Source organism: Sciurus vulgaris (genome assembly GCF_902686455.1).
Source record: "Sciurus vulgaris genome assembly, chromosome: 10".
Classification (NCBI taxonomy): domain Eukaryota; kingdom Metazoa; phylum Chordata; class Mammalia; order Rodentia; family Sciuridae; genus Sciurus; species Sciurus vulgaris.
This window is the reverse complement of record NC_136470.1, coordinates 9,960,939-10,105,117: the sequence shown is the minus strand read 5'-3', so window position 1 is coordinate 10,105,117 and position 144,179 is coordinate 9,960,939. Positions and strand designations below refer to the sequence as shown.

Here is a 144,179-nt window from a genome sequence, read left to right as displayed (position 1 = left end):
GAGGACCAGGACCTGTGGGTCTCCTGGCCAAGGACCATGCTTGGGGAAGTACCTACTCCTACTATCATGGCTGGGCAGTGTCCCTCCTCTGGCTCTGCTCTTGCTTTCTGTATTTGTCTGTTTTCTGTACCTGTAACAAAATACCTGAAGTTGGGTAACATAAAAGACTTAGTTAACTCCGTTTGGAGGCTGAAAGCCCCAGGATAAGGTGGCCTCTTCTGCGTGACTTCTGGTGGAGGACCCCTTGGCTGTGTCACACCGTGGGTGGCATCCTGGCAGGAGTGCACCCTAGCAGATCGCCCCGCCAATCTTGCTCCTTTATAACAGGCCCTCTTGTGGGAACTAACTAGGTCCCCTGAGAGCTTCATTAATCCTTCTGAGGGCAGTGTCCCCAGTGACCTAACCAGCTGTCTTCTGGGTCCCACCCCTTAGTTTCCATTCCTTCCCCATCACCACACCGAGGACACGGCCTCCAATGCTCTAACACTTGAAGGACACATCGCGTCCAAACCATAGCCCTTTTTACCTGGTGTGCCCCGGGGCTGGCTGGGCACGACTCTTTCTCTTTAAAACACAGCAGTCTTTGGGTAGAATTCAGCTTAAAGTCGTAGTTTGTTTGGCTCACCTTTTGAAAATTAAATGAGTTGCAATAGGTAAAAATGGGATTGCACAGCCTCCCTTCTGATATCCAGAGGTCCAACAAGACTCGCGGCATGACCCCCCTAGCGGGGAGGACTGGAAGTTCCCTTTACAAAGAAGGGGTGCTCTCCAATTGGCCACCACCCCCTTCTGGGGCTTCTCTCCTGTGCCTTCTGTCTGCCAGCGGTTGGGGTTGGGAGGATGATTCTCTGACCGTGTGCTGATGGCAGAGTTATCTGCGCACAGGTGACGTCAAGTCCCAGGGCTGCTTTCTCAGAGACCCCCGGGAACTGTTGCCGTCTTCTAAAAGCATCAGACTGATATTAAGAGAACACACAGAAGATCAAGATAAAAGACTTTAATTTCTTTTTCAAAATCTTATTAGAGCAAACAAGCATGGTCATCCTATCCAATGGACACATGGAATATTACTTGCAAAATAGTCGTGGAGATTTTATTGGTAAATTGCTGAGAACAGCACCTGGCACGTAGCAAACACTTGATGTATATGAAATCAAAATTTAAAAGGTAAGGAATGTGGCTCAACTGGTCACCCCCCTCACCTTTCCCCCTGTCCCTTTAAGCCCGGGGGGAGAGGAGGGAGGCAGAGATGAGAGGTGTGTGGTCGGGGAGTGGGCGTGATGCCTGGACCTTAAGGGAGGGAGGGCTAATGCCCCCAGACCTCCCCCGTCTTAAAAGGCACGGGATCCCAGGGGGAAGTGAACTGGTGACGGGGAGGGGAGCGGTGCGTCTTGCTATCAGGGTCACACTGCCAGTCACAAGTCCTCTGGGTCCCTCTCCAAACTCCTTCCCTTCAGTGTGGGCAACACGCAGCCGTCTGAACCAGGGTCTGGCTCACACAGGGGCCGTGAGATGCCAGCAGTCGAAGCCAGGCTCCAGTGGCCCGGAGCCCCACCTGTGGGGACAGCAGGCAGTGTCACACCTGTGTGCACCTGGGGTGCGGGAGGATCCTGGTTTCCCTGGATTCTGAAAGGCCTCTGGGACCCACAGAATCACGCACCTCCAGGACAGTAGTAACTCAGGCTGACACATGCCAGGGTGCCTCACAGAGGAGACCTGTTCACTACGTGCAATGAGGACTGGAACCGGGGGAGCCAGAGCTGTCTGAGGATGTCCTCGATGCCTGTGTGTCGCTCCTCATTTATGTTACATCCGGGGCTTTAAAAATCATACTTTACTTAAATCTTCCATAATCTCCAGGACTGTCCAGGCAGGGGGGATTTCAGGATGTTCCAGGGCAGAGGGTCCCATGCTGCGGGTGGCAACTGGAGAAGGTTGACACCCAGGAGAGCTGCTTTCCTGGCACTAGAGGAGGTCAGTGCCAGCTCCTCCAGGTACACCCCCCTGCCCACCTCTTGTCTGCAGGGAGGGGTGTGGGGGCAGCTCTGTCCCTGGGGAGGGGCGGGAGGCACTGCATGAGTTGCCCAGGGCTGCAGTCACCAAGTGCCCCAAGCTGGGGGCTTGGACCACAAGACGGAGTCTGCCTCAGGCTCCAGAAGTCTGCAGGTGCAGGGCGGGCGGGGCCTTGCTTCCACGGAAGCCTGGAGGGAGGGGTCTTCCTTGCCCCTCCCCAGCTTTTGTCAGGGCCATCAATCCTTGGGGGTCCTTGGCTTTCAGCTGCAGGGGTCCACTCTGTCACTGTCACCCCATGGCACTCTCCCTGCATCTGTCCGAATTTCCCTCTTCTTAAAAATACCAGTCCTATTGGATTAGGGCCCCTCCAGTGACCTCATCTTCCCAAAGGTCACCTTCACAGGTACCAGGGTTAGGACGTCAGCATATCTTTGGGGAGGCCACAAAACAGCCAGTTCATCCCCAATGATCCTGCCACCTCGGCCCCACGTGTGGCAGTGCCCATGCCCACTCCTCCCTGGGGGCTCCTCGGGGTGGGGACACCTCTCCATCCATCTGATGTAACTGAGCACCCTTCCCGTGGTGTATATTCTGAAAGGGGCTTTTGTCCTCCTCTATATCGGTCCTACAGGAAGAGGGTCCTCCTAGACTGAGACGTGTGGGGGGGAAAGGTGTGTCTGTGCCTCTGAGGATGTATGCCGTCTGTTTGGGGGAGGGCCACTTGAAGGGCAGGTGGATGTTAGTAGGGAGAGAGGTGGTGGGAGGGCGGGAGGAGGACAGAGCACAGCAGCGACAGGAGCAGATGGAAGCAGAGTAGTGGGGCATTAGGAGGAACATTGACTCTGCAGCTTCAACAGGGATCAACGCCACGCTGGCTTGAGGAGGAGCGAAGTTCTGTGCAGCGAACCCTGATTTGGTGGGTGGTGCAGGAGGCTGGGGAACTCCTGCTTCATGGCCGGGCCAAGGCCCCAGACCCTTACTCTGCCCTCTGACAGCTGCTCATCACCTGTCCAAGTCCCAGTCACTGAGAAGGGGGACAAGGACGGTGGAGGGCCTGTCTTTCTTCCCAAGGATTACTCGGAAACTGCATGCCTCACCTCCCCTTCCCCTAGCCAGACTGTCGTGTGACCTTGCTGGCAGTGGGGGGCGTGTGGGAAAGTCCGCAGTGTCAGGGATTGCGCAGGATTTGACAAGCCAGCAGGGATGCTGGGGAATAAAGGATGGTCTATTTCGATTTTAGAAAGAGTCGTTAATCCACCCTGCACCTCTAAAAGAGCGAAAGATATCCAATGGCACCCAGACAAGAAAGAATATGAGGAAACGCAGGTTGTCGTGGGGGCAAGTCCTGCTGTAACTGGGCTGTGGGGCTCACGCAGAAGGCCGCGCCCCAGGCAGGTGTGTGCTGGGCTGTTCCACGGCCTGCTGGTTCTCAATGACGTGACATGCCCTGCAGCTCTCCAGAACGCGGGCCTGGAACAAGGCCTTGCCCTTCTCCTGCCACACGTCCGACTCGATGTACACGTTGAAGGGGTCGTGTGAGTGCTCCAGTTTCTTGGAGCGGATGTAGCTCAGCATGATGCCCAGGGTGAAGAAGCCGAAGAAGCCCAGCACCATGAGGATGTAGAGCGCCGCCAGCTGGCTGTCGTCCCGGACGGGAGACCTGCGGACCAGGCTGGACACGTTGGTGCCCTGTTGAACTAGCTCCCGCCACAGCGTGGTCAGATAGGGTATCACCGCCGTGGAGTTCGACAGGATCATCTGGGCTTCCAGGTCGCACTGCTGGACAGAGAACTTCCCAGGCAAACTTCCTACAAGAAAGAGGCAACCTGACGTCAAAGATACGTTGGTCACACCCACGTACATGCGCCCCTGGACGGGCACATGATTCTCTAAAATCCCCATGAGAGAGGGGAGATACTCCTCAGTCCATGGCATGTGCCCCCTTGTGCACAATGCCTTCTGTTGATGGATCAGTTAATAAATCAATTCCCTCTGTTTCCACTCATCATCCCCCACACAGGTGAACACTGGAAAGGGGTTCCATTAGGACATATTGTTGCAGATCACTGTATCCTTATGTGTGTGCATTTTAGTTGCATAAATAGTGTTGGGTTCCATATCTCACTGGGTATCTCTCCTGAAAAAAGGACTTCTGTGTTTTCTTTTTAATATGTTTTAGTTTTAGAGGAACACAATACCTTTATTTTATTTTTTATTTTTATGTGGTGCTTAGAATCGAACCCAGGGCCTCGCTCCACCACTGAGCCACAATCTCAGCCCAACCCCTGTGTTGCATAGCACCCTCACGCTGCTGTGTGTGTCTGTTCCCTTAAATTCAGCTGTTGCACAGGCCCTGTGAATACGCACTGCTTTGCTCTGCCCCATCCCCCAGAGATGGACCACTAACCCCATTAAAAAAAAAAAAAAAAATCCTCACCCTTGTCCTCCTCTGGGCCTGAAAAAAAAAATGACGTTTTATGCAATTAGTTCTCAGAGGCTTGAATGACTTGTCAGACTGAGGTGCTGTCATGGCGCCCTGGGAAGCAGTGAGCAATGGGTGGCTGCTGTGGACTGAAGTGGCCCGCCGAGTTCCTCCTTTGGAAACCTGCTCCCCGCTGCTACAGTGTTGAGAGGTAGGATGTTTGGGAGGTGAGTGACATGGGGGTAGAGTCCAGAACTCATTCGTGGATCGAGGGTCCCTCTCTGGCAGGCTCGCTCTGTCTGGCCACAGGATGCCTCCGCCATCTTATGGTGCAACACAAGGCCCTCACCACATGCTGAGCTCACGCTGGCACCAGAACCTTCCCAGCCTCCAGAATCATGAGCTAAATAAAACTCTATTCTTTAGACATTACTCAGTATGTAGTTCTAGCAAAAGGAAACAGACCAGAGTGGTCTTCTGTACCATGGGCGTCTCTCTAGGGGCAGCCTCGTTCCTTTGAATGGAAACCCTACCCCATACCATGGCAGCATTTGGAGTAGCAGCCGGAGTCCACTGAAGCTCCCCTCTAAGAGGCCAGTGGAGCAGCCTGTGCTGTCTGCCCTTCTCTGCCCACTCTCCTCCACTGGATGGCTGGGCATGGCCATGTAGAATGTGACTTTAATCTTGATGTCACTCTCCATGAAAACCCGTAACAGATCAAGTAGCTGTGAGATTGTCAGAAATTTCACATGCTCTTAAGAACTCCGTCTAGGAGAACTTGTGATCACTGTAAGCTAGAACAGTTTTTATTCATTTTGGGGGAGGGGATTCTGGGCAGATGCCATCCTCTACTTCCACCCTGTACTGGGAAACAAAGGCCCTCGGGCCAAGTCAGAAAAGCAGCTCAAAGCAGCTGTGTAGGACATCCTTTCCGGCACCCTGAGTGACTGTTGCAACCAGAGGTGACGGAAAGTTTGGAACACAGTTTCTGGCTAGAATTGCTAAGGAGAGAGAAGGTCCAACAGACAACTGGGCAGCTCAGCCTTTCCCAGCTAGGACCGTGACGCTGCACATCAATACGCCCAGGACAACTGTCAGCCTCAGAAGCCCGGCTCTTCTCCAGAGTAGACCCAGAGCTGTGCTTTCATAGAATTGGCTTAATTTACAGTGTGCACTGAAGCAGCACCAGATGAAGACATTTCGGACCTTTGCAAGGCCCCTCTTCCTCTACCCATCCCTGAACTGTGGATGCACTGTTGCTTCTCTTCTCTTCTCACCTAACTCTCTCCCTGGAGGGTCACACCCTCTTCTTCATGGTTAACTCACCTGACCGTGACCATGGTCTCCCTTCTAGGTAAGAGTCACATCCCCAATGATCCACCTGGGAGACTTCCCTGTGGCTGGCCCCAGACTGCTCAAACCCCACACCCCCACCCTGCCTCAGTGAGCTGAATGGTAATGTCATTGATCCCCAAATGTGAGTCACCCTCAAGGCAAATCTCATCATGCCAGTGCCCAGGTTGAAGGCCCTCCTGGGCTGTCCACCTTCAAGTGAAATGCCCCCTCATTAGTGTGGCTAGACACCTTAAATTCCAGGGTCCCTACCTTGCTCTCCAGCGCCACCATTGATAAGGCGCCCGGACCCTACACTCCTGACCCCTGGTGCCTCCCTGGACTGGACCCTGCGCACGTCCAAACGGTGCCCATCATGCTTTCCAATTCAGCTCTCCTTCCTGAAGCCTCCTCTGATGTCGGCTCCTTGCTGACAGGCTTTGTAGGCCCCTGCCAGATACTTAGCTTGATACCTGCACATAGCAACACAAGAGCTGACCAGGAACATCTGCTGAGTAGATGCCACTGGAACCTAACACCTTTTCCTGAGTGGGGCCCGATTCTTGAAAACCCGCTTACTCTAATAGACACCAATAAGCCGGCTTCAGAGCATTAGCTAACTCCCTTTTCAAGAACAGAAATGATCTCCCACCTTGAGAGAATGTACAGTGCAGCAGAAAGAGTTCAGACTTTGGGATGGCATCTCTATCCCCAGGTTTGGATCCTGGCCCTGCTACCTCCCAGTCACAGGACCCTGGACAGGTTCCTCCGTCCTCCTCAGGTGCGTCTTTCCCCCTTAGTAAAAGAGGAGGAAACCTCACAGATATCTGTAGGTACTGGATCATTGATATGGAGTGATGACCCTGTACTGGGCACAGAAAGTGACACTTTGTGGTCCCCAGTATGAGATTATTTGTTTTTCCATCTCATTAAGAAATGGTGGCCTACAGATTTGGGCCTTTGGTGTTTGATGCTAGGCTTCCCCAGCGCTGACCACTGTTGCTCTCTTCCTTACTTGTGGAGAGACTGGTCTTGAATGAGAAGTGACCACGACTTGTGGATTCCTGACTGCTAGGCTTCTGAGTTTGTGCACAGGGGCTATTAGGGGTAGTACAGCTGTGTGGGCTCAGGAGAGACCCAGAGCCCAATTCTTACACAAAGTTGACTTTGTCTCTCATTTGATAATAGATCCAAATCCAGTGCTCAACAATTTCTTCTTAAATGACTTGGAGTCACTGCATAGAACCCTACTCCAGAAAAGAGCAGGCCTTGAACTGATGATATAATGCTATTTCCAAAAAAACCCACAGTGACCACAACTGGCAAATAATTCTGCTACCAATTACTATTAGGGGCTTCTTATAGCTTAACGACCATGTGGAGTAGTCTGTGGCAGGCAACGCTAGGAGTCCAAATGTTCATTGGTTTAGAACCAATAACTCCACACAGCAAATTAACTTAAGAGTAACTTCTGTATTTAATGCATACTGATGGGTTTACTGAGAAGACCTGTTACTTAAAACCAAATGGAATTTTCTATGATCCAAGGAAGCAACCAGAAACATCTGCTTTGGAAACCTCCCAGACCTCAGCCTTATTCTAAGGTAGCAGGTAAAGCTTGGGTATGCTTTAGAAGTTTGAGTTAAAAGGCAGATTGCTGGGCTCCTCCAAGTCCAGAGTGTCAGTAGGTCCCTCGCAGAACCTGAGAATCTGCATTTCAAACTTGTTCACAAGCGGTGGGGATGTTGCTGGTCAGGAGACCATGCTTGGTATTCTACTGGAATCTCCTGGGGAGTTCTTTAAAAAGAGTGCTGCCTCTTTTTCTGGAGGTGGATCCCACCTCCAGAGATTTGAATGTAGTCCATCTGGGTTCCTGCCTGGCAGTGGGACTTTTTAATTTATTCTGCTATGGTTTGAACGTGTCTCTCGAAGTTCATGAGTTGGACAATTAATTCCTAAGGTAACAGTGTTAGAGGTGGGATCTTTAAGAAGTGATCAATTCAAATGGATTCATGCCATTATCTTGGGAGCAGTTTTCTAATAAAAGAATGAGTTTAGGACCCTCTCTCTCCCCATGACTCCTCCTGTCTTTCTCATGCCCCACTTCCCTTCTGCCTCCCACCAGGGTGACAGAAAAAAGGTTCTTTGCCAAATATGAATCCCTTGACCTTGGACTTCCAACTTTCCAAACTGTAAGAAACAAACCTCTATTCTTTATACTCTATTCTTTATATTCTTTATACTCAGTCTCAGGTATTCTTGTTACAACACACAAAACAGACCAACGTCCCTCCATTTGCAACCAAGTTGGGGACCTCCAGGCTGTGGTGTGACACCTGAGAAAATTGACCAATCAGTCCTTTGTGTAGCTGGAAGAATTTTCTAAGAATATAAAACATGATTTTACAGCCTAATTTTTGAATCTCATTTGTTTTCCAGATCTTTCTTATTCTTGCAAACCTTTGATGTCTGAAGTTTCCTGAGAGAAATTCTGGCCTTCACTGTATCGCTACCTGTCTCCACCCTAATGCACACCAGCACCTTAAATTATTATTAACCTGTCAGAGGTTTTTGCCAGACCAGAAACTAACTGCTTTTCAGATAACAACTCTGCAATTAAAAAAAATAAACTGTTTTCTTTTTTATGCATTTATCACATTGCTTTCGCTACCCCCTCTGTACCCCCAAATGCCCTCTGTACCCCCAAAGCCTGCGGCTGGGTCACTGAGATATTTTGTATAATGCATCTTCAAATGAGCTGGGCAATATTATCTTAACAGTCAGCATGGTGTAAATGACACAGAGGCCAATCTGCATGCCATTAGGGAGCTTATGTCTGATTCTCTAAGTTTATTCTCATTATGTCAAAGCTGTGACCCCAACATCAGACTGTGGCACTCAGATTAATTTGGAGAGTGACTAATCCAACCATCTTACAAGACAGGGCTCCATAGAGGGGAGAGGGCTTGCTCGGTCATCTCTCCTGTCAAAAATGTGAAATTTAAGATTTTAGGTCTCAATTCACATTTTATTTGTATAGAAAAAGGAGTCCCTAAACCCTTGTACAAAAGGGACAGATTAGTTGGGCTCAAAGTAACTAAGAAATCAGTGACTCTGTCAGGTAAAACTTGATCTCACAAATGAAGATTGCCTTCCTACCTAAATATGCCACTTGAACTTGTCCCCCATGCCCATGCCTCCTCCACACCCCAGCCCTAAACCCTAGAGAGAACCACGGCTTGAATAACTTGCACAGTGAGTAAGAGGCTGTGGAGGCAGTAGCAACAGGAACCAGGGATGTCCAGCTCCGTGCAAATCCAGTTTGATGCTCAGCCTGTGCTGAACATTCTGAAACTGGGTCTTGTTGGTCCAGAAAGAGGGGCATTTCTACAGGCTTCTGCATCTGCCTAGATCTGAGGCATGGACACAGCTCCAATCAAGTTAGTGCACTTTTGTTGTTATTGTTCTTTTCCTTAAAACTATGGACCCAGAGCTGTTGGCCTGCTGGAGATCAGTCGGGACACAGGGTTCTGGGCAGTTACACTGAACTAGCTAGCTGCAATGGAGCCCAAGTGGGCACTCAGGGCTGAAGGGGGCAGGGGGCGTTGCCTTGCTGTTTCCAGCATACATCACCTACATGCACTCATTTCTCCCACACGCTCTGTCTCAGTCACCTATCAGTACTGATAACAGCCTAGAAGCTTCCAGAACAGAACTGGCAACTGTCCTCCTTTTTATAGCATGTACTGCCTGGGCGGGGCTTTCATGGCTGACTCCAAGCTTTCTTCCAGGAGGGCTAAATTCTGTGGGCAGGCAGGGGAGACCTGGCTGTCAGAGTCAGAGGGAACCCAGGGATCCAGTTTCCTGCCCTGCTCAGCCCTGGATGGAGCGCACAGTCCTCCCTAAGTGCCTCCTTATCTGGGTGGAATAGGAGCAGCATTCCTGTGGTTGAGAATGGCATTTCTGAAGCATTTCCTCGAAAGAGCAGTCCTTAAGCAGGACTCAAGAGACCCAGTTTGAAATCATTTGGCCTTGGATGGAGGAAAAAGAATGAGGGTAAAAAGCAATTATGGATAAGCCTAATTTGTGTGAATATGATCTTATCTGAGTCAAGAATCTGGAGTCCATTTTCCTTGGAAGTAGCTGTTCATTGTTTTTGTGTTTATCACAACCTATGTTTGAATTCTGGAAACATACTGTATTTCTCTTCTAGCAGGAAAGAAGATAACCAGGGCCACCAAGTCTTCTAGATAGTGACTACTGTCTTTGTCTTCCATCTTCCTTCCCTTCTCCCTGGAGTCGGAGGGTCTCTAAGGCGGCCAGGGTCTCTCGAAGAATTAGGAGTGAACCGTTCAGAGGCACAGAACCAGAGTGTCCTTATAGATTGGAAAGGTGTTTTCTGCCACCATCTGGCTGGACGTGGTCTGTGGGCCTTGAGTCTATTCCTATTACCAGGTGCCCCCCAGACTTCTTCCTGGGTGATAGACAGGGAGCTTGGGGTGTAAGGAATGGAAATACAAGAAACACCCAGGAAGTTCAGGCAGGGCACCAGTGAGAGGGACCCAGTCAGCCTCCACATGGGAAGAGAGTAAAAAGTACAGATAGAGAATGGATGATAGCTAAAATCACTTATAAAGAGGACAGACAGAAATCTCATCTTCAGATAAAGTAATAATCTAAGGAGCCCCACATTCCTCCTTTGAAAACTGGGGATAATGACATCCACCCTGATTACATATGGCGGACCTTGTGCAGCATAAAAAAATTCCACCATGTTCTTACATCTTTCTTTGGCCCACCACATCTGCTTGTTAGAATTCTGCTTGTCCTTTGAAAGCCTCTCCTGAGCCAAACTATGTATGAACCCAGTTAGACTTCCCTCCCCGCTTTGACCCCTCAGAGAGCCTGGTCTCTATTTTTCCCACTACACTGATCACATTCTAACTTGTAATGGAATAATTTATAGATGTGCTTGGGCATTTCCTTCAGGGCGCTTGAAGATCAGACTACCTTGTTCACCTATGCCTCCCACTCCAGCACCCAGAATATTTCAATAAGGGTTTGCTGAGTTAAATGGGAACACAAGTACTAGATTCAATACCACTACAGTGGGAATGAGGGGGTGAATTACTGGTAAAGTACACTACCCTCTGGAAATAGACTGTAGGATAATCACAGGAAAACTCACAATGCAGTATGCTTTGCGTGTGAAAAATTTGTTTCTTTATATTATTATTTTGCATATTAAAATTCATATCATGTACATAGTCACATATGTATCTGCGATTCACCTTATTCCTAAAAATGACTGAGGCAGTCAGAATTGGTAACAATATAATTTTCAACGCCGCCCCCCCAGTTACTTGTACCCTATTTTCCTATTCTTTTTTTCCATAGTATTTATCACCTGCTGTATTGATACAGGTTTCTTAATGTTTATGTCCACTGTTTGATGTTTGTCTTTCCCATCCAAATACAAGCTTTTTTTTGAAAGATATGAAAGAACCTTAATGTCTCAGCCTTATCTTCTCAAGTCTTCATTGAAAATAAAAGCTTTTGAGGACAAGGATCTTTGCAGGCCTTGTTCCTTGTTTTCTCCCCAGTGACTAGAGAGAGTCTGGCATATGGTGGGGCGCAATAACCATTCATCAAATGCAGGCATGCCTGAATGCTTAAAGTGTTCCTTTCAACTCCCACGAGGACCCTGAAGGAACTGTCTCATCCTCAGAAACTTAAAGCGACATCAGTGAGTCCCTCTGAGGTCTTCAAAGTGCACCTTATTTTCAGAAGGATTCCCTTTCTGAGCACCTGTCATAGGCAAGTCATGACTCTGATCTCAAGACTGTCTTCTGGGGAAGCACAAAGGCCTTTCTCAGGCAGACCTCAGCTCAGCTGAGGGACAGACAGCACCAAACACAGCAGAGAAGGCAGAAAGAAGGCTTTGACCCTGAGTCACAGCTGCTGAGGAACTTACTCATCTCACCACCACGTGTGAACTCTGCAAAGTTCCCCCATCACCCTGACCATAAATGACAGCTACAGCTAACTACAGGGTCTTCCTCAATGGAGCCGGGAGCTCTTAATCTAAATGTGGACTCAAGTGAGCTATCAACTCACAAGCAGCAATCTGAAAAACCTGGAGGGCATGGATCCGGCAGCTTTCTTCTAAAAGTTCTCAGTTCTCCCCAGACAACAGTCAAGGTCAGTAGATATCAGTACTCTTCTCTAGGTCCCATGCCCTTTCCACCAAGAGAGGCCAAGACCCAAGAACTTTCCCAATTCAATAAGTAAATAAAGTAAATTAAAAAGTTTCTCCCTTTGAGGCCGTTATGTATTCAAGTATTGCTGAGCTGGAGGTCTCTCTTTGAAACAAACTGAGGATTGGGATGGTGGGTGGTTTTAATTTTCTTTTGATGCTTTTAGGTATTTTCCAAATTTTCTACAAGAATGCCTATAACTTCATAATTATGGAAAAATGTTTGTTGCTCTATGGTGGTGAGATGTTTCCCTATGCCTTTGTTTTATAAGTAAGTGAAGACAGGCGGAGAGAGAGACAGGGAGCGAGAGGCTGAACCGTGCATCGAATTTCCCACTGCAGAGTTCAGGGCGCCTCCCGCCTGGGGCACCCTCTGTGCGCCCCGAGACTGAGACACGGTCAGGGAGCCCGCCGGAGTCCCCACTAGGGCATCCGAGCACGGAGCCAAGTGCCTGGAGGCAAGAAACCCTGACTTACCGGGGTCTGAGGCGCCAGAGAGCTGGGCGTGGAGCGGAGTCCGCGCGGGCCGGGTGCCGGGGCCAGGGACTGGCGAGCCCGGAGGCGGCTCCCTGTAGGGCCAGCGCGGCGGGCGGGCGGGGCCTCCGGGAGCCGCAGGACGCCCAGCGCGCTCCGCCCCGCAGACTTCGGGAGTCCCCGGGCGAACCCAGACCGGCCCTGGCACATCCCTGCCTGCTTTCCGCACCCTGCACTCCAGGCCAATGTAGTGGTGCGCTGGGAAGCGCTTTGGATCGCACCGGGTAGGCTTAGGGCTGGCAGAAGGTCTGCAGGATCCAGAGACAGACAGACAGACCGAAAAATCTACCTTACGGTGGGATTTGGGCTTAGCAGGGACGAAGCCGCCACAGCCAAGAAAAATGCTCTCTGGACGACCCCAGCCACACACCACCAGCTGCGCGACTGGAAAAACACCTCTTAAGCGCCTCCAAACAGAATCACTTTAAAGCTTGCTCGGAACCCCACCAGACTCCTTCTAGCTTTATCCCGCACCCCAGTTGTGGCTTCGAACCTATTCCGCAAACATCCGTTGAGCACCTACTTACTGGGTGCCTGGTCCTGAGCTGAGCGCCACAGTCAGTTGCTGGAGGTGCCCAGACTTTGGCACCACACTCCAAAATCCTGGGGCGGTGGGAACAGCCCTTATGTCAGCAAAGGGGCAAACCGCGCTGAAGCGCAGGTGTGCTCCTGGTAATTTCACAGGAGCTGCCCGCCAGTTTGACAGGCCAGAGTGAGAAGGGACAGTCTCCAAGGGACACTCGGTGCCGCGCTGGGGAATAAGGTCCTGGCTCACGGTCTGCAAGCTGGTAGCAGAGGCAGATTTCTGACCTTAGAGCTGGAAGACAGTCTCAGGTCACTGCCTCAAGGTCTTCCTCAGCGAGTCACTTGTCCCCGGACCTCCTCCTGGGCGTTCTCCTGGGGAGGAGGGCAGTCGGGGCTCTCCAATTGGAGGGGTCCTCCTGTATGGCACTCTGGGACACTACCTGCTGCCGACAAGGCAGATCTGGCAGTCTTCCCACGTGGGTGGGAATATAAGCCCGCGAGGCCTCTTGGGAAAGTTCTAAAATGCACATAGCCCTGGACATGTCTTTGTACTCTGGCAAAACTATTTTATGGACAGGATTTTAGAAAAGAAAATTTTAGAACTATAGAAAAGCTTCATGCAAAGATTCTTTGTAGTTTTACTTACAATAACTAGAATCTAAATGTCTAAGGAAAATGGTTAATTACATTATGGTACATATGATAGAATGTTATCCTACATACTGGAATATTATATGTAGTTATTAAAGTAATGTTTACCAATAATTGGTTACAACATGGGAGCTCTTTATATTACAACCTTACATGAAAAATACAAAGGCCTAAACTATACATAGGTGATACTAGACATTGTTTCAAAAGATAGTGAAGAGAAACCCTACCATTTTAACATTGTTCTCTAGTGGTGGGCTCATTCAGGGTTTATTGTATTTATGCTGTGCTATGTTTTCAAAAATTTTTTTTTAATTTTTTATTTTTTGTACTGGGGATTGAACCCAGGAGTGCTGAACCACATCTGCAACCTTTTTTTTTTAATATCTTATTCAGAGACAGAGTCTCCCTGAGTTGCTTAGGACCTCACTAAGTTCTGAGGTTGGCCTTAAACTTGTGCTCCTCCTGCCTCAGCCTCTGGAGCCACTGGGCCAGGCTGTTTTCACTTTTTAACAACTCTATACTTTTATCTTGAGAAAGAGAGAAAAAAATCCATGACCTTTATCTGAAAATTCCCTGGACTCTTTCTCCTCAAGGTCACGTTGCGTGTAGCAGTGTCTTCTTCCCATCTGCCCACAGAGGACTCCACCAGGAAGGAACGTGGAAATGGATTGAAGGCAAATGCTTGTCACGCCAGACTTCTGCATGCAACCCTTTTATTCCCGATCCAAGTAGACGTGCCAGAGCACCCGACCAGCTGCCTCCAGCACCCCTCATGGGGTTTGTGAGGACAGTGCGAGAGGGGTGTGTCCGTGGGGAGAGGCCTGTGTCAGTGGCTCTTATTTTTCTTCCTGGTTCTCTCCATCCCCCGTAGGATGAGTTCCCTGTTTATTATGCTGCTGTTATTTCCTGTTTGTCATGGTGAGGCACGATTACAAATGAGAGTGCATACCCTTGCTGATCTTGGAACGGCTTCCTCTGTCTCTGGTGTTTCTCTTCCTCTTTCTTCTCCCGTTACTCTCTTCCCATGGTACAGGTATGACTGACCTTCACATGAGGCTCTTAACAGAACCACAGCCTGCAAAGTCCCTGAGGTGCCCCGGCTTCTCTCTCCCTCTCTCCTTTCTTCTCTTTCTGTCTTCTTGGTCCCTTTATAAGAGGGGTGGCAAACACAGTTCCCTGCTCCTCTCAGTGGATTTAATTCATCATCCATGACCTCCCACCTCAGAGCATGTGACCCCAAAGCCTAAACCCCAACTCTTCCTCATTCTCTCTTAGGAAAATCTCAAATCTTAACTCATAGCGTGGACATCTTGCTTTTGATCCTAACTCTGCTCTTTGCTACTGAGTAAGATAGCTCAATCTGTCACCAAAAAAAAAGCTGGGTCTTCAGAGTAACCCACCTGCAATACAGGATCATGCAGATGTTCTTGACTGCTCTTGGCTCCAAATGTCCCTGCATTAGTCTGGGGCCAGTTCCTACCCTTTGGCCCTCATCGTTGCTTGTGTTCCGCAGCTTTCTGTTACCTGAGATAATCAACTTATAAAGATAGACACTTCATTTTGTCTGACAGTTTTAGAGGTTTTAGTCTATGCTTGGTTGACCCCAAAGCTTTGGACCTGTGGCAGTATATCGCATTTCCACTTGACCTTTGACCTTGCTCATTTGTCCTTTTGCAAGTGCCTTGGGCTGTCTCAGATACATATGTTCTGTTTATCATTTTAGAGCAGTGGTTATAATGTCTGCAGATTCTTCTTGGGAATCTGGAATTTACCACTCTCCTTCTCCCCCATCCCGAAAGTGTACATGTTCAACATTTCACCCACAATGAAAAAGATTTTAGATCCCTGTCACTCTTAAATGATTTGTAGCTGCCACATGAGGAATTGTTGATTTAGGGTAAGGACTGCCTTTTCCATTAACCCATGAAGTCCCAAGCTTTCAATTCTGTGAACATATTAATTATTTCACAGTTACGCTACATGATCTACTTATTGCTCAATCAGGACCTTCAATTCTATGGGTCTCTACCATGTACTGAGCTCAACTAATGCCACTGAATGTTGCCCAACTGATGGCCATTAAGATGTGCATTAAAATAGTCATTTAATGACCAATGAATACATGCAAAAATGTTCAGCATCTTTAGCCATCAGGGAAATGCAAATCACAACTACACTGAGATTTCATCTCTCTCCAGTTAGAATGGCAATTATCAGGAGTACAAGTAATAATAAATGATGGCAATGAGGCTGTGAAGGGAAACATACACTTATACACTGTTGGTGGCATTGCAAATTAGTACAACCACTATGGAAACCAGTATTGAAGTTCCTCCAGAGACTAGGGATGGATCCACCAAATGACCCAACTGTACAACTCAGTATTTTTCCAAAAGAATTAAAGTGTATACCCATGTTTATAGCAGCACAATTCACAAAAGCCAATTTATGGACTCAGCCTGGGTGTCCATTAACAGATGAATGGATAAAGACAATGTGGCATGCATGCACTATGGAGTTTTATTTGGCCATAAAGAAAAATGAAATGATGTTGTTTGCAGGAAAATGGATGGAATTGGAGAACATTGTGTTGAATGACAGAAGTCAGACTCAGAAGTCAAGGGTTGTATCATATGTGGAAGCTAGAGAGAAAAAAAAAATTAAAGGGACCTCACAAGAATAGAAGGAAAACCAGTAGAATTGAAGAGAGGACTCAGGAGATTGGAATAGGGAGGGAAAAGGAGGTTCTGAGGAATGAATCAAATTATACTATGTGCAGGTACAAATATGTCACAATAAATCCCACTGTTATGTATAATCGTAATTCATAAGCAAAAAATAGTCACTTAAGCTGCCTCTGCCCAGCTTGGGGGCATGTGCACTGATTCACAGCAGCCTCAAGTCACCAGAGGAAGACAATGCAGCTGCCTACGGCACGACAGATTCCATGGCATTTGGTAAATAACCACAGTCCTCACAACGTTACAGAAAGCTCACATTCAATTAAGAAAACTTTTCTGAAAGAAATATCAGAGTTCCCATCCCCTCTGCCTCTCCCATTCCCTTTTAGAATAATGTGCTGATAGGAACATGGCTGAATTTATTACAGTGTGGAATGCTATTCATGGGTAGGAAAGAACACTAAATCTGCTCACATGGCGTTTGACATTTGAATATAAGCAGTGTCTTGATTTTTTAAAAAAAATCTCAATCAATCCAGTTTATACAGACATAGGTATGATCCTTCTAAATACTGTGGAGTGAAAGTCGAAAGGGCAACTGTGTTGGGTGTTTTCCCCAGGCCCAGAGTGAGGAGATGCAGGAGTGAGATTAGCATCTCTTCAGTTCCTGGCTGGCCGCCGTTGTTCTGGTACACCTCCAATTCCTGAGAACACAGGGGCTCTGTTGTGGTTTAAGTCCCTGAAGTGGAAGGACATTGGCAACTCTGCATTTTAAAATGATATAGATGAACTTTCTGGAAAAGCGTGCAAAGATCACTTTTCAGAAACAGAATTGCCCCCCATCATTGTCATGATTTCTGGGTGATTTCAATGAGGATCTTAAACCTGGCAATATGGATCAATTGATATGGGTTGGTATGAGGCTTCCCATGGCCCTTGAATGAGTAAGTGAATCAAACAGGTGGAATCCAGGGTGACTGGAAGCATGACAGGGCATGAATTCAAATGAACTCTGTGGAAAAGCCAATTTCAAAAAAACATAGTCTAAAATTTGTAGTAAGTGAAAAGATTTTAATCACAACCTTGATCTTCAAACTGAAACCTTAGTCTAAGTAACATTCTGATCTGAACTCAGAGTGCTTTGCTTAAAATTTTTCTCAAATAAATCTTTGCCTTAATCAGTTGAACTCAGTATTTACTAAGTTCCTGTATGGGTGGTGTCTAGGGCTTGGAATCAGATCATGTTCAGATTTGCCCTCCTGGCAAGGTAGAGCTGAAACGCTCACCAACCTCTCCACCACCAATACCCACAGAGAATTTCTGGCAGAAATGATCGTCTCTGGGTTGGGGCTGTAGCTCAGTGGCAGAGCACTTGCCTAGCATGTGTGAGGCACTGGGATTGCACCACATAAAATAAAATAAAGGCAGTTTGTCCATCTACAACTGCAAATTAAAAAAAAAAAAAAGAAGAAGAAGAAGAAGTGATTGTCTCTCTGTGCTGGAAACAGCTGTGCACTTTGCAGCAGCCCTGGGGTGACCATTCAACCACCTTCCCAACACAGTGATCTCAGAACTGTTTTCTCTTTTCATTTCTGAAGCCCCCAACAAAGGCCAGCCTGGATCAGCTTTTGCCAGGAATCTCACAAGAGCGTCCAGGCTGATCTCCGGCTCCAACCTGACCCTCTTCCTTCTGCCCTTGGTTGGGGGGTCCATTTTCCACACTTCATTTTCTGCCGTGCATCAGTTATCAACAGTCCCATCAGCTCCCCTCCTTGGCTTCAGTCTCCCAAAGGAAAGTTTCTACCAACAGATTTGCCTGTCAGTCCTGCGAGGACCTCGGCCTGTGGAAGCCTTCACAGGTAATTCTGAAGTGGATAACCAGTTACTCCTCTACCCATGATTTTGGGAGACCTCTTTGTAGAACAATCCTAGATCACCATGTACTACCAAGTGGTGCCAGAGCACAAAAGAGCTTCAGTGAGCATCTGTCGGGTCAAGTTGAATTCAGGGGACTGTGAAAGCATGGAAGTCAGGACTAGAGAGGAAAGTAGGAAGAATAAGCGTGAATGACGGTATCTAAATTAAAATCTGTTGTCATGACAGAAAATCAGACCTGTTCTCCTCTGATATTGTTGTTTTGGAGATCACAAAATGCCCAAGGAATCATTAGTGTTGAATAACTGAACAAGGAAATTGTTCACTCTGTGTTCTGTTTCTCTTGGCAGCAACAGCAACCCAAAGACTAAAATGAGATGGGATCCGTAGCCCCTCCTGGAACCCTGGGCTCTGCGGCTAGTGTCCTTTCACCGAGCCCAAGCTGGGTGCCTGCTTTCTGGTTCTGTTCACTTTTCACTCGGTGTGATAAGAATACCTGCTCTATTTGACTCCCACACAGTTTCAGGTAGACTGTGTGATAAAATAGCCTCTTTAAGTCCCTGCACAATAAGGCAGTGAACTGTACATAAGAAAGACAGGGAAGAACATTCTGGACAAGAAAGCCCAGTGAATTCATGCTTTGATCCATCTTTTAACTCTGAAGACAGAGCTGTAACAAACAGATAAGGTACAAAACCAGACATGTCTGGTTCAACAGAAGCAGAACATAGACAACTGGAGGACCCTGACCCACGGGCCTCTTTGTCTAAAACAGGCAGGGAGCTTGACCCTTACAGACCAAATTCGAGGTCCCCCAAGATGGCAGACAGGAGCCAAGCATGCTGCCTAAAGTCAGGAACAGGGATGGGGGCCCTGAAAAAGAGAAAGAGTGCCCTCCCTCTGCCTGGAGACCAAGATTTAGGAAGAATGAGGGTCAAAGAGGGTGAGGCTGGAGAGTCAACCCCAGCCAAAGCCTAACCTGGTGGCATATGGACCCCAGCCTCACTATGGGGCAGAAACCCCAAACTGCTGCCATAAAATCTGGTGCAAGACAGAATTCCAGAGTCCAAGTGGTCAGTGGTCTGAAAATGATGGTCAGGCTGTCTGGGGTAGAGGCAGCTGGGGAGATATATGACAAGAAGAACAAAAAAACTCCCTTAAAATGAGCCTAAAATCCAAAATTCTAAATCATGACATCATCTAATATTTAGGTCAGCTGATTGCCTATAATCCCAGCATCTCAGGAAGCTGAGGCAGGAGGATTGTGACTTCAAAGCCAGCTTCAGTAAAAGCGAGGTGTTAAGCAACTCAGTGAAACCCTGTCTCTAAATAAAATACAAAACAGGGCTGGAGATGTGGCTCAGTGGTTGAGTGCCCCTGAGTTCGATCCCCAGTACCAATAAATAAATAAATAAATAAATTAAAAGGCAGCTGATAATCCTTTTCTCATTTCATGAGGTTAGCACACACTAATACCAAATCATATGAGGATAGTAACAAAAGGAAAATCAGGGGACAGCATAACTCCTGAAAATAAATCAAAATGTTGGATGAAATATTAGCAAACTGAATCCAGTAATTCCAAAATAGAAACTACATCACAGCCAATGTAGGTTTATCCCAGGAATGCCGGATTGGCTTAACACATAAGAAAAGCAATGGATATTATTCACATCTTAGTAGTATTAATATTAGCATTATGATATGGTGGCTAATTTTGTGTGTCAACTTGACTGGGACATGAGGTGCCCAGATATTTCATCAAACGTTATTCAGGGACTTTTGGGGAGGATGTTCTTGGATGAGATTAGCATTTATATCTTAAGATTGAGTAAAGCAGATCAATCACCCTCCCTGTGAGTGGGCCTTGTCCATTCTTGAACAGAATCCAAGATTGAATAGAACAAAAGGCTGCTGAGTAAGAGAATTCTCCCGTCTGACAATCATGGAACTGGGACAGTGGCTCCTCTTGGTTCCCTAGCACCCTGCTGGCCTTTGGGCTTGATCTGGGACAGTGGCTCTGCAGATTTCGGACTTTCTAGACCTCTATCATTGCAGACAGGGATCGAAAAGAAGAGACAAAACTCTCTTCTTTGATTTGTTGGAACCGTTGGGGCTGGGGAGTGGGAGGAAGAGGGACCGACAATAAACCAAAGAGGTGGTTAACAGTCACCACGTGTTCAAAATTCAGACTCATTATTAGAGAGTAGGGAAGTGGACAGCGGGTGGGCTGGGCTTGGGGATCATAATGAATAGGTGGTGAGGGAAGCCACTGAAAAAGTGACTTTCCTCCGACAGAAGCACAGGAGCAAGGTGTTCGGGCACCGGGGAGAACACAGAGGGTGCAGAGAAGCACCTCCAGGTGCGCGGGGCTGTGTTTTGTCCCCCAAAGGTCACGTGCTGGAAGCGTGACTGTGTCAGCAGGTGGGCTTAATGGCAGAATGGGCACTGCACCAGGAAGGGACTGAGGGGCTTGTGGGAGTTAGTCCTCAAGGATGGGTGGGTGCCATGACAACGGGTGTTAGGAGCAAGGTCTCTCTCTCTCTCTCTCTCACCATCCCTTCTCTGCACTCACTCTCTTCCCTCTCCAGTTCTCCACCACGCAGCAATATGAGACCCTCACCAGGCAGTGCCAGGTTTTATGGGCTTTCTATCCTGTGGAACCGTGAGCCAAAATAGACCTCTTTTCTTTATGACTTACCTAGTCTTGAGTATTTTGTTACAATAACTCAAAATAGACCAAGACACTTTGGTTCTAGGAAAAATAAATAGGCCAGTGTGACTAGACAGAGAGAATTATGGGGTAGAAGGAAGGGAAAGGAGAATTTTACTGTTTTTTTTTTTTTTTTTTGTACTGGAGGTTGAACCCAGAAGCATTTTACTACTCAGCCACATCCCCAGTCATTCTAATATTCTATTTTGAAACAGGGTCTCACTAAGTTGCTTAGGGCCTCACTAAGTTGCTAAGGGTGGCCTCAACTTGCAATCCTCTTGCCTCAGCCTCCCAAGTAACTGGAATTACAGGCATGCACCACTGGTTTTGAATGAAGGAATGCAACCGTTTGACTGGCATTTTAATGTGCTCACTCTCACTGTTATGTTGAAAATGGACTGAGAAGGTTGGAAAAGGGGACTAGTTAGGAAGCTTAAGAGTGGAGGTGGTGTTTGCCCTCTGACCCTATTCACACTTATTTATAGTCTTGTTTATTAGAGTATAATTTACATTCAAGGAATTTTTCTTTTTGAGGTATAAAACCTGTGGAATTTTGGCTAATGTTTGGGCACATCTTGACCATCATCATGAGGATATAGAAGATTTCCTAGACTCCAGAATGTTCCGTTGCACCCCTTACCAATCCTGGTAACCACCCACCTGACATTTGTCCCTATAGCCTCACCTTTCCCAGAATGAGGCGTGAATGGAGTCATACAATCTGCAGCCCTCTGTGCTGAAGCTTTGGAGGCTCATCCACATCCTTTCCTAACTCAGTGTTTGTTCCCTGATATTGGTCATTACTGTTTCATTATAGATATACCATAATTTATCTGTCACCAGCCAACAGACATTAAGGTTATCTCAGCTTTGGGTTTCTTGAAAAGAAAGTAAAAACCCCCACCTGAAGGTGTTTGTGTGTACCTGTCTCCATTTTTCTTGGCTAAATACTTAGGACAAGTAGGTGTATGTTTCACTTTAAAGAAATGTCCAAGCATTTTCTGGTATTGACCAGTCCCATTGTGCACACCTGCAGAGTGTGCGTTCCGGTTGCTCCTCACCCATGCCAACAGTTGATGTGGTCCGTAGAAATCAGTCATCGTAGGAGGTATGTGGTGACATATGGTTAGAGTTTCAGTTTTCCAAGTGACTAATGACAGGCATCTTTTCACATGCAGATTGGCCATCTGTACCTCTAAATAGTTTATCAATATTTTGCAAATATTTTCCTCCAGTGTAAGACTTGTGTTTCATTTTATTGGCAGTTTTTCAAAGATCATGGAATTCAATTTATTACATATAATTTTTGATTATGCTTTTTTTTAAAGTCCAAGATTGTAAGATTTTCAACTACCTTTTCTTCAGAAGTATTATAGTTTTGGGTTGTACATTTAAGTTATAATCCAATTCAATTTAAATTCTGTATAATCAGTGAGGCAAAGGTTCAGGATTAGGTTTTTGCATGAAAACATCCAATTATTTGACTACCCATTATTGAAAAGACTCACCTTTTCCATTAGATTTACTTGGGCTTAAAATTATGAAGTCAGTTAAGTTACCATTTCAGAGTAAGAAAAACTAGATTCTTAGAATTTCAAAATAGATTCTCAGAATTTCAAAAAAATGAAGAGTATTCACATCTGCCAATAACTATTACTGGCTGCATGTCAGACAAGAAGAGAACAGGAGGGAGGTAGGAAACTCAGGACAGAATGATTGTTCATTAAAAGTAAAGTTTAAAAGGATGGCAATCATATGAGAAATCACCATGAAGTTAACAAAGAGATTATTAGTTTGGGAGTTTAAAGGGGATAAGATTAATCCAGTGAGTGAGAGTCTAACAGACAGTAGTTTCCTGGAGTCCCTGATGTGATCAGGAAGAAGGTAGAAATACCAAATCCCTAGAGAGTTTGTTGGATTATTATTAAATTCATAGATGATTAAATATGTATAAAGTGTATAGGCAGTTATGAAAAGGGTAGAAAAAATCTTTAAGCTGAGAAGAAATGAAATATATTTCTTTATTTAAATAAAAGTGGGTAGAGAATGCTTCATCACACCAATGGAAAATAGGAAGGAAAATGTTTTAAGAAGAAGAAAAAACAAATCCCCTGGCAGGTGCAGTGGTGCCTGACTATAATCCCAGCAACTTGGGAGGCTGAGGCAGGGGGAATCACAAGTTTGAGGCCAGCCTCAGCAATTTAGTGAGGCCCTAAGCAACTTGATGAGACTCTGTATCAAAATAAAAAATTTAAGAGGGGTGGGGATGTGGCTCAGTGCTTATACGTCCCTTGGTTCAATTTCTGGTACCAAAACAACAACAAACAAAAACAAAAAGTGAAAGATTGCTAAACAGAAGTTGAAAAATAAGATAATAAAAATATATCTAAGCTATAAATAAGATCTATAAACAGAATAAGCACACATTAGACTAGAATTATCACATTGAATAACAAAATAAAAGCTAAAAATACACAGCTTATAGATATACATCTAAAATAAAAATAAATCAAAAGTTTGAAAATTAAGTAATGAAAAAGTATGCTGAGACCAAACCACAGAAATCTAAGGTAACAATACTAACACAAGAAAAAGTAAAAATGCAGTGGATTAATAGGATACAAAGCTCACCACAATTTAACAAAGGAAGCAATCTTCTAGTCTTTCCCAACTTTTCTAATGCTTTTTATTTTTGTATTTTCTACCATTTTTCTCTTGTGTTGCACTAAATAGTTGTGTTTAAACACAATGCTGTTTACAATAGCACCAAAACAAAAACAAAAATAGAAACACAAAGAAATTCTTAGGTATAAATCTTTATAAAAAGTGTACAAGATCTATATGTGGAAAACTATCAAATTTTGATGAAAGAAATTTTTTAAAAAGGTAAAAATAAATGGAGAGCAATTCCATGTTCAGTCTTGGAGGACTCAATATCATTGAAATGACAAGTCCTTGTAACTTGATCAAGACATTCAACACAGTCCCCCCAAACCCCAGCAAGCCACTTTGTGCACATCAACAGCCTGATTCTAAAGTTGATCTGCAAAAGCAAAAGACACTAAAGAACTAAAGTCATACAGAGGGAGAGCAAATTGGAGGACTGAGGCTGTTGACTTCAAGATAGCACAACCCTGGTGAGCAAAGGCACTGAGTAAGTGGAGAGAACAGAGACCAGGAGGGACAAACACAGCCAAGTGTCTGATAAAGGAGTTCAGTGGAGTAAGGTCAGTCTTCTCATCAAGTGGTGCTGGGACAACTGGGTGGCCATAGGGGAAAAGATAAATCTAGACAGAGCTTGCCTTTTGCAAAAGTTAACCTGAATGGATCACCTATCTAAATATGAAATGTAATGCTACAAAACTTCTAGAGAAAAAAAAAGGGAAGAAATCTATGTGATTATTTGGTGATAATTTTTTCAATATGCTACCAAGAAAGCATGAATCTATAAATTATGATTTATTAAAATTAAAATCTTCAGTTCTGTGAAAAATATTTAGGAGTATCAGAAGAAAAAAGACAAAGAGAAAACTATTTGTAAAACATGTATCTGATAAAGGATTTGTATCTGAAAGAAAGAAAGAGGAAAAAACCTCTTAAAACAACAAGATCCTGACGTTAGGCATATATAATAAAAATAAATAAAAAAAAGAAAGGAAAACAATCCAATAGAGCAAGTACTGCAATTATAAAATGGGCTAATGATCTGAACAGACACATCACCAAGGAAAATATGCAGATGGCGAATACACATATGAAAAGGTGCCCATCTGGTGGGCAACAGGGAATTTCCAACTAAAACAACAGCGAAACATCACTCCTCCTGCTAGGCCTCACACACCTACCAGAACAGGTAAAATCCCAGAACAGATAATACTAAATGCTGACAAAGACACAGAGCAACAGAAAGTCTCCTTCATTGGCAAAAGGAAGGCAAAAGGGAACAGCCACCTTGGAAGACAGTCTGGTTGCTCTTATAAAATTAAGTATAGTCTTTTTAAAGGATCCATCACTTGTGCGCCATACTTATTCAATCGATTTGAAAGTTTATCTTCACATAAAACTCTAAATGTGAATTTTTAGAACAGATTTATTGAAAACTGCCCAAATTGGAAGCAACCAAGATACCTTCAATAGTTGAATGACTAAAACTGTAGTCCATCTATACAATGGAATTTTATTTAACGTAAAAGGAAATGAGTAGCCAGCCATGAAGAAACATGGAGGAAGCTCAAATGCATTTTAGAAGTGAAAGAAGCCAGTTATGCAAAGGGTACATAGTGTATGATTTGAATTACATGATGGTCTGGAAAATGCAGACTGCAGAGACTGCAAAGCCGTCCGTGGATGCCAGGGTAAAGATGCAGGAGGAAGGATGGGTAAGGGAAGCACAGGGGTTTTCAAGGCAATAAAATTACTGTAATGGTAGGTGCATGATAATATGTATTTGTCAAAAAACATATGACAACAGCTGAAACTTGTGAATGAAAATAAAAATTTGAAGAGGTGGGGATCTAGGGAAGAACACAGGCCATGACAAGAGAATCTAACTGTATACAAATGTGTGAAGCAACTTCACTGAAGAGGATGGATGTGGGTGAGGGAGACGCTGACCTGTCTCTGGATTTGAGTGAGGTCTGTGCGACTAAAGGCCAGAGGAGCTACGTGACAGCCTTGGGCTCTGGTTGATGAAATTGTTCCACAGGGTCCCGGATGGCAGTTTTGCTACTGCTGTGTGTGCCGGCTGGAATGAGGCAGTTATGGAAAGGAACAGCAGTTGTAGGGAGCCAGGCTTCTCACCACTGACGAGGGAATTTATAGGGGTGAAAGCTAGAAGGTTCCTATAGTGATGGATTTGAGTTGGAGATATCAGTATGAACTCATGTTTACCCCAATGCAGAGACAGGGCCTAGCTAGAGAAGTACCTGCAGATATGTGTAGACATTCAATTTAGTAGAAGTGTGAACATTTTTCTCTGTCTCTGACAGGGCCTAAAAGAAAGGCCACCCCAGTAATAACAGGCCTGCACAGTGTCCCGGCCTTGGTTTCTATTGTCCAATAAATGAATAAGACTCCTTAGAGGAATGCCTGATTCTAGGACTGGGGCAGAAGATATGCAAGACAAGCCCAGAGCACTTGGCACACTAGGAAGCTAGCAAGTGCTTAAAGCAAACAAAACACCAGTGGAAGTTATATCAGAGGAACACAGGAGCCATCCAAAAGCGCTGTCCGTGGAGCAATCTGAGCAACAAAATAAAGTAGATTTGGATTATAACCCAAAATATACAGTAAATATCCATGAACCTAAATGATACAAATGATTGAATAACAAATGAGGAAGAAAAGACATACCTCCCATGCAGAATTCCATATAATCTCATAAATACTCTGGTTTAGGAGAGGGAACACGCTCCCTGGTCCTTAAGAGCGGGTTATGCCAATGACTCAGCTCAGCACGACCTCAGGCAGGCGACCAAGGCCACCGTCTGCACTCATAAGCCGTGCTGACAGCCTGAACACTTCATAGGATGTGATGAAATAGCCTGTCAGCTCTGGGGTCTCCCCGTCAAGGACCCATGACCACGATCTTATCATAAGAACAACTCCAGGCCAAGTCCAATAATGGGACCTCCTACAAGACACCTGGCCCGCCCTTGAAATTCTCAAGGGTATCCAAAAGAAAAAAAAAAGTCTGAGAAACTGCCACAGACAAGACTGGACCAAAGAAACTTGACAAGACCTGAAAAACAGAAATGAATGATGAACGTTTGCTAGCAAGGCTTCCTTGCGATGAATGTGAAATAGTGATAATAGGGGAAAATGGACGGGAGGGATATGGGAACTCCCTGGTACTATCTTCTCAATTTTTCTCCAAAACTGTTGTAAAAAAAAAAATCCTCTTGATTTTTTTTTTTTTTTTTTAATTAATAAACCACCTTGTGCGGCACAAAGTGAAGATGAACCTCTTGGATGTAAAGCAGGGCAGAAGCAGCCAGACACAGGTTGCATGCTGTGCTGCCCAAGCTGGCAGCTGTGGCCTTGAGCTTAGGACAGTGGCTCCTCTGGGGAAGCAGAGCAGACAGCCACCGCCTGATGTGGGGGAGAGAGGGCAGGCGGTGGGGAGGGCGGCCGGGGAGCCACCTACATTCCAGTTCTCAATGGACTCTGGTCCCGTGTGTGCTCACCTGCTGAAAATTAATTCAGCAGACGCTCTTTAATTGTGCACTTTTCTGTATGATGGAAAGAAAACAGGGATGAACCAAAACTGTGTGCATCCACATGGATTAACAAAAGTAAGTGGTCAAATAATTAATACCTAAAATAGGACAAGTTTTGAAATTTACTCTCTGGGAAATAAACTACATCTGGCTTTTGGACAAAACATTCTTAAGTAGAAAAATATACTCATGATTACAAATACCAAATATATGCTAGCAGTTCCCTCCGCTGACAGAGGAAGGATAGAGAAATGTGGGCTTTTCTATTCTACCTATCATGTTTTATGTATATTTAAAAATGTGAAGCACGTTATTGTGACATGTCGTGAACAGAGTTGTAAAGAGTCGGATGAGCTGGGTGGGCAATCGTGATCTTATTCTTCATGCTTGTTTCTAGTTTTGAAAAAATGTCTGTGATGCACACAGAGAGCCAGGGACACGGAAAACAGGAAGAGAGAGGGGAAGGGAACATGCACCCCATGACATCATAGCACTAATGCTGCGTGGAATAACAACACACTAGGAGTCTGAGCATATGATAAGTATTCCGCTGTCACTGCCTGTGCTCTGTAATGCTGAGGAAGAGCAAATCCCATTCGTCCTCTGCAGATGGAAACCCCGGTCTTCTTTTTCATCCCAAGTACGTCTAACTCAAGGGCCGATGGCGTGTGTATTTCACCACTCCCTTGTTACCCCGGTATGTCTCATGAAATCCAACCCCAGATTCCCTGAAGGTAATGGCATTTGCTGACAAGACTCTTTAGAACCACGGGCGCAGCCAGGAGGGTAACCAGAAACCGGCTGGATCCTTCTCTCCATGAACTGAGCGCTCACGTGCGCATTTCCAGTCCTGGGAGATGGGATGGGACTTGAACCTGGCTGAGTGCAGAGCAGACAGAATCAGAGAGATCTGAGATGGATCTTGAGGCCGAGCTCTCAGAAGTCACAGAATGGGTCTGAATAACATGGCAGAATCCAGGAGGTGAGACGGCATCCAGGACAGCTAGGAGTTGACATGAGCAGCGTGTGGAGGTGGCACCACTCACAGGGACGGAGAGTAGGGTGAGGACGCAGGACTGACTGGACTGGGCTCTGGGCTGACCAACCGTTTTTCTTTTCAATGTGTGATTTTGGAGATGCCTTACCAAGTCTGAGTCTAGAGATGAACAGTTGTATGGGAAGCCATCTTTATTTAGCAGAATCAGACCAGGTTGAGCCATGGGATGCAGAGGCCTGGCTTCTAGGAACTGCCCGGAAGCATGTGGCGCTGCATAGGAGTGGTTCCCTGTCTCCTTCCGGAATATTCCCCCAAAGGGTGGCTCCCCTAACTCCACCCTATCCTGTCCATCACAGAAGAAGCTCCTCCCCGTCTTGGTGCCCCTTACAAATAAAAGAGAGTTGGGTGACTCCAGGTTGTTGTGGTTGTCAGAGGCCAGAGCTGGTATGGCCAGATCCATCGTGCCCCCTCTCACTTAAAAAGAGTATTGACTCTTGTGTGTTCATTGAGAAGATAAGTTTTTTTGATAATTGTGTGATATGCAGCCAACATCCTCCTCCAGTAGTTAACCCTTTTCTCATTCATGCGGGATGTGGCAAAGAGGCCCCACACACAGTCGTATGTTGAATCTAAACTCACATATGGGTGTCATCCGTAGACTGATGGTGCTTAATGTCATGGAGCTAGATGGGGCCCCCACACCTTGGAGGAAGGGTGGGTAGAAGGGAGAAATCTGAGGCCCAAGGCCGCTCCAATGGTTAGTTTCATAAAGGAGCCAGGAAATAAGTCAATGAAGAGCAACCAAATGGGAAAGGTAAAGACTGTGTCTTTGGAGCTAATGGTAGCAAGGGAGTCAGCCACCATCACCTACATTCTGGCAGAAGCTCAAAGGCAAGCAGGGGAGTGGGAAAGGTGTATGATGGGGAAAAGGGGAGACTTCAGACAACCCTGACCAAGTCTACTGGCGTGGGGAAGCTCATTGACCCTAAGTTGGAAGCTGGGAAAATCATTGGGGAAACTATCAGCTATTAATCAAGTCCTGGCCATTTGGGTCCAGTTGTTACAGATGTTATCACTGAGCTTCCTGGATTGCTACCAGAGATAGCAATCTGGCTTCTAACAGGTCTGACCTACAGCAGCCTGGCTTCCTAGGTTGTTTTTATTTTGTTTTGTAGATAAGGGGATTGATTTCCTGGGCAAGTTGGTGGGTTGTGAGTCTGATTCTATTTTGTACGTGATATAGCCATTGTCCATCTGTATACCAAGTCTCTCAAAAGAATAAAGCAGGAAAGGAAGTTGAGAAGGAGCAGCTAGAGAGTGGAGGAAAACCAGAGGGGGATATCCTCCAGGAAGTCAAGAAAATAAAACAGGAGAGGGTGCTTACTGCAGCAAATGTTGCCAGAATGTTTGATAAGATGGGGGTGCCAAAGCAGGTGAAGGCTTTCCAGATAAAAAGAGGTGAAACCAAGATTCTTGATGAATTCTCAAATGCAAGGAACTCATTATCCTATGGCTTCTAGTGATGGAGAAAACAGGAATTAATAGGGTGAGTTAGGAGGAGATAAACTTCCAGTCCCTCTGAAGGGTGTATCACATGCTAGCTTAGGACTGAATGATGGATACTGCTCCTTACTTGGAAGAAGCAATTTCCTGCCTAACATTATATAGCAATTAACCCAAACCCAGGCCCAGTCATATTCAGCTCCAAAGCCCCATGCTAAAGTAGTCTACTTTCCGTTTTAGGGAATTTCTCAGTTCCCTGAGTTGGATCCCAGAAACTTCAAATCAGCCTCAAGAATGTAATTATAAGCAGGAGTGGAAGTTGTCTAGTGACAATTTTTTTTGTCATAAATTTGGGTTTCCTTTAGCTAAATGATGTATCTATGTTACAAAAATTTGCAAAGTAGAAAATAAATAAAAGTTACCCAGAATCAATCTATCTTAACATAGCCCTATTAGAATTACCTTATATTTGCAACCATCTTTGATGAGTGACATAAGCAGATGTGTCTGCCTTTCATAAGGGGACACTAGCCTCTTTGCTGGAACACTAACTCTGTTTCTCTGGGAACTTCCTTAAAGACAGCAGATGCTAAAGAGCAGGGGGAAATGGTAAAGGATGACGTCCTTCATCTTTCTTCACGTTCCTCTTGCCCACACCTTAGCCCACACTCAGATGGTCCTCACTGGATTAACCCTATGCTACAATTTGGATAAGCATCTCCAGAGGTTATGTGTTAAAGACTTGGTTCCAGCTGGTAGCCCTGTTGGGAGGATGAGAAAACTTCAAGATGTGGGACCCAGTGAGAGGTCTTCTGGTCACTGGGTACATACCGTTGAAGGGACTTTTAGGACCCTGGCCCCTTCCTCACTCTCCTTTGCTTTCTGGTCAGGGATAAAGCCATTTTTCCCTGCCCACCATCTTTTGCTGCCCTTCAACAGGCCAAAAAGCAATGGGACCAACCAGTCATGAACTGAAACCACCAAAACTGCGAGCCAAAATAAACTTTCTCCTCTCTCTCTCTCTCTCTCTCTGTGTGTGTGCTGGAGATTGAACCCAGGGCCTCACACAAATCTCTATCACTGAGCTCCCTTTCTCATTATAAGTTTATTATATTGGGTATTGGTTATAGTGCCAGAAAGCTAGTACTGAAAATTGATACCAAGAGGTGGGGGCTTTGCCATTACTATATATTTGTTAATGTGAAAGAATCTTTGAAATTTGTATGTAAGAGAAGTTTGGAAAAATCTGGAAGAGTTTACTAGAGAAAGTCTAAAATGTTGTAAACAGAGCTTAACAGGAGATTCTGGTGAGGGTTCAGAAGAGCAAAGTGCTAAGGGGAACGTGGACAGTAAAGGCTATACAGAGGTGGTTTCATATGGAAATGAGTACTTTACTAACATTTGGATCAAAAGTCATCCTTGTTACTGTGATGCATTTTGACCATTCTCTGATCCTTTGTGGGAGGTTAAGCTTAAAGGTGAGGGACTAGTATATCTGTTAGAGGAAATTTCAAGATAGCAAAGCACTTGGGCTGTGGCACAAGTATCACTGGCTGCTTTTAGCTAGATTTGAGTGAGAATCAGTAGCACAAAAGAGCAGAGCAGAAATAGTTGAAAAATTCATAGCTTGTCCAGAAAAGGAGAGCTTGTAATGGTGTCTACAAAAAGGGCATAGTTGCTAAAGAGATTAGCACCACTAAAAAGAAGTCAAGTATTTTCCACTAAGATAACAGGAAAAAGACCTAGAGGGCATCTCAGAGATTGGCAAGGCCACAGTCATCACAGGCCCAGTGATGTGGAAATGAAAATTTGTTTCAAAGAATTTCTAGGGCAGAGTCTTTTGAGAAGAGAGACCTTGCTGATCCCAGGACTGCCTAAGCACCTTGAGCACCATGCTTCCCCAGGACTGCCTAAGCCAGCAAGACACATGGAGGTTACCACAGCTGTGGTTCAAGTGGTCCCAGGTACAGCTTATGATGGCAGCAGGCTTTGGCATCATCCATGTGATGCTATTTTTCCAGGCATAAAGAATGAAGAGTTAGAGTTGTGGAAGCTTCTGTTGGGATCTCAGAGGAAAGACTAGGAGGCCAGAGAGTGTGATGTAGAATCAGAGTCCCTGAAAGAATCCCCTAACAGGCCAATGAGTGGAGCTCTGAGAGTAAAACCAAAGCTGTGGTAGAAATCCCCAAAGGTATAGGAACCAGCAACGGTTAATGCCTGCCATGGGAAGTTGCAAGCAGTGAGCAGAACCAGCCCAACCACTAGCCATGTGGACTGCAATCAGAAGGCTGATGGGTAGAGCTGTTCAAACCCTTGGGAGCCAACATCCTACCACAGTATGCCTAGGGTCCTGGACATGGAGATTAACATTTGTCCTGCAGGGTTTTGGTCTTGTTTTGCTCTGATTCCTCTTGTTATTTTATTGTTTTTCCCTTTTGGAATAGGAATGTTCACCCTGTGAGTGTCCCATAATTGTGTCTTGGAAGTATAAACTTCCTTTTTGATTTTTATGGGAGCTCACAGCTGAGTTTGCTTTGGGATTCAGAGGAGATTTTGAACTTGGACTTTTGAGCAAGGCTGGAATTGTTAAGTCTTTGGAGATTCTTGGGATGGACTGAATGCCTTTTACATGGAGATGGAGATGGTCATGAACCTTTCAGAAAAAGTGACAGAATGCTATGGTTTAGAAAAGTGTCCCCTAAAGGTCCACATGTTAAAGTCTTGGTCCTAGACTGTGGTCTTTTGGGGAGTTTGTGAATTTAAGAAGGGGTGCCTAGTGGAAGGTCTTTAGGTCTTTAGGTCATTGGAGGAGTGACCTCAAAGGGGATGGTGGGACCCTGGCCCTGTCCTCACTCTTTTTCTCTTCCTGGCCATGAGGTGAGCATTTTTGCTCTGTCCTGTGCTCCTGTGTGATGTGTTGCCTTGCCACAGACACAAAGCAACAGGGGCTAAGTGACCATGGACTAAAACCTCAAAATCTGTGAGTCAACATAAACCTTTTCTCTTTTAAGATGACTTTCTTGGGGGTTTTCAAGGTGGTAGAGTAGAGGAGGTCCCTCTCCTCACTGCTCTGTTGCATGCAGAAAATGCAGATAGGCTGCTTCTCAGCAAGGTGGGTGAACAAAAATAAGATATGGGGGGACCTTACTTGGATTTAAAATTGAACATTCAAAGCAGATCAAAGACTCAGGAGGTTGGATATAATAAAATAAGGAAGAAATCCCCAGTGGCACAGCTGCTGCTGCAGCAGGGCCAGAAGCACCAGCCAAAGCAGTTCCTCCATGAGCAAAGTGGAGGGACCCAGGAATTAAAGGAACCCACATTTTTAGGAGAACTGAGGTGTGTCTGGGTACAGAGCATTTAGAGATTGAAAACATTGCCCTACTAAACTGAAAGGCACGGTGCACAATATCCTTGTGTGGGAAAGAAGTTGCCATCTCTCCAGGCAGCCTGTGGAGGAAAATAGAAGGAAACATTTTGCAGGCACAATGTGAGAGCTGGCAGCTGAGGGAGCTGATTCCTGGAAAAACCAAGTTTGGCTTGAAATACAGGCCCAGTAAACACACACTGCACAACATAGCGTATGCTTAAGTGACCAGGAGAAAATCAAATGTGGAGAGATGTTTATACAGGGGACAACTGGTCATGGAAACAACCAGGCTCTACCCCTTCCTCTCCAATCTGGATGCTTGCAGGACCAGCTGGAAGAGATGTGCCTGGCTGGGAATTTGGAAGGACAGAAGCAGGAGAGATTGAGTTTGGAGACTGAACCCAAGACCAAGAAACATGGGGTCTGCAGGTGACATAAGGGACTAAGAACTGGTTCCTCCACCACATAAGTGGAATCAAGGGGAGATCTCTGGGGTACTGTCTTACAGCTGTGCTGTCTCCCTTGATTCTCTTTCTCTCTTCTCTTCCTCTAACAGCCAATCTCTAATCTCTGTTCTATCTTTCATTCTTCCTTTAATTTTCTACTTCTGTCATCTCTCCTCCTCCCTTATAAACATCACATTCTATATCACTTCTGTTCTCTCCCTGTCCACCACTTGAAATTGTAAACCCTTTTTCAAACTTACTGTTTTGTATTATAGGCAGCAACTGATTATATCATTTATGTTTATTGTGATAATTAACATTGTGGATGTCATAGTAGAAACTATTTTGTTTCATGCTATATGTTGTTTGCATTAGTGGTTGTAATTATTTGTCTCCCCCTAAACAGTGAGGTACTGGAAAACTTCAGGGACACTGTAAGTCCACAGGGTAGAAATTCTACTGCCTCAGATCCATACTGTTAAATGAATAGTCACACAAACAACATGAAAAAGCAAGGGAACAAATTACCCCTAGCAAACCAAGATACTCCAATAATAGAATCCTTTGACATCACAGGGGAAGAAATGTCAGAGAAGCAGTTTAGAATGTACATAGTTTAATTGACCTGTGAAGTAAAGGATGGTATAAGGAGTGAAATCAGAGAGAAAATATAGAAAGTGAAGGATCACTTCAACAAAGAGATATTCTGGGGGAAAAAAAAAACAAGCAGAAATCCTCAAAATGAAGGAATCAATAAACCAAATTAAAAACTCAATTGAAAGCATCACCAACAGCCTAGATCACTTGGAAGACAGAGTTTCAGGAAATGAAAACAAAATATATAATCTTGAAAACACAATTGACCATGGAGAAAAGATGTTAAGAGACCAGGAGGCAGAACATCCAAGAAATATGGGAAAATCTGAAAAGACCAAATTTAACATTTATTGGAGTAGATTAAGACTTGAAGATACAAATGAAAGGAATGTGAAATATTTTCAATGAAATAATATCAGAAAATTTCCTGAAACTATAGAATGAAAAGAAAAATCAAATACAGGAGGCTTACAGGACCCCAAACATTCAAGATTACAACAGACCCACATGAAGGTACATTATTATGAAAATGTCTAACATACAGAATAAGGATAGAATTTTTAAAGACTGCCAGAGAAAAATGATAAGTAACATTTAGAGGGAAACCAATCCAGATAGCTGCTGATCTCTCAACCCAGACCTCAAAGCTAGCAGGTCTTGGAATAATATATATCAAGCTCTGAAAGAAAATGGATGCCAGATTAGAATACAATACCTAGCAAAATTAAGCTTTAGAATTGATGATGAAATAAAAACCTTCCATGATAAATAAAAGTTAAAAGAATTCACAACTAAAAAGCCTACACTACAAAACATACTCAATAAGATATTTCGTGAAGAAGAAATGGAAAAAAAAAAAAAAAAGTAAAACCCAGCAAAGGGATGAGCTGCAGTAAAAGATCACTGAATCCATGGAAAAATTCATTCAAATTAAAAACCAGAAATAAATCAAACGAGAGGGAATAAAATTATATCTCAATAATAATGCTGAACATTAAAGGCCTAAACTCATCAATCAAAAGACACAGACTGCCAGATTGTATTAAAAATCAAGACCCAACAATATGCTGTCTCCAATTGACTCACCTCATAGACAAAGACTAAAAGTGAAATGATGGGAAAAAACATATCATACACATGGATCTCATAAACACCAGAGGTTTCTGTCCTTATATCAGATAGAGGTAAAGCCAAGGTTAATCAGAAGGGACAAAGAAGAACATTTCATACTGCTTAAGGAAATTATACATCAGTAAGACATAACAAGCATAAATATTTATGCCCCAAACAATGGAGCATCTATGTACATCAAACAAACCCTTCTCAATTTCAAGACCACAACACAATAATACTGGGTGACTTTAGCACACCTCTATCACCACTGTATAGATCCTTCAAAAATTAAATAACAAACCTATAGAACTAAAAAATACAATTAGTAATTTAGACTTAACAGACATATGTAGAAATATTTCATCCATCACTGACTGAATATACTTTCTTCTCAGCAGCACATGGATCCTTCTCTAAAATGGATTGTATCTTATGCCACAAAGCAACTCAAATATAAATTAGCAAATATAAAACAATAGATAATGCCTTGTATCCAACCAGATCATAATGGAAAGATAAGAGGAAATTTCATTGCATTGAGTTCATTCATTAAAGAATAGAAAGTCAACAAATAAATCACCTAACATTATGTCTCAAAGTCCTGGAAAAAGAATAACAAATCAACACCCAAAGCAGTAGAAAACAGGAAATAATTAAAATCAGAGCTGAAATCAATGAAATTGAAGCAAAAGAAACAATCCAAAAAATTGACAAAAAGTTGGTTCTTTGGGAAAAAATCAGTAAAATTGATAAATCCTTAGCCAAACTAACAAAGAGAGATAAAACTCTATTAAAATTCATGATGACAAAGGAAATACCACAACAGACACTACTTAAATACAGTCAATAATGAGAACCTATTTTGAAACTATATAGTCATAAAATGAAAAACATTGAGGACATCGAAAAATTTCTAGAGACACATGACCTACCCAAATTGAATCATGAAGACAGAAAATTTAAAGAGATCAATTTCAAGCAAATAAAATTGAAGATGCCATCAAAAGACTAATAAGAAAAAAAAAAGCCCAGGACCAGATGAATTCTCAACCAAGTTCCATAAGACCTTCAAAGAAGAACCAACACCAATCCTCCTCAAATTATTCCATGAAATAGAAAAGGAGGGATCCCTTCCAAACTCATTCTATGAAGCTAGTATCACCCTGATACCAAAACCTGCCAAAGACACATCAAGGAAAGAAAACTTCAGATCAATTCCCTGATGAACATAGATGCAAAAATTCTTAACAAAATACTGGCAAATCACATACAAAAACATATTAAAAAGATAGTGCACCATGATCAAGCGGGGTTCATCCCAGTGATGCAAGGTTGGTTCAACATACAGAAACTAATAAACAGAATTCATCACATCAATAGACTGAAAGACAAGAATCACATGATTATCTCAATAGATGCAGAAAAAAACATTTGACAAAATATAGCACCTCTTCATGTTTAAAACACTAGAAAAACTAGGGATGGTAGGAACACGCCTCAAAATTGTAAAAGCTACCTATGCTAAACCCAAGGCCAACATCATTCTAAATGGAGAAAAAATGAAAGTATTCCCTCTAAAACTGTAATAAGAGAGGGCTACCCTCTTTCACCACCTCTATTCAACATAGTCCTGGAAACTCTAGCCAGAGCAATTAGACAGAAGAAAGAAATTTCAGAATAAGAATAGGAAAAGAAGAACTCAAACTATCCCTATCTGAAAACTCCATCAGAAAACTTCTACAATTCGTAAATTAATTTAGCAAAGTAGCAGGATATAAAATTAACACCCATGTCAATTGTGTTTCTATACATCAGTGATGAATCAACTGAAAAAGAAATTAGCAATCAATCGCATTCACAATAGCCTCAAAGAAAATAAAATATTTGGGAATCAATCTAACAAAAGAGGTGAAAGTGCTCTACAATGAAAACTACAGAACACTAAAGAAAGAAATTGAAGAAGACCCGAGAAGATGGAAAGATCTCCCATGTTCTAGGATAGGCAGAATTAATATTGTCAAAATGGCCACATTGCCAAAAGTGTTATACAGATTCAATGCAATTCCTATTAAGGTTCTCATGATGTTCTTCTTCATAGAAATAGAAAAAACGGTCCCAAAATTCATTTGGAAAAATAAGAGACCCAGAATAGCAAAAGCAATCCTCTGTAAGAAAAGTGATGCAGCCGGCACCACAATACCAGACCTTAAATTATACCACAGAAACAAAAACATGGAATTGGCACCAAAACAGACATGTGGATCAATGCTACAGAATAGAAGACACAGAGACAAACCCACGTAAATACAGGTATCTCGTACTAGACAAAGGTGCCATAAACATACATTGGAGAAAAGACAGTCTCTTCAACAAATGGTGGTGGGAAAACTGGAAATCCATACGTAATAAAATGAAATTAGACTCCTATCTCTCCACAAAACTCAACTCTAAGTGAATCAAGGACCTAGGCATTAGAAGAGAGACCCTGCCCTTACTAGATCCTAGCCCAAATCTCCATCATGTCAGATTAGGAATCAAATTCTTCAACAAGACTCCTAAAGAGCAAGAAGTAATAAATGGGATTCTATCAAACTAAAACGCTTCTGCCCAGCAAAGGAAACAATCACAAACATGAAGAGAGAGCCTATAGAATGGGAGAAAATCTTTACCACACCCACGTCAGATAGAGCACTAGTCTCCAGGATATATAAAGAAATCAAAAAACTTAATACCAAAAAATCCCAAAATAACCCAATCAATAAATAGGCAAAGGAACCGAATAGACACTTCATAGAAGAAGAAATACAATTGATCAACAAATATATGAAACAATTTTCAACATCACTAGCAGTTAGAGAAATGCAAATTAAAACTACACTGAAATTTTATCTCACTCCAGTCAGAATGGGAATTATCAAGAATACAAGCAATAATAAGCGTTGGCAAGGATGTGGGGGAAAAGTACATTCATACATTGCTGGTGGGACTGAAAATGGGTGCAGCCACTTTGGAAAGCAGTATAGAGATTCCTCTGAAAACTTGGAATAGAACCACCATTTGACCCAGCTATCCCACTCCTTGGTTTATACCCAAAGGACTTAAAATCAGCATACTACAGTGACACAGCCACATCAGTGTTCATTGCAGCTGAATACCCAATAACTAAACTATGGAACCAACCTAGATGCCCTTCAAAGATGAATGGATAAAGAAAATGTGGTATATATACACAATGGAATATTACTCAGTCATAAAGAAGAATGAAATTATGGAATGTGCCAGTAAGTGGATAGAACTGGATCCATCATGCTAAGTGAAATAAGCCAATCCCAAAAAAACCAAAGGCCAAATATTCTCTCTGATATGTAGATGCTAACTCTTAAAAGGCTGGGGTTGGGGGAGTGGAGGTTCACCAGATTGGACAGGTGGGGTGTGGAGAGAAGAGGGAGGTTGGGAATAGGAAAGACAGCAGAATGAATCAGACCTAACTTTCCTAGGTTCATATATGAATACATGACCAGTATAACTCCACCTCATGTACTACCACAAGAATGGGAAGTCCATGCATGTATGATATGTCAACATACAATCTACTGTCGTGTAGAACTAAAAAGAACAAATTAAAAAATTTAAAAATATGATTTTCTCAGGCATTTGTTATAGTGAAAGGAAGCTGCGTAACAGTCTCCTAACCTGCTGACCTGTCTCCCTGCTTGCTCCTCTCCTTGTATCCATCCTCCACATGGCCATCAGAGGAGCTTCCGAAATCCCAGATCTTACTACCCCTTTCCCCTCAAAGTTGCAGAGGCTTCTCTTTGCTCGGAGTCTAGCCCAGACTTCTTACTTACACATGAAAGATCCCTCTGCATCTGCCTCCGAAAGGTGTTTCTCAACCTTGGCTGCATTTCAGAATCCAGGGGCCATTAAAATCTGCCCAGAAGTTATGATTTAATTAGTCCGGGCAGGGTCCCAAGTATGTGGATTTTTATTCCATTTCCCACGACCTGATGACGCCTTCCGGAACTATTTGCAGGTCCCCGTGCCTCTATCAGAGACCCAGCTGTTCTCTAACCTCAGATGGAAGGAGAGATGTAGGAACTCGCCTGCGGGCTTGATATTCGTCCCCCTTTCCATTCCCCATAGGAGAGAAAGATGGGGCTGGAGGGCAGGAAGGAAATGTGGGTCCCTGGGTCTGGGGGCTGCCTGCGAAGGATACATCCAACTCCCAACATGCCTCTTTGTTTTGTGGATTATTTTGACCCAAAGGCTACTGAGAACAAGTAGATGCCGGAAAAGCTCAGAACACGGGGAATGAGTCTTCCTCTCCTAAAGCATTATGGAGAAGTCTCTTTCTCGCAGGAAGAAGAGGACTCTTAGCAACTCATCAATGGAACAGAACAGACTTAACTCTGCCTAACGAAACTCACCAATGTTCAGCAAACTCCCATTCACTGCTTTCCCTGCTCACCCTCCCATAACCTGACTTTCCTGCCCAGAAGCCCCTGAGCTCTTTCATTTGTTTTGGTCTAAAATGGCATTTAAGCTCATGTTATATTGGCGGGTTCCTCACCTCCAAGTGCCCCCATGTGACCACCGGTATGCACATGTCAATACCCTTGTTTTTCTCTTGCGAATCTTTTTGTCCAGTCTAATTTACCTCGCCCCAGCTGAGGAACCTAAGATGGAGAGAGAAAAGGATATTTTTCCCTTCATTGAGCTTGCGAGAACCCATGAAGCAGCAGCTCTGGGACTGGCCAGTGACTCAGGGGCTGGAGCAGTCAGTGACAGTGAAAAGACACCCGTGTACCCGGCCACAGGACTGGGCAGCACTGGATTTGAGCAATATTCTCCTCAATTTCACCTCTCACTGGGTCCTCTACTGCTCCTTCATTTCCTGGGCAATGTGAAGGATGATAAAAAAAAATTATGCAATGTCCTAAACTTAATTACAAGGCCAAGAAGATGAAGGAGAAAAAAGATAAGCAAGTTTAATCAGCTAACAGCTGTGGGAGAAATCAGCCAGAGACTGTTTCAGATTCCTCAATGGACTTAGATCCCATCACAGCAGACCACCAGCGCCACGGGGCCCTGTTTCCTTATTAGAGTCTGGATTCTTAACCCCAGCCTACCTAGAAGCTCATTAATTCTTTTACGGACTGCCCTATCCCAAAGTTTTCCGTGCCTGAGTGACCTCACCCCGTAACTATGGCAAGTCCACCCTCCACTTCCCTTCCCCACATTTTAGTTATTAAAGACTTAGCTCTAGGTCTTGCAGATGTTTTCCCAACTACTATGTTACCTCGCTTCTGGGAGCTGCAGAAACCTGTCCCAGGCCCTGGTTCTTTATCGGGTTAGCATCTATAATGCCTCAGTATACCTTATTACTTTACAGAGTCCTCAAGTTTCAAGAGTTTTGGCTTGATGCAGTAAATACAAATAAGAAATAAGATTTTTCCCAGTACCAAGGGAACAGAGACAGCCCTTTCTCCCTTTACTTAGAGTTGTTAAGAAAGTAAAACTGAATTGAGCAAGAAATGATTCCAAACAGGGTAGACTCCAGGAGCAGAATAGTTCAGTAGTTCCGAGCCGGCCGCACAGCTGGAGAGCATTTATGGTCAGAGAAAAGGAAGTCGGACAGAAGGACAGCTCTGCTGGTTCAAGCTTGGTTTGGCCTTGTTTGAACCTGGTTTGAGTAGTTGTCTGCCTGTGGTTGACTGAGGCTCAGCTGCTGTGATTGGCTGAGCTCAGCGGCCTCTTGTAAGAGTAGGTCACAGTGGATTGACATGTAGTTAGATCACAGTTCACAGTGTGTGAAGACACCATCGGACTGAATGTGTCTGGAGGCAGCTTTAAGTCAGACAATGAAACTGAACAGGGTCTTTTCCTTGGAATCCTCTCTCTGTTTAGGATACGGGTCACTTGGTTTAAAATCTAAGTAAGCCCCTTGCCACTTTGGCTTCCTAGGATGCCCTTCGTGGGGGCTTCCGGGATTTTCAGTCTGTGAACATCAGCGTGGGTGGCTCAGTCCTCTGGTCTCTGTGGGAGTTTAAACCAGGAACCTGGAGCTGAATTGCAGTTTCCTGCTTATGGCAAAGTTTGGCGAAAGCTTTCTTTTTCCTTTGATAAAGGCAGTTCCCATGTGGGTAATAAGTCGTATCTGCATGACTATATGAGAGGGTGACACATTTTTCTGTTTTTGCATTCTAGTTAGCGAATTGCCTTTGATAACATTTTGATGTTTAATGTAATAATAAAACCTTCCCCCTGCTTTGGATTTTTTGGTGGGAGTTTGGCCAGACTCACTTGATTGTGTAATTCTTTCATTAGCAACTCCGTTAGGAAGCATGGAAGCATCCTAGCTGCCAAGCTCTGCGGAGGGAAATGGGGGGTTCTGGTATCACAAATACTACCCATCAAGCAGTTATTGGTTCTTTGGAGATTGTTGGTGACCATTCTGCCCAAACTTTGCTGTTCGTTCTGTGACATATGGTTCAGCCCGGTTCCACCACTCACACGGATCTGTGGGCTGAGTACAGTAACATCAACCTGCTCTTGATTTCCAGTGTCTCGGTTAGCGTATGAATCAACTTCTGTTTCATGTCACCTCTTGACATGCACATGCAGAACATTAATTGGAACAGATGTAGAAGACATGAGAGGAGTTTGTTCCAATATGTTGGACTCATACTTGGCCAATTTTAAGTGTATGATTGATTTGGAAATGGTACTTTCCATTCCCTTTTACTGCCTGTATCAGAAAAATTTCTTGTTAATTAAATAATATTTCAACTAATATGATGTTTCTTTTTACTGTACATAAACATCCAAGGACAAATCCTTCAATTGAATACATCAGAGAGACAAATTGATTGGTGGATCCTTTTTTCCTTTTCTATATTTTTGAACAAGTTTTCTGGAATGGCATATTTTAATGATTTCTCCCAAAGCAGCAAGTCTTAGCACCTCAGATCCCTGATGTGGATGTATGTCCGAGAACCCCAGGGCCATATCTAAGCACTGGAAAGTCACTGGCACCTGTCCAGAGGGAGAACCCAATCTCTAGAGATGGGCTGCAGCATGCTGGCTCCCTCAGCTCTGGGGCAGAGAGGAGACTCTTCCAGATGGTGCTTGTCTGAGTTGTCCATTCCTGTGCAACCCAGGCTGTTTCCCAGAGCCGATGGTTTCTGGTGAGACCTTCCTACCTTTCAAGAGGACACTAAATTCCCTGGTGAGAATTGTGAAGCAGACTGGAGATCTCGGTCCTTGAGACCAGCGGAGCTGTGCAACAGGATGAGCTATTCTGTCACCCTGGGGAGCCCTGGGCCCAACTCAGAGAACAGAGACTCCACTGCAGCTGTGGGTGAGTTGTTCCATCCGGGGCCTCACCCAAGTCTTCAGCGGTCATGAATCTGCGAGCGCCTCCTGCAGTCGGCTCATTGCCTCATTGGACACCCCACAGGCTGGCCTCGCGGCTGGCTTGTTCTTCTCTCCCTGTGTTTCCTGTAACTGGCTGTGGGTCTGGAGGCCCGAGCGGACTCAGGTTCAGAATGCTTCGTGGTGATGCTGTGAATGTCCTACTGGAACACATGGGGGTGGGGACACACCCGACAGGTTGTCCCTGCAGGCGCCGCTCTCTGATCAATCAGTGGAGGTGGCGATCGCCTCATCTCTCACGGGGAAGGTGCCTTCACTCCCTTGAAATGAGTCAACAACTTGCTGAATTACACTTTGTCCTCCTGTTTTCCAACAGCCTCTGACCCAGTGGTTCTGGCATCCACGGATGGCTCTGGCCTGGATCCATCTCTGCTTGGGGTGGCTGTGAAGGTGTCATCCCTCTGCACTTCCTAGGGAAGTGTCCCCTTTGTCTCCACCCCCCGTGGTGGACGCGTGCATTCTTTATAATACCATGCCACTTGCCATCATTGCTCTTTCTGATCCTCGAGGGTCTCCATTTGGCCATTGGAGTGCCTCTGACATAGTCCCACTAGTCTCCGAGCACTTCCCTGGTTCCTGGTATTATGGGTTGTCTTGGCCTCTTCCTCTGCATCCCCTGCTTCTGGCTTGGAGTCACATCACTCAAAGCCCTGGTTCCTGTTCTTGGGAATCTTTTTCTCAAGGACTCGTGCTTAAACATAAGTTTGGAGCACAAGGCATGAACACACCCATATACATATATTTATGAATTCACACTGTTTCTAATTCAATGTAACATTACCAATTTTGAGGGGGGTACCAGGGATTGAACCACTGAGCTACATCCCAACCACACCCCACCCTTTTCTTTTTCAATTTTGAGACAGGCTCTCACTGAGTTGCTTATGGCCTCGCTAAGTTGTTGAGGCTGGCTTAGAATTTGCAGTCCTTCTGCCTCAGCCTCCTGAACTGCTGACATGTGCCACCACACCTGGCTCCAAATTTTTATTTTCGGTGTATATTTTTAAAAGGTTGTATCTATTTCTCCTTTCAGAGTAAATTATGGTTCCTACAAGCTTCAAATTCATACAGTTAGTGCTCTGTATCTGTGAGCTCCACACCCATGGATTCAACCAACCACAAATTGGAAAATATTAGGAAAAAAGAGTTAGCATCTGTCCATGCATAGACTTTTTTCTTGTCATTGTTCTCTAAACAATACATAGAGCATCTATTTACAAAGAATTTTTACAAGGTGTTACAAGTAATCTAGAAATGACTTACAGTATTCAGGAGAATGGGAGCCAGTTACATGTAGATACTGTGTCATTTTGTCAAAGACCTGAGCATCCACAGATTTTGGTACCCTTGAGAGGTCCTGGAACCCATCCTCCATGGATACTGAGGGCCAACTGATATATATATATATTTTTTGTTTTATCCAACAGCATTCACAGAGAAGTCTCAAAATGATAACGATGACTTTGTTAACAATCAGCTCAGTAAGTGCAGCGTTTCCCCATAACGCCTCGGTCCAGACGGTACCCTACTTGGGTGAACAGCCTGAGAACCGTGTTCAGCAGCTCCTTTTTGCCATGTAATTGTGTTATCAATTTGACATACAGTTAGGGTAATTTATTTGGATGTACAACTTGGGGATGATTTTTTTTCATCTTTTAAAATTTCATTTATTTCACAAGTGGAAAACGTTTACATGGTTCAAAAGTCAAAATGTTCTGTTTAGATGAAGTCTTATTGTATTGCCCAGACTGGCCTCTAACTCCTAGGTTGAAGTATCCTTCTGCCTCAGCCTCCCAAATAGCTGACACTACAGGAGTGTGGCTACCACGCTTGGCTTCAAAGCTATTTTTGAAAGTATAGTCAGAGCTTTCAGTGCTGTCCTATCCCATTCCTTCCCACCTCAGAGTTTGGGTTTTTTAAAAAAGTTCATTTCTGTCTTGTTTTGTCATGTTTCTTGCAAGTAAATAAGCAAATGTGAGTTTGCACATATAAGCATATATTCTTATTTATTTTTGTCATTCACACAAAAAGCACTGCACATGTTCTGTCAATATCTATTTTTTCCTACTAACAACACATCATGGATATAATTCCATATCCATTAATATCCTGTCTTCTTTTCATGGCTGCATAGCACTTCATTTTGTGGCAATGCTGTGATTCATTCAACCAGTCCTCATGGATGGACACCTGGCAAACTTCTGTCTCTCCATGTGTAGGTTGCCAACTACTGATTTGTAGTAGATGAGGGAGGTGGGGGGACATCACTCAAGACTCATCTGCTCTTGGCCCAGAGCTACAGGACTTGTCCCGGCTGCCAGTACCATCTCCTGCTTCAGCCAAGGTGGGATCAGGCCTGTATGCCAGGTATGGAGTGTGCAAGATGAACTGTCAATAAGCAAAAGAGAGTGGGCCCGAGAGCCATCCCTCAGCCCCTGGAAGGGGGATGAGGGACTCTACTTCCATACTCATTATAGGAGAGGACCAGGAGAGTCAAGGTCATGCATGTCACAGTTATTGCCCAAGGAAAACTGGGAGACAAAGGACCTCCACATTCTCAACGCAGAAGCCACCTGCTCCCGGCACAGGATGAGGGCAACTCCCAAGGAGAACTTAAGGCTGCCCAAGCTCCACTGGAATGGAGAGGGGTTTCGAGCGTGGACACGGGATAGGGAGACACATCCGTCCCCAGTCTTAACCCTGCTGTTTTCCTGGGGGTGAACGCTCCGTCGTCTGAGGTAGAGGATGAGGTCATTCCTATGCGTTTCAGGGCCTACAGATAGAGTCCAGGATCCCAAGGGCCAGAAGGGAGGTGGAAGAGAAGGTGTATAGTCTCTGGGTCCAAGAGCTGGTGGCTGGTGAGCCTATGGGAGGACTAAGGAGCCGCAGGCCACAAGAGTTGGTAGACAGAAGCTCTAAGTCCATAGGCCCCAGGCCGGCACCCAGGAACAATCCCAGGCTGAGACCCATTGCTGAACTATGACCTCACCCCTAACAGGCCCCTGCTCCACAGGCGATGTCTGTGACTTCTGCAAGTCGAAGATGGCCTCTGCCAACCTCTGGTCAGGGGACACCTCAGCTAGGTTCTGGACTTCAGAAACAGTGTGCTCCGTGATAACCCAGAACATCTGTAAGCCCTGGGGCAGCACCAGATCTCTAACTGGGTGTCGAACCTGGGGTTATCACCAGCCCACGGCTGTGGACCTGGAAGAAGCATATCTTAGTAAGAGTCGGAATCAATATTCCTACGGACGCCCTGGAAATCAGGGACGGAGGAGATGAAAACCTCTCCACATGCTTTTGCTGTTACACTGACTGTCTGCAGCACCCTTTCTCTTGTGGCTGATGTGGGCAGAGGCCTGCCTTCCTGTGGAGGCTCTCAGGAGAATGGCCCAGTCTTTCCCCTCGGCTCTCATATTCAGTCCTGGCTGGACCACACAGACTGACCGACCCCTCGCCCACGCACTTCGTGCCGAGCTGTGCGCCTGGACCACACTCAGTAACTATTCAGAGAATCAGCAGATGAGTGGATGGATGAATTCAAGAGACGAACAAACGGGTCTGAAGGTCGTGAGTCTTTGCAGCTTCGTTTCTCGTCTCTCGGCACCTACCAGGAATATCCACCAAAATTCAGGAAAAAAATGACCTTCCATCCCAGCTCCCACGTTGTCCTTTCTGGGTGTGGACTTACCTGGCTGTGCTGTTATCATTCCTAGTGATTCTCTCTTGCGCCTCCCCTTGTGCTGTGACTGGGACCACTCCCCAGCCCGCCGACTCACCTGACTCTGCCTGCTGACCTGACCTGTGGGTCCCTCCATCAGTCAACGAGGCAGCACTGGGGAGCCACTGTCCATTGTTCTGCACCGACACTCGTGAAAAGCAGTGAGATGCTCGGGGCGCTGGCCTGCGCCTGGAATTCAGCCAGGGGCGGAAGTGACACATGAACGGAGGTCACAGCAGCCCTTATTAAGCCACAATGGCCTCCCTTAACAAGCACGGCTCTAGAATGTCTGGCCTACCCATACGCATCTCACCATGGTTACCATCAGATGCAGACAAGTCCCATCTTCCAAAAGCTCCTCTTTAGAAAATCACCTGTTTTACTTTACGGGAAGTAGATCCTTAGTAAAAGTAGGCTGTTTGGGGTTTGGGGGTCTAGAATTTCCGCGTCTGCTACCAAATGCTTTCCTTCCCTCTGGACTTTTAGAAGAGAGTCTTACCTTGTGAGTTAGTAGCGCCCAACGCAGTAAATACACTCACGCAAGCACATGCTGGTGCTGATGACTCCCACCGGGGAGCCCTCTCCTGTGCTCATTGCACAGACCTGAGAGGAGGGAGGAAGAGTTCTGCCCCGGGCAGGAAGCCCGCTTGGAGCAGGTCCCGAGCTCCTGGGGCCTTCAGAGGAAGGGGAGCTACTCCGCGGGGTGGAGGTAGAAGAGTTTGGCCCTGAGTGTTAGGAAGGTAGGAGAGAAGTGGAGAGGAGACGGTAGAGCGTTCTGCAAGATAAGGCCCTTCCCGTGCTGTGCCAAATGCCCAGTCCCGGCAAGGGAAGATGCTTGACACCACGAGTCACCCGGGGAATGCGAATCCAAACCACAAGGAAACGCCCCTACTCACTGAGAGAGCCAGGAAAAAGCTGGACCACAGCAAGTGCTGCCGAGATGGGGAGAAGTGGGAACCCCCAAACACTGTGGGTGGAAGGCAAGTGGTGCAGCTGCTGTGGACAACATTCCAGCAGCTCTTCAAATGACCAAACAGGAAGTGTCCACGTTACCCAGCACTTCCACTCCGAGGTGTACACCCCAAGAGAAGTGAAAACATGTTTACGCAGACACTTACACAAATGCTCGTTATTCAAAATAGTGTGACTAATGTTTTGTGGAAACAACCTACATGTTCATCCACAGGTGAATGGGCAGACCAAAGGTAGCATAAGCATTTGTTGGAATATTATTCTGTCATAAAAAGTGAGAAGCACTATGATGTGGATGAGCATCAAAAATGTTATTCTATGTGGAAAGAAGTCAGTCACCAAAGACCACATGTTGTATGATCCCATTCTTCTGAAAGTCCTGAATAGGGAAGTCTATAGAGATGGAAAGCAGAGAGGTGGTGGATAAGGGCTGGACTGGTGGAGTTGGGGAGGGGCTGGAGATAGGGGATGATGGCTACTCTGGGTGTTAATATTCAGAGTTTGTTTTTGAGGTGATGAAAACCTTCTAAAATCAACTGTGTGATGATGGATGTATATGTCTGTGACTATACCACTAGCTTTTGGTATGATCACAGACATACACACATTCAATGGGCAAACTGTGTGTATGTGAATTTGATCTCGGTAAAGCCATTAGGAACAAAACAAAAAACAAGACCAAAGATTCTCTTTGTTTTCTTTTAATTTCTTGTGGAAATGGATGATGAGCAACACTGTGACTGGTGCGTGGGGGCCCAGAAAGGCAGAGGCCAGTGGGGAAAGTGTATGGCGGGAATCAGTGGTCATGGCGCCGGGCTTAGGGTCTCCCCAAAGCCCCGAAGTGGGGGGCTTGAACCATCTTACCCCGGCCTCAGGGACCCAGGCACATCCAGGAGACACTGAGGTTGCAAACAAATATCCTCTAATCCTCACCACAGTCCCGCAGAGCTGAGAGGCTGTCTACCTGTGCTTGCTTTCTCAATGGGTCCTGAGAGGTCCACGCAGATCAGTCCGTCTGCAGTCTTCACTTGAAATAAAGTGTGCTTACTGGTTATTGCAGCTCAAAAGGTCAGAGCAGACTAAATCCCGGAGAAGGACTAGGGCCGGGGCTGCTTCTCCAGTTGTTCCCATCTCTAAGACACCCAGTTTTCAACCCCAAGTTGTGGAACTTTTGAGGTGCATGGAACAAGTTGAAAAATATAGCAAGACAGAGAGTTCTCAAAGGGTTTTTAACAGCAGTGCACTCTATAAAATGCTGTTTAGAAGTGATTTCAGCATATATACTTTTTCCAGGTAGTTTGTAGAAGCACTTGTATGTCAAATACCCTGTTAGGGGATTATTTTGTTCTTGGGTCCCTATAGGAAATTCCTCAGGAATGAATTGCCTTTGTGTGTTCAGAATTATGTGGCTGCAGTGGTTCTGTGTAGCAGGTCAGTAACTCATGAATGTTCCCTCTGCCCCAGCTCTTCAAACTGGGACCTACAGGTCTCAAGGAATAATCTTTCTGAAAATTGCTAGGTTTCTTTTAGCACAAAAGGACCAGGCCAGACGCAAACTTCACGGATCATCTCAGCTGTTTATGCAGGAATGGAGTTTCATGGCTCTGATGGAACCACTTTCTTCGTGGAAAATGAGCCACTGAACAAAGGAGGGGCACTCAGGAACTCGGGGTCTGTTTTACAGGGTGAAATGGGAGGGAGTCTGGGGTCAGTGGTCACTCTCTGGGACTTATCTTACTGGACCTAATGGAGGTCTGGGGCCAGTGGTTGGAATCTGGAAAAGGATTTGTTTAGGGAGGGATCAATGCTCTGGCCTCGTTCCAGAGACTGCCTTTCCAGATTTGATGGACACCTCCTCCCCAGGGTTTTGTCACTGGGAGGGAGTGTACTGGGAAAGGAGCAATGCCCTCCGTGTATGGCTGGCTTTCTTACTCCCCTTTCCTGGGTCTCACTATTTTGGGGGTTTGTCATTTTCCGTATCTAATAGCTTCTAGACTTATCATCTCTTTCAGATGTTTTCTCACCACTGAGATTTCTTGCTTCAGTTCAACCCCACAGACCCTGTAGACTGGGCAGATGGCAATGTGAACACAGCCAGAGGATGAGAACCAGCCAGTCCCGGCAGCTCCTGGGCAGAGCCAGGCTTGGGTTTCCATATTTGGATACATTGTCACCACTGAGAAAACAACCCCTATAAAATATTTATGTGTGTCACCTGCTTTGCCTTAGGTCCCACCACCCACACAGACCCAGTCCCGCCCAGTGGTGTTTGGGGAGATCTGTGTTTATAAAGAGTTAAAGAAAAAAAGAATTGAGTTGAGTGGAAGGATTCATCCCACAATTATTCGCTGAGTGCTGTCTCATTCCCTGCCTCTTCTAGGTGATGAGAAATCAGAGACGGACGAGCTGGACACCTCGGTGAAGGGGTTGGAGAGATGGGCAGGGAAGCTAGCTGTTGGAGTGTGGTTCGGTTTGTGAGGATGCAATGGCTTCATTGGATCCTAGAGAGGGACGTGGAGAAGGGACCGGCAGGGGTGAAGTGAAATTCCCCGGAGGACAAGAGGTTTTGGAAGGATTCTGAAGGACCCAAAGGACCACTAGAAGCTGGAAAGTCAGCAGAAGGCATTGCAGGTGGACAGGAGCAGGGGAGAAAGGGCGTTCCCAGAGAAGATAGCCCTGTGCCCACGGTCTTCCTGGGAGGCCAGAAAGAACTCCCCTGGTGCATGGGTGCATGTTGGGAGACCAGCCTTGGGAGCATCTTGGAAGATGATCAGACCTAAAGACGTGACACTTCAGAGGGCCTGCACTGGAGGATGATGGGAGAGGTTTGTAGGAAGGTGGGAAGTGAAGAGGAGCTGAACTCATACAGTAGCGCTGGGGGTGGAGCATGGTGGGCCCGTCCTAAAGACGGAAGAGAGAATGATCAGCACCTGGCAAGTAACTGAGGGGATGAGAAGACAAGACACCTTCGTGACTCTAGCTGGGGTCACTGGGTGGACAGGGGTGCTAGCCACTGAGATCAGGAGATATGGAGTACCAAGGTTCAAATGCATCCCCGATTTGTGTGGAAAATGTGATCCCCAGTGTAACCTTGTCGAACTACTTACAGAAACAGAGGCTGCCAGGCCTTCTACAGCCTTCTGCTGGTTAAGTGGAGGCTCAGAGCCAACCAGACTCATGGTGGCAGGGCTCACCAGAGCATGGATGCTGGTGGGTTTTGCACAGTGACAGCCCAACTGTCTGTGCCAGAGAGGCTGCAGGGCGTGGTGGAAGTAACAGCCCTGGGGTCAGATGAACGTGGCCTAAGACGGTCTCTCTATCCCTGCCTGGCTCTGTGACCTTGAGCAAGTTACTTTAAACCCATGCCTCATTTCCCCCAAATGTAAAGTTGGGGGAAGAACACCATACGATAGAGCTGTTGTGCAGATTCAACGTGAAGCTACAGGACAGTTTTAGCCATGAGCCTGGCATGGTACCGGCCAGCTGTCCCTTGGTGTTAGAGTGCGTCTGTAGATGCCCACTCGCCAGACACGGGCCCCTGTGTGAGAACAAGCAGGAAGAACCCTCAGGGAAAAGCAAGTCTCAGGTTTATCTGAGTTTCAAAGACACTTTATGCAACTCATACAGCATTTTCCCAACATGCAGCTGCTGGTGACATTTTCCACGAGTTACGGGCTCTCCAGCTATAAAATAAATTAATGAAGTCATTAGAAGTCCCTCAGCTCTCACTGAGGGGTGAGGACATCCCGGTCCTCCCGGAAGGGGCGCGACTCACCTCCAGCCTGGAGGGGAGGCATCTGCTCGGCGGAGCTTTTACTCCTGCCCGGAGCGCTTCGGCTTTGTGGATCAGGAGCCCGGCTTCCAGCTCAGTTGGAGAGACCAAGCCCGAGTGGGGACCGGGAGCTTAGGGCCTGGCCCAGAGTTCAGGTTAGCTCCGGGAGCCCTGTGTTTGGAGCATGGGATGTTCCAGTTATGTGGGGTTAAGTTCTCTGTGCCAGTGACTCCTGGATTTATTTCTCCGGCTCAGATCTCTTTTGGAACCTCAGACAAATATGTCCATCCGTCTACTATGTCAAGAGGCATCTCAGCTTTGCACGGTCCAAGTCAGACTCCTCTATGACCAGCAGCTCCTGCAGTGTCCCCAGTGACCCTGGACTTCTGATGTCCATGCTCTTGGTATACAACACACATGCACAACTCCCTCCCCTTGAGTGTGGCCTGCACCTGGGAGCTGCTATGAGTGAAGAGCTGTTGGCAGAACAAGTGACAGATGTTGCTTGCAACGTGCACCTTGCTAGTGTGCTCGGTCCTGCTGCAGACGGCCACCTGGCAAGGAACAGAGGGTGCCCTCCACCTACCGGAGGGGTCCTGCCTCACTTGGACCCTGTGATGACCGTGGTCCTGGTCACAGCTGTCAGTTCAGTCTTGTGAGAGACCCAAGGCCTGCACCTTGATCACAGTCACACAAGGGACCTTCAAGTAAACTTCACAGACACCATTTGAGAAGACACGTGGGTTGTTTTACACCACTGAATTCTGGGATAATTTGTTATTCAGCACTGGTAACGAGTATACCTCCCAAACTTGCTCCTCCTTCCGTCTTCTGCATTTGGGTCAATGATATTATCATTCATCCTGTGTTTAAATCCAATACCAAGTAGTCATTTTTGATACCCACCCTTTCTTTTTTGAAACCGGTGACACCCTTCCGCCAACCCCAATACACACACAACCAGCCCAACATGTAAGGACCCTTATGATCCAACGGAGCCCACCCAGATAATCCAAGACAATCATGTCCTGACACAGACTCCTCACCCCTCCATCTCACCTGTCCCCCTCGCCCCTTCCTGGGCTTCAGGAGGTTTCTCCAGACTGTCTTCCTGGGCTCCAGTCTCACTCTCCTCTGCCCATGGCTCCATATGGCAGCGAGAATGGTCACAAAACACGTACGGGCCACACTCCTCCAGGACCGTCCCATTCAGTCCCATGCCTGGGCACCTGTGTGGACCTCGCCTGCTGCTCTCACGGTGAGCGCTGCTTCCTTCCTGCTCTGCAGGCCGCTCAGCTTCTCCCCTCCTTGGGAATATGCATAGCTGGTTCTTCTCTCCAGGAGGCTTCTTCCCGGTCTTTTCTCTTAGCTGAACTCTACGGTCACTCCCCCTGACTGCCATCTAAAGTCACATACTGTCCCATTAACCTGTGTGGTGAGCTAAATAATGGCCCCCCAAAGATAATCATACCCTAATCATGGGAACCTGTGAATGTGCGACTTTACATAGTGAAAGGGGCTTTAAGCTAAGGATCTAGGACTGGGGACATTATCTTGGGTTATCTGTGTGGGCTCAATGCTCAGTAAGTGTCCTTATAAGAGAGAGGGGGGAAGATCAGCACTGGTAGAAGATGTGAGAGTGCTTTAAGACATGAGGCTCAGTATTGTGTGCGGCCCGGCACAGGGTAAAATTGCAAGGGCCTCTGTTGGCCCTACAGCAAGACCCTCCCCACGTGCTCCTGTGAATAAGGTCCTTCAGCGGAACAACACCCCTGAACCAACAGACAGGATCAGTTCCTGCTCAGTCCCCTCCCAGATCATGGAATTTGTCAAACTTGTCAATCACATTCACTCTGGAGCCAACCATCATCCCACCTCCTCGAAACCACGAAGACTGTGCTGTGATTTGAACATATGTGTGCCCCACAACTCATATGTCACAATTTGTGTGATAGTTTTAAGAGGAGGGGTTCACTTTGGCTTGAATGTATCCAAAATTCAGGTGTTGAAACTAATGTGAGGGATTAAGAGGTGGAGCCTTTAAGTGGGGCGCGGTGGTGGGCGCGGTGGCGCATGCCTGTAATCCCAGTGGCTTGGGAGGCTAAGGCAGGAGGATCACAAGTTCAAAACCAGCCTCAGCAAAAGTGAGGCACTAAGCAACTCAGTGAGACCCTGTCTGTAAATACAAAGTAGGGCTGGGATGTGGCTCAGTGGCTGAGTGTCCCTGAGTTCAATCCCTGATCTGCCTGCCGCCCCCCCCCCCCGCCCAAAAAAAAAAAAAAAAAGAAAAGAAAAAGAAAAAAGAGGTGGAGCCTTTAAGAGATGATCAGGCCATGAGAGTTCCCTGCCTGAAAGGGACTAAGGTCCGTACAACAGGCCACCCAGTGTTCGGCTCTCCTGGACACAAGGCTCCTCCCCTCTGAAGGACACAACAAGAGGAACAATTGAAGGCAGAGAGCAGCACTCACCAGACACCAAATCTATGGTTCTTTGATCTTTTGCTTCCTAGTTCTCTGAGAAAACAAATTTCACTTCTTGATAAAGTACCCAGTCTCAGGTATTTTGTTATAGCAGCAAAAATAGACTAGGATAACTACATTCCCAAAGCCCCTGCTGGTCCAGTCTATCTGGGGGACAATTCCCATGTGGCCCAACATGGTGTGGGTGTTCTTCTCCCACTTTGTCCCCCAGTGTGTGAGTATATGTGACAAACTGCTGCTGATCTCACCAGAGTTGCTTGTTATCTGTTCAGCTTCCCAGAAACCCAGGGCAGGAGTTCCTCCATTCCCAACAGGGTGAACAGAGGGAGATTAAAATAGACGACAGAAGTGGGGGTGGGGAATACAAGGCCATGAGCCCAGGACAGTGGTGTCCTCTAGATGCTGCGAAGGGCAGGGAAGCAGGTCTGCCCTTGAGCTTCCAAAGGAACACAGCCCTGCTGACACCTTGGTTTTAGACTAGTGACCGCTGTGCTGACTCTTCATATCACCTTGGTTTCCAGCTCCGTGAACAGTGCCGGCGCGTCTCGGTGCTCAGCTGATACCTGTGGAATGAGCACTGAATGAAATATTGAAATACTGCGATAGTCCATGTGTGATATTATCTGAGCTTCCCCTCTTTACTGGCTCAAATAACTAGGGGGAGCTTGATTTTTAAAATCATAAAAACTCACTTTTACATACTTACAATAATACTTTGTACCAGGAGAGTCCTGCCCTTTTCAAAAATAAATTCATAGCTGTATCTTTATGCAAAGTTGCTTAGGAAAAAAACTGCTATTAAATACTAATATATATTCATAAATGCATTCATTACAAAGGAGACAAGAAGTCAGTGTTTGAATCAACGTGACCTGAACATAAAGCATAGGGACCCCTTGAGAGCTCGGGCCCGTTAGAGGGAGCTCAGAACTCACCAGAACACACACTCTGCTCCAGAGGTGTAGGCCTTGGGCTGGCCTTGTGTCCTGTGAGCTGGCCTGAGAGGCCGCACTTCCCTCTTGAGACAATGCCTCTGTATTAGCTTTCTATTGCTGCATAACTAATAGCCAAACAGAGGCTTAAAATAACACAGATTTGCCATTTCAGTGTCTGATGTTCGGAAGTCCAAGTATGGGCTGGATGGTCAAGCTGAAATCAAGGCAGTTTCCAGACCTACAGTCTAATCTGAGGTTCAAAGTCCCTTTTCAAACTCATGTAGTTGTTGTAATCTACTTCCTCGTGGTTGTAGGACTGAGGTGTTCTGTTCCTGACGGCTGGGCTGTTCTTAGTTCCGAGGTGGACCCCAGGCCCTTGCCACATGGCACCCCCATTACCACTGTGACCACTTCTTTTCAGTGAGCACAAGACACCTACTGCTGCTGCTGCTTCGGGTCCTCTTTAATGGTGTGCCTGCTTAGGCCAGGCCCACCCAATACAATCTTCCTTCTGATGAACTCAGAGTCTACTGGTTCCAGACCTTAAGTACATCTGCAAAATCCCTTTTGCCCTCTAAGGAACAATCCTGAGTGCTGTCACCTGCACTGCATTCAGAGGTGCAGGCCTGCACATACTCAGAAGCAGAGGGTTAAGGCAGGGGCTGTTCGCCCCAAGCATGGAGGGCGGGAATCTTGGGAGCCATTTAGCATCGCATCTCCCACTCCAGAACCTAACTGCACATCTTTCCCACCACTCCTGTCCCCTCCAACGCAGGGGCACACGTCCAGCAGCAGTCCTGCTGAGCCAGGGAAGGCCTGAAAGCTCTTCAGGTCACCAGTGGGCCCCGGCCTTCTCCCACACACTCCATGTGCGGGGCCTCGCCTTCCCTGCCCTCCTGCAGCTCTGCCAGCCTGGCCTCCTGGCCTCCTAGTGAGGATGTGCCCGGCGCAGCCCTCCCTGCCTGGTGGCTTCCTCTGCTTCCCTCCGCCTGGAATGCTCTCTTCCTAGATGCCCAAGTCCTCCAGGCCTTCTCTAGCCTTCTTTTGCAGGCCTTTACTCAAAAATCTCCTTCCAGGCGCAGAGTCCTCTGCCACCTTCCATAGAACTACAGCCTCGGCGGGACACCTATCCGCACCCTGCGCCTTCCCGCCTCAGGCCTCAGGCCTCAGGAGACTCTGCTCGGCACAGGCAGGAGGGGGCGCTGCTGCCCTGGGCTGGGGGCCGCCGCGGGCGGAAGCTCGTTTTCAGGCGTAGCACCTTCCTTGACCACCGGCTCTCTCCAGGCTGGAGGCGCCTGGCGCTGGGTGGAGCGGCCCTGCGTGTCTGCAGGGGCGCTGGGACCTGCCCCAGGTGGGTGGCAGAGGCACGGATGAGGTCTTACTGGCCAGGGTGGGAAAAAGGCCAGCTTGGCGCTGCCGGTGGGCGCACTCGCCTCCCGATGGGACGCGGTGGGGCTGGTGACAGCGGGGCAGCAGCACGAGGTGCCTGGCGGGAGAAGGGCCCCTGCTGCCGCTTCTCCTGTCCTTTCTTGTTCCTGAAGCCCCCCTCGAGCACAGCCGGGCGATCGCGGCACGGTGGGCATGCCGTTTCGCAGGTGGTCCTGAAAGGTTGGCGGATGATACCCCACCGCAGGGAAGGACGGCCCAGGGGAGACCCTGCCGGAGTGGCGGGCAGTGGGGGCCAGGGGAAGAGAGGTCACGCAGAGATCTGCAGGACAAACCCTGGGTCATATTTATTGAGTGCGCTGGGCCAGGCCCAGTGACAAACCGCTCGATTCGGACAGGTGGACAGGACAGACACGAGCCTGTGCTCATGGTAGAGTCATCCGGCCGGCCGGGCAGCGGGGGCATTTCTAGGGAAGAGAAGCCTGCTGAGTCAGATCCGCCGAGAACTGAGGATGTCCGAGTATGCAAGTGGGCCAGGAGGGGACCCTGGTGGCCAGGGAAGGGGGAGCTGTGGGAGATGGCCCCGCCACCTGCTAGGGCACTGACTCTGTGTACAATAGTCATCAAGGTCCCAGTCAGAATCTTGAAAGGAAAAGAAACGCTGGCTGTGGGCCTCACAGCTCAATCGCGTGCAAATACTGTCCTTGTCTCTCCTACAGGCAGCCATGATTAAGATGACCTTTTGCGAACAGCAGGGGAGGCTACTGAAGAAAAGGAGGTATGGAGACCCTGAGGGTGGTGGAAAGGCTGCCAGGACTGGTCAGCACTTGGTAGAAAATCCCCCACGTCCCACACGTCAGAGTCAGAAGTCCAGAGAGCCACAGGGAACGTCACCCGCGGTCAGCCTTCTTCCTGAGTCGGTTTAAGGTACTCTACGGTGGGTTTTCCTCTGAACTGCTGACCGTTGGGTGACTGTCCCTGGGCAGACGTTCCACAGGTTCTGCAGACGCTGAGGCAGGACAGACGCCAGCTGTCCCTTCAGTGTTGCTCATAACGTGCCCACCCAGTGCGTTTAATCCTCCTCCGCAACTTAATAGGCAATGACATCTATTTACTTCCCAGTGAGTTCTGCACATTTCTCCTAAAGTTAAAGCTCTCTGGTAGCCCAAATCTCCTGTGGGCACCAGTTCACATGACATTCTGGAAATGTAAAGTGCTACATGCTTGCCGACTGAAAATCAGTGTCACAGCCCCAGTATCAATAGCTACAAGGACTGCCATGAGCTGCTCTTGCATTAGCATGCACATTTTCAGGGGCTTTCTTTCCTTGGATGGACCTAAGTTACCACCAGATTCATAATATAATCTATTAAAATCTACTTAAGAAATATGCTCGATCGACAGCAGAGTATGCTGTGCATGATTCCACCTGCCTGTCATTCTGCATTTTATTGAGCCCCGCTCAGGCAAGGAAATGTGTGGGTCTTGGGTGTGCGCTTACGGGAGGTCTTTCAGATGCAGCAGCCCCCAGTAAGTGAATGCACTCTTGGGTGCAAAACTCCAGCACCTGCCCTAGAACCCCTCCAAAGAGATTGTGTCCACGCCGAGGATGTTCATAGGCTGTCAGTTTCACTGGCAGTGAGGTCACTGATGTTTGCTCCCCGTTATGTAAGGGGGCCCACTAGGAATCCAAGGTATCTGACGACACATTCCAGCTTCCCTCTGGGGTTGTTCATGAACTCAGATCCTGGGCCAGCAAACAGCTCAGCCTATCTCTGCTAAGAAGCTCCTAGTTATTCAAAATGATGATAAATGACAGCCTCACCCTGTTTGCAGTATTTCTATTTGGAAATATTCCCCTCCTGCCCCTAGGTGATCAGTAAGTGAATCTGCCCAATAATCAGATCAAACCAACTGGACTGATATGTGGACTTCCCAGCATGTTGGGAAGCATGTATGCCATTTCCCAGCAAGCTTGGATATAATGGCTTTAAAATATGCAAATGCTCCTGGGAAATGACAGGATGGTGCATCTCACAGGAGGAAACCAAAGTGGCCTGTGAGTCTTCATGGTAAAGTACCGAATGTTAATCTTGATCAAGATCAATGTTGTTTTTTCAGATCCCATCAAGTCTGGGTTACTGAGGCCTTTGAGGACTGGCCAGGAAGCTTGCCGCCATCTGGAGTAGGAGTTCTGGGGAAGAGGCTGCCAGAGTCATCTTCCGGACATAACTGGCCTGCATAAGCCAGCTCACAGCAAACTCCTCAAACTAACATCGAAAACATTACTGGGGGTTGGAACCTAGTTCAGGAGGAGTGCGTGCCTAGCATGCCTGAGGCCCTGGCTTCCCTCCCCAGCATCAGGAAAAAAAAAAAAAAAAGAAAAGAAAAGAAAGGTCATTGTTTGAAGGAGGTGTGCTGGTAAACAGTAATTTCTGTATCAAGAAAATACTCAGAATTTTGATTTCTATTTAATCCAATTTGCCCTTTTCTGAGTGATGGGCTGCAGTATGGTAGACAGTCTGAACCACAGCACAGAATTAGAAGCTTTTAAGTTCAAACTGACAAAGGAATGTGTCCTCCTGGGACTGCAGAATTCAAAGGGCTCACCGATGAATCCTAGAAATCAAACGACAAACAAGTAACGTTCCGTAAAGAGCATATTGTGCCGATTTATTATAGAATGCAGTTAAAAAAAATATTTTGAGGTTAGCCTCTCCAGTTTAAAAGCACTTAACTAGAAACACTTGAACAGCTATGCAATGGTCTCTCCCTTACTGGTTCCCTCCTACCAAGTACTGTAAACAGGATTTTGAGAACATTCGATCCATTTCTTGTTATAAACAATCAAGAAGTTAATACAAATGTATTTGCTTCCCAAAGAAAACCATCTTCCAAATTTCCAAAGCATGCACTGTTACTTGGCATTAGGTATTTCAGAATGACAGACTGTTATGGTATTGTAAGGCCAAAATATAATACCTATTTAACCAGACAGACACATTACAACTAGAAAAAAATTACAAATGTTCACCTAGTGTAACAGTTCCACCAGGAATTATGGGGAAAGGCACTGCATCCCTCTCATATCAACACACATCTACTACACACTTACATGCTTTGAGTTCATCCCGTCAAACACGTGGACAGCTTTTCTACAACATACGATTCACAGGTAGGTTATACGTCTTACACTGCCTTCCACTGCCAGGTTTCTTCACCCAAGAGTACAACGGGTATGGATATATGCTATCAGCTCTATTTACAAGTTGATCTGGATGTTTCAGTGGGGTGAAAAACCAACTATCTCAACCAAAACGACTTTTGGTTATGATTCACGTATAGAAACCACTACATAAAAGAAACAACGGAGACTGATATCCAACCCAAACACCTAAACTAAAATTTCTCACCTGCTAAAAACTGGCAGTGAAACTGCTATTCTCTGAACTGTATAAGCTACTCTACAGAGGAATTCAGATCAACGTCTTTTGCAGAAGCACAAGTTGCGTGTTGCACCGGACAGGATGAGACTGGATTCCAGGTGCAATTCCACATGTGGATGTTGTTGCAAAGAGCTGAAAATCTGGAAGGTGACAGTTTTCCAATGCTTTCCTAGCTTCCCAAAAGATGGAAGACAACAATGGTGTAACTTCTTACACGAACAAAGGTTAGTCTTGAAATAAGTAATATACATGCACAAACGCTCAGACATGAGGGAAGGAGTGAGACGCTACAGTCCACATGGCGCTGAGGTTGTTTCCACAGCCCTTCTGCACTAGACGCTGGGTGGCTTCGTGTGAGGCCCCTTCCTACCAGTTGGGGCTGTGCCCTGTACACTGGCTAGAAGCGGAAAGCACTCCCTGGACCCACTGATCAACCTGCCCCAGGTGAAAACAGAACCTACCAGAAAAGAACAAGTACAAGACACTATCATTATTGGTTTTCTCAAGACGTCCCCAAATGTCCTTGTGTGATCACAACAAACTCAGTGATTGGCCCAAGACATTCCTGGGTGCCATGGACGTGGACTGAGGCGCAGCATCAGAACAAGGAGACGGAGCCTTGATTCTCTTCTGAGCAACATGAACTGGAATTTCTGCCACAGTGGTCACGGCTGCCACCTCCAAAGTTGTGACCGGCCACTTCCACAGTAAAAGATTCCTCCTGTGAGTATGACTGAGAACGCTTCTTCACCCGGTGCCAGTTCAGCTCAGGTGGATCGGTGTGTACTCCGGCCTTCTCGTCTGGATGATCTTGGGCTTGGGTCTCTTCATCCTATCCATCTCCTCCTCTTCCTCGTTCTCTTGATCGCTCTCACACACGTGGACCACCACACTGGGGGTGGTGTCGGTCGCTGCGTGCAGTTCGTACTTCTCTCCTGGGGGAAGAAATAATTGCAGGGTAACTGGAGAGGGCCATGACAGGTACAGACGGAGTGACATGTAGGTCTGTCCAGCCACCTCCTGCCTACACCCAGTGGGGCTGAGACGGAGACACACATTTTCCCTTTGTATTTCTTTGGAGCTACGTTAAGAAAAAGACTCATTTCCAGTGTGTCTGACTGAAAGCACAGACTGCGTCTAGGCAGGTGAAAGGAATGAGCAGGTGTATTTTTGGTTGATGCTTCTCACGTCACCAGGCACCCTACACTAACCACCCAGGTGCTCCCCATCTGCCAGCGAGTGTGTGCGAGGAACATCAGTTCAAGAAAAGGATGCTGAATGTATAAACATCTTTGGAAACAGACATCCTGAGCCTCCCACTGAGGGCAGCAGCGTGTACCAGGACGGGGACACACGGGGAGGCCCAGTGTGCAGATGCAGGTGTGGCTGCATGGGGTCAAGGATCCTTGGACCTTCATGACCATGGCATCCTTTTTCTTATAAAACTACTGACCACCTGGAGCCAAGATGCTCTGCTCTTCTGTGCCAGCCTGAGTATGACCAGGCTCGGTCAAGGTCAGACCATCTGGTCCAGCAAGGGTGGGAAGAGCCTCCTGTAACTGAGGAACCTGGCCATGAACGGAGGAGCTGGGCATCCCTTCAGGCGCTAGCCTGCTATCGGGAGTCTGACTGGGTGCTGATGGGAGGCAGTGCGATGGGGTGGCCACCACCGGGGCTGTGAACCTGACTGCTTAGTACCCAGGGCTCAAGGGCATGCTATTTCACTCTGCTGTGTACCTCAGTCTCTTCCTCTTTAAAATGGGGACAATGAGGCTTCACCCTCACGGAGCTCATGGCATGAGTGAATGTACACATTACCTGGCTCGTGATACACATGCCTGAGAAATTTCACATGAATCATGTTTAAAAATGGGGATGAGCTCAGTGCTAGCCAGCATGCAGGCGACCCTACAGTCAATCTCTAGCACTGCCAAAAAAAAAAGAAGGCTGATCATCACTACTGGTGGAAGGCTGGCGTTGTGGAAATGCTAAGGATTCAAAATGGCCCAGAGGACTGGATTTAGCTCTCCTGCCTTAGGGTGGCTGGGGGAGTTTTCTTCTAAGGCTTTGTGCAGGTTCTTCGAAGCTCCATGTAAGTGAGGGGGCACCTCATCCACCACTGTGTGCTCCTCACAGAGGCTCATTTCCAGCTGGAGGGAGCAGCGGGCAGGGCTCCCAACCTCCTGCCTCTCTGCATGCTCCTCTCCATGTGGAAGGCACTGTCCCTCACCCAGGCAGACGCTGCCTGCCTCCACCTCACAGGCGAGACCTGGACGTTGTGTGATTACATCTGGAGGAGTGAGGACGCCTCAGCTTCCTCAGAGTATTAGGCCTGAGAGGTCAGATGGGTCACTGGAAATGCTGGAAGTGTTGGCCTCTTACAAATCCTTACCTATCTACTGATCAGCCAGAATGCGGAACGCTTGGGACTCAGGACTAGAATTACAAAATCTCTGCAGTCCTGAAAAGTACAGCCAATATATGAAACACTGTTCAAGCTCACTGCTAAGTAAACCAAGGGCAACCCGGTTTTATTTTGTCTGTTTTCTAAAAAACCTTCTCCATGGCCTTCTGGAAAGGCATGGTAGGTTCTGGAGGTTGAGAATGTCCATTCATGGCACTTCTGTCCTTCATAGCAGAAGGGCACCTCTCCTCAGGGGCAGATCTCACTTGCTCCCATCCAAAGACACCAACAGATGCAACCCTCAGCTTTGCTAATGCGTCTCACCAGGAGCTGCTACGCAGGGCCATACACTTCTTCCAACTGGCCATTTTTGACCTTGACCTTCATGCCACAATTAGCAGTAGGTAATGCGATTCTTGCTTTATACCACAGGGGAAATTTCCATTTGGGCAATGTTTTCAGAAATGTAATCTTTTCAATATGAAATTGCTGATGGTCCATGAAAATAAAACCCTTGACCCAAAAGAACATCAGATTGCTGGTCAAGGAGAAACGAGGAGTGACAATCAGCATGTATCCAGTTTGCTCCAAGGACGAGGTGGGAGTGGGGCTCATACCTCTTCACTGCAAGACCCCCCTCTCCTATCTGCATAATCAGTCAAGTCCTAGCACACAGGGCAGGAACCCACCACACTTACTGTTTTCAAAGACCACGGATTGAGCACTGACTCTGGGCTGTGTGCTGTGAAGTGCCTTTTACTGGATGATGGTCTCGACTCCCCTGGGTAAGACCCATTTTATGGACAAGAAACCTGAGTTCTTTCTTCGCTATGATTCATGGTTCTTTTTCCTACCCACTAAAAAGGTCAGGTGAGAATCAGATCAATAGGAGAGATTACCTTGACTAAAACTGAAATTTCTACAAGGATTGTCTGTTTTCCCTTTTCCAGACTCCATTGCTCATCGGCACCTGGAGTAACAGAACCTGGGCTTGAGCCATGCAGGCTGTGTCCCAAGGGTGAGGGGATGGATTCACAGGGTGCGCTGGAGGGCTCGGTGCTCGGGACTACTGAGCAGTCATGGTGGCCCTTGTACACCTTCCCAAGGAGTACACACTGGCAGCCCAAGTGGCACTGATGTGGAAGAACACAGACGGAGACAATCCACAGGGCAAGCTTGCGCTGGCTCCTGTGGAGCAGAAGGGACCATGGGGACCCTCCCTGACAGGTGAGCAGCAGGTCTTCAGCAGACTCCCTACATCCCCCAGCTCCAGCCTGCTGGGGCGCTGCTTACCTGGCCCAAGCTTGGAGATAGCATATAAAAGATCATAATTTATGACTGGCGTAGCATCTTCCACTTGTTTCCAACCAACTGGCGGAGAGGCAGGAGGTGAGATCAGGAACTGCTTGTCTGGATTGGGTGGAGCCAGGTGGGAGCTTCCTATGTGTAAAGTCTGAGGAGAGAAGTCAACACTGGTCACTGCACTGCAAGGGAAGAACTGCGGCAGGTCAACAGTACCTGCCATAGCTTCTGGAAGGCAGCTGTGAAGGACAGGCCAGGTGCCAGGTGAAACAGGTGTGATCCCAGGAAGAGCTGGGAAATGGCGCTGGTCCCAACAGCACACCTGCACGCTCCCTGAAAGAACAGGGAGGCGTGCGTTCTCCTTCACTACTCAACTCCAGAAGGTCAGGTGCTATTTCTGAGGTTGTTCTCAAATTCACCTTGATGTCTTCTTAAAATAGGCAAGAGACAGAGAATTCAGAGCATAAATTTTACCTTTCTTGAGATGAATTCTTGGGGTTTTCCAGGCATAACATTATCAATGTATAAGCTGGTCCTTAAAAAGGATGGGAGAAGCAGGGTGTGGTGGCCCACACCTGTAATACCAGTGACTCGGGGACTGAGGCAGAAGGATAGCATGTTTGAGGCCAGTCTCAGCAACTTAGCAAGACCCTGTCTCCAAATATCTCCAAATAAAAAGGTGTGTGGGTTCAATTCATACTACTATCAAAAAAAAAAAAAAAAAAAAAGATGGCAAGTGGGAAGAGGGAGAAGCATGCATAGCAATGAACCTGACTTCTGACTCACCTGAGCAAAATATAACTTCATTTCCTTCCCAAGAAACTCAGTCTTATGCAGCTGCAGTCTGGCATCGGCTGCAGATAAGGGGTTGCTGAAGTTTATTCGGACACGTTTGAAGCTCTTGAAATACTGAAAGGTGATATCCTTGTCATATGTCCTAAAGAGAGATTCAAATTTGGCCTGAAAAATAATAAAAATAAAAGGAGTTGAAATTTACTTGCATGTGACCTTTGACTAAAGGACATCATTACATTGCTTAGTAAAGGAGTGAGTTACCAACCACTTCAAAAATTCCTAACTTCCTACTTAAGGAGATGCTGCCATTTATTTATTTCTGGTGCATACCCTAGGCACACGCTCTACTTCTGAGCAACATTCCTAGCCCGACACAGCTCTTTTAGGCCTATGACAGGTGATTTTACAAGAAGGTAAGAAGATGACTTACTAAACTCAACCAGTAGAACAATCACCAATATTTAAATACTTCTTATGATAAGAGAAAAAAATTCAATTTAAAGCAGAATGAGCATTTTCCAAGGAGGTTCAGTTTGTCAATTCCTTATTCCCAGGCCTGATAGTCCTATAAACGTCCTCATCCTGGCCCACTCCAATCCTGCTACTAAGGGTGATGTGCTTTTGAGTACAGCTAATTGGGAAGCATTTAATTGAACCGTGAACTTAAAAAGTCTTGCATTTCTTAAAGGAAGTAGCTTAAAAATTCCCATATTTTTAATCCTAGGCGGTTACTTTTTAACTCTAAAATGATACTGGTTTAAAATTAATGTGCTGCAATGGACCTATTTCTGCGCCGGCTTGAGTTCAGGCACGCCAGCCTAGTGTCCTGCGAGCTAGTGAAGTCGGGATCAGTCAAAGCCCAGCTCCGGGATGGCCCGTCAGGCTCCTGGGAGCAGCTCTGGGCGCGCCCCCACCACTGCTGGGGTGGACGGTCGGGCCTCGGCGAAGACGCACGGGCCCTCGGATGCCGTCGGAGTCTCTCCGGACTAAACCCCTGGGGCAGGCTGCGGAACCCGCGGCGCGCGGCGGCCAGGGCACAGCTCACCCCGGAGGCCCCTCTGCAGGGGGCGCAGGACCCGGCGCGCGGACCCTCCTCCGAACGTCCGCGGCTGGAGGAGAGGAGCCCGCGCACCCGGCGTCCCGCGCGGCCGCTCGGCCGGTGTCGCGGGAGGAGCCGCAGCTCCCAGCCTGGTTCTCGCTGGGCCCGGGCTCTTCTCCGGCCCTGCACGTTTCCGTGACTCCGCCGCCAGGGCTTCTGCAGAGGCACCGCGGGAAGGCGCCGGGCCCGCCTCTCCCCGGATGCGCGAGCTGCCGGCGGTCTGGTGGATTTGGAATTTGGCATGACCTCATCAGTAGGCATTGTGACCAGCTGTGTACTTCTGAAGTTGTGATTCAGAATTCGGGAGAGGTGACTTTGATGAATAATTTTAGAATACAAGTCAGGGCCTGGGATCAGAACAGAGAATCCGCGCTCCCTGCCGAATCCCCATTCCTCCTACATCATTCTCTTGTTAAGCAATCTTTTTTGTTCTACTAACTGGTATCTGGTTACTATAGCTGTTCAACAGCATTAGAATATGCTGTGCGATCTAGTTTTTTTTTTTTTTTTAAAGCAAACTATAGTCCCAGATCACAATCATGGTATACAATTATGGAGTTAAATTTGATTTGAAAAAGAACATAAACCTTCATGTATTCCAATATGGCTTCGGGTATAAAGCATACAACACAAACACCGTCCCTCAAACAGAATATATACAATATTCATTTGTGTATCTTATTAAAAAATCAGTTAAATAGCTGGGTAGCTATCAATGTCTTCCATTTTAACCAAATGAAGAAAAGTATAGTGATTAAAATGACTAATTATATTAATTACCTCAATTAATCCCACATTTAAATTATTTATCCAGTTTGATGATTTGCTATGGCTGCATTTTTCCCTAGCTAGTGTGATCTGGAAGCTGGAGGCAGACCCTAATAATTACTGCAAATGCACAATAAGTTGACAATATTTTTTCCGTAGGACAAAATCAAATTATTCTGAACTCTAGCTGTAAAAGGGTGGTTCTATTCACTGTCAGAAGAAGCCTCCCTGGAAAAGTTCACCATACCTTCGGAAGGAAAGCCACGCAATTTCCAAACTGCCTCACTAGGAAGCTGGTCCAGGAACCTCGATGCTTTCAAATTTTGAGATCTCTAAAAACTCCCTCATAGTCAATTCCTAAAGCAACAGCTTTTGATTTTCAAGATTCAAAATACTTTGGACTTATTTCAAAACCCTCAAACCCACAAGAGAGCCACATACCCACACGTATTTCAGTTAATAGTCCTAATTAGCACAATGTTTTGAAAACTCTCAAAAAAATCACATTACATTAGAAGCCTTACCCTGGTTTCACTTTCGCTGAAGATATCACTGTTTGCCACACAGGCAATCAGGGAGCTAAAACTGTAGTTAAAGTTTCTAAAATGCATCCTGCTTTCTTACAGGGAGAGGCTAGAGACCAGCGCAGTCAAGCCCCAGCCAGCTTCTTTCCAAGAGACTGTCGGTCCTTTCTTGAGCCGGTGCTGGCACTTATAAAGCACCGAGGGGGAGGGCCAGCCCCCTGGGAAAAAAAAGCGCAGCGACCAGAGCATCCTGTTTGGACAGCAAATTCCTGAGTCAAGTCCTGCATGCTCGCAGGCAGACAGGGACAAAGTGTAAGTTTCTACTGGAAAGAGGTGACGTCAACACCTTAGTCATTTTCCCTATGCTAATTAACTGTGCTTGGGGAGGATGGAAAACCAGCTGAGGTTTGCTTCCCAGCTGCCATGTCCACCCTCTTGCAGCATAGTTTCCACTGGTAGTAATTCCATTCAGCCACTCAGACAGCATGCTCCTCGGCTGAATGGGACGGCCCTTCTTAAGATGGAAAATGTTACAGAAGAACAAGGACGAAGGTCCACTGCAGTAAACAGCAATTAGCCTCCAGGGCCACTTCGAGGCTTTGGGAGACCTCGAAACCCAAGTCTTGATGAGTTGCTTGATCCCTGTAATTTCCTGACAACCTCAATCAGTGTTTCAGTTGGGGCCTTGGAGAAAACATTTTGAAATCTGGCTTGGTCAATGAACTCTGCTTTTAAAGAAAAAAAGTGGGATTCATTTTGAAATGTAGTGTTTCCCTTTGGTTTTTGTTTTTTCCAATTGAACTTTATTGGATGAATGTCCCAATTTCCACTTGTGTTCCACGGGAGTGTGGTGGGAAGAGATGCTAAAGCAATCTTAGAATTTTCATTTGAAAACTTTATTACTGTAGTCTGAGAACGAAGGGCATGCAACACTTGGCTGGTCTTCTAATGGCTACTGAATTCAAGCAAAGATGCAAAACCATTTCAGAGGGCTGCGGGTGTGGTTCAGTGGTAGAGAGCTTGCCCAAGGCCCTGGGTTCCATTACCAGCACCCCGAAAAAACAAAACCCAAAATATTTTGGAGAATCTAGCCTCTGAAATTGAAAGAAAAAAAAAATAATATAGAGAGGTCCTGCTTAGAGACATAAGACTAATTTTTTTTTTTTTTTTAAATAGGAAAGGAAGAAAAAATGGAAAGAATATACACTGTAATTGAAAAGCTAGTTCAGTGGGTCTCCTGTTCCTGAGATGCCCAGTCTGGAGCACCCTGGGATGTAAGCAGATTCTACTTCTTTCAAAAGCATGCAACTCTAACTTCTAAGCATTTTACCACTTTGGATTCCTGTGCTGTCTGGGTCCTGGGTCCCTTGCCCTCTCCCCAGTTTTGTTATCATCTGAAAGCACTCAAGTTATTTAAGCATTCTCTGTTAGGGGCACACAGGATCAGGGCTCCAACTTCCAAAACTTAAATAAAACCTTCCCATTCATATTTAAAAATTAACTTCAAAGCATCATTAAAATCAGCCAAAAATTAAAAACAAAACAAAACAAACAAATAAACAAAAAAACGCAACAGGAAAAAACAAAGCGGCACATTTACCTCTCCAAAAAAATAAAAAGGAAAAGTCATCTTTGGATGAGTGAGCGGTGCTTCATTTCAATGCACAGAACCTCGCTGCCAACCGTGGGGTTACGTAAGAAGCCAGTTATGGTGTTTGCTTTGCCAAATTACCCATAGCTCCCAACCTGAAAAGACCTAAATACATTTATTCTAAAAAGCCTGGAACACTGTGAACAGTAGGTGTGCGTCAAACGTGGGGGGCAGTGCTCAGGCTGGATGGTGCTGGCCCATGGTGACCGCCTCCTGGGGAAGCTGTGCTTCCGGGCAGAGTTGGCATGTTGGAGGCAGCTGCCATGGGTCGGGGCTGTGGTGTGGGTGGTGGGGGACTAGGGAGAGGGATGGGGGAGACAGGGCACAGTGCCGGGGCAACTCCTGCAGAGCCTCAGAGACGTCCCTCCCTGTGTCCCACTCGGCCTTCTCTTCTCTCTCTCCTGGAGTCCACCTTGGTAAAGAGCACTAAAAGGTGATCAGAGGAGTGGGAGAACACACACTTCATTGTCCTCTTCTTTGTTTAAAATCCATGACACAAAGCTCCAATTCATTTTGTGGGCAAATCTATAACATTTCTGTCCATCTGAGAAAACAGTACTGGCTCACTGGAATTTACTAGTTTGAATTCATCATATGAATGAGGAGAAAAAAGAATAGTGAGGTATATGAAGACTGTTCAGCTGTCTTTGCTCATAGAAATGACAGGTCTTCCACAGGCTGCCCCCAAAGCCTAGCAAACATAATTCTGTAACTGCCTTTGAACTAATCAGCCCCACGGAATCAAACCTGAGCACTTCCATTTTCAGATGAGGAATAGGATCAGGTTAAGATAATAGCTGCCATTTTGTAGGGAGGTTGGAATGGAAGCTTCTGGCAAAAATAAAATAAAATAAAATCACTGGGTCACAAAACAAGTCAGAGCCCTAGACGAGGAGAAAGACCCCTAGGATCTGCTATCTGAGGTTTCCTTGGCTGCAAGGAAAGAAGCATGGGCAGATTTAATAAGAGGGATGCAGTAGTATCACAATACCTGACCTCAAACTACACTACAGAGCTATAGTAACATAAACAGCATGGTCCTGGCATTTAAGCAGACATGCTGAGCAATGGAACAGAAGACAGAGCAAACCCACATAGACACAGCCATTGGGTTCTCATCTAATCCTTGACAAAGAAGCCAAAAGCATAAGCTGGAGAAAAGAGCCTTTTTAACAAATGGTGCTGGGAAAACTAGATACCCATATGTAGAAGAATGAAACTAGATTCCTATTCCTCACCCTGCACAAAATCAACTGGATCAAAGTGGATCAAAGACCTAGGAATTAGACCAGAAACACCGCAACTGCTAAAAGAAAACAGAGTCAACACCCCAACATATTGAGTAGGCACCAGCTTCCTTAATAAGATCTGTAAAGCTAAGAAATAAAACCAAGAATCAGTAAGTGGGATGGCATTCAATTAAAAAGCTTCTGCATAGCAAAGGAAAAGCCTACAGAATGGGAAAAGATCTTTGTCAGCTACTCTTCCAACAGGAAATTAATATCCAACATACATAAAGAACTCAAAAAACTTAGCACCAAACCAACCAACCAACCTAGAAACAAAAGCCGCTTAAACACACACAAAAGAAAATCAACTGGGCAAATAAACCAAACAGACATTTCTCAAAAGAAAAAATACAAATGACCAACACATATATGAAAACATGTTCAACATCCTTAGCAATCAGGGAAATGCAAATCCCGAAACTACACAGAGATCTCACTCCAGTTAGAATGGCAATCATCAAGAATACAAATAACAATAAGTGCTGGCGAATATGTGGGGGGGCAGGTACATCCATGCGTTGGTGGTGGTTCTGCTAATTAGCACAGCTACTCTGGAAAGCAGTATGGAGATTTCTCAAAAGAACAGGAATGGAACTACCATATGACCCAGCTGTCCCACTTCTTGCTATTTATCCAAGGAATTAAAATTGGCATACCAAGGCAACACACGCATACCAATGTTTAGAGCAGCATAATTCACAAGAGCCAAGTTATGGGACTAGTCCAGGTGTCCCTTGGGAGACAAATGGATAAAGAAAATGAGGTACATCTGAACAATGGAGTTTCACTCAGCCATGAAGAATGAAATCAAGTCCACTGTCGTTATGCTAAGTGAAGTCAGTTGGACTCAAAAAGTCAAAGGTCAGAAGTCTTCCTTCACTTGTGAAAGTCAGAAATAAGGAATTAAAAGAGAAGTCACATGAGGACAGAGGGAGAAGAGTGGAGCAGGAGAAGGTGTAGAGGGGGAGGGAGGAGGGAGGTGACAGGGAGGACTATGGGGTGAAACTGACCCAACTGCGCCATGTACGTGTATGAATCCCACCTGTGCGTACAACTATAAGGCCCCAATTAAAAAACAAATTAATACAAGGAAGAACAACAGAGTAGAGCAAGGGGATCGGTGAGAGGAGAGGGGCGGGAAGATGGTGGTTGTGGGGACTGACATACAGCAAAGCATGCCTACGCACTTATGAATAGGTCAAAATGAACCCCACAATCATGCATGACTATGATGCATAATGAACCAAATCTTCAAAGTAAAAAAAAAAATGGACTTTCCTACTTGTCCATTGCCTGTGGTTTGGGAGACAAGTACATTCTTGATTTTTGTTTGCTAGTCAAATGTGACTGATTTGGAGACAGTAGTGCCCACAGCAAAGTCTCCTTAGAACTCTTGAAAAGCACACTAAAAGTTGCACTCAAAACAGTAAAACTGAAACTAGAAGCTAACAAAGAAATGAAATGCTTTAGTTAAGTCAAAGCTTCATATGTTTGCATTTCTTCCATCCACACCATAAAAGTCATAAATAAATCCCTTTAACCTGCGTTTGCCTCCTCTGGCTCCAAGAGCGTATTTGCATTAAGAAGTTTCTATTTTTGGTGAGGGAAAATTGAGGTTTATACTGAATTCCATCATTCCCATTACAGCATTCCTACAGCACAGCCAGGATGACCTCAGAACACCCATTATAAACCCCAAGGAGTTGACAACTGCCCTGCAATGTGCTACATGTGAAGCTTGTGACAAACTGACTGACCAGGGAGGGAAACTGAGGCTTGCCTGGGAAGTTAACCAAGGCACAGTGAAGAAGGAAGCAATTTGCAAAGGTCTTTTCAGGACTAAAAGATACTAGGCTAATAAAAATCCACCTTCCCCAAGTGTTTAGCTCCTGGGACAATGGCAGGCTTGTTTTGTTCTGGTTGGAAGTCCTACTGTTACTTAATGTCTGTAGGCCTCTGTCCCTCCACCTCCATGCCCCATGGGTGCCGCGGCTCTGCTCTGGGCCCACCGAAGCGGGACACAACCCTTTGCATGAGGGAAGAACATGTTCAACTTAATGTAGGCTCACCTTGCTTTCTTTAAGTGCCTATTTTTATGGCATGTTTTATAAGGTGTCCCATATAAAGCAGAGTTTGTATAGAATTTACAAATAAAATGCTTGGCTGGCAGAGGTACTCAAAAAATATTTTACCAATGAGGTTCATGATCAGGAACATTTGGACACCATTTGTCTAAGCAGTCATGAGATTAATTTCCCCGTTTTCTTTAGGTTTTTCATAACCAGCAAGTGTTAAGAAAGAGAGTAGGGAAAGCATTCTTCTTTCTGAAATCTATAAAGGAATTTCTATTTTTAACCACTTTCAGAGGTAATCAGGGAATGAATGGCTCAGGGGAGGCCAGATGTGGACTCAGGGATTCTTGCTCTTAGTGATATTTTACTACTGGGAAAATGTGCTTGGCCATAAGGAAGGGCCACCATTTAAAAGAAAATGGAAAGCCGAGTGATAACCTTTCAAAGAAAATGCAAAGTAAAGCAGATGACCTTTCCTTTGGGAGGGGCTCTGAGGGCTGGAACTACAATGTCCTAAAGAAATCAGGGGGGTGCTCCATCCACAGAGAACAAATGACAACTAAGGACTGCATGTCTGAAAGAAGAAAATCGCTTCTAAGTGTGACAGGTTTCATCTTCTGTAGGAAAGCTGAAGAAGCGATAATAAACTTCAGCCTGCTGGCACCCTGTGACACTTTGAAGAGAGAAGTCTGGAGTAACACTTGATACTTTGCACAAATTAGTACAAGAGTGTGCAAATAATTTGTATTTTTTTGGATAATACAGAACTTATGTGAATGGCTTATTTATGCCAGTGCCAAAAGCGACAGATGCGAATGTGCTCCAGGTCCTCTTGCTGAGTATATTTCAGCAAAACAGCAACCACGGTTAGTCATGGTGCATGTAAAGAAAAATCGTCATCATGGAAAGAGAGAGAAAGAAGGAAAAGGAAACCAGCAATCTAAGTAGGGAGAAGAGTGCGCACGGATTTATTCCTGGAGACAGAGGTCACGGTTCACAGCAGATTCCATCTTGTTTGTTAAGTTCCATGTGTGCTCTGAATCCCATTAACTCTTATTTCCTTATTACCTCAACCTTTCCTTAGTACATAAAGATTAACCACCCCTCTGTAACTTCTTGGAAAAATACTGTGCGATGTTTAAGATGAAGAAATAGCCATAGGCAAATCAAAACTGTACTTAATGACTTGGAGACCAGCAGATGAGGATTAAGGGAGGTAACATTTATTTAGAGATTACGAGGCCCAAAGCCACCCTAATTAATCATTCCTTCTTTGCTTTCTCAGTCTGTTCCTTTCCAGACCCACCTTGCTTTGATTACTGATTTTAACTTTGGCTTTGATGCCATTCTCAGTCAGGGGCACAATACTACAGTGAAAGACACTGGGCAAGAACAGTGTCCTGGAGTGGGCCAGTGAAGGACCAGCATGCCTAGCTTGGCTCCCTGAGGCCTGGCTCTGTCTATTCTAGTGCTGAGTGGGTCTCCCCACCTTAGGCTCCATTCCCTAGGATTCATCCCCTCACCTTAAAAGGATGAGCTCTGCTTTCTAGTGATGATTCAACTAACAAACCTTGCTCCTTCCCAGAAGGATTTCCTACTTATCTGGGAAGGACTGAGACTATTATGCTCTGGCCAGGACTTGTTCTGGAAGCTTCTCCCAAGCAGCCCGGGAAAGTGCTGGGAACATATGAACACCACACCGATACCAGGTGAGGGGCTGGCTGAACCTAAATAGAAGATCAAAAGGCAAGAAGTTCGTGAAGGAAGAGCAAAGGAACCAGCAAGATTGAAATCTGGAAATCTTCAACACCAGATATAAACACAATTCTCAACAACTTTGCTAAGCAGAGTTCATCTCCACGCCCAGTCTTAAAACTAAGGAGGAGTCAGCTCAGAAATAGTTTTCAGTGTATGTGTGCTCTTACCTACTATTTCCATTCCATCCACACACCCAGTTTCCATGTCTGTAGTTGAGAAACCCCGACAGGGCCATCGCATGTGCTTTCTTATACTGCATTCTTTGCTGACTATTTAAAAGTCTGATAGTAAGTCACATGAAGAGGCATGTACCCTGCCATCTTCGGGAGGCAATGCAATGCTGAAAATGGACGAAAGGGAAGATAAACCACAAACATACAATGAACAAGACCCCACCACACTCACCGCCACGAAAGAGAATGAATGGCTGTGCCAACTTCACCCATCAGGAAAATCTGTGAGTTCGTATCAAGAGCCTGAGACTTGGGCTCACGTCTCATGTCTTCGCACCAGAGGGCCTGAGACAAGAGCTGGTCCTCCTTCCCTCAGGCCAAGGTGGCCTGGTCAGTTTGCTCCTTGGGAACTGGTAGCCTCCCAATATTGAAGAACTGGGAGCGTCCACATAGAAACTGAGTTCCTACATTTTGAGGGGGTGGAGGGAGGGAGGGAGGGAGGATGTGGCACTGTGGCCCTGAACCCCAGGGGTTTTGGCTAAGCCTTTCGTGGAAACCAGGGCTCTCTCATACCAGGGTGCCCACCACGCCTGTGGTCGCACACCTGCCCCTCCGCTGATGACTGACTCCAAAGGCATTTAAATTTTCAATATATGGCTTAATTTAGTAAATCATCAAAAACAGATCAGTCACCCCCTAGAGCCAGGCACCATGGTCAGGGGCAGGGGCTGTAGGCACAGGCAGAGCAGCTGAGCCATCCTGACTGGGGCTGACTCTGCCCTCTGTCAAACGATCGGCACCCAATCATCCACTTAGAAGGCGCGTCTCGCTCTCCACACAGCAATTCGGTGTGCGTGTATCTCTGTGTGGTCCATTCACAGGCACAATGGATCCCCCTGGGTGACTGCCTGGGCAGTTTGGGAACATTTTCTCCCTCTCCTAAAATTATCCTGTAAATGTTTTGAGACATGGTTGTAGGGATGACCTTGACTCCTCAAGTGTAGAGAAACCAAAGTTGATTTATTAAAGGAATTGTCAGAAAAAATGATTGGGCCATAAGAGGGAAGGAGACAGTGTAGCTAATAAATGGAACCCTGGTACTTTTCTAGATCTCTACAGAAATAGCTTACAATTAATGGAGGCAGAAAGATTTTTAATATGATAGGCATGAGAAGACATAGAAAGATGATCCAAACATATTTTCAGAGTGATGCTTTGAGATAGTTTTTAAAAGACCAGGTTGAGAAGACCCCATTTTAAACTGCTCTTGTAAAAAATCTAGGAGACAGTTTGAGCAATCATCTTATGTTGAAAATAACTTGGGAAGATTATGCCTAACTTCATCTTTTTCAGAAGCCCTTCCATTAGTCTAGGCCATGTTGGGCTCTTTCATTCTGAGAAAGGTCATAGTGGCTCTATTGCCCTTAGTAAGGGGAAACTACTTTGGCCTATACAATGATCAGCTAGTCAACCCAATCAACCAACCAGCCAACCAGTCAACCAACCAACCAGCCAGCCAACCAACCAACAAGGAGCCAACCAACCAGCCAGCCAAAATAACAATACAACCACCTAGCCAACCAACCAACTAATCAACTGTCACTGGCTTCTAGATTCTGAGACAGAGGTTCTTGTGCAGGGGATTTATTGGGGAGAGGGAGGGGAGAAAGCAGGCCTGGTAGAGGGAAAGTGGAGTAATAAAATGGCACCCATGGAGGCCTTGCTGGCTCTCTGGGGAGTTCTGAGGGAAGGATGACCCTCAATGGAGCAAGAGACACACCACACTGGTCAACAGTAGGACAGGGGCTACCCTGGTGAAGGGGTGGAAATTGGGTGAGGTGGCTTGCTTCAGGCTGAAGTAATCCCCGAAGCAGGCAACGGCCAAGGGGACACAGAGACATATCTCTATTTGGGGGCATATTGCAATGTCCACCGCACCAACTGACCAACCAGAAACAAGATGAAGAAATCAGAAGACTCCAAAAATTTGTAGCCAATGTCAAGCATCTGAAATCTCTGACAAATATAACCATTAGCTCATCTATCCCTGGGAAGAACTTCAAAAGGAATGTGGATGAAGTAAGTAGTGAACTTCATAAACTTTCAGTGCCAACCACATCAACCACATCAACTAGAATTCTATGGGGAGCCAACAATGTCACTCATAGAATTCATTCTAAGGAAATTCTTCATTCTAAGGAAATTCTCATGGCCACTGGCGAAGATTTAGATGCAAACATATTCCTGCATGGCTTTTTATGCGATTGCAATATCTAATCAGTGACCAGACAATAATTATGCTAAACCCATTCAAAAGACTATGGAGCTACCCACAGGAAGGAAGTAAAGACTCTTGATGGCAAAAAAGAGGTCCAAGACTTGCTGGTAAGGCACCAGGTATGGTGGTGGATGCCTGTAATCCCAGTGATTTTGGGGAGACTGAAGCAGGAGGATTGCAAGTTTTAGGCTAGCCTCAGCAATTTAGCAAGATTCTGAGCAACTTAGCAAGACTTTGTCTCAAAATAAAAAAATAAAATAAAAAGGGCTGGGGGTGGAGCTCAGTTCCTAAAACAAAACAAACAAACAAAAAAGGAGGTTACAAACTATGTTTTGTGCTGCGATTGTTTTGGTGAAAACAAAGAATATGTAGTAAAGATGATTGCAGAAATAAAGAAAAAAATCAGAGGAAGAAGCAAAGAAAAAAGCATTTAAAAAATAAGATTTAATTGGTTTAATAGAATGTTCACAGAGAACACTGATTAGTTTTGTAACAAAAGGCTTCCTCCCCACCCCCAACTAGATGCGTTATTTCAATGGCCAAGATAACTGTGGTTAACAGATACACAATGTAAGGTTAAAGGTTAATCAGAAAGGAAAATCTACTTCCCCCTCCCTTTTGAGTTGTAGTCATGGTTTTTAATTTATTTGTACTGTTAATTATGCATAATCCCTAAACCTGGTGTTTCAAACTGCCAATTGTTGAAAAATTCCCATTTCTTACCTAAACACCTTTAAACAGAAAACATCCATTTTGCTTTCTCTGTTAGCCTCTCTTGCCAACCCTCTCTACCTCCTGAAATACCAACTAATCGATTGTGCTGGCTGAGCCATTCACATGAGTCAGGGCTGGACAAGAGCCAGGAGGGTCACTGGGCTGTCCTGCAACGCACCACAGGTGGCTGACCAAGCTCTGCAGATGCATGAACAGAACTCACAAAGTGCATTCTGCAGACTCCAGCGAGTGGCCAGCAGAGAATGTCCCGCATTCTTTGGAAAATCCTCCATCTGGGCAATGCAAACGACCTCCGGCCAGCATGCCTTCTGAGTGAAACTATGCTGTCCCTTCTTGCTGCTGCCGTGGCCTCACATGTACTCTCTGCTCATCTGCATTCATTTCCATTCTTCCTACTGCTCTGCAAGCACATCCTGGTCTATCCTTTCTCCCTGCAAGGGCCCTTTCTTGAAGCCTCCCCTCTAACAAGACTGGAATGTTCACTAATAAACTTTTTCCCATTCGGTGTTAATGATGACAGCTATTTAATGTATAAGGCGCTCCCAGGGAATTTGTATTTAATCAGCACATTGTGGAGATCAAAGTCTCAACCCCAAAGGAATGCATTGCTAAGGGGAAAATTCCAGACCACAAGCCAGTTACAGGGGCAGATTCCCGAGACAGGTGGGCTCTTCTGGGGCTGGAAGCTGCCTAACTGGACAAGCACCTACCCAGAACAGACTTCTGAGTTTAAGTGAAAATTATGAGTCTGTTCATTCATTCAACCACCATTTATTAAGGATCTGTGCCAACTTGAACCCAAGGCTGGGTCAGATTACCCCTATTACACAGTCTTGTAACACAAGGAACCTCTAGTTCTTAGCATTCAATGTATTTTAATTGGTTTCTCTACTAAACTAGTGACAGATGAAGCCACAGACCCCAGAACAGTTGAAGTCCTTCATAAACATGTGGCCAAGTACCTGACTCTTAACTGGAGATACAAGGAGGGAAGGTGGGCCCTCCTTCAGAAAGCTCACAGACAAATCAATCAAGAAACCCTAAGCCACTGCCAGGGCTCAGGCAGTATCAGCACTCTAGTGGAAGCTCCGAAAGACACGATTTTTGTCCCTAAGGGTTTTCCCCAGTGCAGCTTGGGAGACAGGACTGCAACTCTGGTGACAACATAACAAAATGACCTCTTGTGTGATGCAGAGGCTCAGAGCTCAGGATATTGGGGACGGAGGGTGGTGATCTGAAAAGGCTAGTCCAGTAGGTCATGAACCCATCTCGGTACCCACTGGTCCAGTGACAGAAAGTCCTGTGGATTGAGGGCTTGATAATAGGGGGGATTAGAAACAGGTATGGAAAGAACCTATGCTTGTTTTTTGTCATTACTGCCTGAAAAATAATTATTAGGCAAGTTCATGTTTCACGTAGAATCAAATAAAGAGTTGCTTTTATTAAAGGACATATCCACTTTATTGATTTTCAACGAATTCCTTTGATCAATTGCCTAAGTATTTGATGTCATTGGCTAACTGCTAATATCTGTTATGTTCTGAATTTCTTGGAAAAACTACCTTTGCCTATTTTAAAATAAAACAATCTATGCAGTTATACCCAGTTCATTCCTAATAGTTTGGTAAGAACATCAAAAGAAATAAATAAATGTCTTATATAAAGTCTTCTGTTAGAACATATACCCAAATTTAGGCTTAGAGAATAAGGTCTACAAAATGGGACGGGGCATGATGTGGTGGGCTGGGATGACTGACAGTCTGGCAGACTGAGTTTTCCAAAGACGGCTCCCACACTGTGTCCCATCTCACATGGTCTTGTAGAACCTTGCCATTTCCCACCAAGAGGGAGAACACAGGTCTCCCGTCCTTGAACACAGAGGGCCTCTGTGAGTGCCTCAACCAACAATATGTGCTGGTTGTGTCACTGTGTCACTTTCAAGGCAAAGTCATAAAAAGCCACTGTTCTCTCAGGATGCTTCCTCCTAGGACAGTCATCAAGTGGTCAGGAAGCCAAAGTAGCCCATGAAGAGGTCCACGTGGAACCAAGGCCTCCAGTCCAAAGCCACAGATGGGCCTGCAGCTGACTGCCAGCGTGGCCTGCCAGCTATGTGAGTGTGACGTCTGCAGCAGAAGTTCTAGACCCCAGCCCAGCAAACCAGCGGACACTGCAGGAAGGACAGCAGACCCACCCCCTGCAGAAACTGCAGATGCACAAGCAAAACAGATAATTGCTACTTTAAGCTGCCACGTGCTGGGTGGCAGGTGTGTAGTGATAGTAACTGGAACAACGTTTCAGAGATGGGCCTGTCCTCAAGCCTTGGGGCCTTTATCCAGGTTGCTTCCTCTGCCTGCAGCGTCCCCCACAGCTTCTCAGTCCCACTTTAACAGTGATTTAAATATCACTCCCCAGACAGCTTGCTCTGGGGCCCCCATGTGGGCAGGTCCTCTGCTGGAACCCCCTCTCCTTCCTGGCCAAGTGCAATGGGTCCATGGTTTATCTCTGTAACATGCAGGTCCCCATCAAGATTCCCCAGGGGCTGCAAAATGACCACCTGTTTTCCCATCTAGCCAAGTTCTGGGCACCCAGATGACTCAGGAACATCTGTTGACTGAATGACTGAGGGAATTAATGATCAAGCTATGTGTAAACTCCAAGATATTGACCAAAAAAGAGGAAGTTGCGGGGAGGATAATTGGTCCACACCATTGAACTCATTTAAAAATGGTTAAGATACTCAATTTTGTTATGCATATTTTACCACAGTTTTTAAAACCAGAAAACAAATAAACAAAACCTCAATATCTTTCTTTCTGGATTGAGCCCAAGGGCATTTTACCACTGAGCTACATCCTCAGCCCTTTTAATTTTTTATTCTGAGACAGGGTTTCACTAAATTGCCAAGGCTGGCCTCCAACTTGCAATCCTCCTGCCTCAGCCTCCTGAATAGCATGTGTGCCAATCCTTTCTAAATGTCTGAGAGGAAAGTCTGATTTGGGATTTAAGTTATTTAGCATTTGTTTCATATCAAATTTTCTGAGCCTTATCCATATTAAGGAGCCTACTGATCCCCAGGAGAAGAAGTAAGTGAAACAGCTTTGCTCTGAGAAAGCACCCCTCTGGGGCTGGAGTAGATGTCTGTATGCGGACTCTCCTTTAAGTCTTGGTGAGCGGCAGCAAGAGTGACGCGCGCTGAGAAGAGGCAGGCATGCCACCACGGGTGGAGGCTGTGTGGACATCAGATCTGTCACTGGGGCTCGGGGACCACCTGGGCTGGCAGAATCCGCTCCTTCGCTATTAGTAATATCCCCCCACCCTGTCAGTGGGGAGCTGCTGGCCATCTCTCCTGGGCCCTGTGCCTGCACTGGGGCGCCCCGTATGCTTCTCGGGGGACACTAAGCCAAAAGCCAGAGGTGAGGCAAAGCCACCAAGCAGGCTCAACCCCCGGGTGCCCCCGGTTTCAATGTCACCTCGAGCTTGTTTCTTGCCCTTGGGGGAGAATGTAGCACTGCATGGTGGGCGGCTGAGCGAGTGGCACATTCCCCAAACCTGCAAGGACACTGGGACACCAGCTTGATACCTGCTGACAAGATTCTGCTGGGGCCCTGAGCCTGGTCCCCGTGAAAAACTGACTAGAGCCACGACGGAAGAGGTCATTTCGGAAACGAGGAAGGACGAGGCTCCCTGTGGCTTCTGATGGGACCTGCTGCCGCGTGGGTGCGGAGGTCAGACTCCCCGAGTCTGCCGGGAGGAGCGGGCGGCCATCCGAGAGCCGGCGCCCTCGAGTGCCGTCAGCGGTGACTGCGCTCAGTGTTCCTCCACCGCAGACATTTTGGATGAAACGGTCTTCCTCTAGGTGGCCTGTCCCCTGCCTTCCAGACTGCTCTCCCTGTCCTCTCCAGAATTTCCTCCGTTGCCCCCTTTTGCCTCTTCCCCCAAACTCTCCAGCCACTCTCCCCCAAAGTCTCCCGGGCGTTCTCCAGTGTCCCTGGGGTGGGCCCTTGGGGAGCATATAAATCAGGGATCTGAAATTAAGCCGCTGTCTTCACATCCTAAGAAGGGCTCCCGAACACCAAGGCAGGGAAGAGTGACCTCTTTCAGGGCGAGCACCTCTGACAGCTGTTTCACACAGGTCCAAGGACACACTGGCACGTCTGGGGCTCCAAAGTTGGGTTGAGCACAGATGCAGAAACATGCTGACAGACTTCCATCAGCCCTGGACCAAAGAAGTTCCTCAGAGATACAAAATGCTCTTTGACCGTCCCAAAGACGCTAACAGAAAGAGATTTATGGAAATAAAACGGATAAAAACGAACATTTCAGTGTCTTAGGAAATGGCCAGAAATCACATCAGGCAAAAGTTTCCTTTTCTCATTAAAAATATCCTGCCTAGTAACAACTCCCACCCCCAACACTTCTTGCCAGTAAGCCAAGAACTTGCTAAAATCTGGCTCCAGGAGGAAATGATATTAAAATGCTGACTTTACAGTACTGCTTGGCAGTTTCATCTTTATTGTTAGTTTTTTTTTTTTTTTAATGTAGAAAATTTTCTCTTTGTTTTAGACTAAATAGGCTTTAACTGAATATCATTTATTGGTATAATTACCTTCTTTGAAAACTCCTAATAATGTTGCTAAAGTGTTGTCAACAGGTATGTAACTTCCATTTAATTTAGTAGAAGAACATCACACAAATATGAACAAGAAAAATCATGGAAAGCAAACTGTCTTTGTAGTTTGAAGATAACTACTGTATTCTCCCAAAATACTAAGCCAGTAACCATGACTGTCCAAGGTAGAAAGTTGAAGCTGGAAGCTACAAACAACATCCACCATACCAGGAAGTCAAGGATAGGAGGAAGCAGGTTTAGAATAGCAAAGGGTTTTTCCCTGAGATGTGTATTTTACAAGAAACGTCCGATTCCATTTCAGATGTGGAAAGATAGCATGTTTTTCCCAAAACGGAAACAGGAAAGGTCTAAGTAGCCTGATCCAATACTATCTCCCATCTGGAAACACGAAAGCAAAGCGGAGAACATCATTAGTCACGAAGGCATGACTTATTAAATGTGACCGTCCATATGCATGAATATGGCCTGAACCCCATTGGGGGTCTACATGTGTGGAAAGTCCACACGGACAGTGATTTTGTGGGTGTCCTAGGTTTTCTTTTGCTTCTTTAGAAGCCACGAGGCTGCAGCCCTGACCTCCACCAGAAGGAGCTGCCAGGAGCTGGAGAAGGGCTGGGGCTCCCACCACACAAGCGACACAGTGGCCGGGCCAGGCACAGTGCTCCTCCAGCGTCCCAGAGAACAGGTGTCTCCGTAGGCTCTTCCCACACCACCCGAGCCCTTGCCTCTTCACTCCCGCACCTGCTTCCGGCCCTGCAAACATAACCTAGGAGGTGAGTCATTAGGGAAAAGGGCCCTGGTGGGAAAAGCCAAGGCGGGCCAGGCAGCTGAGCTAAATGAAGCCCTGTCCACTGGTATGGACTGAGTTTCGGCCCCCTAAAACCCACACATTGAAGTCAATGGGAGGGTAGTAGATAGAGGTGGGGCCTTGCGGGGGGGACTGGTGTGCGATGAGGCTGTGAGGTGCTGGGATCAGTGTCTTTGTAACAGACCAGAGAGCTGCCTTCTCTGGGCATGTGTGCCATCTAAGCACACAGCGACAATGGCCATCTGCAATCCAGGACCAGAGCCCTCACCAGGAGCCAACCATGCCACACCCTGTCTCCTGCTTCCAGCCTCCACAACTGTAAGAAAAGAATGCCTGCTCTTGAAGCTACCACTGTCTGAGAGTTCTGTTATAGCAGCCTGAACCTGCTGAGCCACCCACCGCCACTCAACGGCGGATCGGGATTTTCAACAGTCCGTGGATTCCGTGCCCACACGCTTAACGACAGTATGTTATCAGAAAGTGTTATTGTTCTACACCTACCAGTAAATCTACCAATTTACTGGCAGAAGAATGTTAAGTCCTCTCAGCACCATGTAAGTAAAATGCTATTCTTCAAAGTTCACACTGCATATTCCAGCAAAGGATTATGCCTGCCATAGGGAAGCAAGGCATGCCTTTCTCCCCGTGTTAATGTATGTGCTTGCTTCTTATTTTGTCAGGTTTGATGAGTTTGCTGAACTGTAGTTGCTGAACTGGCTTGTTGTGGTCAAACACCAGCCGGAACATGGGCTTGGAATCCATCAGAGTTTGATTGCCAGGTGCTGGGCTATGACCAAAGACTACGTCTGAGGTTCTTCACTGGCCGCCTGTCACTCACGCCTTTCATTATCTTCATCCTGTATGATGAAAGCAAGGTAGTCTTTGGCCCTGACTAGGTGCCGTGCCCCAGCCTGCTTGGCCTGGGTGCTGGCCTGTTCTGACTCATGCCCCCGGTGGCCTCAAAGGCACCGGGTGAAAGGAGCATCAGCAGTAGCCAGTTTTGGCAGCTGGTGTTCAAAAACATGGGTCTACTACAATGGTACCATCTAGAACTTAACCTGTGACTATATAAATATTTTTATTGCTTTTATAGTAATGTTCACTTTTTAGCTTTTAGGTGATAATCTAGTGTGCTCTGGAGTTTGAAAATGCATCTACCAGATGATTCCACTGTGGTTGTTCAAAATCTGTATTAGTGGTGTGTACCCAAGACTCCAAATGACAAATGATGGAGGGGAACTTAGGACACCGATGTTGTCTCACAGTCACCGTGGTGCCAGTGGTCCTCTAGGCCAGGTTCAAGCAGGACTGTGCGACATCTGCCTCGTATCCAATGTATAAAAAGCAAGCAGGGCTTGACTCCACTTGAGGCACCCACAGCAGGTGTCCCTAGGGGGATGCAAAGGTGGAAGACACTCATGGCAACTAAGAGGAGGTTCCCTGAGGGCCGACATCCTGAAGAACGTCTGAGTGCAGCGGGCGGGAAGTGTGTGCCAGGTCAGCAGGCATTCACTCGCTCAGCCACTCTCCATTACTCACGGAACTACCAAGGGCTAGGTGCTGACTGCCAGCGGTTGCGGCTCAGAGGTGACTGCGCCTGGCTCCTCAAGGAGCCACCCAGCTGGACCACAGACCCAGTTGTTTTGCTGAGGCTCCCCAGGTCCTGCCCCTGATGTTCCTGCTGGTGGTGGCAGGTCCAGGGAAGCCATGAGGATGCAGGAGCACAGCCCAGACTTCTGAGTGGCAAGGTCCCCTGTATTCGTCACATACCATCCCGGATGTATTTTTCAAGAAATCTTCCCAAGCAGAACCTCTTCCAATGGCCTAGGTATGGTTTAGAGAAGCATGTTGTCACTCCAGTTCTTAGCTCCATGATGAAATTCCACAACTGCCCTCTGCCCACTGGGATGAAGACAGAGCCAGACTCAGCAAGGAAAAGGAAGGACCATTAGCTGAGCCTGGAAAGAGTTTTACAATTTCAAGGTGGTCGCTACGGACCCTGTTGTGGGCTGAATGGCATCACCTCCAAAATGTCTATGTTGAAGTTCTAAACCCCAGTACCTCCGAAAGTGAGAGCACTGTACCTCTAAAGAGGGCATAAAGTAAATGAGGCCATCAGGGTGGACCCTAATCAGTCTGCCTGGTGGCATTATAAGATTTGGACACACGGAGGGACTCCAGATGGAGGAAAGACCATGTGAAGATGCAATACGGTGTCATCTACAAGACAGAGAAGGCTCAGAAGAAACCAGCCTGCCTGTACCCTGATCTTCAACTTCCAGGGGCGAGGCATGGAAGGAGACCGGTTCTGCTGGTTACGACCCAGTCTGTGGTGCTTGTCACGGTCTGTGTGTGTGTCACGGCACCCCCATTCACTGAAGCACTCTCCAACCCAAAAGAGCCCATGTGGAACCACACTGACTCGTCCACAGGGCTCCAGAGAAACTCTCTTCCTATCTGAAGAGTAAGGTTCTCAAGGAAAAATCGCTGGAAGGAAACCATCAGACAGAAATGCAGTGGTGGCCCCAGCCCTCCCACAGGGCACTGCAGCCAGCCTCTCGTGGCTGTGGGGTACACCGAGCCTCATCGCCCATCTCAGGAGACTCACATCCTGCCATCGCCCCGCACCAAGCCACCAGAGCTCACTCACACACCCAAAGCCACAAAAGGCACTGATGTTGACAAAGTAAGACAAGCAACCGGGACCAAGATCAAACTCGCCTTTCCAAGTGCCACATTGTTGGCCATCATCTGGAACAGGGCTCTTTTTTTTCAAACTACACGGAGAGAAAACACCAAGAACAGAAAGTATGCCAGTGGTAACTATTTTTACTCTTTCGACCCAAACACTGTTTCCTTTCAAATGCTGTGGGTGCAGGCCTGCTGGCTGGCTTCAGGCTGGGAAAGTCACAGAACTGTATCCTTGCAGAAATTATCTATAACAGCTTCTTCCTTGGAAAAAATAATGACAAACCCTGAATCATGTTTCCTAGGGTTTTAAAATAATGATGCTGATTTGCTAATTTATGTGAAAATTCCATGGTAATAAAATAAGCAATTGAAGATTTAACCTATTTCCACTGGGGCAATGGAGGGGGACGAGAGGAAGCAGAGAGTAGCTCTGTGCCTCTGCTTAACAATTTCTTCAGCTTGTCCAAAACCCACGTCTGACTACTGGTGACTCTGAAACCAGCTGCCGGGAGATGCCATGCTGGACCCTTCCCTGGGGGCCATCCTTTCTCAAGTCAGTGCTGAAGAACTCCAAAACCTCCGAACCTCTGCTCACAAAGCTTCCAGCATGTTCCACCTCGCCCCCAAAGCTGGAATCCTTCTTGTGCCTCTGAACTTGCCGAGTCCTTGCTCTGCATGCTGCAGAATGAAGACAGTGGGCGTCATCAAACATCAGGGAATGAAGACTTAGGAGCAGGGCTCGCAGGTTCCCTGAGAAGACTCAGGTGACAGATGGCTCTACACCCTTCCTCACTTGGAGAAAGAGTGCCGTCCACAGTGGGAGGAAGGGGTGAGTGCATCTTCACCAGCCTGTGGGAGAGTTTGGGACACACGGCCCTGTGCCCAGAAGAGGAAGTGAGGTTCAGGAGACAAGGAAGGCAGGCCATAATGGCCTTCTCACAGTGAAGACTCACAGGATGTCCCTGTTCAATTCCTGTCCATCTCGGAGCGCGGGTGGGTAGTCCTGCTGGGGAGAGTGGCAATAATATCACCTAAAGAGGTCTTGGAAACAGAGAGCTCTGTGTTAGCATTAGGCCATGATGCCCTTTAGGATTTGGCTTCTTGCTGACTCTACAGACACAGTCGAGGACCTGGACTGGTCCCTGAGCCATCAGTACGGGCAGAATGTTGGCCCTACCTGGGATCTACTGAAGTAGAATCTGCATTTTCAAGATCCCCAGGTGACTCCTATGCACGGGGAGGTCTGAGAAGCAGTTTGGGAGTGGAGGGGCAGGAGGAATGTGCCGATTATCACCATCTGGTTGTGAAGTGATACCACGTGATGAGAACATAGAAACGCCCTGCATTGACTTCTGGGCCAATGAGTCTCCATAGGAAGCCTGCCAGATGCCACAAACAGCTCCCTGGTTTACAGAATTTCTTCCAATGTTTACCGGGTTGCCAAGAGCATCAGAATCAACTGGAATTTCATCCATGTTTAATGCGAGTGGAATCAGTCACATAGAAACTCCGTTCTTGATTGAATTATTCCATTAGATGTTCTGGCTAGAAAAGAGAAATTACACACACACCAGTGTGTAATTATTGAAGGCCGTATGTACCTATCCATCATAAAAGTGAAGAGGCTGACTTGATTGTATTTGAACTGACTTACATTACCAGTAAGGCAATAAACTTATTTCCCTCCATGAACAATTTTAGTGGTTGACTGTATTTCCAGCATTTTCCTCTAGAGATGAGTTTTATGGATTTCACATGACTCCAGTTTTAATCCACCCCATTTCCACAAATTTTTTTTTCTGAGATTGTTTTTCTTTGAGAGAAGATTTTTTGCAAGAAGACTGGAACACAACTGCCTTAGTCTGAACTTTAGACCACCTTCCTAAAACAGCACAACATGGGGAGAAGAGAATCTCTTCCACATCATATACGGTACAGCTTTATAAGCAGGAAGGACAGGGGACTGAGAAAAATTGTTAGAAGTGCAAGGAACAATGCCACCTTTATAGCAGCAACTCTGTCATAGCCAGCTGCTTCTCAAACTTCACCCAGCAGCCTCGATGGGTTTTCAGATGAACGACCCTGTCCTCAGTGGAGCTGAGTCGGGTGGGCACCCTGACTGCAGTGGACAACCACCACGGAAAGGGCTTTGGTGGCTTCTGCCTCACTGACACTTGTCAATTTTATCTCAAAAATGAGAACTAAGAGGTAAAAAGGAAGAAGACAACTCTATGTGTCTGGAGCATGATGCCACATGATTTATAGTACATAAAATCATGGAAAGTCACGCCACTTCCTGATAGCACGCAGCTCAGGCTGGCCACCGAAACACTTTCTTCTGACTAATTCATTCCATGCTGTAGCTTTCCATGGCTGACTCATAACCATATCCTACTTTTCTCATTTCCTGAAATGATTCTGATGAAGGTTATTCCACATAAAAAGGGGAATAATATATAAAACCCAGAAACTAGGTACAATTTTTAACTCTTAACTCGAAGCCCAAATAAACACTAGTCATAAATTCCCGAGATGAATCAACCCTCCTGGGCTCTGAAGGACCTCAGACATTCCAGTCGACCAGCCTGTGACACGGTGCTGGGCTCACGGTCAACACCTACTCCATACAACCCCAGAGTCTCATCGACTTATAACAAACGAGTGCAAAGCAGGAATCTTTTCATACCAAAGAGGGCTGGAATCGAGAGGCGTGACTCAGATGCCAAGGGGAGGCTGTGCGCGCCTGCTCCCGAGGTGGCTCAGCACTCTGCTTAGCTGCAGGGATATTTCAGAAGTCAGTCACTGGTTTTTTAACATTATAACCCAAAGGAACATGAAGTTCTCCATTTGTTTGTGCTTTAAGGAAGATAAATGTCTTAAATTACTTGTGATTTCTTTTAAAAAATCTCCTTAGAAACAGTGCACAAATTTTCAGCTGGAGCTTATGGGAAGACAGTGAACAAGCTACCTTCTTACCAATTACCTCCCACATTCTTCTTTCTCTGAGACTTCTATTTTTATTTGTCTACTTACCACCCTGAAAAGTATGTGTTCTTATATAAAAATGTCAAAAACATTTTGAATTAGGCAATCTTGTTCACCTAAAAATCATCATTCTATTACTCGCTCAGAGTTTTTACATACCTACTAATGAACACTTTCTGATAATCTTTTTTTCAAACAGTTAATGTACAGGGTGCTGGAAGTGAGGCTTCAGGTGCCCAAACACTGCTGCACTGGAAACCGGGCGAGGATCGTTGATGGCTGCTAAAGTCAAGCAAGGGAAAGGTGAGGGGAAACTGTACAAGCCGGACCAGACAGACCACACCTAACCCTGAACATCCCCAAGGAGAGACAGCCGACATCCTGTCCTCCTGATGCACAGCAGTAGCCATGACAAGACACCGCGGGAACAGCAGCCTTGTCCAAACTAAGGACGAACAAGCGCTCACTGACTGTGACCTGAAAAGGAACATTCTAAATGATGCTAAGGGTGCAACCCTATTTCCAGACAGCGGGACCTTCTATCAAACAAAGGAAATGGGTGTCTTCAAATCCACCTGGTTAAGGATGGAGAACCCCAACATCAAGACACAGAAGACAGATCAGCACGGATGATTGTGGAGACTAGGTCATGAGCTCAGCGCGTGGGGTTCAGAAGCACATCCTCCCTGCCTGTGTGCATACAGAAATCTCCAGAATGAAGTCATTTTAAAAACTGAGCACGAGGCCCTGGGTTCAATCCCTAGCACCGCAAAAAAAAAAAAAAAAAAAAAAAAATCGAATGGCAAAAAAGGAACAAAGACTTGGCAAGGAATTTAAAATAAGGTCAGCACTACCCATACTGATTTTAAATAGAGATGACATAACATGACTTTCATGATAAAATGTATAATTCACATTACATTCAACCTGTGAAATACGTCATTTGATTTCCAATTCTCTTTTGAGAGAGGTCTAAAAGTATACAAACAGCATTCCTTAGGGAATAGTTTCTTCACACAATCATGTAATATAGTTAGGGGTGAAAATATTTAGATTACTTTTATAATCATTGTACTGCAGTCAGCAGGGGAAATACTTAGAATAACTTCCAAAAGGCTAGGAAATCAGAAGTCGGAAACACCTGTGCGCCTTCCAGATGAAGACCGGGTTACGGAAGTGTTTGTTTATGGTGTAAGTTTCTTAGTCTCCCCTGTGTCGAGTCCATCAGGTTCCCGAAAAGTCTGAGGGTGCTGCAGGCAAGGCGCCCACATCTTCCTGATGAAAACGTGCGGAAGCATTTGTGGCGCTCCAGGCTGCGAGGCCCGGCCAGAGCCAGCGGCTGAGGTGAACACCCACTGCACCAGGTGTGCGACTCGGGAGCCTCACACCTGTGTGGCTCACTCCAGCCCTCTGCTCCAGAAGCACCAGCCCATAACTCCTACCACCACCTGCAGAGGTGTGGAGGTGGCAGCCTGGGTGTGGATCACGTGACTGCTCAGATTGGGGGATAAGTCAAGGGGATGGCCAGTGAGAGCCCAACCCAAGCTTCAAAGTCCCAGCAGACAGCTTTTACGGTCACCATGGACTTTCTGCCAAGCCTGGGGAGCTCAACTGAGTGACGCCCTGGGATGCATGTTACCAAGTATCAGGTGGTGGTTTTTTGAATTTTGAGATGATTTTTAAAAATAGTGAACATGAGAGCAACTTTCACATTGAACATACTTGAAAGACAAGAGACAGCGTTCATTTTTCACAGAAGATGATGGAAACAATTAGCTGCCATAGCTGACAGCTGACCACCTCTCAGAAACCAGGGCAAGCCCTCCACGCAGATTCTCTTCCTGAATACCCAAACCACCAGAAGAAATAAGTCTCCATGTGGTGCTTAATTCTCTTGGATGCTTGACTTAGAATCAGAATTTGAGGCAAAGCTACAATGAAACTGTACCCAGGCCAACACGAATTCTTAAAATAGTGAGGAATGATCCATCAACCCCACGACACACTGTGTGGACAAGTTCAAGCTGTCGAGGAGTGCTAAGAATTGTCAAGAAAAGAAATGATCAGAACATTTCTCTACTGTATGAGGCAGGGTTGGACTGACATTTTAGACACAGATCCCCAAGTGGTCAAGCATTACATTTCTAGTGACCTAAAGGTTATACACCCTTCAACTCTACAGAAAACCTGGCTATCCAAAACAACTACATGCATTTCCTAAGGATTCTGAATAACAGAGTTTTACTCTGGTTCCCCAAGAACCATACATCTTCAAAAGGACACTGGTCACCCCTGGCTTTAGCAATGTCAGCTGTGTAGTGCCTGGGCAGGACACTGCACTTCCTGCATCTTGGCCATGTCTGTGGCAGAATCAGTGCTAAGGGCTCCTTCAGCTCCAACACTCAGAAAAAAATATAATCATGCACAATGTAATTGAGCTTATATAACTGAACCAAGTGTGGGAAAGCAAAGGCTAATGGAGCATTATCAAAATGTTTCACCTGAATACTAAAAATAGGCTTTAAAGCAATCATAGCAATAATATAAATCATAAATTGCTGTCATTGCAGCTGCATGAAATTCCCATTAGGGCCACTGGAAATTGTGAGAATGCAAAGATGGATAAATGTGGTCTGCTTATTCCAGGCATAATTGGAAAATTCAGAACAAGGCCAGGATTAGGGGGAAAAAAAGAAGAAAATTTGCTTGAGAAATGAAATAGTGTCAGGAAGTTTCATATGATCTGTTTGATTCACAGCTCAGGATTCTTCCTGTCGGAAGAGTCCCCGGCAAACCCGTTTGCTCTGGGCAAAGGCTTGCATGCTCAGGAGTTCAGACAAATGCAGCCCAGTGAGGAGCCCAGGTGAATCCTGTCTCCATGGGTCCTGCCTCTAGCTACCAAAGCAGTTCGTTAACTTTCAGGGGCCAAGAAGAAGATAAAGACCTCCTTTATAAGGCACACAATGCCCTCCCTACTAGTAAACATCTAAGAAGCCTAATGCTTTAAATGCCATGCTCTGAAATATCCCTTTGTTCCTAGTGGATTAAGGAAGTCGAGTTATCTGGAACTGGGTCCAAGAGAAGGTCCTGACATTCTTCTGAACATAGCTCACTTTTTCCAGCTTATTACGCAGGCTCTGCCTGATAAGAATTCCAAGTTAAGTTCAACCTACACTTTGCAGTTTACAAGGTCCTTCCACACGTACTAACTCACTGAGTTCCCTAAATCCTTGCAAGAAGATGAGGCAGGCATTCCTGTCCTGACCTTGGCAAAAATGAGGTTGGAGGAGGGCTGATTTCTCCCACAGAGCTGTGGAGCCCATCCCCCGCAATGCCAAGGTCACGCTCACCTTCTCAGACTGTTACCCAGGACAGCTGTACTCAAATATTTTGTCCTGAAAACATTACCTAAAGAGAACAGTGAGTTGATGCAGGTCTCAGGCTCTGCAGTGAGAAAGGGTTCAGACCAGTAAGAAAACTTTTTTTCCCCAAGAAGTCAGTGTCTAGGCATTTCTGAGTAGCCCAGGAAAAACACACAATCTGCCTGGGTCTGTACTAGCCCTTCAGGAGGTGCACAAGTCCCTACTGTAACAGCCTGGGTTGGTCTGAAGACGCTGCTGGTCCCAGGCAGGCACTGGTACAGACACAGCTGCCCAGGACAGTGCCCACGCTGGAGGGGATGGAAGTTTCTGTGAAAGGTTAATTTAAAAGCCTTGATCTGCTCCACACAGGAGACTCTCTTTCGCCATTTCCAATGGCTACAGCAGAATACCCCAGACTGGGTAATTTATAAAGGAAACAAGTTTATTCAATTCAGGTTTCTGGAGGCCAAGGGCATAGCACCAGTGAGGGCCTCACTCTGCTATAATCCATGGCGGAAAGTGGAAGGGCAGATGATGCAGGTGGAAGGGACAAAGGAGGAAGGGTGGCCTTACTTTATGGCCTACTCTTTCTCTTTCTAGTAACTCATCCAGTTACTTCAAGAATTAACCTAGTCCTGGAGAAAAAGGCATTAATTGCTCACAACCCAATCACCTCTTAATAGCTCCCATCTCATCCCAACACCAGGACACTGGGAATCCAATTTCAGTATGAGTCCTGGCAGGGACAAGCCACATCCCAAACATAGCGGATGTCTAACCTGACCTCCGTAAGAATTCAGAAGCAGGGTATTCCTTTATCAGTTCTGTCTTCTACATTTAGAACAAAGAGTAATAGAGAATCTGAATAAAAACGAGGAAGAAGAGCAGAACAAACCACGGGCACCCGTACTGATGCTCATGTCAAGGCCGCTGACTTTGTGGGGCACCCGCTTCCTGGAAAACATCTTTACAAAAGGAGAGTTGCCGAAACACTCTGCCTGATGAAACTAGGGCTTTATAATGGAAACTATTTTGCAATTCTTTAGTACTTTTAATACTTAATATAATAATTTCAAATGTACTGAAGAAAATTTGGTTGAAGTGACACCAAAAAGAAAATAATATGTTGAATATCGGAAATATCAACATGATGTTATCCAAACATGAGGCCAACACATCTGTTCAGGAAGCACAGTGAGCATCCTGAGGGAGCGAAACGGTATCCCGCTCAAATCATGGAACAAGAAAGAGCAGGGCCCAGGAAAGCCGCCAACTCTGCTCACCAACGAACTTGTGCTGAACCACCATCACCGTAAATAAGGCATAAAGTGCCCAATCTATGCGATTTTCTCCAGCACCAGGAGAAAGCACTTTTGTCTGGCAAGTGGTTACTTGAAAACTTTTATTTTTAGATCAAAGAGAAATGATCCCAAAAGTGAATTTGTAAGCCATGGTCAGACTGTTTTTGAGGCCAGCAACAGTGATCTGCCTGCATCGTCCACTTATGTTAAATTGCACTCTAATGCTCTCTCCATAAACACTTGAAATAGTCACATCTTCCTCCCAAAGTTAGGAAATTGTGGCAATTTTACACAGCTGATTTGAGCACCCGAGAGCAAAACTGTGAGCACTAGCACTTTTGGGAAAGCATTCACAGTTTTACAGGTTATTTTGCACAAAAGTTAATTCTTGGTCAACTGCTCATGAAAAAAAGAGAAACTAAATGTGAATCCACACAGTGATGATTCCAAAAAAGCCTGAATTTTAACCCCAGCGTCCTCTCGGGACTGGCCCCAGGTTAAGGGATCACAATTGCCCCACTGTCCAGAACACCGGAAGTACACAGGGCTGGCTCCTGCGGGCTGGATGCGTTTTCCCACAGGTGTCTGTGGTTGGGGATTTGGATCCTTAAAATCGAGAGTCTAATCCTTCCAATTCAGGGACTACCCAGAAAATTCCAGGCCATTTATCTCTCCAGTGCCCCTCAACCACCCCTTCCCACACATGACTGCACCAGCTGGAGTGGGCACTCCCTGATCTGCCTCCTACTCTGTGAGATCATGCAGAGCAAGCCCTTCAAGAAAATTCACTGCATCCTCTGGGAACTCCATCTAAGGGCATATGACATAAGCATCTGTCCATTTCTCTCGGGGACAACTTCTTAAGCCACACTGGCTAAAAATCAATAAAGACTTCATGGAACACTCACTCTCTCTGCAGGAACATCAGTTTGGATATGTCCTTATGCCCTGGAGATCAAATGAAGTCACCCCTCTGGGTCCATGGGTTCTGCCTCTGTGACTCAAGCAAGCATGACTGAAAATATTTGGAAAAACAATGTGTACCAAACACGTGCAAACTTTTTTCTTATCATTATTTCCTAAACAGCAGAGTATAGCAACTATTTCCACAGCACTCACATTGTATTTGTTATTTCAAGTAGTCTAGAGATGGTTCTAAGCACATGGGGAACATGGCCATGTAGGATGGATTTCACATTTCCTTCTGTACTCACCACCTTGGGCAGGTCATTTAATCTCTTTGTGCTTAGTCTTCTCATTCACAAAATGGGAATACCTGGTACCCAGCTCACACAGCTGTTATGAGGATTCCATAAGCATTACATGCCAGCTGTGCCCGGTGCTGTCCTAGCAATGCGCCCTAGTAATGGAACATTCTTACACCATGTGTTCCAAGACCCTACTGAGGGCACACCATGCCACCCTGCTGCCAACCAACACACCCTAGGGCAGCTTATTTAGCAAGCCGGCCTTTTTTGCTACTCTTCATTTCCGCCTTTGTCTGACACACAGGAAGGAGGACCCCATATCACAACTTGTCCTTGCTTCAACATCAAGCCATGTCATCGGCGTCATCTCAGGCATTATGAGTTATGTGTCCCTGTCTTCAGGACAGAAGCTGGGTAGCGCTGGACAGTGAAGCTTTGCCTTTGGAGAACTAGCATTCAAAGGAGAAAGCCACTTCACCCACATCAGCTACTAGAAAGAGAAGAGCACACACGCGCTGTAGTGTGAAGCTCGCGGTGAGGCCAGGACAGACAGAATGCTTCTGAGTTAATGATTCAGGATTTATTGTGTTGACACTGAAAAGCGGCTTGACCTTTCTGGAAAACCACTTGGCAACAATATTTATACAGGGCCCATACTCTTGGACTTAATTCCATTTGGGGAAATTAATTCTTACATTAAAAAAGCTAACTGCAAAAAAAAAATGTTTAAGTTTGTGCTATTGAGCACAGAAAAGTATCTGGGGAAATGAAGCCAAATGGGGAGATTGTTTTCCCCAAGAACAAACAGTTCCTGTTCACTAAGCACTGAGGGCTGGTTTACCAGTGTCACGGACAGGGAAGCATGAAAAGGCTTCCAGAACCTTCCAGAACTGCATGGAGCTCAGCATGGCTGAAGTACACTGGGTGGGGCAGCGAGGACCACAGAAATAAGAAAAAGATGAAGCCCACAGGTGAGCAGGGGCCAGATCAGGGGTGGAGGATTCTGAGAGCGCTGGAGGAGTGAGGCAGATCTGTGACCCGGGAAGACTCTCAGGGCACCCCACAGACCTGGACTTGAAACAAAGGGAGGGAGAACATGGAGGAGGCTGGGACAGGGCCCGGCCAGAATGCCAAAGGAGCGTATAAACAGTCAGGAGTCACTACCCTGTGAAAACGGCCTGTTCACCAGCGAAGATTCAAAGTAAATTGAAAGAAAACAAATCAAATAGGATGGTCACTCATTTTCTTTTTTCCTAAAAAGTTTAGGGCAATCTCAGTTATAAATGCGCAGATTCATATTTTTAAATGCTGGGTTTGACCTCTCCTCGTCATTGAGGAACGTGTAACCCAAAGTGCGGTCTGTGGACGAGCCAGTCTGCGGCGGGAGGAGCAGGAGGGAGAGTAGGCCTTCGAACCTGGAGGGCAGTCTCAGAACCGCGGCCTCCTGGGCGGATGAAAGGCCTGTACAGCGCATGTCGCTTTGCCTCACTCCATTCTTCTAGTGATTCGTTATCATATTACATTATGTCTGTCAGTCGCAAGAGACTGGAAACCGACAGAGAAAACTGGTCTTCCTCATGGACGGTCTGAGAGGCCCGGAAGGAGGGCGTCACAGGCTTCAGGCTCTCGGGGCCCGTGGTCCACAGAGACCCCTGCTCCAGCTCGTGCCCAGCAGCAGCAACACCTCTGGTCAGACCTTCACCCAGTGGGGCTGCAGATCCACTGACACACTGGTCAGGAAGGACGGGGTCAGCCGCTGGGAGAGAGCCCCCTTACACAGGGACACAGCCGCAGTGGGGCGATGCTCTTCGGTGGCCTCCACCGGGGCGCGTGTGCCGGTCACAACACAGAGAATACCGTTCCAGGTTAGAAAACTGCTACGGAGGAAGGGCCGCGCTCAGTAGCCCTCGCACCCCTTCCTGAATGACGGCTTTTTCTCATTTTAGAAAGGCAGTATTAGACGAATCCAGTGACCTCTCTCTGTGCTCTCTGCAAAATCTGCAACTTAAAACAAATGAACACTACCACAGAGAGACGATCTACCTGTTGATTTGCTTCATGGCGGCTCCTCACCAGTGACCACCTGTGCACACCTGACTGAGCCCATGAGGGCAAGGCTCCAGTGTGGTGTGCAGTCGTGTGCCCGCATGCACAGCACCATGTGGGCAGTGCCAGCCCTCCCATGTGAAGGGCACAGGACGGTGTCGGGCCTCTGCCTGCACACCCTGTGTCCTGGAGAGCGAGCATGGTCACGACACTCAGGAACACTTTCCACCTCTCAGACCCGGCGCGCGTCTGGAATGCACTAGATAACACTGCAGGAGAAATAGATGTTTCTAGCCAGTGGGAAGGGGGCACTATTTTAGAGCCATAAAGAGATGGAATGGGCTGCTGGAGACAGAAGAGGTGGCCCTTTCGTGGGGCAGACAGAGGCCAGGTAACCAAATGGCACAGGCTGGCAGGAAAGCCCAGTGCAGGAGGGCTTCTGGAGCTATGGCTTCCACAGTCTTCCTAACCTCGGGCTCTGATCTCCTTACTTCTCTTCCTTGCTTCCCCTCCTCTCTCCCTCCTCAGTGCACCTGTGCCCACACTGCTACCTTCTGAGAAGTGGAGCAAGATCCGGTGAACAGCACAAGGGCCCAGTGATGCTCCAACCCCACCGGGGGATGGAGAGGTGGGGAGGAGAGGCCAGACCATGCTAATCAGCCTCACTGCAGCGTTCTTTGACTTGATGGCTTTAAGTTAAAAATCTGATAGATGCTTTAATTCCCAAATCTCACTGTGGTTCTGTTTCTGCAATTTGAAACTCTTTGTGTAGACACAAAGCAAACATTTTAAATAAGAAAGGAACAGATAACTTCCACTGAAAATAAACTCGACCCTTAGGAGGCTGAGAACACAGGCTCTCAGGCATCCTCTATTGAGTTCATTCTGCTGCGGGGAGGAGATGACCCAGTGAAACGGGCACTTCTCCAGGCACCTCGTAGTCAGGACCGAGTTCCTCTCCATGGACTCAGGAGGGTGTTGACAGACCTGGGTGGTGATGCTCCAAGTGGCTTCTGCTGGATGGGGAGCCTCCCCCCGAGGCCCTAAGCTGCAGCTCTGATGGTGCACCAAGTCCCACCAGAAGCAAGTTCACGGGCACACTTCAGAACACCTGCCACTGGGCTTAGCCAGCGCCTGCTGGACGCCTGGGGCCATGGGCCATTGCACTGGAACTGGAGGCAGTCTGTCCTTGGTGCGCTCCTCCTGCAGCCCCACGCAGCCGCCAGGAGGCTCGCGGTACAACAGACGGGCTGCGAGAACCTGACCTCGAATGTGTCTGAACTCCTTGTTGAGATTCTTCTCCATCTTTGCAATGAAGTGAAGGGATAATTTTGAGTGTAAAAGTGTTTGCTGGTGAGAGATGGCAGCAAAGCTGGGGGGCCAAGGTGACCCCTTAGTCACCTAAGGTCTGCAGCGCGCGAGCACTGAGCTCCTTAGAAGAGGGGATGGAGGAAGTGCATGTCAGGCACTTACAAATAAAAGGGCTCTCTTGGCAGGAAGGAACCTTGTTCCCAGAGCCACTGTGCCCACAGAAGCCTGAGGAGGGACCACAGCACAGGGCGCGTCCTGCGGCCTTCCCAGATCCCTAGAGGGCCAGAGCCTTTCCCTTCCATTTTCCTCCATCCCCCCTGCCTTCCGTGAACTTCCTTTCTGGTAGATCCTTCCTGTGTCGGTGTTCAAATAGCCTCCAACAGTATGATTTAGTCACACTGCGGTGGCACAGGTCTGTGGGCTGGCTGGAGAACCACCACGGCATTGTCCCCGTGGGCAAATGCCTTCCCAGCACTGGATGGTGGACTTTCTGGAATGAGACTCATTTTTGAAGTTGGGAGCAGTGCTGTGAAGCAACTGTCATCTGGCAAGACGGGCCTAGAAACAGGTAGTCTCCCTCAAGTCATTCTAACTAATTTAATACGGTGCTAAACAACCAATGCCTATTTGTGGCGATTCTTTACACCCCACCATGTACCAGACAGGAAACCCACTTCTGACTGAGGCCGTGGAGCGTTCCCCAGCGGAAGGGGAAGGCAGGGGTCTCTCCTCTCCTCAGGGGTCCCACCCTGGGGACGCCGTCGCCCTCAGTCACTCACGTCTTCACGGTGGGAGCCACAGCGGTAGAGCTTCTGGATGGAGCGCTGAGAGGTGAGTGGAGAGGCACCTGAGAGAAAAGGAGGGACAATGACGGGGGAGCTGACGGTTCAGGACGATCTGTGCACCATGCGCGCTCGCACTGTCTTCTTCAGCTTCTCCTCGTGGCTGAGGTAGGGCTCTTCCCACTGTACCCAGAGAAACGATCTCAAGAGAGGCTGAAGACCTTGCCCAAAGCCACCAATCAATTCCTTCCTAGAGCCAGTCTTTGAGTGCAAAGCCCACCAGGCTCTGGGCAAGGTCCCTTGGGGTGTGGTCGAGGCCATGGGGCTGAAGGAAGAAGGGGTGTAGGTGGGGTGAGCACCCCAACTGCTTCTCCTGGGAGCCTGGGCTGCAGCCCACAGCAGGCTGAAGGAGAAGGGCCTACGCCCATGGCCGTGGCAGCCCAAGGCCCTAGGCCCCTGTAGGAGCTGAGTTTCCATAAGTGGAGAATTTGGGTCAATAGAAATTTTAAAGAAAACCCCTCAATCCACCAAATTCCAGACAGTGAAAAAGGCCCTTTCCTTTCCAAAAAGAAATAGTTACAGGTAAAATATGATCTGGAAAAAATAAGAGCAAACTATCGCATAAGGGAATAATTAGAAGAAAAAAAGGGAAGAAAGCTTTTTTGGCTCAAAAATCCTCCAAAAGATGGGAGCGATTTGCTTCTGTACGTAACTGGTTCACTTACGTCCCGGAGGCCAAGAGGCCTGGCAACTGTGGAGCTACTACCCCAAGGACACCTGCCAGGGACCCCTCCTGGCCATCAGCTAGGGCTGGCCCTGGACAAGCACTCACCCCTCGGGCAGAGCTGGTACCGGTGCCCCCGCTGCCGGCTCAAAGCTCTTCCCAGGTCCAGTGCGCTGCCTTCATCTGTAACACAGTTTTCTGATGACACACCTCTGTCTTTTGATGATTCTGGACTTTATTTTAACATGTGAAGCCAAAATATGATACATGGAGTCCACGGTGAGCAGAGCGACACTGTTACAAACCCAAAACGGATGGACCATGACCACATCCACTCCCGCGTTGTGCTTGTGAACTTGCTCCAAATACCACTGTGAAGGGCTGCCAGCGCTTTCCACTCGGAGCACAGTGTGCTTTTGTTTATAGAGACTTATGTGACACTGTATAAAATATCTTTTAAAAAAAGCCTTTCTCTATTCGTGAGAACAAAAAGGAGAGCAGAGTAGAGGCAGGGGGCAGGGGAAGCGCTGGGACTGAATGGAGCAAATGAGGTCACCGGCCTCTGTGAGCATGACAAAATGAACCCCACAACTCAGTAACCACAGTGCACCAATAAAAACATCTAAACACTCCTTTCCACATCCACAGACTCAAGCAAGTTGCAAACTTTAACAAAAGACTCACGAAAATTAATCATGCTGATAAAGGGCATAAAGGTTCTCTTCTCAGAGGGAAGTTGATTTATAAATGAAGGGAACATGTTTAAATATGTCAAAACACTATTTGGTATTCTGACATAGTTGCTAAATTATTCTGGAAAAAATCATCACTTAAAAATTGATCATATATATTTTATAAAAATCAAACATAACATCTATTTCTTAAAAATAAGTATTATTAAAACAAGAATGCATTTTAATTAAAGAAATCAAATTTTCATAACAGCATCAAATTAGAACTATGCAAAGAATACAAATAAAAAATTCTGAGGACTGTAATATGAATCATTAAGACAATTTACTTAATTTGGTAAATTACAACAAAGTGCTTTTATTTGCACGCCTATCCAAGACCTAATTTAATTATCAGTAACATAACTGGTGACCAAGAAAAGGCAGAGAATGATCATCCCATTTTAAGAAAAGTTCTCTTTGATCACTAGGGAAACGATAAGGTTGCTGCTTGGTATCCATGGGGGATGGTTCCAGGGCCCCTGAGAATTCCAAATCCCACAGGTGCTCAGGTCCCTTCCATACAATGGCTGAGCTCTTACACATCACCTATGCACATCCTCCCATGTGCTTTAAATCATCTGTAGATTATTTATTACGCCTAATACAAGTGCTAAGTAGATGGTTGTTATGTTGTACTGTTTAGGGACTAACAACAATACGGGGGTTGAACCCAGAGGTGCTTAACCACTGAGCCACATCCCCAGCTCTTCTTTTCGTTTTTTTTAGAGACCAAGTCTCTCCAAGTTGCTTAGGGCTCACTGAGTTGCTGAGGCTGGCTTTGAACTCGCAATCCTCCTGCCTGAGCTCCGGTGGAACAGCAGGCCTGGGTTCATCCGCCCTCTGCTGCCTCCAGGGCCTGCTGCTTCTTGGGCAGCAGGGAGGTCGCAGAACACACAGGCCAGGGGTAGTTCTGGCCCTGTTTGTCCTCTTCCTGGTTCTGTCTCTCAACTACAAAACGAGGGGAAAGGCCAAGAGCCAGTGGAGAGCTGGGGGCACAGGGAGCTCATTGTGAGGCTTCTGGGCTGACCCTGTTCTGGTGGGGCAGCTGCACTCTAGATGTCAGGGTTCAGTGAAATACTTCATTTTTAAAGGGTATTTCAGGGCTGGGGTTGGGGCTCAGTTGTAGAGGCACTGGGTTTGATCCTCAACACCACATAAAATTAAATAAAATAAAGGTATTGTGTCCATCTACAACTAAAAAATACTGTGAAAAAGGTACTTCAATCAGAACAATGACAAAAAACAGAAGTGAAAGCATTTCATAACCACTGAGCTGGACAGCCTCTAGGGTTTCTTCCAGCGTCAACGTTTTTAAATCCATGGAAGTGGGTGAATCTGACTTATCTGGACTCTGCTCCTAGGCCCTGGCAAACCTCAGCTGGAAATTCTGCATGCAGGACAAAATTACTCTTCGGGTGAGGCTTTGGTTTTACCGCAGTGATCCAAGGATGCTGTTTGAAAACTGGCTTGATGTAAATGGAAAGATTTTTAGCAGAGAACCACACATTTTGGGACCAAAAGTTTCCAACTTCCTCTTTCTCTCACTTTGGCGTGGGAATGGTGACTGGGAGGGGAGCAAGGAGGACCCAGAGAGAACATGAAGTCACAGACGTGGACGGGTGAAGACTCCTGAGCCGGTCCCTCTCGGCGCTACCACTAATGGAAATGCCTCGACGGAACTCCCCAGTGGACATCCTGGCACCACGCTCACCGTGCCAGATCTCAGTCTTCCTCCTGATAACAGTCTAGTGAACACGGTGGAACCAGGCCACCTGGCCCCACTACAGATCCGTCCCAGCAACTTCAGATGGGTCCTCAGGACTCTGGGTCAAACCTGCCTCGGCACATCTCAGACTTTCTGCAGCCCCAAGTCTTGGGTCTAGGTGGAGGACCTCGACTTCTACTGGACGACTACCAAGGCCGATAACAAGTTCCATCTCCCCTCCTTCCGCATCTCCACCGTGTCAGTGAGGAGCATCCCTCCTTCCCAGAGGGAACGCCTTCTTTCGTCCCGTGGGTCTGCTTTCCTGCTCTCCAGGCCCCACTTCTTATAATCATTCCCACTTGGTCTTGGGGATGGCTGTTACAAAACACACCACTTTGCTAATTAGTAGAAAACTGTCAAGATCAACCGTGTCACAACACATAAAGACAGAAAATACAAGATCGGAGACAGAGAGTACCCCTCTAGGAGGCCCTTGACTAACAGGAGTCCCAGAAGGAAAAGAAAACACGGAGAGGAGGCGCCTCAGGAATACCACAGAAGAGTCCTCGGGCTAAAGCCACCGTCCTGCCGGTGGAATGGGCAGGAGCAGGAACCCAGACCCACACACGGACACATCCGCAACGCATTGTGGAAGGTCAGAGATGGAGAGAGAGGTGCAAGGAGAGAGAGCAAAACCAGGCCCTTACAAGAGAGTGCCGGTCAGTGCCAGCAGCCTCTTACCAGTCAGAGTGGAAGGAGAGGCCAAGGAGCTTTCCACCAACAGTCTGGGCACCAAGGTGCACTGCAGAGTCCTCCGCGCAGAGGAGGGTCCAGGCAGCGAGGGCGAAACACGTATGCTCTAAGACATTTTCAAGCACTCAGACAACTCACTCCTCATTCTCTCATTGGGAGGTGTGGATTCACGTGAATGTAGTCCAGCAATATGAAGGTATAAACCAAGCAGAGACGGATTTGGACGTGTTAGATTCAACTCAGGGACAGAGTGAAGGGAAGTGTCTGATGGAAGATGCCCAGCCTCAGATCTTGAGATGAGCTGGTCTAGAGCGGACAAAGGGAAAAACAGAATGCTGGCCATAACTGAGAGGAGGCAAAACATCAGAGACAATGAGACACATGAAAAAAAGATAACAGAACCCCTGGGAGAAATTACAGTGCTATTCGAGAAAGTCAGATCCAATATGAAGGACAGCACAGCGTGACCTAAACAGCTGTCTCAGTGTAGAACTGTCGCGTCCACTTGCTCCTAAGTTCATCTGTAAGTGCCTCCTGGGTCAGAGGCTGGGCATACTCAGAAGGAAGGGGATCCTGGCCAGCTGCTTAGCCCAGCCCTGAGATTGGTACAGCTATAAGCACAAGCTCTACTCGCTGATTTCAGGGTTAAGAATCAACTTATGAATAAAACATGGCCAGTGGTTCCAGCCTAGAACATACATGTTAGCATCTAAACACCACAGTAAGGCAGGCAGACGTGGAATCAAGAAGACATGGAGGAGAAGGGAGATGGAAACTAGTAATTCCAAGCATTGAGGGTATCTGCTAAAATCAGTCATTTGTATCCAATGCGTTTTTGAACAAAGCTTTCTTGGTCACTCTTTACCAAACTTAAGGCCGGGACTTCTCAGAGTATACAGTCAGAATGAGACTCTCTTTTGACAGCCACCAGACACTCCACCACCATCCGTGCCTGGGTCCCCCAGAAGCCCCTGCCCGACCTGAGGGTGTGTCACAGGAAGACAAACAGCTCTCCCTGCTCTGTCTGCAGCTGTGCCACTCAGCAGTCCCTGGTGTCCTCCCTCCCTCCTGTTGGGGGCTGTGCCATGTTGGCGGCACCGGGATGGCCCCTGATCACATCGGCAGCAAGGAGGTTAATAGACATACGCACACTCAGGTGATTTTCCCGTCCACGCACACAATGTATGCGCATGTGTTCTCGAGCACTAATTGCCTGCTCGGAGCAACTCGCCTAATCTTTGCGTAAGAGGCGTGGCCCTGCTCTCCGCATCCTGGAGGTGATGTAAGCGTAGGCGGAGCGAGACAGAGAGACAGCAGCCATTAGAAGCAGCCAGAGGGAAAAACACGGACAGCAGCCATTAGAAGAAAAGCAGTAGCAGAAGACGCGCGGCGCGGCAGTAGCCAGAGAAGATGCGCTGCAGCAGCCATTAGCAGAAAAGCCAGAAGAAAGAATACAGCAGCGAGTAGGGGCAGCAGCGAAAGGCAGATCGCGAACGGAGAACTGAGACGCATCACTAGGGCACCTTGGGTGGACGTACCCTTAGTTCACAGGATGCAGGACTTTAAGGTGTAGCAAGCCTCTTCCTCTAAGCTGTAAGCAAAGCCTGTCTTTCAAAGTTTCTCTCTTAAGCAAAGTCTCTCTCTCTCCTCTCAAAGCAAGTAAACCTCATTTCCTCTATCCTCTATAAGTAAGCAAACAAGAAAGCAGTGCACCAAAGAGAAAGATAGAAGTGCCTCAGTTTCCACTCCACCACCCATAAGGCCCGTGCAAGTTGTTGCCGCAGGCGGTGACAAATATCCACGGATTTTGGAACCGCAAAGAGCCAGCGACACCTCCTCGCCCGTCTACTGAGCCCCAGGTACATGCCCAGCACTGGAGCTGAGATGGCCTGCTGACAAGGTGAGCCCACCTAAGAGGTCACCCTACAGCCTGAGGATGGTGCCCGGGAAAGGTGAAGCATGCTTCTGAAGGCATTTAGCATGGAAGAGGGGTGACTAGGCCTTCCTTCACCAAGAGGGGGGGTACTCTGCCACAATCCTCTAACTGACCCACGTGAGAGCAGATGGGACACTAGCGTGCTGAGGGACCACCGTGAGACCTAACAAGGTGTCACACACAGCACTGCATTTAATCCTCGCGACAACTCTCTGGGGTGAGCAGGGGGTGGAGCACAGAACTTTACAGTGTCAACCACCACTGAGAAACTGGACTCCAAGATGGAGCAGCCCAGGCCAGGGCGCTCTCCTCACACTGCACAGACCGCGAAGTCTCATTTACTTGGAAGGAAGAGCTCACGTAGAAGCCAGCTCCAGTGGAACTCTCCAACACGGCTGTGCCAGTTGCAGTGGCTGGAGGAGGGAAGGCCCCATGTAGGAGAGCCCAAGGAACTTGTGGGCCTGGAGCTCCACGACGCATTCACCTTGAATGACCACGAAGGTACTGCTGATGGTGAGGTCTGATCCCCATCCGTCCTCCTAGTTGCTCCTCCTGTTCCCAGTACAAGGGCAGGGTTGACATTTCCTGCCTCAAGTGCAAGGACCCAGTCCTGAGCTCCAACACCCTCACCCGGGCCACCTACACAGGGGCCACACCTTCCACCTGAGCTGTTCTTTCCAGCACTGACAGCTGGGTCCCTCCAAGGTTAGGGCTCTGCATAGGAGAGGAGCCTGTGATAAGGAAAAATGAGCCCAAGGAATACCAACCAACTTGGCCACAAGGGAACAGCAGGGCGGGTGTCTACCGAAGGTTCCAGGCTCAATGGCCTTCTCCTTTCACTTTCAGTCTTCATCTCATGTGTTTTTAAACTCTAAGAGGATGCAAGGAAGAATGGGGAATTTTGTTAAAAACAAAAAACCAGCCAGGAAGTATTACATTAAGAAGAAAAAAAAATCATAGCAGGTAGAGAATAAAACAACAGTTGGTAGAATTATGTGTATTTTATGTGAATGTTTTAAAGTTTAACTTGGGTGGAGTCTCTAGGGAATCTAATTACTGTTCAGCAGAAAATCTACAGTGTCAAATGAACACTCTAATGCAAATGAGGAGACAGAAGCCCCAAAGTCACCTAAGGGGTTACACTTTGTTCTTCAGTGCAAGTGATTGCATCACTTGGTGTTTGATAACTTGCTAATGACTTGCTCACTCATTCATCTAAAACTTACTGGTAACATAGCAAGCAACTGTACTGGAGGTAGGAGCTGGAGATACTAAGGTAGCTTCTTCATTCCAGAAGGTTAGAAGCCAGCTGGAAGAATTCGCCACTACTGAGAAAGGTCACCTGAAGGCCAGAGGGGTCAACTCCATGCATAAGGCGGTGTGGCAGCCCAGAAGGAACCCATATTTCCATCATTCCACACCCTGTGCTCTGGGAACCCCAAGGAGTCCAGCATCCCTGCTTGATAAGCTGTGTCAAGAAATAGGACAGTCATGGGCAGAGCCAAATGAAAGGCCTTATTTGCAAAGGCAGAGATTTTGAACGCAGACTGAAATCATGGTCAGATTTAAAATCTGCAAAACTTCTGGTTGAATAAATGGGGCTGAGACAGAGGTGTTCCCATATCTCCTGTTTCTGGCATGAACGTCTGGCTCAGTGGATGGGAGAGGGTGAAAGAGGCACAGCAAGTGCAGGGTTTGGACACACAGCCTATAATGCCTGGAGCCAGCAGAGGGGCAAGGATGTCCTCCACCAACAGGAACAAAGACACCAAGGTCAGAGGACACCCTGCGCAAGGCTACCATTCTAAAACGTGAGAGGGTGAGATGTGTTATGGAAATGAAAAATTCTACCTTCCACTCGACCTTCCGGTACATTATGATCTTTCTCCAAACACCACAAATAAATAAGAATAAGCAACTGAGGAACCCATGGTGGGTTCCATATTAAAGGAACATGAAGGGCAGGAACCATCTGGAGAATAAGTGCTCATCTATCCCACTGGGAACTAAGTTGGCATACTAAAGTGCAACACTTCAGGAAGGGGAGGGATGGAAGAAATCGTCAGGATTGTCTGGTAGGAGGAAAATGGGTCTCCGGCTGTGAGCAGCAATCAGCCAGACACCCTAGAGATCTGAGACAGACCAAATGACAGGCACTTGGCATTCCACGGGGACTGCTGGTCTACCAGGAGGATTCCCAGGCACAAGGCACGTGGCTGTTCCCAGCCGGCAGATCAGAGTGGGCAGAACAGGTCCCATGCAGGGTCAAGTTCTGGTGTCTGCTCTGGTCTCAGTGGTCCCACTCAGCCTTAGGAAAATGGGCCTGTCCGGGGAAAAGAAGGCTTTGGAGACAGCTTGGGAAGAAACTTCTTGAATCCCCTGGTCCTTATTTTGGGATGAAGAGCTATCTATTTGGGCCTGGAACAACTTCCCAGGAACCCCAGGCAAGTTACAAAGTGCCACGGGAGTGGTCTGGTGGCTTTGAACCTGTGCTTTGGAGATAGATCCCTCCGGGTCACCCTGTTGAACTATGTTCACACAGATGTATGACAGCTGGGTTTCCCATCCCAATTCCAACTCTGACAAGCTGGGTGACTCCAGGCAAGGTCATACCTGAATAAAAACAATACAAAAATAGTAAGCCAACAACAACAAAATAAGGGTTTGTATTTAATGATTCTCAAACGTGGGTCCCTTGGAGATAATAGGATGGCTGTTTAGGATCCAGATGGGGGGAATTTGTTAAAAATGCAGGTAAGTGACACTGAGTCCAGCCAGGTGTGGTGGTGCATGCTTACAATCCCAGCAACTTAGGAGGCTGAGGCAGAAGAATCACCAAGTTCAAGGCTGGCTTCAGCAAATTAGTAAGGCCCTAAGCAACTTAGTGTCTCTTTTATTTAGAGACAACTTATGTCTCTAAATAAAAAATAAGATAAAAAAAGGCTGGGGATGTGACTCAGTGGTAAAGCACCCCTGGGTTCAATCCCTAATACCCCACTCAAAGCAAAACAAATCCAAGATACAAAGTCTACGACCTTGACCTTGGATCTGGGGTAGACCAGGGCATCTGAATTTTGAATAAGCTCTGGAGGTGATTCAGATAAACAGGCAGGGTGGAGAACACTGGATTAAATGATTACTAAAGCTCCCTTGAGCTGTCACAATGTGACTCTATGCATATATTTAACAAATGCTCATGACCAAGTCAGGAGCCACACCCTGGAACCTAACATAGTGTAGTTACTCAGACCTTACTTATGCTTGCTGATAATAACTCTTACTTTACAGAACACAGAAGAATACAAATTAGTCAGGGGTCTTAAAATAGACCCTCCGTCTCCATTTCCCTGCAGTGAATTTTCAAAAACTGAAACACAGTGTCAGCCACATCCCGAGCTCAGAAGAGAGGCTACGTGTGGCAGGTCCAGGGCCTTGAGCTCTACTCCCACAGGGGCCACTGCGTTATTTACCATTATGACCCTGAGCAGAATTCTGGGCTGCTTCTTTCAGACTGCCCTTCCACTCTGTCGACAGAAGCAGCCACCCAGCCTGCCTCCTAGGTCTGCCGAGAATTCATAGGCACTTTGCTGTCACTCTGACTGTCCCCTGCCAACACCAGGAGTCAGGGTCCAGAGGGGTGGATGTCACACTGCATCACTGTCAGACTCAGAGTGTCTGTACCCCAATTACCTCAACAGCTCACAATAAGAGGACCTGACCTAGGACTCCCAAGGAGAAAGGAGGCGACCCCTGAGTTCTGCCCTCAAGAGAAAGGCGAGTCCACTTGGACATCCAGGGCCACGTGTGCTGGAAGCTCAGCCGCTCTGCTCAGCCTGGTCAGCAGCTGCAACTTCCTGTAGCCAGACCTGCTGGCGTTTAGGACTGACAGCAAGCAGGGTCGGCGAGAATGGAAAGAATGACAAAGTGTCCTTCCACCTTCCTGAAGCCCGGCTGATATGGAAACCGGCTGGCGCAGGCCGTGATGGAAAGTATGAGGACACTCTTGCCTGGGACTGCTGAAGAATCATCGGATCAGGGCGGCACTGACACACCACTGCGGCTCACTCGACCGGCTCGCAGCCTGTCCGGTCCCTCCTTCGGGCGATGAGAATGATATGCTGCAACCTGAAGCAGCTGGAGACAGGGCCTGGGACGCAGGCAAGGGAGAACTGAGGTGGGCAGAGATGGGTGGGTGTCCCCCGCGGGATACCTCAGAGTGCCCGAGGACGGCTTCTCACCTCTTCTCACCTGGGTGACGGCTCCCCTGATCTTAAGAGGGCGTCGTCTTTGCTCCACTTTGTTGGGGAGGGAATCGGGCCCTGGGGGATCAAATGACTGGCTTGAGGTTGCACAAAGCAGGGAAATCCCAGGGTATGCAAGTCTTGACACCTGGACTGGCTGTCTCCTGCGTGTACCTGTGCACACTCACACCGGAAACCCCGAAGAGCACAGAAAGGCAGGCGTCATAGGGATATTTGTGAAAGGGCATGAGCAAAAGGAAGGGGAGAATTTTTGGCCAAAACTTTGAAATGTCCTTTAGACAAGCACCGGGCAAGAGACCATGGGGGGTAAAATATAAGCACTGAGTAGCACATCAGGAGTCCCAGGCCCTTCCAGGTGGACCCAGTGTGGCCCCAGGGATGCCTTAGTCTCCATGGGAAAGAGCCCCTGAAAATGCCTTTCAGGCTGGGAGTCTAATCACCAAAGTGTCAGAGCCTCCCTTGCAACTGTCTGGTACTTTTAAAGTGTCTGTAGAAGGATACCTGTTCCAAAATTCCAAGCAAGCAAGGCAAGATGGTTAGGTAGTTCCAGGCCTGGGGGGGGAGAGGGAAGAGGAAAAATCAAAAGCCAAGGTTGACTCAAAACCAAAACAAAACAAAACAAAAATGAGATCTGAGAGATGTGAAAGATACCTTGGTATTACCCTGAATCGTCTTTTCCACCTGAGAAAGAACTATTCATACTCCCTCTCTCTTTGCACTTGAAAGGTTTCTTCAAACTGAAGAGCAGTGAGGAGATGGTCAGGATGAGGACTAGGGCGAGGAGGAGCACATGAGGAGGGAAGAGGACATTCACACCCACCCCCCACTGTCCCCTCTCAAGTTGCCAAACCCTGGCAAGGAAGTCAAGCAAGTCCCAAAGAAAGACGCAGTCATTCCCAGAGGTCAATGCTATTATATTAAAAAAAAAAAAAAAATCACAAAAAGGAAAAAGTCTCTATTGCATACAGGCCCTCAAAATATTAAAGACACTCAGGATACCTTGCATTTAACACAGGATTAATGGAAAAGATCTAAAATTAATTAATTAAAGTTGGATCAAGAAGTGGCCCAAATAGAGATGAGAGGCAGTGGGAGGGGGCCTCCCGGGGGTTATTTCACTCTTGCAAAGCAAGGGCCCTTCCACTTAGATTGAAGAATGGGCCAGCCTTACCACTGACCTCCCAGCTCCGAGTCCATATCAAGACACCCACAGGGCTGATGTCTGTCAGGCTAGCCTTCACATCCCTCCCAGACCCGCTCAACGCAATCTCCCAGGTAAGGTGTATTCGGGTACCAGGTAGGGAAGGGGGCAGTTTTCCCCAGAACTGCTGCAATCCAGAGGCACCTGTGCTCCTTACAAAGGCAGACAGCCCGCTGTAGCCTTGGACACCCCATGCCCTCGAGCCACGAGGTCAATCACCAGTGTGACACATGTGCATGAAGGTGCTGTCCCAGGTGCTGGGTACTCGGTGGCTAACGAGGCCCTTGCCTTTACAAAGCTTACATTCTAGCAAAGGAAAGAAGTGACAGTGCCACAAAGACGGCTAAGAGGAGAGACAGTAAGGGGGAGGACAGTGCTGGCTTAGACAGGGGCTTGGGAAGTCCTCTCCAAGAAAGTGGCACAGACCCAGAGAGAGGGAAGCTGTGGAGGGTTTGGGGTGGGGGATATTCCAGAAATTCCAGGCCTTGGAAGAAGGACCACACTTGATTCGCTGGGACAACAGCACAAGGCTGGGGTGACTCCCGCCACGTCGGGAGCAGAGGTGAGCCTGAGGGGCAGGACAGCTCACGGGCCCCCCTAAAGGTGGTGGGATGCTGCTGGGGAGTTCTGAGAGCAGCCTGTTTTGACTCATGTTTTCAACACACCACAGGCTGCTGTGAGTCAGCTCTAGAATGGAGGGAGGGAGGCGATAATGAGGAGTCCACTGCAGGGCCCCAGGCAGCGAGAGGGTTGCTGAGGAGCAGGTGGACGTGGAACCCTTCTGGAGAGCTCCAGGACCTGCTGGGTGAGGCCTGGGGAAGGGCACCGAGGGGGGCCGTGTGCAGCCCGGAGCCAGGTTTCAGAAATCACAGTGCTGGCTCATCAATTCCTGCCGACACTCCGCCCAAATGGAGAACTCAGACCCCTCTAATGACACTCTGGCTGAGCTGTGTTCCCGTCCCCTTGTCCCATGACATCCATGTCCTGAGGCCCCCCCAACCTTCCAGGGCTGTAGAAGTGACCATGTAGACGCACACAGGGAGGGGACAGGATCCTAATTCATGCTGACCAGTGTCTCCATAGGAGGAAAAAACTGGGGCACACAAAGGGACACCAGACATGTGCATGCACAGAGGGAGGACCAGCGAGGACATAGGGAGAAGGCAGCCACCTGCAGGCCAAGGAGAGAGGCCCCCAGGGAACCAGTCCGGCTGGCAGTTCAGACTTCCAGCCTCAGGACTGTGAGAAAATAAGACTTCAGTTGCTGAAGACACCCAATTTCTACAGGTGATACAAATAGCCTATTTTGCTTTAAATCTCTATAGGTTGAAATATTTAACCATCATTCACCAGAGCCTTCATGACCAGAGTAGCCACTGAAGAGACCTGAAGTCTGACCATGGAAAGAGCAAAACCATTCCCTCTTACTTCACGCACGCACGCGCACACACACATGCAAGGCTAATGGCTCATAATGATCCTAATAACAAAGTTAGCACCATTTACTCCCAGTGACCTTGGGACAACTTTCTGGTGGCCCTCCTGCTGAAGATCATGGCTGCTGCCTGAGGAAAAGACTGGCCAAAGACAGCTCGTAGGAGCCATCTGGATGGCCCCAACCTGCTGACCATCACCATGCAACCATTTGTTGACTTTAAACTTTTGCCCATTTTCTAGAGGAAGAAAAATCTCATGCCTTACTCCCAGTCATTTCTATTAATATCCTTTCCTGGTCCCTAGAAGAAGTTAAGAATCCAAAGGGAAACTGGAAATTCAGTTATGCTAGAAATATCAGAATGAACTGACTAAACAACTTTAAAGCAAAATGATGAAATGTAACCCTTCTCGCACCAGAACATTCCTTTCTGAATGTTTCTACCTAATCCAAGAAAACAGACATTATCATGGTTTAAAAAAATGTGCCTTGTAAAATAATACTCCATAATTATAGTTTGATCTCGTGAATAACGCCTCAAACACAGCCTTCTGGCAAAAGCCTTTCTCCTAGGAATCACCCTTCTACCGGTGCTGACGGAGTGGAAGCTAACTGTCTGACATGAAGGCCTATTAAGGTGTCCACCAAATTGCTAGGTGAGACGGTGTCATTAGGGAGAGCTGGGGAAATTGCAAAGGGCGCAGAGGATATCCGTCCAGAGGCCTTAAGCACGGACAGACCTTCAGGTCCTTGTAGTCTGGGGTCATGTGCTTACAAATTAAAAAAGAGCTCCCAGGTCAGGTTTCTTCAAGTCAGCACGGAAGCAGGTACCTGCCTGCCCGGCAATGGTGGCAGCCTTGGCACAGAGACCCGTCAGTCTGACTTTCACCAGAGGATTGGCAGGAGCATCCTGATCCAAACAACAAAATTAAACACACTAACCACAGATGCTAACAGCTTCGTGTTGACGTGTGGCAGGAACCAGAGTCAGGATTACCTGAGGATCGTGTGCTGAAAGGCTTCCAGTGCATACCACCGCTGTGGGCTGAAAGGCCAATGTGGTAACATTCATACAAACTGGGCACTTTATTTTTAAAATAAATTACACATTATTTTTATTTAAAACAAATTTTCTCTTTGCCTAGGAAAATTAGTTACAGAACTTTTTAGAAGTTGAGTAATTTGTAAAGATTATCTAAGTTTCAACTTCAACCCTTGAACTCACTTTAGTGATTGTCTGTAACAGGGGACTATAGTTATAGATGAGAAAGAAGAAAATTTATAGGCATTCCCAGAGCAATGCATTAGTTACAGAAGTAGCACTCATTAAGATATTATTTCTACTTTTTAATTTATACTAGACTTTCATACATCAAGAATATACACTGTAATCTCTATAATAACCACTAAAAGAAGAGCAATGTCTAACAGTCAAGTTAGTAGAGGGGACAATGGAATAGTTTTTTTAAATACTCAATTCAAAAGAAAGCTGCAAGGCTAGGGGTGTAGCTCAGTTGGTAGATGCTTGCCTCACATGCACAAGGCCCTGGGTTCAATCCCCAGCACCAAAAAGAAAAAGGAAAGAAAAAAAAAGAAAGCTGGAGAGGAAATTAAGGGTTCCATGTCTCTCGAAGACATGGAACAAGCAGCAAATGACTAGTCAGACAAAACTACTGGGAGATGGTGGAACCTTTAGAAAGAGGTGACTTGTGGCCTGACCCCTTCCTCTTCCTCTCTTGTTTTCTGCTGTCAGATGGGTGCTCTGGCTCTTCCGCATGTTCCTGCCACTGCCATTCAGCACGCCCACCACAGGGCTCAAAGTAATGGGCCCACCTGATCAAGAACTGGAACCTCTAAAACCAAGAAATAAAATAAACCATTTTGCTTTATAAGTTGGTTACCTCTGGCATTTGTTATAGTAACAGAAAGCTGACTAACAGAGAAGCATTTAAATGAAAAGTGGGTCAATTCACCAGGGAAATATAACTCTTTTAAATTTTTACGTACTTAATACATACTCAAAAGCAAAAGTTAGCAGAACAGAAAATAAGCAAATTCAAATCAGGAAATTTTAGCATCTGCCAGAATGAACTTCAGTAATATGAAAAATGGTAACAAGTTGAACCCTATTTACTAAATATTGTTGCTAAGCAACTGCACCTAACTACAAACTGTACATTATTTTCAACTGCACATGTAACAAGCCAACTTAATGTTGAGCCATAAAGCAAATATGAAAAAAAGTTAGAGAACTAAGACAGAGTGGTTCTTGACCATAGTTGAATTATGCTAGTTGGTAATGTAAAAGGTAACTAGGAAATCCCCACTTGCTGGTAAGGTAGGCAACGTGCATCTAAATAATCCATAGATCAAAGAAAAAAATCAGAGTAGAAATCAAAAATATCTTAAAGTGAAAGACCACAAGGACATGACAAATCAACACTTGTAAGATACAGCAAAAGCCACATGTAGGAGATTCAGAGCCTCATGTGAATGCATTGGAAAGAAGAAGAAAATCAATGTTTTACATATCAACTACAAAAGGGAAAAACAGAACAGCAATTAAACCCAAAGAAATTAGAAGGAGAAAAAGAAAAAGAGCAAATATCATGGAGAGATAAAACAAACAGAAAAGGGAAAAATCAAGGCGCAGTCTGCTCTTCTAAACAGTGACAGATTCAGTAGGACCCCTACAGGACTGTGAAGAAGCAGGAAAACCAAGTACCACATCAGGGTTCAACAGGGGACGACCTTAGGTCCCGTGGTCTCCTAAAAGCCTCTAAAAATAGTATGCCAATATACCTGAAATTAAATAAAATCATCAAATTACTAGAAAAATATAATTTACAAAAATGACAAGAGGAAAAATTCAATTGGTTTTATACTTATAAAAAAATTCCAGAACCTGTCATTTCAAACCTTCTTGAAAGAAAACTCCAGACCCAGCTATTTTCATCAGTGAAATCTTCTAGACATTTAAGAAATAATGTCAATACTGCATAGACTCTTGGGGTGGGTGAGGAGACGGAAAGGGGACCCCTTCCCACTCGCTCTGTTTTAGCACAACCTCGATCCCAAACCTGGCAAGGGTATTACAGGAAAGAGAACCTGTCGGCCTGTGTCCAGATGACTGCCAAATGACAATGATGTAAGGTGGACTGGAGCAGTGAAAGAGCGCCTCCCACAGCCAGGGAACGTGAACACAGACACCGAAGGCAGGCAGGGCAAAAAGAAGGGGGAGGAGGGAGGAGGAAGAGGGAGGAGGGAGGAGGGAGAAGGGGGAGGGAGGGGGAGGAGGGAAGAGGGAAGGGGAGGAGGGAGGAGGAAAAGAGGAAGGAGAGAAAGGAAGGAAAGGGAGGGGGGGAAGGAGGGAGGAGGGTAGGAAGGAAGAGAAAGGGAGGAAGGAAGTAGGGAGGGAGGGGAGGAGACGGCAGGGAAGGGGGCCAGGAAGGGAAGGAGAGAATATGTGAACAGAATAAGTGTTGGCAAGAACGTGGAGAAATGAGACCTCTACCCCATTAACAGGGATGTAAAATGGTATAACCACTGTGGAAACCAGTATGGCGGTTACTCAAAAAGTCACAAACGGAACTACCATATAGTCCAGCAGTTCCCTTTCAGGTGTACACCAGAAGAACTGAAAGCGAGGTCCTGAACAGGTATCTGTAAGGACCAGGTTCACTGCAGCATTCACAACAGCCATGATGGCAACCACCCAAGTATCCATCAACAGAAAAATGGATTGACAAAATGTGGGATATTCACACAATGGAATATTATATAGCCTTAAAAAGGAAGAAAATTCTGGCATATGATATAATACAGATGAGGAGACTGTGCTAAGTGAAATAAGCCCACCAAGGACAAATACTTTATTATTCCACTTATATGAGATACCTGGAATAGACACACTCACAGAGACAGAGGTTGAATTCTGATAATCATCAGGGACAGGGGGAGGGAAAATGAGAAGCTGCTATTTGTAGGTAGAGAGTTTCCGTTCTGCAAGGTGGAAAGCCTTCGGGGACTGGCTGCACAGCACGTAAACACTACTGAACTGTGCACTACAAACGGGTCAGACAGCAAATCTGCTTACATGAATTCTACTCTGATTTAAAAGCTTATTAAAGAAAAAAGCACAATAAAGATAGCAGTACTTTGGAGCATATAAAGAGACGAAGAGGGACATATTTACTTGGAGGTATTAACTGGGGGTCTCACTACAGTTCATGAGAGTATGGTCGTGCAGGAGCTTCGTGGAAGGCAAAGTGCTAAAATGGGAAGGTTTCTGTCACCTTTTATTGCTATCTTCACAGGATTGATAACTGAAGTTTTAAGGGGCAGCATTATGTAATGATGCTAATTTTCCTGGAAAAGGATAAGATCATCAAGAAACAAGGGACGACAGCCCAGTACAGAAGAAGTGATAGTTAATTTTACACATCAAATTGACTGGACCACGTGGGGCACGGTCTCTGGGGTGTCTGTGAGGGTGTCCCAGGACAAGACCAGCATTTTAATCAGTGGACTCGATAAAGCAGACTGCCCTCCCCTGAGGCTGGGCAGCCTCCAGTCTGCCGAGGGTCCGTACAGGACCAAAGACAGCGGAGGGAGCTGCCCCTTCCTCCGGTCTTGCCGCTGTGGTGGGGCCGTCTCACCTGCCTCTCCTGCCCTTGGGCTGGGACACACACCGACTCTGCAGGCTTAGGCCCTCTGGCCCCCCTGGTCCTCCAGCCTGGCCTCGCCTGCATGAGCCAGACCCTCCCCGTGTCTCTGTCCGCACCTCCGTGTCCATCTATCCCACCGTGCATTTTCCTGGAGAACCCCGACTGCCTGCTGCTCACCGGCGTCCCCGTGACACCCAGCACCCCTGCGCTTTCCGTCAGAAGCCTTGTTGTCCTTGCGCTCCCTCTGCCTGGGCCTCAGCTAGCTCTCGGTGTCCTTCAGACCTGTTTAAAAGTCACCTCCCTGGAGACCTCCCAGGCCCTCCGAGGGCCCCCGTTACTGCCACCACAGGTCCGGGTACTGATGTGTAGCAGTGATCACATGTCTAACTAAGGTAGTTTAAAATAATATCCTCCCATGAAAACGTGTGCACACCCAGCAAAGGCCCAGCTGCTGCCAGAGCGAGTGGATGAACCCTTGTCGAATGACTCTTGTCGAATGAAAGAGGAAATGAACAAAGGGACCTGGAGCAGCCGCCCAGCACCCTCAGCCAGAGCGCGCTCTGCACACACGGTTCTCTCCAGCCACTCTCCACACGCGTTTCGGCCGCTACCTCCTCCATCCCGCCACTGAGCACTGGGCCCCTGCTGGGCTCCCACAGGCTGGTTCTGAGCCTGCAGCCAGCACGTCCTCCTCCTGGAACAAGTGCTAAGGGATGATGGGCCATGTCCTCGATGGTCCTGAGCATAGAGGACTGAAGGAGTTACGAGGATAGAAGGTGCATTTCCGAGGAGGGGCTCCAGGTTTTCCCAGGATACCCGAGTCCCCAGATGCTCCAGCCCCCTATGTAAGATGGCAGCGTATTTGTGCAGAACCAATGCATGTCCTCTTGTGTGCTTTAAGCCACCTCCAGGGGACTTGCAGGACAGGACCCAGTGCCAGGGCCAGGTGCACAGCAGTCATGCTGCATGTGCAGAACTGATGACAGGTAGGGCCCGGACGTGTTCACTACAGGTGTGGTTCTCTTTCCCAGAACAACTTCCATCTGTGGTGCTGGACCCGGGTGCAGAACTCACGTATTCAGAGGGTCCACTTACCCGAGAAGCTTGGGTTCTTGTGGGCATGTCCAATACATGGCTGAAACAAAAAAGGCAGCTAGCCAATTGAAGACTGGAGTCTTCAGAATGACTGGATTTCATGGCCGCTGCAATAGTTCAGGACTTGATCTGGGAGGTCAGAATAAGGGTCTGTTGACTAAAAACCCTCACGGGCCTGTGGTGACCCCTACCTGGTGTCAGGAGAAACTCACCAGCATACAAAGCTGTTTTTTTTTAGGAAAAGCAGGGAATGGACACAGACCTGGATCCAGTCCTCAATTCCTGAACACTGTCCAGCGATGCTCAATACATACTTAAGCACCTACTGTGTACCAGGCCGGTCTAGGAGTGGGAAGCGGCAGAGAGCAAAACGGAACGAAGCCCTGGCTGCGTGCCGTTCACACCCTGGCTGAGAGAAGAACAGTGAAGAATAAAAGGTGGCACAGAGGAAAAGAAGTAGGCGCAGGGAGGAGGCTCCAAAGGAAAGCCGGTGGCCGGGGAGGTCTCCCTCCAAGGTGACAAGTTCAGCCAGGCGCTGAAGCAGGAAGGGAGGGCCCTCCGGGTGGAAACTACCCGGGAGGAGAGAGGTGCCCGCGCAGGGCCTGGCGGGGACAGAGTGTGCTCAGAGAGCCACAGGGAGAGGATGGGGAGGACCCCCGGCTGCCATGAGCCCACTGCGGGTCACAACCAAGTAGGGGGAACCACGGCTGAGCTTCAAGCATGTCTGTCCTAAGAGCCCCTGAATCCTAAGTCCTATCCATCCACCTGTGAGAGAAAGGGCCTGGGGACCCCATGCAGCCGACCTGCTGCTGTTGTGCTCACGCCCGCACGCCCACTGCTCTACCCAGGTCCCGGGGACTTGCAGGCCGCCAGAGGAGACTCAGCCTCTCTCCCCACCTGAACTACGGCGGCAGGGGCACAGCACGCCTGGGGACGCCCGGCACTTGGCTGCGGAGAACCACACTGCAGGCTCCTCCATCACACTATCTAAGAGGTCATCAGCCTCAGGAAGGCGGGAGCAGGAAGCGCTCCAGCCTCTGCCGGAATCTCAGACCTTCCTTACCTTTCCCTGCCTGAGTTTAAACAGACGGAAGAGAAATGGCGCATGGCGAGAAAACCTGAGGAACCACCGGAGGCCCAATGTCTGAACTTGCATTCTGGGGACAGGTCTGGCTTAAAGGTGGCGGTGGTGGCTCAGCCTTGGGCGGCTCTCCTGCCAGGCCAGGCCCTTCCCAATCAGTCCCGGTTATGGGGCCCTCGGCACACCCACACTCCTGTGGCCCTGTCCTCTCAGTGACTGGGCTAAAAAAAGGTCTGATAAACCCCAAGATCAGCAGGGCCACAGCTCTGAATATAAACCCTTGGTCAGGTGGTGGCCAGGCTCACCCTGAGGGGGACCAAGCCCCACCTTCCCAGCACAAGGATGAGATGGCAAGCAATACCGAGGTGGGACCATCTGCAGTGTCACATGCAACACAAGCCCTGGCCTTCTTTGTCACCAGAGCCACCTTCCTGGGGCCACTCAGTACTTACCACTACTCCACACCAGGACTCCAGGTCTGTGCGAGAACTGCCACATGGATTTACGTTGTCTTCAAAAGTCAACAGAACCAACCATCTGTTACTTGTGTTTTCTGATTCCAAAAAAAACCTCTTCTGGCCGAGACTGTCTCATTCCTGACCAGATCGTCCTATGCAGCATCTGTTTCCTGGTGACTAATCTGGAGAACCTCAATGGCTGGACTTGACTGGAGCACCAGGTGAACGTGGGAAGGCACTGTGGCACCCGCTGGCCCTCAGTGGATGAGGCGGGGAGACCCGGGATGGGAACAGGGCTCTGGGCTCTCGAGCCAGCTGCTCGGCACCAAGGGTGTTTCCTGAAAGGAGCTCGGTCTTCCCTCACCTAGCTGTTAACAGAACCTGATGCCTAGTTTATACAAACTAGAACCTCGGATGATGTCCTCAAAGTTGCTAGTTAGGAAGAGAGCATCATGGGATGACCTCAAGAAAAACGTGGGCAGATGGAGGCACAGCAGTGAGGCACACATTTGGGGTCAAAAATGTTCAAATATTGGCCATTTCCTGTGTCTTGACACCATGCTAACCAGCCCCCACCCAACCGCCACACACTGAGAGGCTGAGAGGGACTGGCACTGCCAGGACAGTGCCACGTTCTCCTCCGCCTCTCAAGACCCTGTCTCGATCATCCAGAAATCAAAGCTTGGTGAACAAGACAGGGGCGTGCCACAGCCAGGGTGCCACCCCAGGCCACAGCTTCCTGTTGAGCAAGGTCTGTGCACCTGCCCCCTTTCCTGTTGACCACCGTCGGGCCTGGACTGGAACAAGAGGCCTGCCTCCCAGAGGGCAGATGGCCCGCCACAGAGGGAGCAGATCCCCGTGGGTGGGGCGGAGGGTTCTGCCGCTGAGCCCAGCACTGCGGGCAGAAAGGAACCCGCCGTGTGCGGAATAGGAAACCGGTTTAGTAAATAAGCAAACAGAACAGTTCGCAAGGCTGACCAGACCACCTCTGCCCTGGAGGAACGAGTGCCAGGCTAGAGGAGCGCTGTGTGCCCCAGGGCGGCCGCTGTCGAGACACTCCACGACACACAGGAAGGAAGGCTCCTTCCCACTCACCTTTCATCCTGGCAGGAGGGCCGGTGGGGGCGGCCGAATCCCTACCCTCCTCAGCCTGGGCAAGTGGGCACTTTCAGTGGTTGCAAAACGGGACAAAGATGTCCACCAGTGATAACAATATCAGAAGAGTGTCTTTCCTGGCCCCTGAGTCAGAAGGTGAACCTCGTCAAATAAACAGCCCAACGGCCGAGCAGGCGGAGGACATGAGCCACCAGCCCACAAGAGGAACCGGAACTGGCAAGCGAGCTGGTGGGAAGAGAGCGCGACCCTGGGTCTGAGGCACAGCTGAAAAGTGAGACTGTTCCGTGGGAGGGGGTGGAGGGGCTCCTTTGGGGAACCTGGGGTCCCCGAAAGTCAGTAGGTTGTATCTGATGTGAGAAGCGAGGGACGAGTCACAGGCTATGAGTGAAGGGCAGCTGGTGCTGGGGAGGAACAGGGTTAGAGTCAGACCACAGGGTCTGTCCAGCAGGTAGTGCCCGGGGACAAACCCCCAGGCCGGGGACCTCCCTGTGAAACAGGAACAGTAACACCACACAGGGCTCCTGGGCATGGAGCGCGGTAGACCAGGAGGGCAGGCAGCAGGAACTGGACCAGACAGCCAGGGTTCACACCCTGCCCTCTGCTCCTAGGCTGGGCACCACGGAGCGAGGGACTCGGCCTCCGGAGTCCTCAGCTACTCCATCCAGAACAGACGGGGATGTGCCCAGAAACCGCTTGCTACAGAGCTGGCCCTGGTAGGTCCTCAGGAACGCACTGCAGCCACATCCCGTTTGGAGGTGCACTGGGAGGCAGAAAAGAGGGTCAGCAGCGAGGGAGGAGGAACCACCTAATTTTTGAGTTCTAAGAAAATGCCTCAAGGCTTTTCCCTGACCACAGAAACAAAATGGAACAACACCTGCCGAAAGAATAGACGCCTGGCGCTTTGTGTTTGGCTCCAGCTGCGCGTGACCTTTCAGCAAATCACAAAGTCTGCTAAGGGTGCACGCAGCCCGGGCACTGCAGGAGGCTGCTGTTACCTAGGCCACTACGAAGCCTGGGCTGAGAGGAAGGGGGCGCACGCCCAGGCTCTGGGAGGCAGGGTCTTCATCCCACCAGAGAGCTGACTTCTCAACTGGCAAACAGGTCAGGCAGGCACGTGGCCTTTGCTGGCTGCTGGGAGGAGCAACACTGCTCCCCAGCACCCACTAACCACTGTCTGGAAGGTTACGATGGAGGCCTCGGTGCTAGAGGGTCTGCCTCGGACAGGACCTGCGGTGGCAGAGGAACCAAACCACACTCTGCAGAGTCGGGACACACCATGCTCCAGCCATGAGGGGGCTCTGGCTCTCGGTGTCCCCAGTGTCCCCCCACAAGTACACCTGCATCGAGGGCTCTCACTAGGGACAGAAAGGACCCAGCCTAGAGGCCTCCAGGCAGGGACAGCAGCCTCAGTAAGTGTCAGAGCTGACATCTGTGGAGGTGCTGGTGAACCAAGCCCTTTCTGAGCATGGTCCACCTGTGGGTCATGTGACCTCACCAAGCCCTGGGAGGTGCTATTGTTGTGACCCCCACCTGAGGTGGGTCAGCCCTTCTGCCAGGGAGCAGCTGAGCTGGGTTGAGCTGACCTTCAGACAGGAGTACAGGCCTTCCTCCCACCAGAAAGGGCCAAGGCTTCCTCCAGCGGGCGCTCTCTCCTGCTTCCTCAAGGGCCGAGGGGAGGGGAAGCTAAGAGAACAGGGTTCCAAGGACTGGCAGGGGACTCCCTGGGAAGGACAGCACACTGGCTGCAGGGGAGGAACTGCAAGGGCCTCGCAGGCAAGGCCATGTTGTCCTCCTTCCTGAGGAGCTAAGTCCAGGCGCAGCCTCACAGGGGGCCTCCCAAAAGGCCTGTTCTTTCCTCTCCAATTCTCCAGCGTTCTTGTGCGGCAGGTACAGGGACAGAGGTGACCTGCTACCACGTGGGAACCTCAAGTGCACTTGGGCCCCCCGGGCCCAGTAGGAACCCTCCCTGAGGATGCTGGAGCCCAGGCCCACGCCTGGGGTGCTCTTGGTCCCCCTCCAGAGGCAGATGCAGGACCCCGACACACAGCCAGGGACTTTGAGCCTTTGCATTACAGAGTGAAGCGACTCAGCCAAACACGGTCACTGAACACACATGCAGGCCAGCCAGGCAGGTGTGTACCGGTCTGCACACACTGCGTCCTTGGCTTTTATGCACAGAGGGGTAGTGGAAAGTGAGGGGCAGGGTTGGGGTCAGGAAAAGAAAGACATCTGATACTAAAATAAGGGCCTCAACCCTCTCCGGGGACACTGAGTGGCCACTAGGTCCTTCTATCACCAACAGCCTACCCTCCCATGGCATTACTGAGGAACCTGCTCCCAACTCTGCAGCTACCAGCCATATGCAGCTATTTCCATTAAAATCAGCTAGACTTCAAATTAAAAATTCAGTTCCTAAGTAGAACTAGCTACATTTTAAGTGTTCAGCAACATGTGGCAATTAAAATGAAAATTAATTAAAATATAATAAAATTGCAATTTAGAGTCCATAGTCACATACGCCACACTTCAAATGCTCAGAGGCCACATGTAGCTAGTGGTGGCTACACGGAAATTTCCATCTGGAGTCAGAGATGCAGACTCTGGCCTACAGATGGAGATGTGTGGTCCACAGAACATTCTTATAGCCGCTTCTTTAGAGAACTGAGTGCTGTACCTTATAAAACTAACAAAGATAGCCAGGTTTGTTTGTTGTATACAACCAGGTCTAAAATGAGAAAATACTTTCAAAGATACAAGAAGGTGAGTTATCTACCAAATGCCCTACCAAGGTTACAGCCAAAGATGACACGCCAGTGTTTCTATAAGACAAGGATGTCAGTCTGCTGCTTCCATAGTTCAATGGTGAAGTATCATTTGTACAAGAAAACAATACACATGTAAGTATTGTAAAGAAGAGGGACAGCAAAGTTATGATTATTTGATCATATACCTGGAAAATGCAAAAGATTAAGCGACCAGTTCAACGTACCAAATCCAAAAATTCAAAATATGAAATGCTGCAAAATACAAAAATTTTTGACTGCTAACATGACAACTCAGATAGAAAATTCCACACCTGACCTGATATGATGGGTTGCAGTCAAAACACAGGGGCATTAGACATATAAAACTGCCCCTGGGCTCTACGTATACATACAATACATGTATATGAAGCATAAATGAATCTCTTGTTTAATATTGGGTCCTATCCCTAAGAAATCTCATTAAATATGTGCAAATATTCTAAAATCCAAAAACATCCAAAATCCAAAATCCTCTGGTCCCGAGCATGCTGAATAAGAGGCACAACCTATATTAGAAATAGCAAGAAACTTTAGTGGGGGACTAGAGGGGAATGTGGGGTGCGGCTGGTAAAGCTAACACTTACAATTTCCTTTGTATGAAAATAAAACAAAGGACAATGGAAAAAAGTCTCATTTTAATACATTTCTTAAAAGTTTACATAAAAATATTTATACAGAAGGATCTAAAACATAAATACAAACTAAAAACAACAGGGCCTATACAGAGAAAACTTCAAACCTGTACTGAAAGGTGGCTTAAATAAGTAGAACAGTACAGGAACATAATATGTAAATGCGTCAATCAACTCTATAAACCCAAACAGGTAACTATAAACAAGAAAACAAGAAGGCTGAACTCAATTCTTATACCAAAATAGCAATGAATTAAAGGCAAACATCAAAAATAAAAAGTAAAAATGTAAAAGTACTAGAAGAAAACATACTCCTATATATCTTGGCCTAGGTATATGACAAACTCTGAAGTTAGGAAGTAACATTTCTGCACTGAAACCACATGTAAAAATAATAAAAATTTCTGGGGGTTAAAAACACCACAAAATCGAGTTGGTAACCTGGAGAAAATATCTGTAATATGTGTGATAAAGTACTAATTTCCTTAATCCACACAAAAAAATGAGTTTTTAAGATTCTTTAGTACTGGACAAAAATTTACTCAAAACGTAGTAAATTACAAGCAATCAATTCATGGAGGAAAAAAAAAGCAACGAATAACCAATGAGCATAATAAATGGTTAACCCTGTACCTAATAAGGAAAGGCAAAGTGAAACAAGGAGATACTATTGTGCATCTATCAAAGATCCTGGCAATGACTGGAACTGATTTACAGTTCAGGCAACAATATGGGGAAGAAGAAATCCTTATGTGGTGCTGGTGGTGATACAAATCAATATAAACATTCTGGAGAGCAAACTGACAGTATCTATCAAATGTAAAATAACCATACCCTCTGACTGAGAAATTCCACTGGAGAAATGCATCTTATAAGATATGCACATCAGCAAACTAAGATCTATATGCAGGAATACTGCTTGGAACATCATTTATAATAGGAAAAGAAATTGAAATGACCTAAATGTTCATCCATAGAAAAAACTAGTTTAACTGGGTTATGTCTTATAATGAAACATGAGTCAAAGGAAATGCACAGTCCACTGGAAATACATTCGCAGTATTTTTAAAAAGAAGTAGCAAAATAATAATATTCAACACAGTACCCTGTAATATTGTACACACATACACATAGCATGTATTAAAATGTGTTTTCTCTCTTTCTACACCATATATGTTTACATGTGAAACTCCACAGAGGTGACCTCTGAGGAACAGGTTGAAAGAAGATAGTGGAGGACTTCAGTAAATGCTGGTATTCTTATTTCTTATGGCCAACCATTGCTTTCATAATTAATTACTTTTCAAATCACAGAGCGATGTAAACAATTATAATAATCCATAGCTGGCACTCAGCAAATGGCACCTGTGAGTTGGCATTAGTCACTCCCTGGTGCCCTTCAACAGCCGTACAGCCAGCATAGGTAGGGCTATACACCTGGTGTGAACTGCTTGCTGAAGCCAGCCTGGGACGCCACAGACAAAGCCTGGGTTATTCCCAACTGGCCCCCAAAATGACAAGCCCAGATGGCACTGTGCCAAAGCCCCTCCTTCAATCTTCAGCCCCCCCACCCCCACCACACACCTCTCTCTGACACAATTATCTCACAGTACTGGCTGGGGACAGACAGACTGTTGGGTGACATACCACTGCAGGGAGAATGGAGTTTTTGAAGATTGGCTGGTTTAATTAAAAGCACAGCAGGGTACTGTGTTGTACGCAGACGGCATGCTTTCTGCCATGGAAAGTCATCTTCCCTAGCACAGACTGAGGGAAACCAGGACAGCTCTCAGAGATAAGAAGGACAGCAAGGTGATCTGGCCCTCTGAGGACCTGGTATGGAGAAGGCCCAGACACCTGTCATCAGGTGCTAGAGGCTGGCTGGTGCAGTAGGTGCAGATGTCACCGATGATAATGTACTTCTGAAAAGACCTGTTCATGCTCTAAAGGACACTCTAAGAAAAATCAGAAAAAAGGGAGGGAAGGAGAGAGGGGAAGGGGGAGACCCTCACCACCAAACATTAGCATTTATTTTCAATCACAGGATTTTCAAATATTGGGTCAGGAAGCCTAGGATTCCTCTCACCTACTATAATGATTTTATACTTTGTAGTTCTGAAAATTCATTGTTATTTCATATTTATTTTTTTAAAAAACTGTTTAAGTTCTTCAAATATTTTCAACTTTGTAGGAAAGCTCACTAGACATTAAATAGCCTTTTAATAAGTTCCCAACATACTGTGGTAACTGTACTGTGGTACAGTTCATTCTAAGCACTTACAAGTGATAATAAGTCATGCTAACCTGTTGGTCTTATATATTTTACTATAGTATTCTCAGTATTTGAAAACATCTAAGTTTATTTCATATACACATGCGTGTGTGCACGCGTGCACACACACACACACACACACACACACACACATACACTGTAATGATTTAAAGCCTCAAACACTACTGGTCTGAAATAATTGATGCAAATTCTAAAAGTGACTAAGTTACTCCTGGGAAAATAAGCCTTACTATTTCACATATTTAAAAGAGTGACATTTTCATCCTTATGGTAGTTTCACCTCCAGGGCTCCACAAAGGGCAGAGAAGCTACTTGCCCAAGATGACAGCCAGTGGCTGGCGAAGCTGGGATCTGAATCCAGGCTGACTTGGCTCTTGGGCACAGCCTCCCACTTTCCATAATGGCCTAGCCACCTAACAGGGACAGCTCTAAACTGAGGGAGGCAGAGGTCCTAAGGAAGGGTAGGCATGCAGGGCGGGTGTGCACACACCTTCAGCCACGCCTCCACTCTCAGCAGACTAACAACTAATGGCCTGGAAAGCTGCAAGTGGGTGGCCTGCCACTGCGCCCCGTGCCCATCAGTAGAGAGAACGAAGGACTTGAGAAAATAAATGAACAGGAAATAAACGAGCAAACATTAAATGGTGACCTAATAAAACCATGAGCCATATATTCACTGCCATCAAAGACTATTTTCTGAGCATCTCCTCTCTTCAGATGCTATTGTGAACACTGCCACAGCACCTAGAGGCAAAGGCACCTCCCAGACCTCTCTTTACACTATGGGTTGAGCATCCCTCATCCAAAAACCCCAACGCTCATTTTGGATTTTTGGGTTAGGGATGCTTAACTGGTAAAGACTATGCAAATATCCCCAAATCCAAAAAACTCCAAATCTGAAATGCTTCTGGTTCCAAGCATTTCAACTTGTATGAAGGTGAACGTGAAGCTGCTCTGAATCTGAGGCAGACCCCTCTAGGTGGCTCCTCTGCGTCAAGCCGTGAACACAGGACACCATGTGCCCTGCTGTCCTCTGTGACACTGCAGGAAGTCATCGACCCAACATAGCTCCCATCACCGGGTTTGAAAAGCTCCATCCTGGATTCAGCTGTTCTAGAGATACTGAGCAAGTCCTGAATCACTTTCCAACCATGTGCAAGTTCTGCAGGTCCATCTGTGAATGGTAGCCTGCTGGGTCTTTCTGAGGGGTGGCCTGTTTTCAGGGGCTGCAAAGCAGTTTTATAGACAGCTGAGCCAGACCGCCTTAGATCCGTGGGCTAGGATGCATTAGGGGAGCTGAGATCTATCCAAATTCCCCAGGATCTCCACTCCAGCCCAGGCGACCATCACTACGTGGGCTGAGCGGTGGTCATTCTGGAACCATCCCCATGAGAGAGCAATTTCCACCAGACAGGTCTCATGATTTACCTCCCAGCAAGAGCTTTTCTGTTCCAAGTAATTTACCTAGAACTTAACACCGGAAGTCTGCTCACGAATCCCCAATATCCCTGACACCGTGTGTTTGCAGGAGTGGGTTCTCTTCTTGCATTTTTTCCTTTTCCTTTCTTTCTTTGTAAGGTGCAGGGGGGAACCCAGTGCCTCACACCTGCCAGGCAAGTGTCCTCCCCCTGAGCTGCGCCCACAACCTTCTCTACATTTTCTCAGGTGGTCACTTGAGTGGTGTTTCAAACAAGTGGCACCAAATCAGAGTACAGGTGCTGTGGCAGCTGGAGTGGGAACTGTTCCCTTAAAGCGCCTTCTTCTCAGAGGAACCAGCTCCCTGACTTCAGATTCCCAGCACAGAGACATCACCACTCGCAGCGGGAAAAGGCCACACCAGGAGTGGCCTCTCAATTGCATGGCTTTCTGCTGGAAAATGGGAGGTATCTCTCCATTTTTAAGTCCAAACGACAACTTATCTTCTTTGTACCGTAAGACATGACTTCTCCCTTTCCTTCTGAAAACAAGACTTTCTGTCTGACGCCTGAAATAGTCTAAGCCAACAGCAGGATGGGGCAGAACACACAGGAAGTTGCTTCCCCCTGCTGGCAACCACGGGACTTTTGAACAGCCCCAGTGCAAAGCTCTGCTCCCTCCATGAGCAGGGACAGCTGCCCTTTGGCAGCCCCCTAGTCATGGCCTGGGGACAGGCTTTTCCCAGGCTCGCCAGTTATCCAGGTTCTGGCTGGCCTGGATTCCAGAAGTCCTCCTGCTATTTGTGTGCTCCGGGTTCTTCGGTGTTGGGTGGGGAAGGGAAGACCTTATTTGACACAGAAGTAAGTGAGCTGTGTCAAAACCAGTGGGCTGTGAGAAAGGAGACCCATTCCAGCTCCAGTTCTGCCCATTCCACTGAGCACTCCCGAGGCCATGTCATCGCCCTGCTGAGCCTGAGCCACTCAAGGGAGAAATGGAAGGTGAGGCTCAGAGGGCCCTCCCGCCTGGGACTCAGAACTCCAGAGTCAGGAGGCTGGGAACCAAGGGACTCTATGGTGCTTATTATTTTGTAAAGGGAGTAGTCGCCTTCACCTGTAAAATGAGCAAATAATAGCATTAATCTTAGAAGTTACAGGAAGGATTGCTGAGTGTGGTGGCACAGACCTGTAACATCCCAGCAACTGGAGAGGCTGAGGCAGGAGGATTGCAAACCCGAGGCCAGCCTCAATAACTTGGTGAAGGCCTAAGCAACTCAGCAAGGTTCTCTGATAAAATATTTTTTAAAAGGGCTGGGGTGTAGCTCAGTGGCAAAGAGCCTCAATGTTCAATCCCCAGTACCCCAAGTCCCCCCAAAAAATAAGTTGTACAAAAGGTTAAATGAGATGATGTATAAGATATTTGGCACAAATAGTAAGTGCTAAATAAATACAGTATTTATAATTAATTGCATAATTGCTAATTTTATAATTTACCCCCCAAACATAAGAGTGGAAACAGGCATCACAAGAATTTCCCTGGCGAAGTACAATGGCACAAACTCAGTCTCGACTACTTAGGAGGACAAGGCAGGAAGATCACTTAAGCCTGGGAGTTCAAGGACAGCCTAGGCAACATAGCAAAACCCCATCTTAAAAAAAAAGAAAAAAAATTCCCCAGGACAACAGGTGGAAAATAAGATAGACAAACTGACATATTACCATTCTATTAATAAATAAAGGCCAGTGCAGAGGCCCACACCTGTATTCCCAGTAGCCTAGGAGGCTGGAGCAAGAGGATCAAGAGTTCAAAGTCAGCCTCAGCAACTTAGGAAGGCCCTACGCAAATGGGGGAGACTCTGTCTTTAAGAAAGATACAAAAAAAAAAGGCTGGGGATGTGGCTCAATTGTTAAGCCCCTTTGGGTTCAATCCCCAGTACCAATAATAATAATAATGATGATGATGATGATGATGTAAAGCTACCAGGAAAAGTCTATAGTAATTGTCAGATTGGTAAATGTTTTTTAAAAATATTTCAGTGTTCTGGCCCTGGAAGGCAACTTAAATGACAAAAATTTACTTTCTTTTTAGCCACAAACTAGCAGGCAGTACTCTGGAGGCTGAGGCAGGAGGATTGCAAGTTCCGGGCAAGCATGGTTGGGAGGCTGGAGGAACTGGATGGAAGAGAACCAGAATCACACTGAAGAACTCTCTTTCTGAGCAAATTCCTACTTGGAAAAGCCTGTGTGAAGCAGTGGGGGTGTGGCCCAAGGGGCCAAAGGATAGTGTTCCACTGGTAGGAGACAGCTGAGCCCTTCAGTTGGAAGAGCCGGAAAGGACCTCGGGGATTATCTGATTCAACCTGCTCAACTGACAGATGAAGTGCCCGAGGCCTGGGGCTGAACATGCCCAAGGACAATAGTGATCTATAAACTTTTAGTTAAGAGTTATATGACATGCATGAGACCAAAAAAATTAAGTTGTGTCTTCCTGCTAGCCTGTGAATCCCCCTATACTGACCTCCCAGTCTGTGGGGTGGGGACCACTGTCCTCATTTGGCAACAGAGGAGGCTGGGGCTGGGGGGCCACCTGGTTTGCCTGGAGTTACAGCTGTCTGCAGCCAGCACAAGGCTCAGAACATGGCTGGAACTTAAGGCATATTTGTTGAGTGAATGATTAAAACGAATGGAGCATCCAGGTTTGCCCGGCTCTGGCGTCCAGGCTTTGCTTCTGCTTGAATGCAATACGGTCAAGGCTGCCACGGGGCCCAGTGCACCATAAGCACTCAAAAAACCCCCTAAATATAAGTACGTGGCCAAAGGAATATGGAGTTGTAACTTGTGTGAACCTGATTCCTGTGGATAAAAGTACTTTCTTCATAAAGTTGCCCTAAGATTTAAATAAGATGCAAACGGCATATGAAAGACCCATATGCATCGCTGTCACACTAAGAGACAATGGGTGGCACAGCTTCAGAGATGGCCAAAGGGGGGTGTGAGTCACAGGACCCATACCTCCCGGCCGTGCGCCCTGGAACAGGCCCCTCGGCCAATGCCTGGCCGCCCTTACACTTATATACTGATGGTACAAACAAAGCACTTCATTTTAATGAATGGAAACTTTTATTATCTTTAAAAACAACACAAATATTAACAAAATACAAGGATGATTATTATAGACAACATTTGTATATCAACCCCAAATTCTTATGGTGAAGCTCCAACGCCCAGAGTGGCTGAATTTGGAGGTGTCACCTCTAAGAAAGTAAAGTTAAATAAGGTCACGAGGGTAGGGCCCTGCCCCAACAGGATTAGCGGCCTCACAAGTGGAGGGAACAGAGTTGGCTGTCTCCGCACCGCGAGAAAAGACTAGGACGAAGGAAGAAGGCGCCCACCTGCCAATCAGGAAGGGTCCTCACCAGAACCAGCCATGCAGGCACCCGATCTCAGACTTCCAAGGCCTGAACTAGGAGAAAATAAACGCTGGTCTTTTAAGTCCCTCATTGTTGGCCTTTTGTACAGCAGCCCAAGAAGACTCATACAGTAATGAAGACAAGCTATTGTTATGTTGGGGGGAAACATCCAAAATTAGCCTCTGAATTAAATAACATTTTTGTCTTCTAATCCTAAATTCAGGTCAACCTCAAATACCTCTCTCTATGGTGCTAATTACGATTGCTTGTGGGAATTTCATACTTCACCCACCAAAATTAGCAATGAGAGGAAAAGTACTAGACCTTCCAGCTTATGTACACCAAGGGTTTAGCGTCTTGAGCTCTCTCAGAAATGAGGTGGGCACCAACTTTTGGTGACTCAGGAACTTACAAATCTAGCTATAATCCACCTACTAGGCCAGGTACTGCATGTTAAGCTGGGAGGCTAGAAGTGTATTCTTTCATGCAGTTGAACCCAGAGAGAAAAAATCAGATCAGAAGAAACGTTAATAAACCTCCCCTGATGCTGGGGATGGAACCCAGGGTCTCAGGCATGCTGTCACAGCCCCAAGCTCTCAGCAGACAGTTCATTAACTGCTCCACAGACATTGGAAATGTTTATTAAAAGAAAACAAAAAATGAAGGGACAGCATCTCACTGCAGGGGAGGCAGGCGGAGCTGGCCCGTGATCCACCTCCTGGTGTTTACGGCCCGTGTGGTGTTCTCACCTCAAATGACCTGCACTTAAAGACAGTGGGTCCCACCCCATCGCTCGCTCGCTCTGGGGGAAACCGCTGCCATGCCATGAGAGGCCCAATGGACAAGAGCCACCAAGGACCCCATGCTCCTGCCTCAGCTCTGCTGCCTCAGGGTGACACGGCAACCGAGGCTTTAGTGCAGCCTGGTGAGAGCCTGAGGCAGAGGCTTCAGCTTAGCCATCCCTGGATTCCTGACCACGAGCACGAAGAGGTGACACACACTTACTGTCCAAGCCACTAAGTGCTGGGTGAGTGAGTTACACAGCAGCAGACGGCAAACACAATGACCCACAAGGTGCCAGTCTTTGTGACAAGCATCTTACATCCACCCCATTTCACAGGCAGAGAGACTAAGGCACAGGTCAGGGTAACAATTCCCGAGTCACCCTGCCTAAGTGGCAAAGGTCTGCTGAAGACCCCGGCCCTCAACCAGGATGAGGCCTTCGCACAAAGCCGCCTTTCCCAACATGGAAGCTGGAGTGAAGGCAGGGAGCAGGCTCCTGAGGTTCTCTTACCACGGGCCGCGTCTGCACTTATGGCCAAGGCACAGCCCCTCCCTGCTCAGAGAACACAGCCACGTCACCCACTGTCTCCTTCAAGGTCAGCCCATCAATCCTGAGGGTGCTCGGTATCTCGGAGGGGGAAGCCACGAAACTGTACTTCAAGGCACTGGCAACGCACCACCAACCAGGGACAGAGGGGGCTTCATCCCTGCTACGGCAAGAGGGCAGTGCTCACTGACCTGCACCCGCAAACCAGGAAACGCAGTGACTGTGTCATCTGATGGCATTTTTTAAAAGGAAAGAAACAAAGGGACAAAGAAAGAGTCTGAACTGTAAGCATGGGAACCAACAGCCCCACTTTCTCTGTTCTATCACAAAGCCCATTTTCTGTCTCTACTGCGATTATCCCAAGTCCTTGAAAAGTCTGTAGTCCCAGGTTGTAACATTCAAAGCCACTGCCACTGAAGTAAAGGCTTTGAGCAGGTAGGTGTGCACAGGGGTGGCTGACCGAGCCCAAACGGGCACCAGACACTTCTCAGCAGAGAGGTGGAAAAGAAGTAAGCAAAGACCTGCGGGTGCAGCAGGCATGTGGCTCATTAAGAGCCAGGAATTCTAACTTAGGGAAATCGTGGGTAAGTTCTAAAACATGCCGTGCACGTATGTAACGTGAACACACCCCAAGAACTGAACCAGACCATACTGGATATGGGATCACTTAGGGGAAGAGTTTCTCTCCATAATTTAAGTCTGAGATCCACACGTCTCACCCTCCTCCCTAGGATGAAAAGTGAACATGTCTACAACTGCCTGACTTCCCACTGTCACTCCTCCTGCTAGGATGTCATAATTTACAATGTGCTGCGCTCACTGACTGACAGGAATTGGGCAGAGGCAGCCATGGATATGCAATCTCAGGGAAGCTGTGCCCATCAGCTGCCCTAAAGCACTTGAATCACTGAGGTACCACTAAATGATGTCCTACTACCCAAAGACCAGCTCTGGAGGGCAGTCTGTGATCTGCCCTCGGGTGCAGCATATAAAGGCTTAAGGAAAGTAGCCCAGCCCTTGGAGTAAAATGCTCCTAGGGTCACTTACCCTCCTGCTGACCACAATCCTGCTGTCAGACTTCAAGATCAAACAGCACTCCAGGATGAGGGCGTCCTCCAGTCCAAGAGCCTGGCTCCCATTACAGACTCGAAGAAATCAAGGCACAGACAGGCTGTCATCTGGCTAGAGGTAGAACCGGCTGTAAGTATTTAGTTATCTTCAAGATTCAATAATGCCGAGGGTCAGGGCCAGACCCTCTAGCTGGGGTCCTGGTCCTGGACTGCATCTGACAAAATCAGCTAAGGAGCTTTCCAGCCAATTCCCACTTCCTGCCTGGAGCTGGAACTGGTGGTGCAGTGGGCTGGGCATGGGAATGTCTCAAGGTCCCGGGATCTAAGGTCAGTTCGACAGAACCAACCTAGGCAGGGGGTCCAGTGATGGGAGAATTCAAGGACATCACTTAAATTGCTTCTTCACCAATCAGAACATCGTGTTATTAAAAGAATCAAGGAACGCAGCTACCACAGATCATACGTGAGCATTCAAAAAAAAAGTGTATTCACTAGAATAGATTTTTGTGATTTTCTCACTTAGCCTTCAAGTAACACGTCATCAGTCAAATATATATTCACATTTCAGACAACCAAAAAATGTACGTGCTTCCACTACTATAAGGAACTCTATTTACTGCTTGGAAGCTAACAGAATACTATTTGAGAAACTTTGAAATTCCTGGGTGCCTTCATGAAGGTGGAGTAAACTCTTACCATTGGGAACCAAATAACTAACCACTGCCCCCAATCCAGAGTATATGCACATGCAGTTACTGGTTCAAAGCACTGCTTTTCTTTCCAAAGCAGAACAGTATTTTCACGAAAGAAGTAGTTAGTGTAATGCTTGGCAAATATTACACACAAAGAAAATAATCTTATGTTAATAACAATTTTCACTAATTTATAATGGTATTAAGTTAATGATTATTTTAAATTAATGATATAGTTTCAATTATTGTTAGATAAAAACTGAGTCATCATAAATTATTTACATTATTGATGATGATCCAGCGAACACAGATGATCTCACTTATTCAGACCAGACTTTAGTAGTTACAGAACGGCTTCTGTAAACGCTCAAAGGAATCAGCAGGTCAGGTCCATTTCTGTTCTGCTGTGGAGACTGACTGCAGAATCACAGGAACCTGCACGCAGCAGGCTGGAGCCAGTCTTCTAGGCAGGCCTGCTCTCTCCACGGTGGCCTCCGCCAGCCTGGCTGTGGAGAGGGGAGGCCAGCCCACAGGCATGTGCAGCTCATCATCTGTCTACTCAAGGTGAACACCACTACTCTGAAGTACACGTACACATCCCTTATACCCCCAAAGGTGACACGCTACCCTGTAGGAAGGACGGCCTTTAAAATACCAAGGCTTCGGGTGGAAGCTCAGAAGCCACTCTTCCCAGAGGGATGGTTTTAGCTCAATGAGAAATGATCCCCTCTCTGGACAGCCTTGTTGCCTGAAGGCATGTGTCTCTGGGGGACGGAGGCCCCTTCCCCAATCCGTTTTTATGTCTTCCCCCACTGCTGTAAATCGTGCAGGACTGTGTGAATGGGCGATGGAGCAGGAAGCTCCCCAGGGGCTTCCGAATGGAGAAGGGGGCTCAAATGGAGGTTCTACCCATTTCCCATTTCCAACACCACCCCAGCACTCACCCCCTCCAAGTTCCCCAGCAATGGAGCAGCCTCCCAGCCCGCCTCCCCACTTCCTCTCCTGCCCACTCATCTCTGTTCCCAGAGAGTCATTCCCCACCCACCCCGCCCTGCAGTTAAGATGACATCTGAAGGGCACCACAGCCCCGAGGAACCCTCCCTGGCTGCCCTCTGACCTCAGCCGCCCCCCTCCTCCTATTCAGCACACCTGTGGCTCCTTCATGCTTTACCCACAGTTCACCCTGGCACTGAACTTCAGCATTTGTCACTCCCTCTGCCTGGAGGCCGGCACCCAAAAATCTCCCAGGAGCACCCTCCCATCAGCCCAGTTCAAGCTGCACAGAGGCCTTCTTGGGCCACTCAATCTAAAGAGGCTCCAGGCTAAGACTCCCATGTGTCCCTGTGCCCACACTGGCCCCAGAGCCACTCTCTGCCCTTCTCTGGGCTCTGGAAGGCTAACTCTATCTACGGACTCTACTGCTTGGGCGCTTCCATCTCCTGGCTGCTCACTCAGTTCCACCCAAAGGATGGAGGCCTGCAGTACTTCCCTTCCTGACTGGGCCTCACACCTCAACGGGGCACCTTTTAAGCCTACGGCCCCTGCCTGTCTCCTCCCCTAGGTTCCAGCCACACTGCTTCCTGGCATCCCTTGTAGATTCCCGCAGGGTCACCCCAGCAAACCAGTTCTTCAGTAAGACCTCTTGAACCGCCACAGTGCGTGACGCTGCCAGGACCTGAGTGCTAGGACCTACCACCCCCTGCCGGCTCATTCTCCTATTTTATGTTTGCTATTGTGTCTATCACCACCATCAGCCCGCCATATCCTTGGGCACCACACCTGCAGAGTCAACCAACCATGAGTCAAAATTCTTAAAAAACTTCATCGCACTGAATAGGTAAAGACTTTTTTCCTTATCATTACTCCTGAAAAAAATATAGTATAACAACTATTTACATGTCATGGTATATTAGTTATTAAGAAAGTAACTAGAGATGATTTAAAATATAAGAGAAGATGTGCCCAGGTTATATGTGAACGCCACGACTTAAGCGCATACATGGATTTTAGTACCAAAGGGTTTCCTAGAACCAGCACTCCCCCGTGGAGACCAAGGGACAATACCTGAATCTACAAGTATCTCGTTCACTTGCTTTTTTATGGCCTGTCTCCTCCTCAGCCACTAGAACCCACACTCATGAAAGCAGGGAGCCTGGCATGTCCACTACTGTCCTGGGGCCAAACCTGGGCCTGCAACATGGCACCAACCAACAGCAAAGTATGAATGGACACAGGCTGGCCCAGTGTGTCCACTTAAAGCACTGCCCGTGGATGAGGCCTTCCCCAACCAGCTGATGTACAGCCACCACCTCTGTCCCTTCCAAACCTCCAGCCCCAAGCCTTACTTTTCCTACGGCACCATCACCTTCTGATACACTTGATGTTTGTTTAGTGTCTGCTTCCTCCAACAAAATGTCAATTCTCAAGGCAAAAATGCTAATGCAGTCACTGTGTAGCCTCAGATCCGAGAACAGTGCCTGGCCTTCAGCAGAGTCCCAAAATAAAGGTTAAAATGAATAGTTGGCAAAGTGGGCCAAAATTCACTTGACACCCAGAAATTCACCCAGCTACTGCACTGGACACCCAGAAAGAAAAGATGCTTATCCTACCCAGAGAAGAATAAGCTTTTTTTTTTGTTTTATTTATTAATCTATTTATTTATTTGGTATTGGGGATTGAATCCAGGGCACTTTACCACTGAACTACATCCCCAGTCCTTTTAATTTTTATTTTTTTGAGACAGGGTCTCTCTACGTTGCTGAGGGTGACCTTGAACTTGTGATCCTCCTGCCATGGTTCCCCAGTGGCTGGGAGCAAACCCAAAATAAGCCACTGCTGCCTGAGAAGAACAGGTTTGAGAGTAAGATGAGGAAGACCCCGGGTTGGTGAAAATTGTTGCTCTAGAAAGCATGCCCAGAAGTTGATGTGGCCATTGTAAAATCCTTTCTGAAAGTAAATGGGCATATAAATTATAAATAAATGAGACTTAAGCACACCATTCCAGTTCCACAGAGTGTTCCTTTTGGCAGCCGCCTTCAACTACAGTTCACTGACAGTACATGTGGACCCAGAGCCAAGCCTGAAAGCATTGCTTTTTTGACAGCTGCTGTCTTAACGGGGCAACTCTCAAAAGCAGGTTTCATTCTGCAACGCCTACACTGTCCAAATTTTATTCTGCACAATAACTGAAGATTTGAATAAATTTCTCCTCCCCGCTACCATCATTGATTACTCATAGTTGCTCTCTCACCCTCTAAAGTGTCTAAAATGTGCGGATTTGGGGGAGGGGGATCAATTCCCCATGTACTTGAGTGTCCCTGGTGGTGGCATGTCACTCCTTCAAGGGAGCAAGATTTCTGGTTAAATATCCTAAAGGTTTTGAAAATGGTCTCCTTCCCCCTAACGCCATTCCACCAAAACTGGCCAACGAACCGCAGGATAATGAGCAACCACGGATCCTCACCCAAACACTGGCTTTTCTTCCAATCGTGCAGATTGAGAATGCGGAGACGTCGTCGTATTTATGAACAGTGAGTCACGTCGCCGCTCAACGTCTGTTTCCTCCTCGCGTGAATGAGGCGACCCCCTCCCCTACCGAGTAAATGCGGGGCTGTGGCCAGCGCCCCAGGGGGCGCAGGCGCTGCCCGGCCGCTTCGGGTGCTAATTCGTCCCCCGCCCCAATAACCACCGGCGCTGGGGCGTCGCTAGGAAGCAGCCGCGAGCCTGGCGAGCGGAGCCGCTGAAACCCCTCCGGGAGCTGCGCGCGGCCGGCAGGCGCTCCGGGACCCGGGTCCGCGGGGCGCCACCCCGGGGCAGGGTCCGCGGCCGCTCGTCCGGGGGTCGCCGCCCGCCCGACCCGCGGCCCGCCCTCGGCGCTGCCACCCGCGCCGCTTCCTCGGGCAACAAGTGTCCGCCCTCCGCCCCGACGGCCGCCCGGCCCAGCCCTCACCCGGCACAGGCCGTCCACGAACACGCGCGGGTCCAGGTGGCAGGCGATGGTGGCGCTCGGCAGGTCCTGCAGGTCCACCTCCTCCATCTCGCAGTCGATGAAGCTCCAGTCGCCGCCGCCCTCGTCGGCCTCGGCCGACCCGGAGAAGGGCGCGAAGGGCCGCAGCGTCACCCCGGGCCGCGCCCGCGCCTCGGCCGCCTCCGCCGCCGCCCCGAGCCGGGGCCCGACCACGCCGTCCTCCATCCCCGCGCTCCCGCCCGCGCGCCCCTGTGCGCCCCCGTCGGCTGCGCCGGGCTCGCGCGCCGGAGCCGAGCGCTCTCCCCTCCGCGCCGCGGCCGCCGGCTCCGGTTAACCCCCTCGGGGTCGCGCGGCTGTCGGCCGCCGGCTGTCACCGCGGTTCCTGGAGACGCGGCCTCCGAGCGCCCGCCCCGCCCGCCTCTGTCCAGCGCGGGAGGGGCAGAAAGCCTGCGCGGCGCCCCGCCCGCCCAGCCCCGAGGGCGGAGCTCCGGCTGGTTCGGCGGCGGTCCCTTTAAGGCCGGCCCCAGCTGGGTTACCATGTCCCGCCCTTCCCGGAGAGAAGACCAATAAGAGAACGGGATTCTCGTCAGGTGATCCGCATTCTGCCGCCCCAAGCCTGAAGCCTAAAGGCGACCATATTAGTTAGGGGCAAAGGCCTGTTGCCGGTTTTTTTATGAAGGCGAGTGGTGTTTGTCGAGGATGCCAGGCAGTCTTGGGCCCTTAGAGCCTTGGTCCCTTAGGCTGATGACTGAGCAGGCAGCGCCCCGGGGGCTGCCTTGCGGTGTCTTTTGGGGAAACAGGAGCCAACTTTGGGGGAATTTCAGAGAGATCTATTCCAGGGTAGGGTTCTAGCTGCAGCCGACTGTTGGCACGTGCTTACACATGCTTAACCTTGTATTACCAGATGTAGTTGCAAATAAGGAACCAGGCCATGACACCATCCTTACTTTTATATTTCGGTTTATTAGTCAGTTTATCAGTCTCCAAAATTAATGTAGTTAGAATTCTATTTCTAAAAACCTTTATGTGCTGTGCTCAACATTGAACATTGCTTTTGATGCTCAAAAGAGAATTCCTTCATGTTGAAGGACCACGTGATGCAAGGAAAACTTGGGTATGAATTTAAGTTTTGCTGTTAATTACTTGGACGAGTAAATCTGAATCAGTTTGCTTGCTCAAAAAAATGAGGCCATATGCAGGAAGAATCCAGTAAATGCTCAATAAATGGCAGCTGTGTTTATGCAGTAAGTTCTTTTGAAGGATGTAAAATTAGATGTATATTTTCTCCTGACGTAGGTGTATCCACTAGTTAGGAAGTGCAGCTAATTAAAAGTACACCCAACTAACTGCCGAGGCTTACTCATGCACCAGGTGTGAAGTTCTGTGTAGCTAGTATAATATCTTGGGGCTTAAATCTAAGAGGAGTAGTAAGACTCTTGCAGAGAGAACTGGTAAGTAGAGTGGGATGTGAGGATATGGAGAAATTGGAACCAGCATATATTGCTAGTGGGAATGTAAATTGATGCAGCCACTTTGGTAAACAATTTGGCAGATCCCTGAAAGTTAAATGTGGAGTTACCATGTGACCCAGCACTTCCTGTTCTAGGTGTATACTCTGCAGTGAAACCTTATGTCCATACAAACACGTGTACATGGAAGTTTATAGCATCATTATTCCTAACAACCCAAGTGTTCATCAGCCCATGAAGGGTACACCAGGACTGTAGTCCTACAATGAAGTATTATTTAGCCATATAAAGCAGTGAAGTACCCATGCTTGCCACCGCATGAATGGGCCTCAAAAACATGCTAAGGGAAAGAAACCAGTCACAAAAGGTGGTCACATGTTATTCCATTTATATGCAAAGTCCAGGATAAGTCAATACTAAGAGACAAATGTAGATTAGCAGTCACCAGGGGCTGCGGAGGGAGGGAAAGAGAATGAATGTAAATGATGTTTCCTTTTAGGATGTTGAAAATATGAAGTCGATCCCGGTGATGTTTACACAACTCCTTGGAGATACTAAAAATCACTGAATTGTATTTTTATGGTATGTGAATTATTTCTCAGTAAAGCTGATTTTTTTTTAAGGGAATTTGATAAATGCCACAAGGATTAGGTGAAATGTGGCAGAGTGGATGATGTTGCAGAGTTGAAAACTCTGTAAACTCTAGCCAGAACTTTTAAAAGGGTAACAAAGGGGACGAGGCACCAGTTTTGGATAAACAAGGCCCAGCCAAGCGGTTGCTGGGTGGGTCCGTGTTGTTTTTGTCCTCAGGACAGTAGGCTTTGTCCTTGCTGGCTTACTGTAAGCCGTGTAGGGCACACAGAGTGGGCCTGGGGGACAAAGCGTGCTCAGGGAAGGAAAGTAAGCAAAGCAGAAACCCAGAATGTAGGAGAGCAAGCAGCTGAGACCGAAGCCAGCGGCTAGAACCTCAGGCAAGTGGCACAGACTAAGCATGTGTACCTGACTTTGGAATGCAGCGGGTCATTGCTGGGATACAAACCAAGTGGGTTTCCATTTCTCTCTCCTGGCCCTCCCCAAGCAGCAAAGAAGGTGACCTTTCTTACCTCTTTCTCTCTCCAACCAGATCTATATCAATATATCTATATATCTATATATTACTATTGAATAATAATGCCAGCTTCTTTTGTAGTTCTTTATTAATGGGTGTACACATAAGCTAGCTCAGATCGGGCGTGCCCTGGCATGCACCCCCAGCCAACACACCCAGGTGCTAATACTGCAGATTCTTAGAACTGAGGCCCAGTGAGATCAAATGACCTTCCCACAGCAAACAGGCAGCAAAAGGCAAAGGTTCTCATTCCCACGCTGCCTCTCCCCTTTGGTTCTACAGCAAAGAGAAGCCGGAAGAAGCCAAAGAAACATGGCAGAAAGTCGAGAAGAGGCAGAGGAAAGAGAGGTAGGGGGACTGAGAGCAGAAGGTAAGAGTTGCTTGAAATTCAAAGTGGGGACCAGGGCTGATGATCCTCAGGGATAACGGAGCTTCCCCCAGCATGTGCTGCCCTGCGGGGTACACCCTGAGATACAGGCCAGTGCTGACATGACACTTGGAAAATAGAGAGCTCTCAAAATACCAGGGCAAGTGATAGAAAGCTCTCCGTACATGGAGTTGGCGTCATGCCTTCCATATCTGAGTACCCAGGATTCTTGCCCTATAGAAGTGACACTTTAAGAATCAAATCTCCTTTCTTTTTCCATATAGAAAATAAAATTATATAGTAGCTTGCCTTCCAAGTTTAATCCAAGCAAAACATGTTCCTTGAACACAATTACAGAGGTTTCTAATGGTGAAATGAACTAAACCCAGGGGGAGCTTTTAAGAGACTGGGCACATTCCTCAGCACCAGCTGCAGCCCTGGAAGCTAAGGTCTCTCCCTGCTTCACCACCTACCTGGACAGCCTTCCTTTCTCATTGGCTTAAAGGAGCCGATTTGGTTCAGATCTTCAGATGTCCAGAAAGGAAAGGAGCCAAAAGAGGTAAAGAATGGCTCTAATTTTTTTTTTTTTCCCCTGAGTGGGGGAGGCGCATAAATTTTAATGAACGCGTCCTACCACCTGCCATTCATCTCCTCTCCTTATACTTCCTTCATGTAGCCTTCACAATTAGCCAATAGAAAAGGAGGGGACTCGCTCAGAAAGCGTGTTTGGTTATTTTTGTTCTTAGCACCTGCATCTTACGTGGATTGTGGCCCAGTTATGCAAATGCGCCTGGGAGAGACAGACCAGCCTATTCATTCGCCAGGTGGGAAAGTTTCACTCCACTTTGAATTGCTTCCTATTTTGTTCTGGAAATTGGAGGGAGCGGTGTGCAGTAGGCAGTTGCTGAATGCCTATTAAATGAACCAAAGGCATTTCGGCACATTCTGAGAAATTACAGGTATTTAAAAATTTTATTTAAGGTTGAAGGTAAATTACTGACTGAGCATCGGCTTTTACCAGGAATGAACTGTTCCAAAGACTGTTCAAACAAATAGACCCTTTAACTAACTCAATCACCATTTTCTATTTTGTTACTATCTAGAAAATGAATAAAAGTATCATGCTATTTTGCCTGTTGTTCTTGTTTTGATTTGTGTTATTTTAGAGAAAGGAATTTCCTTCCCCTATTCAAAACTCCTTTGTTTTTTTCATTCCCTTTTTTTTGGTACCAGGGATTGAACCTAAGTTTGTTTAACTGCTAAGCCCTAAGCCATATCCACAGCCTTCTCCTCCTCCTCCTCCTCCTCCTCTTCTTCATTGCCTAGGGCCTCACTCAATTACTGAAGCTAGCTTTGAACTTGCAATCCTCCTGTCTCAGCCTCCTGAACCACTGGGATTACAGAGCTGCTGGGATTACAGGTGCGTGCCACAGTCTGACTCAAATTCATTCTTAAAACCCTGTCTTTAAAAAACTAAAACAAAAACACCCCTGTTAATTCAATGGTCTTCTGATGCTTTTTAATTCAAACAACCTATGATAAATTCATCTTTGGGAAAAATACTAGAATCTGATTACTTTGCCTTTCCAAGTCTGGAAAGGAAATTCCCTGACTCTTAGATTTCTCTAAATTTCTCTTTTAAGTGTGTTGACACTCCTGGTTTTTAAGTGAGTTGGGATTCTCTGAGCTGTGAGAGTAAGAACCTCTGAAGCCAGTTTAAACAGGAAAGAATTTAAATGAAAGTTGGAGGGCATGGCGTAGGAACCAGATGCTGGAGCGCGGCGGCTGGGAGCTGACCTCAGTGCCGTCCAGGCGCCAGGCTGTCTTCACCCCCGAGAGCACCAGGAGTAGGAGGTGGGTGCATAAGCACGTAGGGGTGGGCTAAGGCCAGCAGCCAGGCTTTCCTTGCCCGTGAGCGCTCCTCGTTCCCATGGCCTCTGTCACTCCCAGAAGCCACCACTCCTGGGGCAACTCCAGCAGCCAGGCAGACCTGGCCTGCACCCACTGCTCTCCCTTACTTAGCTATGGGGAAGTCACGTGAGCTCCAGGTGACTCTGGGTATGGGAAGATGACCCAGGTGGCCCCCTAGTGGAGCGGTTTCGGGGCTAGCAATGGCGTCCGACCAGGGCCTACCACAGAGAAGGGCTTCGAAATGGTAGGATTAAAATTCTCTTAGTACCCATCTTCCATTTGGAGACTCCCTTCTCTTTCACTGTCTTTCGCAACATATGAATAGATCTTCCCCCTTGACCACTCCTAGGGAGTCGCAGGCAAGGCAGGCCTGGGTCTGGACCAACGAGTCTTTGGCTTGCTTTGAGTTCTTCCTGTTGTGAGTCGGATGATCCATTAGTGATTCGCCCCACTCCATCCCAGCCCGTTGACTGTCTGTCCTTGGAAGCCACTGTGTATTTTGGGCTAACCTGTCCCGAGATCAGTGTCACTATTCCGAGAGGAGGGATGTTTTTAAGGAAAGGGTGCCCTCGGTACCTGGTCCCTCTCCTCAGGATGGTTTCAGCCGTGGTGATGGGTTCCTTCTTTAGTTCCACCCAATAATGAGGCAGCTGCATCCTAGTTGCCAATTACATCTAACAAAGTCTGGTGTGGTGATGATGAACTAATGCTGGTAAACTCACCAGAGGACTCAAGTGACATCACTAAGCCAGCATGGGTCCCTCAAGCCTGGCCTCACCCTGACTTGACTGAGGGTCTCCCGATCTCATCAGGATGTGCAGGGTCTTGTTCTAGGTCATCCTACAACATACACTAAACAGGCAAAAATCCCTGCCTTCGTGAAGCGTACTTTCTAGTGGTGGTACCAGGGGTGCCAAGAAGTGGACAATCAGTAAAAGAAGTAAACATAATATGCAGATAGATGTTGTGATGCGTGTGGTTATAAGTGCCAAGGAGAAAACAATAAAGCAAGGAAGAGGGATTGGAAATGAGAGAAAGGTGGGATTTCAGCTGATACAACCAGAGAAGATGGCAACATAAGGAGAGAGTGCCATGCCTGCTTCTGGAAAGGAACATTCCAGACAGGAGCAAGTGCAAAGGTCCTGAGGCAGCAGTGCCTACCACAGAGGAAGGGAGAGTGCAAAGGCTATGGGCAGGTTCCTCCTGGGGCTGGGGCAAGTGGTCAGGGGATGAGCAGTGTTGAAGTCAGGGAGGTGACAGATCAGATCAGCTAGGTTTTGTAGGGCACCCGGAGGACTGTGAGGGTTTGAGCAGACATTCCTCTGCTTTATTGTCCTTCTCCACTTTTTACCATGTTTCTTTGGCTCCTTCCTACTTTTCTCTTTGCTGTAGAACTAAAGGGACGCAGCAGCGTGGGAATGAGAACCTTTGCCTTTTGCTGCCTGTTTGCTGTGGGAAGGTCATTTGATCTCACTGGGCCTCAGTTCTAAGAATCTGCAGTACTTGCACCTGTGTGTGTTTGTGCTCGTGTGTGTGTACACTCATCGGCACACTATGAGTTAGCTTATGTGTACACCCATTAATTAAGAGTTACAAAAGAAGCTGGTATTATTATTGGAGTGACTGACCTGGCTGGAAAGATAAGAAACGTCATCGTCTTTGCTGCCTGGGGAAATGAGGAGAGAGAAATGGAAACCCACTCGCTCTGCATCCACTTGGTCTGTATAGTCCAGGGCTTTTGCCCGAGCCGTGCAGGGAAGGCTTGCCTCGCCTAGACAGGTGGGCTGCGAGGGGTGGGTTGTGTGGGTGCGGGGGGTGGGGAGCTGATATCTGGAGCCCACTGTGGGGCACTTTAAGGCATGAAAGTGGAGTTGTCGCAGAGCCAGTTGTCTGGAGTCTAAAGTTCAGGGCCGAAGTGGGAGTTGTGCATTCAGAGATTCAGCTTCAGGCCAAAGAGATCCCCTGGGAGTGAGGAGAGTCAGGCCTGGGGCGAGGCATGGCCATCATCACCCGTCACAGGGACAGGAAAATCTCCAGGCCACGGGGTGTCCTGGAAGCCAAGGCCAGAAAGGGTTTCCAGAAGAAGCAGCTCCTCCGTGTCCAAGGCTGCAAGGCGGGAACTGAGTTAGATTTCCAGGTTTGGAAGTCATTATGGACCTCGGCGAGGGAGACACTGGAGAAATAGTGGGGGAGAAAAACGATCGAGACAATGGATTTAAGCAGCTCTTCTAGGTTGTGCTACAGAGGGGACAGACGAGGACCGCAGATGGAAGAAGTGGGACTCAGGAGGGACTTTGTTTTTTTGTTTAAAGATGGGAGAAAGAACACCAGGTCTCTCCAGACACACAGATGTGGTCTGCGTATATTACATGTGTGTAATATGTAAGCACGGTGCCTACTGTGTAAAGATATGCATGTGGCAGGTGACCACGTGCACATGATTAAGTATATGGATGCATTAGTAACATAAACAGGTAGCAGGTACAATATAACAATATAGCATACTGCAATAGACTTAAAATTTATGGCCTCTAATGTAAATATTGTGGCATATGTTTCCATGTCAGAGTGAATATGGAAATGCATATGAATATTATATGTGATAACATTATTAAATTGCATACATTAAATGATATGTAATCGAAACCACATGTAGGATGAATTATCTGTCTACCCGTTCTATTAATAATAAATGCAGGTTTTCAAGATGGCAGCCTAGAGGGTGGCTGCATTTCATGTTGCTCCAGGACTCAGGATTCAAAAGAGGAGATATTGAGACACTTGGGACCAACTCAAAGCAGCCGGGTGACTCTCACCCGTTGGGAAGGCGTCCCGGATGGGACGGTCGTCCCAGAACGCAGGAAACTTTGTGAAGTAGAGCTGCCGACGAGACGCCCATCCCCCCGCTGGAGCAGTGAACTCGGACAACTGGGAGCCCCGTAAAGGAGGCCGCTCAGCACAGCGCTGGGACTCGGAGCAACCACTGGGGCTCCTGTGGCTGCCCAGGGGAGGAGTGGCGAGGAGAGCTGTGTGGACTCAGAACACCGCGGCCTGCCCTGAGGAGGAGAAGGAGGAACGTGGCCACTTGGATTTGGAGAGACTGCACCAGAGCTACAGGCGGTTGCCAGAGGAGGGGCTGCGTGGCGAGCTGTTTGGACTCGGACCACTTCTGAACACCGG

At 47.3% G+C, this 144,179-nt stretch overlaps 2 protein-coding genes across 4 annotated transcripts; both read right to left on the bottom strand.

The window, feature by feature from the left end:
• Nucleotides 1–2,749: 2,749 nt before the first annotated feature.
• On the bottom strand, nt 2,750–13,322 carry KCNE1 (potassium voltage-gated channel subfamily E regulatory subunit 1). Of its 2 annotated transcripts, none has more exons than XM_079154944.1 (2): nt 13,085–13,322; nt 2,750–3,821 (listed from the first exon to the last, which is right to left on the bottom strand). In XM_079154944.1, the coding sequence occupies exon 2, from the start codon at nt 3,769–3,771 to the stop codon at nt 3,382–3,384; it is 390 nt and encodes a 129-aa protein (XP_079011070.1). In that variant the 5' UTR covers nt 3,772–3,821; nt 13,085–13,322; the 3' UTR covers nt 2,750–3,381. The 2 variants fall into 2 exon arrangements, with proteins under 2 accessions (XP_079011070.1, XP_079011071.1); XM_079154945.1 differs by lacking the exon at nt 13,085–13,322 and adding an exon at nt 12,501–12,600.
• Nucleotides 13,323–58,596: 45,274 nt separating this feature from the next.
• Nucleotides 58,597–136,534, bottom strand: RCAN1 (regulator of calcineurin 1). Of its 2 annotated transcripts, none has more exons than XM_079154942.1 (4): nt 136,127–136,534; nt 63,888–64,061; nt 63,093–63,252; nt 58,597–60,330 (listed from the first exon to the last, which is right to left on the bottom strand). In XM_079154942.1, the coding sequence occupies exons 1-4, from the start codon at nt 136,367–136,369 to the stop codon at nt 60,158–60,160; spliced, it is 750 nt and encodes a 249-aa protein (XP_079011068.1). In that variant the 5' UTR covers nt 136,370–136,534; the 3' UTR covers nt 58,597–60,157. The 2 variants fall into 2 exon arrangements, with proteins under 2 accessions (XP_079011068.1, XP_079011069.1); XM_079154943.1 differs by lacking the exon at nt 136,127–136,534 and adding an exon at nt 66,288–66,546.
• Nucleotides 136,535–144,179: the final 7,645 nt, after the last annotated feature.

Bases quoted from the DNA above. Each gene is read 5' to 3' on its own strand.
- KCNE1 (XM_079154944.1), bottom strand. From the start codon at position 3,771: ATGATCCTGTCGAACTCCACGGCGGTGATACCCTATCTGACCACGCTG.
- RCAN1 (XM_079154942.1), bottom strand. From the start codon at position 136,369: ATGGAGGACGGCGTGGTCGGGCCCCGGCTCGGGGCGGCGGCGGAGGCG. The intron at 64,062-136,126 runs GTGAGGGCTGGG...ATTATTTTTCAG, and splicing joins TCGTGGACGGCCTGTGCCGG to GCCAAATTTGAATCTCTCTT. The intron at 60,331-63,092 runs GTAAGCAGCGCC...TTCTTCCCCCAG, and splicing joins TATCTCCAAGCTTGGGCCAG to GAGAGAAGTACGAACTGCAC.